General features: G+C 40.8%; 2 protein-coding genes across 5 annotated transcripts; one reads left to right on the plus strand and one right to left on the minus strand.

The window, feature by feature from the left end:
- Nucleotides 1–41,567: 41,567 nt before the first annotated feature.
- Dmtf1 (cyclin D binding myb like transcription factor 1) lies at nt 41,568–88,290 on the plus strand. 3 transcript variants are annotated; one of them, XM_051174597.1, is made up of 18 exons: nt 41,568–41,716; nt 52,289–52,411; nt 53,686–53,802; nt 55,361–55,483; nt 61,805–61,899; nt 68,991–69,105; nt 69,941–70,017; nt 73,906–74,063; nt 75,245–75,277; nt 76,100–76,209; nt 77,255–77,483; nt 78,451–78,602; nt 79,923–80,132; nt 82,197–82,282; nt 85,070–85,225; nt 85,568–85,942; nt 86,632–86,776; nt 86,980–88,290. In XM_051174597.1, exons 3-18 carry the CDS (start codon nt 53,694–53,696, stop codon nt 87,087–87,089), a joined length of 2,283 nt encoding a protein of 760 aa, XP_051030554.1. In that variant the 5' UTR covers nt 41,568–41,716; nt 52,289–52,411; nt 53,686–53,693; the 3' UTR covers nt 87,090–88,290. The 3 variants fall into 3 exon arrangements, with proteins under 3 accessions (XP_051030554.1, XP_051030555.1, XP_051030556.1); XM_051174598.1 differs by lacking the exon at nt 79,923–80,132; XM_051174599.1 differs by lacking the exons at nt 41,568–41,716; nt 52,289–52,411; nt 53,686–53,802; nt 61,805–61,899.
- Tmem243 (transmembrane protein 243) lies at nt 88,164–105,746 on the minus strand. Of its 2 annotated transcripts, XM_051174600.1 has the most exons (5): nt 105,632–105,746; nt 105,064–105,323; nt 90,768–90,818; nt 89,717–89,821; nt 88,164–88,672 (listed from the first exon to the last, which is right to left on the minus strand). In XM_051174600.1, the coding sequence occupies exons 2-5, from the start codon at nt 105,139–105,141 to the stop codon at nt 88,550–88,552; spliced, it is 357 nt and encodes a 118-aa protein (XP_051030557.1). In that variant the 5' UTR covers nt 105,142–105,323; nt 105,632–105,746; the 3' UTR covers nt 88,164–88,549. The 2 variants fall into 2 exon arrangements, with proteins under 2 accessions (XP_051030557.1, XP_051030558.1); XM_051174601.1 differs by lacking the exons at nt 105,064–105,323; nt 105,632–105,746 and adding an exon at nt 93,711–93,865.
- Between the last annotated feature and the right edge of the window lie 38,433 nt (nt 105,747–144,179).

Consider the following 144,179-nt stretch of genomic DNA (forward strand, 5'->3'; position numbering starts at 1 on the left):
AAATATGTGGATTTGAAGCCACCAATCTAAGTAAGCCAGACTCAGAAAGACAAGTATCATGTTTTCTTTCTAATGTATAACCTTTGATATATCTTATTATTTTAGAATTTCACATAATTTGGATCATATTTACCCCCCCACTGTGGTAGTATGTTACTTATGATTTATTAAAGCTTGCCTGAAGATTCATAAAGCAAAGTCAGCCTCAAGCTATTTAGATCAGGCAGTTGTGGTATACACCTTTAATTCCAGGACTCAGGAGACAAAAGCAGATGGATCTCTCTGAATTCAAGACCACCCAGGGCTACTAGAGATTAAATCTGTCTAAAGGAGTAGCAGAGCTCACACTTTTAATCCCAGCACTAGGGAGGTATAAAAGATAAGAGGAGGGCCTTTAGAAGTCAGTATCTGGATTCTTCAGCCATATTGAGGAGGGCATAGCAGTCTGGGATTGCAGTATGAGGTGTGGTAGAGCCAGGATCGCCTTTCATTCTGAGGTAAAGGTAAGAGCTAGTGGCCCACTGCTTTGCTTTTCTGATTTTCAACTTAAAGCTTGAGCACCAAATACCTATCTCTGGATCTTTTGTTTTTCGTGCCACATCCAACCCTCTATTCTCACTCGCACTTTCACCACTAGGTCTCCAGCGCCCTCAAATTGAATCCTTTTATTTTTCATAAAGTCCAGCCTGTGCTATTGGTATACTCTTGACAGTGGGTGTATCCCCCAGATCATGGTAGACATACTAGAGGCCATATCCTTAGGAAAAGTGGCCCTCCACTGATGTTCACCTGAGGTTGAGAACCACTGCATTAGTATTTGTTCAGCCTGTTGCTGCATGTGAGAACTGCAATAGAGTTTGACCCTTACCTTCCCCTCTCTCATTTGCCCCATGGACAAGCTGGCTTCCTACCCATTATCTATCCCAGTGACTCTTTCTGGAAAACTAACAAAATTAAAATTAGCAAAGATAAAATGTGAGATCCTTCATTACTGTTTTCAAAAAATAATGTGTACATATATAAATGTTGAATATCATATCCCCCATGGTTATAGCTATTTCACAGTCATCTTTACAATTTGTTTATACATGGGGTGTATAGGTATTATATAAGATCTAGCCCTGTGGAAGTTAATGGTACTAGATTTGTTCCTCTTGCTGCATCCCCAACATAAAAAAGGTAAAGGATTTGTGTCCAAAGCAATTAGTGTTATTAGCAGCATTCCCCAATACTGATGTCAGACTCAGTCTCCCCAAAGTAAAGGCCAGCCTCTGGCGTGATGGCCTACCATAACAAATCCACTACAGTTCCCATGTCTTGGGAAAACTGATATAAGCCACTAAGCTCTGTCTTGTCCCATATCTGCTTAGACATACGTAGGGCCTAGGCACTGCAGTTGCACCATAAAGAAAAACTTCTTGCCCTTCAGGGATCACTGGCTACCTTCCCACCTCCCCAAAGTCACACTGCTATACTAAATTGATGTCCATGAGTCATTTCCTAAAGCCATCCCCAAGTCTCCAAATTTATGCCAGCTAGAAGTCAGCTGTCACACTGAGGAAGCCAACCTAGTCCAGGCTTATAAAATATCATTAACAATAAGCATCCTCTTCATCCACACTGAAAGGCACCAGAAGCTGCTGAACAGCGGTCAAAAGAGACATTTCTAAGGGCAAAAAGGCTGGGTCTATGAAATTGGCAGTAAATTGCTACACAAAAGTCCTTGCCACTCCTGTCTATCTGGGTTTGATGCTTACTACAGACTGGTGAAATTTGGATGTTTTTGACTCTGTCTCTTTCCAAATGCAAGCACATTTCCTACTTCTTCACCAGTACATATGACTGTGCTGGGAGCGTGGAATCTCTATTTAAGTTTGTACCTCACTTGAACTTGGGAGCACCAAGAGGTTTGATAGAAAAAAGTGAATGGAGGATTTGGCCTTTAAGGGAGTGAGCGATATGTTATGAGTATACTCCTATTTTATATATTCTTTCTTATAGTAATTGTTATTCTTCTTAAGTTTTTATTATTAATACTTGCCAACCTAAGAAGTATAAACCTATATAACATTGCTAAATTGGTTTGCACTTTGTATCTGTTAAGTGCATTGAAGGGTCTTTTAATATACATGTTGGTTATTTAGCTATGCTCCTTTGTGATCTATGTATGCACGTTATGTATTTTATTGAGTTTGGGGGGATGTATGGAACTGATTAGTCAAAACCACTGACTAGGCTCATCTTCTGCTTTGTAAATATCTGTTCCAAATCTAATGGTCATCTGTAGACATTGCTCAGGAATTTTTCCATCTTATAAACTTTAATTATTTATTTTCTAAGATATGTCTTTTTTAAATATGTCATCATCATCATTATCATTAAGAGTTTCCCATGAATTAATTATATCTATACTGTCTCATAGATGTTTTTCTAGACTCCTTGCCACTCTATACACCTTTTAACTGCAATTCATTTTCTGGGTATGACATGTAGGAATTCAGTTTTATTTTCCTATAGATGGACATTTGTTCCATCACCAACTCTTAAATCAGACTTTTCCTTGTACTGACTATTTTGTCATATGTTACGGTCTCACAGTTACTGAACTATAGCTGTATGAACCATTTATCTACCTTGTACCAGTTCAACCTGGCTTGAGTCGCATCTACTTTACATTGTGTCCTGATACCAGGAAATCTCCTCACTGCCTTTCTTTTAGTTATACATCTCAATTATTTAACAGAACTCAATGGTCAAGAACATTTGCTATTCTTGCAGAAGACCGTACTTATTTAGGTTTCATTTTCTTCCATTTGAAATTTAAGATTATCCTATCCAGTCCCAAAAACAAATTCAAGAAGGTACACTAATTGGGATTGCATGAAATATACAAATTGATTTGACATTACTTTTTTAGTAGCTAAATCTTAAGCATTTATCTTATGTTTATGTGTTTTTCCTGCATGTATGTATGTGCACCAGCTTTGAGCAATGCCTTTGCAATCCAGAAGCCATCCCCAAACTCATGCCAGCTAGAAGTGAGCTGTCAATCCGAGGAAGCCATTTACCTACTGGCCACTTATCTATCTGATTTCATGGAACTGGAGTTAAAATGCTTGTGAACCAATATGAAGGTCCTAGGAACTGAAATCAGGTCCTCTGCAATAGTGTTCTTGACCACTGAGCCCTGTTAAGTTTTTTATCCAAGAATATGGTGTGCATTTTAAGTTACTCAATTTTGAAATGCCTATGAAATTCTAAACATGTAACATCTAGAAATTACTTATTTGTTAATTATTTAAAATATAAATTTGGGCTGGAAAGATGGCTTTGTGGTTAAGAGCAGCTACTGCTTTTCCAGATGACATTAGTACAGTTAGCAGCATCCATATCATGTAACTCACAATGCCCATAACTGCAGCTCCAGGGCATTTGTCTCTCTCTTCTGGCCTATGTAGGTGCCTGTGAACATGTGTGTGTATGTGTGTGTGTGTGTGCTCACATGTACTTGTGTGCATAAATACATACAAATAAAATATATTTTGTAAATATGTATAATTATATACTATATATAATTTAAAATATCTAAACATGTATTACAAAAATATATATTTTGTAAACCATCATTGTATTGTTGTATGGAAAGCACAAAGTTACTGTGATTTATATGATATGCATCGAGTACAGCCATCACTGCCACTCTGGCCACAGAAGACTGAAGTAAACATTATCATGTATCCTAGATCAGTCATGGTAAGCTAGAAATGTTAGAAAGATCTAATCCTTTGAGAAGTTTGGAATAAAGCCTGTTCCCAAGAGAAATGTACTTTACTGGCACTAATATCAACATAATTCACTCCTCTTGCTGAGAAGGAAGTCATGTGCACACAGAAGTTGTCCAGTAAAGCACTAAGTGATAAAGTTACTCTACAACATCTCCGTGCAGCTTGTTTGCTTGCCCATCTTGAGAATTCGCCTAGTATCTTTGGCTGTGTCTATGTTGATGACTATCAGCAAAGCTCTACTCATTAACCCTTTCTTTCTAATAATTGGCATTTCCAACATATTTTCCATATAATCACAAAAGAATAGCACAGATACTCAGTATTTTATAGCATTCACGTGTTTTTTGTTTTGTTTTAATAATCCAATTTCTGACAAAGTTGCAATTGTTGATCCTATATTGCAGATGATATAGTTGAGCTTTAAAGAAGTAAAACAATTACTCCATGTTCATGGATCATGGTCAATCTGGCTGTCATGCTAGTTTCCTGATCTTACAGTGGTGGCTCTCAAAGTGTGGTCCTAGACCATAGCAGCAGCACCTAGGAAGGTGTTCGAAATGCAAATCCTTGAACCACACCCATCAAGTCAAATCTTGACTAGGACCTAGCCATCTACATTTTAACCAGACATCCTCAGCAGGATCCTGATACCAGTTCAGGTTTGAGAACCACTGCTTTTATGCCATGACCTCTATTTAACATTTTAAAAAAGTAGATCTGTGAGTGGATGGAAAGAAAATGTGCTGTATGCTGAGCTGTAAAGAATAGAAATTAATTTTAAAATGATATTGTACTGTGTGTGGTGGACATCCCTGTAATCACAGTTCTCAGAAAACTAAGAGTACAGGGCTGAGAAATCAAGACCAGCCTAGGCTATATGGCAAGGCTGCCTTAAATGAGCAACAGGGGTCAGGGAGAGATATTTCTAGCATTTATTTCTGTTTTCTCTATTGAACTATAACCTCTGAAAGAAATACATTTGGTTCGGTGTTTAAATGGTGGTTTGAAGATGAGCTAGATAGATAGGATAGATAGGGCGAGAGATAGAGAGTTAGAGAAATAGACAGATGGGATTTTTTTTCAGCAAATAAAATTTTGATGGATAACATATTATTCCAGGATTTAAGTGAGATTGAGCCTGGCATTTCTGTATTTTCTGTGCACAATTTTCTCGTCTTCGTTGATCTCCAAACTCTTAAAATCCTCAGTTGAAAGTGCTCATGCCTTTCTCGAATGGCTCTCAACATAGCCATGTGCTCCTTCCTGCATTCCTGAAGATAGTATGGACAATTACACTCATTATCTTCAGCTACAAATGCATTACTGCCCGAACAAACATAAGAGGGACTCCACATTTAGTCCTGTTAAACTAAGATGTCTTAGGAAATGGAGAAAAAAATAAATTCAGATGAAAAAGAAAACTAATGCATTTTGTTGTATAAGAGATATGCTCATTCATTAAAATCAGAAGTAGGCACAGATTTAGTAAGTTGAAGGCTCTGAGTAGAATTCTCATTCCAATTCACACAATGCTGAAATGCTACAGCTACTAATTCCTCCTATTAAAGATAATCCCAGAGGTGCAGAGGCCATAATGGAAATGTAATATATTTGTTTTCCATGGCAGCAATGCCCTGCTGTGATTCTGATGAACATTGCCTAGCTATGGGCTAATGCATATATGATTACATAATTTTAAATTCATAGAGTTCTCCCAGAAAAAGTCCTATACACTTAAAAATTGTATCTAAAGGGATTCTGAAAGATAAGGATACTCTACTCTGGCAAAATAACCTACTTCCCTAAAATAGAAAATAATTTACATTTGCCTGATATCTAAGGATGTTTCAACAAAACAAAAAGCAGATAAGGCATACTGTAATAAAATATAAGTGCATATATATTAGAGAGAGAGAGAGAGAGAGAAAGAAAGAGAGTCACATATATGGAAGTCAGACGACAACTTGCAGAAGTTAGTTCTTTCTTACCAATGTGTGTCCTGGGATCTGAATTCAGGCTGAGTAGCAAATTGCCTTAGCTAACTGAATCATCTCACTGACCCTCACATATGATCTAAAATAACGATGTGGTAAAACCCTATTGCTGAAGACACCACACTCATTCATTACAAAACATAATTAAGTCTGGGATTGATTAGGAAATTCTCCATGATGACTAGTGTTTGTAGTGCTAGAATGTGCTATGCAGGTTGTTGGAGGAGAAAAGAAGTCAGTGCTCTTAACCAACCCGAGACTCTTCATGCTACCAGGCAAGATGTGCATGCTGGTACAGTAGGGGCAAGACTATTTATGAGGGTAACCTTGATTGGATTTGAGGCCTGCTCTACAGGATGAAATGCATTCCTGGTCCTGTAAACATGGTCAAAACACATTGTTAAAGAAATCACCAGCCCAAGGTCATAATCTATTGATGCTGTTTTAGTGAATGGTCACGTGGGTCAAACTGCCTTCTAACTGATCATATTTATATTCATAGAGTTGGGCTGCTCTCCACTTTTGTCAGAGAGGCCTCTGCAAAGACTAGTAACAAGCAACTGAGGATGTTCAGCTGTAGATAAAACATCTGACATCTGTCCCTCCTTTCTACAATGCTCGGAGAACACAGGGTGAGGGGACAGGAAGAGTGCAAGAGCTAGAGAAAAGGGATGGATGCTAGGAAATGTCTTCAGGACATGATATAGCTGTTGTATATATGAACTCAACAGCAGCTGTGGTGACCTGCACAAGACCATACTAGTTTAAAATACCAGTGTGGGGGCAGGGGACTCTCAAGTCCCCACCAATGACTGAGAAGCTATTAAGAGTTGATGGCTGGTAAGGGGAGAGAGTCATTCTCCTGGGGGTCTAGTACTGGTAGGCTGCACATGCTCCATTGGATGATCCCAGAGCCAGGCATGTATAGGCAGCAATAATTGGACTCAGTAGATTATGAAAAAGAAAGGAATGAAGCTGGAAGGTAGATGTGTTTTAGGAATTGGAGGAGAGCTGAACAGAGGGAAAGGGAGGGGGGTTATTCAGATTAAGATACAATGTATATAAATGGAGCCCGAAGCCCAAACCATCTAATATTTGACTCATAGTAAGTATGCTCTAATGTTTCTTATTTTAAGTAATTGCAGCAACAATTTGTTAATGAATGACAGACAAGCAAAATAAGAAATGATTTAAAATGCAGAGTAAGTAGAGGAATGTATGAGAAAAGGGAATATTAATAAGATGTTCTGGAGAGCTTAGTCTTTAAGAAACAACGTAAGGGAACTATTTATGCTTCTAAACTATTGAGTATTTCTCAAGTAAATAAATCCATAGATCCAGTATAGAATTTATTCTGCATTAGAGTTATTGGTTTATCAACTTCTGTACCAGACAATGAGAAAAAGGAAAAAGAAAAAAAAAACAAGCATGTGTATTTTTACGTAAATTCTAACCCAGAGATCATAGTTGTTACTTAAGCATTTAGTTAGTGCACTGGCTGGCTTTATGTGTCAACTTGACACAAGTTAGAGTCATCAGAGAAAGGAGACCCAACTGAGGAAAAGCCTTGAAGAGATCCAGCTATAAGGCATTTGCTCAACTAATGATCAAAGGGGCGGGCCCAGCCCATGGTGGGTAGCATCATTCCTGGGCTGACGATCCTGGGTTCTATAAGAAGGTGGGTTGAACAAGCCAGAAGAAGGAAGTCGGTAAGCAGCTCCCCTCCATGGCCTCTGCATCAGCTCCTGCCTCCGGATTCCTGCCCTATTTTGAATTCCTGTCTTGACTTACTTCAGTGATGAACAGTGATGCTCAAGTGTAGGCCTAATAAACCTTTTCCTCCCCAGCTTGCTCTTTGGTCTTGGCATTTCATCTCAGCAGCAGAAACCCTAACTAAGATGGTTAGTAAATAAATAAGACATCAACTCCACTGAATTAGGGTCTCTTATACTGCAGCTTCATGTTGAATTTCAGATCACCCAGGAGGAGATATCTCAATTCAAGAGACACTGAAGGACGTTCTAGTTCCATTTAAAATGGTGTGGGCCTGCGGGGTCATATACCTTAACTCTTCTGATTACAATGCTTGAAACTGAATATAAAAGGTGATTTCCTGGTGACTAAAGAAGCTGTATTCAGATTACATTGTATTAAAAAAAGAACCTTATGGTCCTACTACAGGGTCTGTGTTGACATCCGTAGTCTGATGGCAGATGCCATTCTGTAAATATGATTCTCTTACTGGTTAATGAATAAAGTACTGTTGGCAAATAGGAAGGAAAGGTAGGTGGGACTAGGAGACAAGGAAGATTCTAGGAGATGTAGTGGGGAGAATGAAGATGTAGGAACTTGAGAGAAGCGGCCCTCTCTCTGGTAAGATAAGACCATGTGGAAACACTTAGATTAATAGAAATGGGTTAATAGTTAAGACAGAGCTAGCCAATAAGAAACACTAGTAACAGGTCAACAGCTTTATATCTAATACAGCATCTCTGTGTGTTATTTGAGGCTGACACAGCTGTGGAACCAGGCTGGTGGGAAAACTGGTTGTAACAGTAGTTCGTGTTGTCACCAAAGGCCACAAGGATGCCCAGTGGCCAGGCTGCCACCTGTGGCAATGTAGGTGTTCAAGAGACCTGCTTCCATAGAACCAATACTGATTTGAGTGGGCTATGCTGCCACCCAGTGCCATAGTGATGCCTGGGACATAGGGTTCATGGCCCTACTACAGCCAAGCCTTATGTCAATGTCCTTAGTCCCTGTTACCATCAAAAATGTGGGGATGTCTTGGTTCTTGCCTGCCCCAGAGACCATGTTGGTGTCCAAGAGCCATACTATAACTGTGTTATACTATTCTGAGTGATCTGCTTTGCTACCTGGGGCCAAGATGATCCCTGAGCCTGGGATGCTGCTGAAGGCCACATCTGTGTCTGTGGTCCTATTGCAGCTGGGGTCTTGTGTTAAGGTTTATGGCCTGTGTTGACACCTAAGGCCACACAGAAGCCCTGAGTCTGGGCTGCAACCTGTGGCCTTGTTGGTGTCCAAGGGCCATGTTGCCACTGGAACTACATTGATCTGAGTGGCCTGTGCTGCCACCCAGGGCCATGGTGTCATTCAGGTCTGAGCTGCTGCCAAGGGTGATGTCTGGGTCTGAGGCCCCAGGATCTGAGTTGATGCTCCTGATGCTCTGAGATCTGTGTGGATGCCTGGAGTCTAGTCAGTCACTTGAGATCATGGTGAGGGCCATGCTACAGCCCAATGCTATGGTGACATCTGGGTCAGAGTTCCAGCTGAGGGCCTTGCCTGGGTCTATGGTACTGCTCTAGCTGGGGTTTGTGTTGACATCTGTGGCCCATATTACCACCAGAGTCATAGGAATCATGTGTGATGAAATCAGAGGACCATGCTGAGCCAACCCCATCCCCAAACCCTCGTGTGAGAAAGATACCACCCCTGCACTTGGGAGAAATAGCCACGACCCTCACCATGGGCATTGGACAACTGGCCTTGATGACATGAGCATAGAAGAGCTGGCTCTGCCCCCTTGCCTGAGTGGGGTGGCCCCAGTGGCCCAGACTGAACATCTCAGCTACCACTCAGACCCACATCCAGAGCCTTGTGTTGGCCCACCCTAACATCTATCCCATCTATGTCCTTCTGGAGCCTGTGAAGGAACTAGTCTGTGGAAAGAAACATTCAGAATCTCTATGACTTATAGTAGTTATTGGATATCTGAGGAGGTTCAGTGAGGCTCCAGTGATGATGGAATACTAGAAACTAAAAGCCTTGAACCAGACAGATGATTCATTGTAATGAACATTTGCAAGTAAGGCTAATTGAACAAAAGTGTATACTGTGTGACACTCCATGGGTCCCAGTGCCACTAAGAGCAATGAAGAGGTGTGTGTGTTGGGGGGGGATATGGAATAGCAAAGAGGTTTTATTTTCTCTTTGTTTGGTTGCTTTAGTTTTACTTTTTTTCTTAATTTTCTTTTGGGGGATACTACAAGGGTGAGGGGAAGATATGGGAGGACTGGGAAGTGAGCATGATGTGAAATTCCTAAAGAATCAATAAAGAGAAACTGGAAGCAACTTAGATGCCCCTCAACTGGAGAATGAATAAAGAAAACGTGGTACATTTACACAATGGCGTATTACTCAGCGGCAAAAAACAATGGAATCTTGAAATTCACAGGCAAATGGATGGAACTAGAAGAATTGAGTGAGGAAACCCAGTCACAAAAAGACAAACATGGTATGTACTCACTCATATATGGATATTAGACATAGAGCAAAGGATCACCAGCCTACAATCCACATCACCAGAGAAGTTAGAAAACAAGGAGGACCCTAAGAGAGACATACATAGTTGATCCCCCAGAAAAGGGGAAAGGGACAATATCTCCCAAGCAAATTGGGAGCATGAGGAGGGGAAAGGGAGTTAGGTGAAAGAGAAGGGTAGAAGAGGGAGGAGGAGGACATGAGGGAGCAGGAAGATTGAGGTGGGGGAAGAGTAGAGGAGAGAAAGAAAAGGGATACCATTATAGAGGGAGCCATTATAGGTTTAAAGAGAAATCTGGCACTAGGGAAATGCCCAGAGGTCTACAAGGATGAACCCAACTAACAATCCAAGCAATATTAGAAAGGCTACCTGAAATGCCCTTCCCAGGTAATAAGATTGATGACTACCTTATATACCATCCCAGAGCCAATAGAAGCAGAATCAGACACCCACAGCTAAGCACTGAGCCAAACTCCTAGAATCCAGTTGTAGAGAGGGAGGAGTGATGAGCAAAGGAGTCAAGGCCAGGCTGGGGAAACCCACAGAAACAGCTGACCTGAACAAGGGGGAGCTCATGGACTCCAGTCTGATCACTAGGAAACCAGCAGTGGACCAAACTAGGCCCCCTGAATGTGGGTGTCAGTTAGGAGGCCTGGAAAATCTATGGGGTCTCTTGTAGTGGAACAACATTTATCCCTAGTATACAAATGGACTTTGGGAGTCCATTCCTCATGGAGGGATACTCTCTCAGCTTAGATACATGGGGCAGGACCTAGACCCTGTTCCAAATGATATGACTTTGACGTCAGACTTTGACAATCTGACATGGAAGACCTCACCCTCACTGGGGAGCAGAAGTGGAATGGGGCTTGGTGGGGGGCAAGAGAGGATGGGAGGGTGGGGAAACTGAGATTGATATGTAAAAGAAGACTTTCTAATTTAAATAAAAAAGAAAAAAAATCTATGTTCAGTAAAAGGGAAAAATAAAAATACATATATAATATAGAAAAGAAAGAGAATAAATAAGGCCAGGTGTATTGAGGAATACTAATAAAAACAAAACCTAAAGAATAACCTCTACAGTGTCCAGTTGTCCACCTTCATCTCATGTACTCCAAATCTTGGAACCTTAGCGTGTGTGTAGAAGAACCTCTAATAGAAACACACTCTGATTAGAAGACTGGGAAAGACATGCCCTGGAATGCATTATGAAGAATGACAGAAGAGATGCAGATCAGATGGGCAAAAGACACCCACTGGGCAGCCTGGATCCTCATGGTCCAACCTGCGTGAACCACCCACATGCCCACCCAGCACCTCATGGCTCAGATGGCTGGATGTTAATATGATTAGGAAGTACATGGTGGTGACATGGGACAGAAAGAGAGGTGGAATGGATCATGTGCTATGGTAAGAGTCAGAACTGACAAGATCTGTGAGGAATGGGCTGAGGTTGGTAGCCTACTTGCCACCTAGGACCAGGGTGACATTCAGGTTTTGACTGCTGCCTACAACCATATCTGAGTCTCTGACAGCTAGGGTCCATCTGGTGATACCCATGACTCATGTTGCCACCAAAGCCACCATCTGTGGCTATTGTGATGTTCATGGGCTATGCTGCCACCAGGGCCATGTTGATCTAGTGGCCTATGCTTCCATCCAGGGTCCATGATGACATCAGACCTGGGTTGTTGATTGGGGCCATGTCTGGATTTAAACCCTATCATCCATGTAGTTATGTGAGGGCCATACTTCTGCTATAGCCAAGCTAGTCTGGATGGCCTATGCTGCCACCTGGGTCCATGGTGACATCTGAGCCTTGGCTACTGCATGGGACCATGTCTGTGTCCATGGTCATACCACATTCAGGGTCTGTGATATCTGGCCTGTGATGCCACCACAGGCCACACAGATGCCTAGGATCTAGGCTGAATCCTGTGGCCATGTTGGTGTCCGAGGGCTGGGTCAGGGCTGATGCCAAGGGCCATGTCTGGGTCTGTGGCCCTGCAGCAGCCACAGTCTGTCCTGATGTCCATGTTTCCTGATACCATCGAAGGCAATGCCAATGCCAGTGGTCTGGGCGGCCAAGCACAGTTCTGTTGGTGTTGGAAAGCTTTGCTTCCAAGGCCATCAGGCCAATCTGAATGAGTAGCACAGCCACATGGGGCTGGGTCCATGCTGAGCCAACCCTGTCCCTCACTGACCCTCACAGAAGGATAATTGCAGAGTCTTCATGACTCATGGCAACAACAGGATATCCAAGAGAAGTTTCGAAGGCCCAGCCCAATGGTGATGGTATGCCAGAAAGAAGCCTTGAATCATTGCAATAGGCATCTTGTGGGTGGTACTGGCTGGACAAAAGGGGTACACTGTGTGACACACTGCTGCTCCTGATGCCACACAGATGAATGAAGAGGTGTTGGAAAGATGGAGGAGTGACGTGGGGTTTTTCTGTTTGTTGTTGTTGCTGTTTTTTAAATATTAATTTGGGGGCCATACTGCAAGAATGAGGGATGGGCATGGAGGAGAAGGAGATAAGCGGGATTGGGGTATAAGATGTGAAATTTCCAAAGATAAATAAAGAATCATGTTTTTAAGAAATATAAACAAATTGTAACTATTAATACCTATATAAATCTTCCTAGTTGTTCAAACTAAAAAATAAGTATTTTGGTGGAAGAAAAAATTAATAGTATGTCCTATAAGGATTATATAGCTTAATAATTGGAAAAAACACTGATGAAGTATTTGCTTGCTCAACTATTTATATTCTTCATGTTGCTGCTCAGGGGTTTAAGTTGATTTGGGTTGAGATATAAATCAATGTAAAGAATTAAAATCAAAGAGAAGACAATAGATTTAGAAACAAAACGGAAACGCCTGAGATTTAGTTGTCACATTCTAGCCTCCTTGTTATTGTGGGGCCCTGTTATATCTTCTAGCCACTGAATTCTGGCTGGTAGCATCTCATGTAAACTTTCAACTCTGTTCTGCTCCTTCATGTTGATGACTACAGATTTCAGAAGGTAGCATTCCAAAAATTAAGAATGCTGTCATGGAACTGGGCATTGGTGGCACAAGCCTTTAATCCCAGCACTCAGGAGGCAGAGGCAGGAGGATCTCTGTGAGTTTAAGGCCAACCTGGTCTATAGAGCGAGTTCCAGGACAGGCTCCAAAACAATGCAGAGAAACCCTGTCTTGAAGAAAAAAAAGAAGGAAGGAAGGAAGGGAGGAAGGAAGGAAGAAAGAAAGAAAGAAAGAAAGAAAGAAAGAAAGAAAGAATGAACAACAACAACAACAAAAGAAGGCTGTCATAACTGTAAAAAAAAAAAAAAAGACAGAAGAAATACCTGGATTTGCTTTGGTTTTTCTTTTTCTCCATTTCCAAGAAGACCTAGCTGGAGGAATCATGCAAATCTCTGAGGCCTCAGCCAAAGCACTTTTCCTAGTCACAAGATGAAGAAAGAGTCCTTCAATGGGTGAAGAGAGCCCAGGTTTTTATCTTTTTACTTTTGCCCATGCCACAAATACCCAGTAATGCTACTTTCCATAAGGAAGCTAAAATGCAAGTGTAGCCTTCTAGCTAGAGAACTGAGATAAATAGAAATCCTTGGAAATGGACATCACAGCAACTCTAGAGACCTTCTGACATCTGTAGGCACTGCACACATATGCTGCACAAACACATGAAATTAAGTAATTATTAAAATAAATAAGTAATGTGAACTCCTAAAAAGCTGCAACTATACAAATTTATTTGATTATAAATAAACTTAGCTATAGACGAAAAAACCTTTATGTGACTAGTTTATAATAGGAAAGCTCTGAGCAAATCATGGAAACTAGGGATTCTGCTCAGGTAGATAACACTCTACAGACTATAGAGATTCAGACTCTGTTTCCTGGCAGGCTGAGATCCCTCCTTGGTCCAACCTCTATCCACCAGTTAACTCTGTAATCTAGGCAATATCTCTTGGTGGATAGCGTCACATGTGTGCACCTTTACAGATCCTCCCTGGTCCCCTCCTCTAATCACAGAAAGAATGAACTGAGCTCTGAAATAATAGGTACTCATTGCACTCAGCCCTCCAAAACCACTGTGAAATAAGTACTGGTAGTATTTTCATAAAAATTAAATAGGCTTGCTATGCAGATCACCCACTAGGTGATTGTTGTATCCTGTTTTTATGTGTGAACTTCTCAGTCTTCTTGCATAACCTTTTCAACATCTAATCCCAAGTCACTATGCACTCACTCTGCAGGTTGACTCTCAAAGGAAAACTCACATTTCCTGCATTTTCCCTTTCCCTTCCTAGTCACTCTCACGTCTATACTTCCGCTGCTTTCTCTTTAAAATGCCTTATTTTATAGACTGTTTCCTGAGTCTGGAAGCTCCCATGGGTTCACTTCCTTTGGCTAAGCAGTGAACAAACCATGTGATGTGTGCAGAAATGTGAATAAATGGGGTGTTTAGTGCACATAGGAGACATTGTGAGGACAGTGTCCCTTTCCCATATTGGAAAAGAAACAATGTGTAAATGCATACAGGAGACTCTCCCTGCTGTTTGGAAGCAGTCTTGGCTCTTGGAGAGTTTTCTGAGAAATAACTTAATCAATTTTTTTCTGTACTTTATGTCAATGACTGTCAACATGGCTGATTTGGAGGCAAATTACATGATTTCATAGCTATTCTGGGAAAACATGAATATACTGGAAATAGAGTGGGGAGGGTTATGAGAGTGACTGAAAAAAAATTGGAGACAAGCCAGATTGTTAATGATTTCCACAGTACTCAGCAAAACCATCTCCCATGGTCTCTCTTGATACACAAGATGAAAGCCTTCCAAATTATGGTTACTTAAGAAGTGACCATGAGGTAATCTTGTCCTTAAAAAAGAATCTAAATTCTATATTGTTCAAAAAATTTGTTATTATACTTTATGTAACTGACCTGTAGAGTTTCTCACACAAGAATAAATTAGATAGAAGGACAATAATTTCAGGAAGGTCTTCAAAATCAAAAGGAACTGTACTAACAGCAGATCTACTCAGGGACATTAGAGAGCTCAGACCAGTCATTTTAAGTGGCTCTTTTCTATACCAACAGTAACATAGAGATGACATCAGTAAAACTATATTACATTCACCTTCTAAGACAATTTAATTGTTGAGTCCATTAACAATCATTTCCAATAAGAATGACACCAACTCAATTTGGATTTAACGATAAAGACATCTGTGTTATCAAAACACCAATCTGCCCTGCACAAAACAGGCTTCATTCTCAAATCTGTACAAGAGCCTCCCCTATTGGTAGCAGTAATATGGACACCATAAAAGCAAATGTATGCTATGTCTCAACACCCAGAGGAGAAAAGTTGTCTCTTCCGACATTTTTCTTACATTGCATTTTTGTTATCTTCCTTTGAGCTCAATGGGGCCCAATTTTAAATATTATTATTATTATTATGGTCTGGTTGTGCACCACTACATGAAGTAATTATACTCATAAAGGTAAGATATGACTGATTTAACCCAAGGTAGACTGTATGTTCTACAAAAGACATGTGATGATCTCAGTGCTGTGCTCAGTGATACTACAAGCCCTTAATGTCAGACCACTACATCCTCCCCATTGGATAGCTCCTCTTTGGAGCACTTTCAGAACATGCTGTCAGATGTCCTTTTTCAAGATCAAGGCAGCCATACACATTAGTTCCTGAGGGATGCTTTCCTTCCTTTTGTGAGAGGAAAATCCACCTCACTGCCCAAGCAGTAACTAGAAGAAACTTTTAATCACAATGACATTTTCAATATGAAGCAACTTTAAAGGGTGGCTTTCTTTTGGCAATCTTTTCTTTTTCTAATTTCCCATGTGATGTGATAATATCCTCGTTTTCTGCTACTTTCTTCCTATAGTGGAAGCAGGAAGATTATGAAAGTGCTTGGCTATTAGCACACTTGATTAACCTGTTACAGACAAGAAATGTGAAAGAACTAGGTTTACACCACAACATGGGTGTGGAGAGAGATGTAGAGAGCTGACCATTCTGTCTCCAGCCTCATGGTATTGCCTTAAACTCTGACACACTTGCCTCCCAGCCTTCAAAGCTCACTCATGTGGTGTGCAGAGCACCCCAGTGCACCTTACTAATGCAGTTTACCAAGACTGATGTATAAACTTCAATACATGTATATTGATTTACAAGTGAAAGTTTTCATTGTCCTTGTTCCCATGGCCTACCCCTTCTTTACCTGTAGAAAGGGAGGGAAGGAAGATGGAAAAAATTTCACTGTTCTTACAGCATTCAGACTTGACGATAAATTTTATCTGTGAATCTACCCAGGCCATGAAGTCACCAAATGAAGAATTACTTCTAGGAATGTCTATAAGAGTGTTTTTTTAAAGAAATTATCACTTAATGAAACATTATTTTTAGGTATGTCTATGAGAGTGGTTTTGTAAGAAACATTTCACCAAGAGGACACAGTAAACTAAAGCTCCTTCTCAGTGTGAACAGGCACCATTCATTTGATTTGTTTGAAAGAACTGGAATTTACACCATCCGTCCTGGTTTTTAGATGTTCCAACACAGACAGAATTGTACTACCAGTTTTCTTTTTTGGAAATAGTAGACAATGGGACCTCTCAGTTCTCATCACCTCAAAAGGTAATTATTCACTCTCAATAAATAGGCAAACAGTCAGTGAGCCTGCATCTCTGGAAAGCCTTAATACTGCACTCAAAGTGACACATAATGAAGTCAAGAGGAAAGAAAGGCTCAGTGAGGTACAAAGGTGGTCTTCCAAGTTGAATCAGCCTATCACAGGTTTATTTTAATTGTGTTAAAATTTACATTCTGTATGGTAAATTTTTCAAATTTTACATGAGTATACTTTATAAATCAATGTCTCAATTAATTTTTAAATGTTTCCATACTGAAAATAACATTACTATCTCCTTTCACTCTGCTGCAATCTTTAGAAGTCACTGTTATGATCTGTTATCAGTTCAAATTTGTCTACTCCAGCATCATATAAATGGATTCACAGAGTTTTCATGTCGAGTTAATCCTTCCAACATACTGTTTTGGGAATGTATTTATGTGGTGGTATACATCATTTTTTATGGATTTATTTTAGGGGCAGGGTTTACTCACCCACGAATGTACATATGGAGGCCAGACAATAATGTTAAGTGTCTCTTTCTGTCACTCTGCATCTTATTTTTTGAGAGTGAGTCTCTCATTAAATACAGAGCCTACCAACTGATTAGGTGGGCTGGCCAGTAAGCCCTCAGAGTCTACCTTTCTCCTCCCTACTAGAATTATAGTTTCAGATGTGTGTAGCCACACCCAGATTTATGTGGGTGGTAAGAGGCAGGTCCTTGATGATACATAACTAACACTTTACCCACAGAGCCATCTCTTCAGCATTTACTGCTTTCTTTTAATACTAATCAGTATTCCATTGTTCCATTGTATGAGGACATCACAATATTCATGCATTCTCCTGGTGAAGATAGTAGTGATGTCAGCCCTAAGCATCTGCAAATCATGTTGCATAAGTATTCCCACACAAGTATCTGTTTAAATTCCTATTCACTCAGTGGATCTGAAAATGACAACATTCTGATCATATCTAGTGCATGGTTCTTTACTTTTTTAAATTTTGAGATTGTAATATAATTACATTTCTTACTTCCCTTTCCTTCCTCCACACCCTCTATGCTCTCCTTCAAATTCATGTCCTTTTTCTAATTGCTACTGCATGCATAGATCTATATGTATAATACATATATATTTCTAAATATAACCTGTTTCTTCCATATATATCTATAAATATAACATATTTGATCCACATAATGTTATTTTCATGTATATTTTCAGGGCTGGATATTTGCCTCTGATCAAGCAGCTGGTATGTTCTTCCCTTGGAAATGCCACCTCTTCCACTCCTGGTTACTTACCTATCGTTCTCTGTGTATGGTCCCTATGCCTTTTGGCATATCCATCAGTGTTGTTTTTGTTTAATTCACATTTTGGCAGCCATGCTGGTGAGACAATATGTCACAATAACCCTAATAATGGCAACACATACATTGTCAATGACCAACAACTTTCTAATTGAACTTAATACTTGGTCAACAAGAGGGAAATCATGGCTAGTACTGGAAACCTAAATAACTACTCCATGCTAGATAAGTTATTGTTATTGGAAAAGAATCCTTAACAACTATCTATGAACATTTGTCCTTCTACCCACAGATAACTATATTCTTTATCCCACACCAAGGAAACTTCTCCACAAAACAGATTAAGACTATTACAGAAAACTGCAATCAATCAAATACAGGGTTGTGCCCAGTTCCAATGGCTGTATCTACAAAACACTCCCAAGTGCATATTCCCCATGGAGGGATACTCCCTTAACATAGAGGCAAGAGGGAGGGCCTAGACCCTACTCCAAATGACTTGACAGATTTAGATGACCCCTCCAGAAAGCGGAGGGGAGGCATGGGAGGGTAGAAGAGAGGGAGGGAGGGACGGAGAGGGAATTGGGATCGATATATAAAATTAGATAGATAAATAAATAAATAAATAAATAAATAAATAAATCACTCATGGATAAGCATCAGGGAAGATTGTAGAAGAGGAATGGAAAGATTGTAAGAGCCAAAGAATCAGCAAATTTGCTATGAGATTGTTTCCATTTATTTATTTCTAAATACAATTCTTCACTACAAGGAAAACACTTGTTTCTTGGAGAAATGGCTGATTCCAAGGGTGTCAAAGAGCCTGGAGCAAGAGATTTGTTTGCTTGTTGGGTAGTTATTTCAGAAATAACATTTAAACATTTCTTATAATCCATAAAACCACACAGGTGTAAAACTAAACATATAAGAAATATGATAGTTATACAATCCCAATGGCATTCCTCTATGAAACTTATTAGTAACAGCAGTGGGAAAAGTAACTCTACAGATCACAAAATTGCAGATAACACTTTCATAAAGTATATTCAGTGAATATTATGGAAATATGATGAGCATAATTCAGCAAAATGCCTACACATTCTCCTGACCAGGACTTGTTGATGTGTTAGCTAAAGGGATTTCATAGATTTGATATGGATCTTAAGATAGAAGACTGTCCTCGTTGATTGGTGGGTCCAGGGCACCACAGGATCCTTAATCATGGAAGAAAAAACAGGAATTAGAGAAGATATGATGAAAGCTAGATGGCAGCGAGGTGATTACTAGCATTGGAGGCAGAACGGGAGCGGAAGTCAAGGAAGCTTTTAAAAGGAAGGAATAAGATTCTGCTTGGACAAGTGTATGGCATTTGAAGAAACCATCCGGAATGAGGTAATCCAGTCACAAAAAGAGGAACACAGTATGTACTCACTCATATATGGATTTTAGACCTAGAGCAAAGGATCATCAATCTATAATTCACATCACCAGAGGAACTAGGATACAAGGTGTATTCTAAGAGATTCATATAAAGTCCCTCACAGAACTGGTAAGGGACAAGTCCCCCAGAGCTCAGGGGAAGTGGGAGGGCAGAGAATGGAGAGAGAAGTAGGAGAAAACAAGGGGGAGGAAAGGAAAACATGTGCGACCAGGAAGGTTGAGCCTGGTTAGGAATAGAAGACAGAAAAGAGAGAGACAGAGAGACAGACAGAGAGAGAGAGAGAGAACATAAAAGAGGAAGCCAATATTGGTTTGAAGATAAAATTGAACACAAAGAAAGGTCTAGAGAACTACAAGACTGATGCCAAATAACAATTTGAGCTTCCATGGAAAGGCTATCATAAATGCCCTTCCCGGAGAGTGAGATCAACAACTAACTTATCCATGGAGCCCTCAACTAATGCCTGTTGGAAACAGGAGCAAACACCCATACATAAACACTGAGTCGAAGTAGAACTCAGATGCAGATGGAGAGGACAAGACCAGGTGGCAGAAACACATAGAGACAGCTGACCTGAACAAGGAGGAGCTAACAGGCCACCAGACTGATAGCTGGGATGCTAGCATGGGACTGACTCAGCACCCCCTGAATATGGGTCTCAGCCAGAAGGTCTGAGCAGTCTAAGGGACCTCAGACAGTGGAGCCAGGATGTATCCCTGGTGCACAAAAGGACTTTGCGAACACATCCCCCATGGAGGGATAACTGCCTTAATCTAGAGACAGGAGAGAAGCCCTAGTCCCTACTTCACATGACCTGCCAGACCAAATGACCCCAACTGGATGGCATTCCCCTACATATGGAATTGGGGTGGGGGGATGGGAGGGGAGGGTGGTTAGAGTGCATGTGAGAGGGCAGAGAGGGTAAAAGGGAGGGAAGGAGGGAGGGAGGAAGGGAGGGAAAGAGGGAGGGAGGGAGGAAGGGAGGGAGAGAGAACTGGGATTGACATATAAAATAATAAATTAAATTTTTAAAAAATGCTTTGACTCCAAAATTTAAGTTCAAGGGCAAGTTACTGGGGAAAAGAATTTCTATTTTTGTTTCCACAGAAAATGAAAAGATGTGGTTTGATCAATCTAGACCACCTGAAACAGAGTACCAGATGACCCTACATTCAAAACAGCTGGACAAAGCAGCCATACAGACTACAGCCAGGATTTCTGAATCTTCTTCGAATTCCCCATGACAGTGCCCCTTACCAGCAGGAAGTTGGAAAGAACAACGCCCAAATTCCCAAATATTGTCTATAAATGTTTGTTTTCATTTAAATGGACTTGGATATATAAAATAAATAAAAAAATGAAAAAAAAAAAAGATTGTCCAAATATCCCCTTTGCAACTATTGTATTTATGACAACCGGGCTTTTAGTGCTAAGTTTTCTAATACAACTAAAAGGTCTTTGAAAAAAAATTTTTTTTTGATGGAAAAGTTGGGGAAAATACACATCTGACATGACATACTTGTTTTTGCTGGTGGTTAATGTTAAGACTTGAAAAAAAACTTCTTTGTTACTATAGAAAAACATGCTTTTTTATGTATAAATAAAGATGGCTGCTGCTATTCAGGCTGGGCACTTGTGTGAAACTCAAAAAAAAAAAAAAAAAAAAGATTCTGCCTGGAGTCTTCAGAAGGAATGTGCAGCACTGATACTTTGATTTATGATTTAAGGCTATGAATGTGGAGCTAACATTAATGTTGTTTTAATCACTAACTTTGTAAAAAAAATAAATTATAGCAGTGAGAGAAATGGGTACAAAGGAATAAAGCAAATTCTTGTACCACCTGACAGGGTACAACAACAGAATTTAGAGATTTCTGGCAAATGACAAAGGCACAGTACCAAAATATATTTAAATGGAAGGGAGTTTTCCAAAACAATGTTTATAATTTTCATGTCAAGGATGTAAGAGTCAAAGAACTCTTGCTTTATTGAAGTAGACTAAAGAGGTGTAACAATTAACATCTTTGAGTTTTGTACCAACTTTTTAAATGGAAGACATAAAGAATAGTGAAGCCCCAATGAAATCTGAGAAATGAATAGTAATGCATCAATTAGAATTGTGTAAGAAATCATCACTGTAGGAAATGTATGTCAGTACTCATGGAGAGGAGGGAAAATCAATCAGCAACTTAGTCTCAAATAAGTTGGGGAGAAGTTCATTATAATACAGTGGCAACTCTTTTACAAGATAATATTGATTCTATTTTGACTTTTAAGTGGAGAAAATCTATGTAGAAAATTATTCTTTTGGTGTGTGTGTTAACCATTTCTCTCTGTAGCTTTGGAGGCTGTCCCGGAACTCACTCTGTAGAGCAGGCTGGCCTCAAACTCACTGTCTCTGCCTCCTGGGTACTGGAATTAAAGGTGTGAGTTTTTAATGCATGACACATTAATTATTCCTAAGTCTCCAAAACTATATGTATTTGGAAACTGACTTTAACTGAATTGATAAAGGTAGATAACTAGTGACATACATTAGTAGGTAAGGCTAGGCAACTAATTGTGTGACAGAATAACCATTAGAAACTTTTGCCCAGCACTTGGGAGGCAGAGACAGGTGGATTTCTGTGAGTTTGAGGCCAGTCTGGTCCACAGAGCTAGTTCCAGGACAGGCTCCAAAGCTACAGAGAAACCTTGTCTTGAAAAACCAAAACAAACAAATAAACAAAAAAACTTCTAGACTTGTAAAGATATTTCACTGGAGATAATTCTATTATCTGGGATCATTTATCTCAAAATTTTCAACTGTTGTGTTCTTCACAGTTGAGTTTAAATTGAGCTTCTGTTTCTAGTTTCATTGTGTTGTCAAAGCAGGCACATGGAGTCTTTCATCTCTTTGGATGTAGCTTTCCTAAACCCAGTTCTTCAGTGATGGTGAGAAACGCTGAGAGATGAGGGACAGCAAGTAAGGGAAGACACTCTTTCCAGTTTAACTCTGTTTTTCACAATGCATTCCCCACATTCTGCTTTCTATTATTCTCCCCAAATGAAACCCCTTAAGTGGAAGGTGAACATCAAATTGTAAAAAACTACAGAAGAAGGAACCATTGTATTTCTTTCCTAAAATGATAATGACTTTAACCCATTATCTATACATGTTATATACTATTAAAGGATGGGAGGGGGTGGAGAGAAACTGGGAGGAGTAGAGAAAGAGGCAACTGTGTTCAGATTATATTGTCTGAGGAAACAGTCCATGTTTAATAAAAGGGAGAAAGTAATTTGCATTATGATTTCACCAGTTTTATATATACAGCGTCTGGGTTTCCACAATATTCTATGAACAGTCTACAAAATCTTTGTTTTAATATCCTTCTTTTTCTGTTCACATCTCACTAAATGCTGACAGCTCAAACAAACAGCATATGCTCGTCATTCATTCTTCGCTCAATTATTTGAGCCATTACTAGTCACTGATTTGCCATTTGTGAGAAGATGTTTTATTTAAATCTCTCTTGGGTAGTGGAACTTCTTACAAGTATCCTTTTGGTTCACAGAGCTGAGTTTTGATCCTCTCTTCCTTCCTGGTCCACACACATTTTCACCCTTTCACCATTCTATACCTCTGCCAAACACTTTGCAACCTCCTTCTATTGCATTTCCTTTCATTCACAAAAATCATTCCACTTTCAAGCTTGTCTAAAGTCATCCTTTCAGTTGCAATAACGAATAAAATCTGTTTTCTCCCTGCTAATACCTTTACCCTTGAAACATTCTACATTCAGTATGAGTTCACCCAAGTCATGTTAAAAGAGCAAAGCCTTTGTCTCTCATTATTCTTTAGTTGTTTTCATGAAACTTCCTTATGCTTGTGTCACCTGTTCCTTATACTAGAGCACCATAACTTTCAAGCTATGTTATCTGTGCATCAGAGCTAAATGATCTCCATCACTTCTATTCCTATGACATAATAAGAACTCAGGCTATTCCTGAATAACAATAGTCTGGAACACTGCTAACTGATTACTAGACTTCACTTTCTCCTGTACTGTGTCTCCAGTTGGGGATTTCATATGTGACTACCAGTTACCCTGTGTGTTACAATTATCACATGGTATCTTGTTCTGTTTTCCATCTAGTTCATCCCAGGGGACATACCATCTTTGCAACTCTTAAGGTGAACCTAATCTCCCAGTTGTACCTACAAAATTTCTAGGAAAAAAATCTTAGGTCCCAAGAGACAGTAGAGGAGCACTTCAATGCATTTGCAGGATATTAAATTCCAATAGGTATTTATCCCTAGTATACAAATGGACATTGGGAGCCCATCCCACATAGAGGGATGCTTTCTCAGCCTAGACACATGGGAGAGGGCCTAGGCCCTGCTCCAAATGATATGACAGGCTTTGAAGATCCTCCATGGAAGGCCTCACCTTCCATGGGGAGCAGAAAGGGGATGGGATGGGGGTTAGTGGGGGGAACAGGGGAGGACAGGAGGGTATGGGAACTGGGATTCATATGTAAGACAAGCTTGTTTCAAATTTAAATTAAAAATTATATATACAAAAAATTCCAATAGGGCCTGTCTTCAAAGATTATTCTATCCCAAGATTTAGACTTTTTTCTCACACACCAGTCCCTAATATCTATCTTAATTATTTTAATTTTGTGGACTGATATATTGACCCTCCCAAAAATTCTCCTCATTTCTGCCTCCCAGTATAATAATATTATAAACACATTTATCTAGTAGAACATCTCCATTGATAACATCTCTGGTTCTGAATTTTATAACGCCACCCCCTTCAATTTCCTCTATTTCATCCTTGTTATATAGTCCCACAGTATCTCATGTCCCAGTAGAACACTTAAAGTCCCAAACTCAAGATCATAGTATTGCTTAATTTTTATATCATACTTTAGTACCTTCAAGGACAGGAAATAAAAAGTTAGTTTTCATCTTTATGTCTGCTCTTTTCTCTGTGGAAAATATTTAGCATATACTAGAAAATAATAAGTGTTAGTGATGAATGGACAATTCTGAATTACTAAATATTAGAGAGTACTGACAAGCTCTTGTTATATTCCCTACACACTCTCTCTCTCTCTCTCTCTCTCTCTCTCTCTCTCACACACACACACACACACACACACACACACACACACACACACACACACACACAATTTAAACAAATAGTGATTGAATGTGGATAGGTCAGGGAAAAATGGCAAGCAATATCTTCCTACAAAAATGTTCCCTCCTTTCCCCTCCCCTTAAGACTTTTTCAATATTTTAAGATATTTATGTGTTAGTACCTGGATGTCTTCCACATATTTTATGATCAGAATTAATCATTATTAGGAATTGTTCTACACTGAAGATTTATCTATTCTTGCTTAGATTGGCTTTTTGCCTGGGTTCTGTGGATCGAGACTCAGGTCCGCATTCAGGGCAAGTAGTCTTATTCACTGAGCCAAGGCCTGAACTCTCAAACTGTTCTGATAAATTAACTCTATTCAAGTAAAATGGCAATTCTGGAGCAGTATCTGTGGCTGATCTCCAAGTCTGTGTTCTGCTTTCTCCACTGAGTACCAATTAAAAGTCCCCATTTCTTAATATCTAAAAAACTTGTCCCTTGATGACTTTCAAGTTTTTCTATAAAACAGTGAAGACTTTCTTCCAGTTCCTCTATATGAACTTGGCCAATTCACTGTTAATGTAAAACTATCACGATTTTTAAAAATACTTGTTCATCGAAATGTGCCTTTTCTGCTGCTCTTAGGACATCACTACCCTACAGACGAGGCCGTATACTAGAGTGCCATTATGGGGAGCACCAGAGCACACCTGTACGAGCCTTTCAAGTAGATATGAGAATGTAACCATCCAATCCCAGTTTATCTTTCATGTGACTCAAAATGACTTTGGGGGACTAAGTGTTAGGGTGTTTTGTCATACAATAAATCATCAAATTTAACTGATATATTTCTATTACTTTACCCCACCAATTTCTGTCTTTGTTTTCCACAGTTTCCCAGTGTTCTACCCAAACTGACTGAATGTTTTATTCCTTTTGAAAATATTTAGTAGTCATGCATTCATATGTTTTGATCAGATACACCACTTTCAATTTTTGCCTATATCTCCACTCCATTTTTCCCTGCAACTCCACGTTCTCCCTTTTTAATACTCATTCATTGACTTAGTGCTGCCTGTTTGTAAATGGGTGTATAACCAACAACTGGAGTATGAGTAGCCTCTCAGAGCCTGCTTCCCTGCTGAAAACTCACTCCCTCACGCCAAACATTTAAAAGCAGCTTTCGTAATTTTCTGAACATTGACTCAGCCAATAGCTCCTCAGAAAGGGATAGACTTTATGATACCATTCTCCTTTATTCCTTGAAAATAGTTTGAACTTCTTAGATATTCCCTCATCAAATTTCTTTCTTTCTGAAGTGCCTTTACACCCAAATTTCCTTAACTCCTTAACATAGCATTAATCATCCCTGCTTACAGAAAGTTGCACATTGATATAAAAAGGAGAAGAAAGTTGAAATTTGTTATTTATTTAGTCTCCTTGATTTCCTCTTAGAATGTATGCCCTTTTTTTTTTTTTTTTTTTTTTTTTTTTTTTTCCCCGAGACAAGGTTTCTCTGTAGCCCTAACTGTCCTGGAACTAGCTCTGTACACCAGGCTGGTCTCACAGAGATCTTTCTGCCTCTGTCTCTCAAGTGCTAGGATTAAAGGTATATGGCACCATACCACCCAACTCAAGAAAATCCTATTTTTTAAGAGATGTGTTGATTTTAAGAGAGACCATCTTAAGTTCAGTTGGTTGACTGAGATATAAACTCAGTTACAGACACTCAAAATACAAACATAGAAACGAATAAATTTACTTCTGTCTCACAAAACAGGCAAGATAGCAAGATATAATCATTCAGGAATGGTATGACTGTCTCAGAGATTGAGCCTTTTTCTCTATTCCTGGTGCCATTATCTATAAAGTACAGGATGGTTTATAATAGCCACATCACAGCCAGAAGGACAAGGAAAGGTGAACAGAAGAGCAGGCATGTGTATTCAGGAGAAAATCATGCTGTGTTCTTCAGTTTTTCTTAAATCACAATGGTCAGACTGTTGTGCTTGGATTCACAGGGGGCTACAAAACATAATCAGTATCTGGCACTCAAATATTCTCTTACTGTGGAAGGGAGTAAATAAACCATTGGGATCAATAGAATCACCACACAATGTGACAGTCTGTTAAAATGTTATGTATACGGCCAAAAGATGAGCTGGTCTTATTCTTAAGAGGCAGAAGAGAGAGCAGGACCATCAAGAAGCAAGACAAGTAGTCGGAGGCCTTATTTCCCTTTGAAGAACTTGATTCTCTCTCTCCTGTTTCCCCACATACCAATTTTATTAATTCTCTGGGAGTTTCATATCATGCACCCTGCTCATAATCCCTTTCCAGTCCTTTCATGTCCCTCACCCAAAAGAAGTTCACAGGTTTTTTTGTTTTGTTTTTTTTTTAAGTTCACTTTGTGTTATCTATATACTCACTGGAGTATGGCATGGTCAAATTCTTAGTGGACTTCCCCTTGATATAAAACTGAGCACTTCACCTCCAACAGCTTTGGCAGAAGCCTTCAACTGTGGAGGGCTACTCTTCAGCATCTCCATCATACTTTTTAAGGGTTTTCTTCAGTAGCTTCCTGTCTAGGCTGTTACCTTTTGTGGGGAGGGGGCGGGCTGCGGAGTGGGGGCTGTTGCAGGGATCTTCCGTGTCTCTCCTTCTCAACTGTGCACCTGCAGTAATTGATATCATGGCAAATGTAGTCTCTTTGCAGCTAGCAGGACCTCCACATGGTTTCTGGTGACAGCATAGACCATGAACATAGCCCCTTGCTGCAGCAGTACCATGAACCTCAGACCCAGGCAAGACCCTCATTGGCAATGAGGACAGAAACTTTGCCATGGTCATCCTGGCCCACAGTCTGCAGCACACACCAGGGTCATCTGCTTTCCCCTTTTGATTGGGATACATAAGGGAGCTGAGTAGTAAACTTAGGGCAGATCCTAGTATTCACTAGATGCCCTCCCAACTCTATCTCTCATCTTGCCTATTTCTTTCCTCAGTGCACACTCCCCTCAGGTACAAACTGGACAGGTTGGCTGGACCTAACAGATGTCCCCTCAACATGGGTTACTACAATATCTATATATTATTTGTCTTCACAAGCCCTACTTACTTAGATGCAATCAGTATAGCAAAAGGATTATGCTTCGAAATTTAATCTAACATGTTTATATTTAATACTGTTGAGCTCTATCGCCTTGCCTGCAAGAACGACACTCAACAACAGGATTCTTCTGCAGCTATGTTTATTGCGCGGCTCATTACAGCAAGTTGAGGGAAGACCCCGAGGAGGAAAAAGGGCTCTGCTTATATATGATCAGAGGAGTTGTGTCCATTACTGACAGGTGCAGCCTGCAATGCTCATAACAGTCACCCCGTGATGTAGATTGAGCATGCGCATTGTCAAAAACAACCATACCTTGCTGGCTTATGGACAGGAAACCGGTGCCATCTTCGGGAATGGCACCCGTGGCTCTCTACATCTCCCAGTTTTTTGTTTTATAAACGCAACAGGCAAGGGTAGTAGTCTGATCTCCAGTAACGAGATGGACATTGTAATGACCCTGAATCCTGGTAGTCAGCCAAGTCAGTGCCATACCCGTCCGGCATCTTTTCTCTGGAGGTGGGGCCTTGGACACCAACCCACATGCAACCAGACTTGCCCTTCTCGGAGCTGCTCATGGCCAGAGTCAACCCGGAGTGCAGTGCGAAGCCAAACAACCTGAGCGTGAAGAATTTATTACAGTACGCTAAACTAAAGAAGCACCTGTCTGCAATGGGAAAAAAACCCGCAGAACATTAGGGCTGTTTCTGGTAAAAAAAAAAAAAAAAAAAAAAAAAAAAAAAAAAAAAAAAAAAAGGACACCCTAACCTGGTGCAATGTCATAGAAGACTCAGGGTGCAAGAGCTGTCCTATTGGACAATTAATGTCCATTTTTTAACATGCTTAGCCACACAGTGGGAGAGGAGCCTATCTCCATAGCAGCTAGGGCTTGAGCGATAACCACTTTGTCATGTGTCTGTTGAGCATGTAGCTTACACACCAACCAGAGCAGGAGCACTACCCCACCACATAACAGCAGGCCAAACCCCATTACACCAGCCCACTCCTTAAAGTGGAAAACAGTGGTGGAGATCCAGGAGAACGATCCTTCTGATAGAGAGGTGTCCACACGGGTGGAATTCACATGGACAATGGCCATTCGGAGTTGGTCCATCAGGATATCAAATTCTCCTGTCCATTCACCTAAAAGATATTGAAAAAGTTGTTTAGAAAGGTTCATGATGACTGGGTATGGGTTTAGGAAACACCGACAGTATTCCCCATCTGGGTTCTGCTGATATCCGAGGAGGATTCACAAGGAGTATCATCAACCACAGGAGCCACAGGAGCATCTTCTTGAGGGATGGTTGTCACTCTTCGACAACCAAATTCAATTTGGTACCCAAATTGGATTTTCTCCGTCCTATGGAAAAACACAAATAGCTCCCCTGGATCTTATTAAGAAAGGATCCGGGCCTTTCCATGTACCTGAGAGCACATCTTTCCATTTGACTTGTTCTTTTGGAGGTATAGGCCAGAGGCCATGTCTATCAGCCGCTGAATGACCATTAAAATCCAAATTTAAAAAATTTAAAGTAAGGAGTGAAAAAGATATGGCAGCTTTTTGGTGGGAGAGAGGGCAATTCCTCTATTCCCCCTTTTTGTTTTATTAGATAAAATTTGAGCATCCGATTGACGCGTTCCACAATGCCTTGCCCTTGTGGATTATAAGGTAGACTAGTGAGGTGTTTGACACCCATCTGTTGACAAAAATGCTTAAATTTTTCAGAAGTATATGCAGGTCCATTATCTGTCTTCAATATTTGAGGCATTCCCCAAGCACTCCAGGCTTCGAGGCAGTGCTGGATGATATGAGAGGTCTTTTCCCCTGTTAGTGGGGAGGCATGGATAATACCGGAGCAGGTATCCACAGAAACATGTAAATATTTCATTTTTCCAAAAGATGACACATGAGTGACATCAATTTGCCATATTTGTAGAGGCTGAAGGCCTCGTGGGTTAATGCCCACATGAGGTACTGGAAGAAATTCAGAACAATTTTTGCATTGCAAGACTATTTCCCGTGCTGATGCTCTGGAAATAGAAAAACGCTTGCACAGGGTTTCTGATGTTACATGAAATAATGAATGAAATTTAGTGGCTGCTTCTATAGGATCTAAAATAGCAAAAGCTGCTGCTCAAGTGGCCAAATCTGCCTGATTATTCCCTTGTGCCATTGGCCCGGGCAGACCTGAATGGGCACGGATGTGGGTAATGAAAACAGGATATTGTCTTGCTAATAAACATTTTTGGATCTCCTTAAACATCTCAGCCACTGTACTAGAAGGCTTAATTAATCCAGCTAATTCTAAGGTTTTAACAGCATTGACTACATAAACAGAGTCAGAGACCACATTTAAAGGTCCAGGAAACACCTTTAATACCTCCAAAACTATGTTACATTCCACCATTTGTGGGGAGTCTGGTACATATCTGTGAGTGGTAACAACTCCTTGATGTACATAAGCCCCTATTCCTGTTTTTGATCTATCTGTATACACTATCTCCCCATCAGGGAGAGGCGTGGCACTTACCATTTTTGGAAAAATCAAAGGATGTGTTCTAGAAAATGTTAATAAAGGATGTTTGGGATAATGGTTATCAAAAGTTCCCAAGAAGGTAGAGGCAAGAATTGCCCAATCATCACTCATAGCACATAGGGTCTGAATTTGTTCCATATTATAAGGTGTAATAATTTGCTTAGGAAACTCCCCAAAATGGGTAAGAGCCGTTTTTAAGCCCTTCAGGGCAATTTTTGCAACAGCAGTTGGATAATATTCTATAGTTTTTGCTGGGGAAGCTTGAGGGTGTATCCAAATTAATGGACCATTTTGCCATTAAGACTGCAATTGGCAGCAAAGCGGTCTGTAACACACAAAGATCAAAAGGCTCCTGCGCTGAGATTCTAACTAATTGTGCTGCAGTGATCGCCTGCTCCACCTTATGGAGAGCTTCCGCAGCTGTAGGAGATAGGGTTCTTAATGAAGTCAATTGTGGATCCCCTTCAAGCACATCAAACAATGGTTTTAACTCTGCTGTGGGTATTTTTAAATAAGGCCGTAGCCAATTAATATCTCCTAGTAATTTCTCCTGTGAAAGTGGCCATTGAGGTACCCATATAGCCGCTTCAGTTGTCCATGGTATGGGCATCCCTTCCCCAATGGCCCCTAGGAAAAACCCAATCCTGCACGATCATTTTTTGAAATGACTTGAACAGGTTCTTTAATGCCTTGATACTGCTTTCCTATCCCTAGCCCTGGGATATATCCCTTATCTAACATCATATTTTGTGCAGAGATGGAATATTCATTCATTAATTTTAATCCTAAAGCTTTTAAAATATCTCTTCCCCATAGATTTACCGGCAAGGGAAGAACATAGGGGGTAAACAACCCTGACTGACCTTCTGGTGCCTTCCATCTTAGGGATTTAGAGCTGATAGCAGGAGTGGCTTCATACCCTAGTCCCTGCAATGAATGTTCTGATTGGGTTATTGGCCATTTTGAAGGCCACCAGGAGGTGGCAATGATGCTTTTATCAGCTCCTGTGTCCAAAATTCCCTGAAAATTCTTTCCTTCTATATTTCATGTTAATGTTGGTCTGGTATCAAGATCAACTGCAAGATAAGCAGAATCAAATTTATCTGAGTGGCCAAATCCTTCTGCCCCTCTGTTTCGTTTAATGGCCCCAAAATCCTCATGACAACTAGGAAGAATAAGTAACTGTGCTATGTGATCACCCGCGGAGATTGGAAAAATCCCACGTGGCGATGAGCACATGATCTTGAGTTGTCCCTCAAAATCTTGATCTATAACCTTTTAAGGTGATAGATGACCTTCCTAGTAATAGTCCTACTGTGTTTTTTGGCAGAGGGACTGAAAAATTAGAAGGAACAGGTTGTACACCCATTTGGGGGGGTCAAGACAATTCTAGTGGTGGCACGGAGGTCCAATCCTGCAGAATCTGCAGTGGCTCTCCATGGGGCTTCCTCCTTTATAGGCTCAGGGGGGAGCTCATTGCCCCATATATTTGAGGGCCCTGAGGGCGGGGGCCCCGGCGTTTTTTGGCTCAGGCAACGGTTTACCATTAACGTCTTTGACTGACTTACATTCATTTGTCCAGTGTTTGCCTTTTTTACATTAGGGACAGATTCCTGGCATCCTCTTAGGTCCTGACATGCACTCCCTATAATTCTTTTGTATATGTCCCATTTTGCCACATTGAAAACAAATCTTGTTCTTGTCCGCCATATTGCCCTTGTCCTTGTAAAATGGTGGCCACCAGCCCTGCATTGGTCAAAGGACCTCCTATTTCTCTACAAGCCTTAAGCCAAGCTTGTAAGCCTTTTCCTTTCCAAGGAGTTATGGCTTGTCTACATTCCTTGGTGCATTGTTCATAAACTAGTTGTTCTATTAAGGGCATAGCCTGTTCTTGATCTCCAAAAATCCTTCCTGCGGCCTCCATCATACACGCTACAAAGTCTGAAAATGGTTCATTTGGTCCCTGAATGACTTTGTAAGGTTCCCTGATACTTCCCCTCTATTAGGTAGTGCCTTCCAGGCCTTAACAGCACATGTGTTAATCTGAACATAGACCTCTAAAGGATACACTGTCTGATTATTTGTCCATTGTCCTTGTCCAGTGAGCATTTCAAATGTCCAAGTGGGCTGCCCCACTGCCGCATTAGCACGGGCTTGTGATTGACTCAAATCATGCCATATGGCCTTCCACTCTAAGTATTGTCCCATAGTGAGACAAGCCTTCACAACCAACATCCAGTCCGAGGGAGTCATGGCCACCGCGGACAGTCTTTCTATTTGCGACAGAGTGTAGTTCGCGCTGATACCATAAGTGCAAACAGACTCTACCAATTCTTTAACCTGTTTATGCTCAAGAGGGTGATGGGCACAATTCCCATCTTCCTCGAACACAGGAAACATCCGGGTTATCTCATGTCTGGTTTCAGGTAAGCAAAAGGAGTATTTACATTCCTTCTCTGCATAAGGAGGAGGCGCAGTAGGGACTCGTGCAGCCTCCTCCTCCAAATCTTCCTCCTCAGAGGGCAATAGTTCCTCTTCTGAGGGGTGACTGGAAAGCTCTAAAGCCTCCAATTCCTCTAAAGGATAAAGATGTTTTTTCTTTCCTCCGCGAGATGGATCCGTCTTGCGGGGCCCTTTCACTTTCTCTTTATTATGTTTTTTTCTTTTTATGTGCACCCATCTTTTCTTCATGTTCTGCTTCTGACATGCTTTTTTGAAAATCTGATAATGGTCTAGTGCCTGCTTTTAGCTGCCCATCATGTGCTTCCCCAAAACAAAACAAATACAGTAAAAACAAGCAGGCAACCAAACGCACAATAATCAACCCTTGAATGGCAGGATCAAGCCCAAACAGTAGCATGATTATCAGAACTTACCTTATTTGTTACCTTTGTGCCACAGTTCTGAATCCTCTCCAGTCTCCTGAAGGGTCCCCCGTGTGCCGTTGATGTCAGGTTCCCGGGTTTCAGCACCACTTGTAGAGCACTATTGCCTTGCCTGCAAGAACTACGCTCAACAACAGGATTCTTCTGCAGCTATGTTTATTGTGCGGCTCATTATAACAAGTTGAGGGAAGATCCCGAGGAGGAAAAAGGGCTCTGCTTATATATGATCAGAGGAGTTGTGTCCATTACTGACAGGTGCAGCCCGCAACGCTAGTAACGGTCACCCCATGATGTGGATCGAGCATGTGCATTGTCAAAAACAACTGCGCCTTGCTGGCTTATGGACAGGAAACCGACGCCATCTTTGGGAATGGCACCAGTGGGTCTCTACATAATACAACACAAACATTCAAAGACATGAATTTTATTGTCACTATTATGTTTAAAAACAAAACAAAAAACAGGGAATGAAAGCAAGAAACTTACAATCCTTGTGTGAAGAAGGCAGAAACAGCAGGAACTTTGGGCTCACTGACAAGCCAATCTAGTCAAATTGGTGAGTTCACATTCAATGAAGGAATCTGTCTCAAAAACAAAGTAGAGAATGATTGAGGAACACACTTGACCTTTGGCCTTCATATGCACCCACCTGCATCATACTTCACATGTGTTCATGCATGTGTACACATCAAACACAACAGTTCTCTTGTCCTATACTTGATGTTATGTGCAAAGACCACGGATGTCTAATACCTCAGAACACTTTCATAATGCCTTGACTAAGCAAGACCAATGGACATTGGCTAACTTTCCTAGTATCTGCAGTTTGGCTTAATGTGGTGATAGCAAGTGATTTAATTCATATACTGCCATCATCTCTCATTGTTAATTATGAAAAAGTTCACAGACAGTTGTTTGTCATGTAGTAGTAAACTGTCATCTTAACCATGAGGTTTTGCATGGTGTGAACTAGATATGCCACACAACGTGAGCTCTTCCCCTAGAATACAGGCAGAAATTTTGTCTCTTGATTGGAACCATATTCTCTGTTTCTAAAATAGTTCTCACCACATAGTAAATTCTCAGGAATTTCGACTGAATAGAACAAATAAATGTATCATAAATGTGTGAACCCCTGAAAGTAGTGAGACATTTTTTCTTCTCTTCTGCTGCACATTCTGTGAAGAAAAATAGATATACAATGCTTTAAAGAAATGAGCATTGATCTACAACACATCTTTAAATGCTAGAAAGCTTTGCCATACCCTTGGGCTCGATCCCTACTCTTGGGGTTGTATTATTGAGTTTGGATCTGAGTTCTTGTCTGTGGTCTGCTATATCCCTATCATTAGCATTTCAAGGCCCCAAATTTCCATCTACTGGCAAAACTACTACTCTGAAAATGAAAATCTTGCTGAACGATAGAGACACCTGCTGGTTAAATGATAGGCTTTAAAGTGCTGTATCTACAACAAGACCTAGAGTACAGCAAATATGAATAGTGTTAAAACTTACCTCCTTCCACGTAAAGAGTAATAAATTCTAGCATTTGTTTTCTTTCTTAATTATTCATGTGGTGATAATGTGAAAAAAAAAAGATTGTGTGTTCCTGAAGACAGAAACCACTGCAAAAGAATGCTTAGCTTCTAATGCTTTTGGTTAAAGCAAATTGATTATTCTTGATTACCAGTGAACATTCAAGAACCTACCAAGCTGAGATATTGTGTCACATGCTGGCAAATTAAAGCCCTGACATGGCAGAGGTGAGCAATGGATCACCTTGGCTCTGTCTGGGCATGTGCTCAACTCTAGTCTTAGACAGGAATACTGTTCAACGTCTTTAAAAAGAAGGAAGGTCTGCAACATCTCATAACATGAATAAACTTTGCAGATATGCAAAATGACATAAGTCAGTCACAGAAACAAATTATTCTACTTAAATGTGGTATCTAAAATAGTAAAATTTATAGAATCAAATTCATGAATAGACTAAGCTCCAGAGACTTTCTGTACAACACTACACACACATCATGATACATTTCACACTCTTAAAAACTTAGTAAGGGAACAAAACTTCTAAAAAGCCAGTTAACATGGCTGGAAAGATGTCTCAGTGCTTAAGAGCACTGGCTTTTCTTCTAGAGGTCCTAAGTTCAATTTCCAGCAACCACATGGTGGCTCACAACCATCTCTAATGGGATCTGGTGCCCTCTTCTGGCACAAAGGTGTACATGCAGACAGAGCACTTGTATACAAATAAATAAATGACTTTAAAAAAAGTCATTTACCTGAACATAACTTAGTCTACCACTTGCCTGAGCTGCGTTCTTGCTATTTTATGCTATAGAGGACAGTCACTTCCTACAAATATGTTCTTTATTGCACTAGTGTGGACAACACCTTCTACATCCAAGACCCTGCTATGTTTGTGATCACTTTCCTAGACCCTGCTTAAATACTTTCTTAGCAAGGCCTGCTGTGAGTTCTCTGGGTAAAGTACACTTTCCTAACAAGCCTGCTTTGATCCTCACTGGATAGAAGTGTGTGAAACCTTAGACCTGCATTCCCAACAACAACTGGAATTTTCTTTTACTAATATTCCAATCAGTCTCAGCAATGACCTACTGTAAAAGAAAAGGAACCCACAGGAGCAGAGAGGGGGTATCCAGGTTGCAGGATTAAACAGAGTATAGAAATTATATGTAAACAGAAAACGAATTTGGAGAAAGGGTTTTTTTTTTTTTTTTTTGCTGGAATTACAGTCCAGAGGAAAGACTTCAGGGACAATATGAGATAAGATTGAACCAGAAGCGAGATGGAGACTGAACAGAACAGAACAGAACAGATTGTTCATTCCTCCACTAGCATTAGGGTCCCTATCAGTTCTCCTACAGTTTTAGAAAGCAAACATATATTAACAGGATTCATACACTGGATGGAAAGAAAAGTTTACATTTTTTTTAACTCTGAAAAAATGTCTTTTCTGAAGCAAGCAGCCATGTATGAGCACTTATAGAAAAGATCATGAAACAGAATCAACATCTTATTATTTCAAATATTTTTATATGTTTACTTTTCTAATACGTTAACGTTTTTTAAAAGGACATGGGGTTGCATTCCTGCAATACTAGCATTCAGGAGACTGGGACAAGAGGACTAAGACTAAGTGCAGCCAAGACTCTACAGCAAGACCCTGACTCGATATAAGGTGTGGGGAAATGATGAAGGGAAACAGAAGTAAGAAGGGAGGGAGGAAATTTCATTAACACTGAATCTATGATGAAGTTCACGAGTCTGGTTAAAACACGGAGCATAACACAGTAAGTCATAACTAGCACATTTAGCAAGTAGCATTAATGTGGTGTAGATATTCTGATGCCATGAAATTTCTGTTAGAGAAGATAATATTTCTGACATTTATTTTTCTGCAAGACATTTAAATCCCCATTACTTAAATTCAAGTATATTCACAATTTCATGAATAATGTAAGCACACACCGACTAAGAAGAGGTGTAACTAAAGATAGATATTCTGGTATTCAAATCACATTCTAGATAGTCTTTATAATATTCAGGTTATGGGTGTAGAGGTGTTACTGTGATAATGAATTTACATTTTAAATATCAATATTATGACATTTTTGTTTTGTCATGTTTCTTTAGTCAAAACTCCCAATTCGAGGTAGTTGGCAAAAACTAGAATTTGTCTTCCCAACAGCAGGTGATAGAATATCAATTTTCCCTCACCTTTCTGTCCTTACTTTCTTTATCTACTTTACCTGATAATAAAGAACAAGACCCCTATCAGAAGGATCCCAGTCCTGGATCAAAAGGAAATAATACCACACAAAGAAACAAAAAGCCTTGCTAGATTTCTCAGTCAGTGTTTTAGTATTAGATCATATCTTTGTCTGCTCACACCTCAACTTGATGTCCATGTTTCAACCACGTATTTGCAGCGTAACTTCCGTAAACCCAGGGCAGGACTCACAGCACCTCTGTATAACTGAACATGTGGCAACCTTGGGATGTGGCACATCTAAAGATGGCATGGAAGCTCTGCACCCCATCCTCCAGAATTCTCCCTCCGTATCTTAGGTGTTAGCAGAGTAAAAGGTTACCTAAGATTCTGTGGAGAATGAGCTGCAAGTCTGCAATTTAAATGTGACTGCATTATGGCTTAGTGAAGAGAATCATAGATGTGTGTGTGTGTACATACGTTTCTGAAAACTCTTGTTAGGAACTACTTTTTCCATAATTGTGCCAATTATTCTTTAAATGTAATTATTATTTCATGATAATTGTTTGCAGTCATTTTATTGTTTTTCTAGTTCAGGCAGGGCTTTCTTAGTTTCTATTTTTTAAAAAGATTTATTAATTTATTATGTATACAGTGTTTGCCTGCATGTATGTCTGTATACCAGAAAAGGGCATCATATCTCATTGTAGATGGTTGTGGTCCACTTTGAAGTTGCTAGGGAATGAACTCAGAGGAACTCTGGAAGAACAGCCAATGCTCTTAACCACTGAGCCATCTCTCCAGCCCTCTTAATTTCTATTTGTAATGCTTACTATACATGTCAAGCTCCCCAAGTAAGGTGTGCATCTACATTGTCCTGGACTGTAGATTTTATCTCCAAAATCCCAATGTAAATGAAACCTATAGATGTACATTATTAAACAATAGAGGCAGTATTTACTCTCAAATATGACTCAATAATCACCATGGTATAAAAATTACTTATGTACTCATAAAAGTTGAAAATGAAAAAATTCTAGTAAGACACAGAGTACCACAAACTGGTAATGAAAATATCAACATAATAATAGGATGGTTTGGGCTGGAGAGATGGCTCAAAGGTTAAGAGCACTGGCTGTTCTTCCAGGGGTCTTGAGTTCATCCCCCAGCAATCACAGGGTGGCTCACAACCATCTATAATGCGATCTGGTGCCTTCTCCTGGTGTACAGGCAAAACACTGTATATACAGTAAATTAATATTTTAAAAAATCATATGCTGCTTCAAATGATTCTGAAAGCGGCTCCACAAACCTTCCAGTTAACTAAAGAATCTGAAGTGTGTGTGTGTGTGATGCCAAAGTGGATTTTGGAGCTGTAGCAGGGTGAGTTAAAGCATAGGCTCTACAGCTAAGGCCACAATTCTGATTCTATCACTTGTTGTGTGACTCAGACACATTCTATAACTTCACTTTTGTCCCTGGATAAAATGTGACTTACTTATAGTAACTACAATGAGGTATTTGGCATTTATGAACATAAATTTAATGCATGTGATATACCAAGAATGATGACTTAAATTATTCAAATCCAGGGGGTTACTTTGCCCTTTGTTACCATTTTTAAAAAGTCTATATTCACCACAAAATTGAGCAGGAAGTACAGATAACTCCCACATACATCATGGCTTCGGACACACAAAGATACAGACACACAGACACAGAATCAGAGTGGGCATTTGTTATGAGAATAGACATTTGCTATTAATGTGTGAGCCTACACTGACACACCATTAACACAGAAAGTACATGGCTTGTGTTAGAATTCAATTAAAGTATGTTTATCGGACTGTGGGTTTTGCTTCAGCTATAAAGGCATGTTTCTATTTCGGCACCACACAGTCTTCGCTGCTATTAGAAACCCTGCACTCTATTCATGTTCCCACCCCTGGTAACACTAACCTGTCTTCAAGCTTTGCTCTTTACACTAGCACAGTGGTGGAGAAATGAGAGTGGCCCCTGTAGGCTCATATATTTGAATGCCTAGTTTCCAGTTGAATTGTTCGGGAAAGGTTAGGTATGGCCTTGTTGGAGATGCTGTGTCACTGGGGGGCAAGTTTTAAGTTCCCAAAGCCCATGGCATAACTAATTGGCCCTCTGTCTTCAACCTGAAGATAAGGATCTAAGCTCTAAGCTACTGTTCCAGTGTCATGCCTGCCTGTCATGTGCTCCTCTATGATTATGGATGCATCCTTTAAAACTGTGAGGAAGCCTCCTATTAATCTCTCTCTCTAAGTTGTCTTGGCCATGGTGTCTCTTGACAGCAATAGAAGAGTCAGACAATCACAATGGCATAGCCTTACCATGCATAGTGTTTTGGATGGTTTTCTTTATAATTAATATATATATATATATATATATATATATATATATATATATATATATATATATATATATATATATACTTTAGCACTGAATAAAATACCATTGTATGAGGCTGGGTGGTGGCGGCCCACACTTTTAATCCCAGCACTCAGGAGCCAGAGGCAAGTGGATCTCTGTGGGTTCGAGGCCAGCCTGGCCTACAAACCGAGCTATACAAAGAAGCTGTCTTGAAAAACTAAACAAAACAAAAAACAATAACAAAATTCCCATTGCATAGATGTGCCTCTTTGGTTAGCCATTCACCTCAGCAGTTTCTCAACCTGTGAGTCCTGACCCTTTTTTTGGGGGGGGTCATCTATCAGACATCCTGCATATCAGATTATTTATAATTAGTTATGAAGTAGCAATGAAAGAACTTTACACGAGGAACTGTATTAAAGTGTCGCATAATTAGAAATGTTGAGAGTCACTGATTCGCCTGCTATAACACATCCTGGTTGGATTCTAGGCTTTGCCAACTGTGACTAAAGCTGCTGTAAATGTAGTATACTGGTTTTGTAAGTACATAAGCTTACAATTCATTTGGGCAGAGAACAAGGAAAGACTGCTTTTGTCATATGAGAAGAAATGCTATTTTGTTTAAAAAAAAAAGGTGGGGGGAGGTAACCTGTCTTCCAAAGAGGTATACTCATTTACCACCGGCAGTAAATGAGTTTCCATTTCCCCACAACCGTGACGGGATCTGGTATTGTGTTTTTGTTTTGGGCCTTTCCAATAGGTGTGCAGTGGCTGACACATTCAATTTTACTCCCCTGAAGAAAATTATTTCCCCTTTCCCAAGTGCTATCATTTGCAAACAGATTCTTAATTAGGGGGTGGGACTTGTGTTTACTTTCCCTCCTTTTTGCTTACTTTTTTAAAAACCGTCTTTAAACTTTCTAACATCAATAGTGAAAAGAAAACAGCATAGTACATTTGGTTCTATTAAACAAGTTAAATGCTATTGAACTCATAAAGAGAATACCAACAGGAGCCCTATGGCTTAGACCCTTATTTTTATTTGTTTTGAGAAGGGTTCTATGTAGCCCATACTCCCTGAAGTTCCAGAGCCTTTTGCCTCAGCCTCTTCTGTGCTGAAATTACAGATATAGGTCACTGGGCCAACTTGGGGCACTTCAAATACAGCAAAAAGCAGTTTCTTGGATATTCTCATCAAAGGGCCTGCATTTTTTGCCGCAGATGGAGATTATGACAGAGAACCACAAAGGGTCGTGTGCAGAGTTAAGTGACTGTGGAGTGCCGTCCCCAATCGGACATTTATATCAGAATCCCTACGCCAAGGCTATGGGAGCACTGCTGAAGATGGCAGAAGAAATTTTAAAGAGGGAGGGGGATGGGGAGACTGTTGGGAAATGCCCATCACTCAGCAGCACACCAATGGTCTAGTCAACACTCCAGCATGCATTGGGTGGGGTAACAGCTAGCAAGGTTCCATGCTTAGGTATGGGGCCAGTCAGTCAAGTCTGCTGAGGGTGTCAGTTTCATTCCTGAAGAGACTAGATTGGTTTCCCATGTTCAAGAGCTCAGCCCTACATCCAAAGACATTTGAAGTACATATGTAATTAGGAACACACACACACACACACACACACAAATAACAGGACACGGATTTGATTTGAGCAGGGCATGGCAGGGAGAACACGGGAGGGAAGAGTGAACAGGATCAACCACGCGTTTTACTCACATATGAAATTCTCACACCCAACAAGCAACTCCCTTAAAGGAATCTAGTTCTTTAAAAAAGATTGGCACGGGGGGGGGGGGCTTATATTCATTCACCCAGCACTGAATGTGAAATGCACACAGAACCGGGGTTTCCTACAAGCGAGATCACACTCACGGAGGTCACCTTTCACCAGGAATTACACCACACGCCCAGACACCAAAGAGCAGAGGAACAACCCTGCCCTCTCCCGTATTCTAGCGCCCTTCAAGCCGGTGCACACTGCTCTCCCCCCCCCCCCGTCCACTTCGGATCCTCCCGCGGCGGTGGGGACGGGGATAGATGGTGCGGGGCGGGGTCCCGGGTCCTTTACAGACAGCGTCAGCAGCAGCTGGGCGGCGGGTGGCAGACTCCACGGCTCGCTCAGAGAGTGGCGTCCTAGGGCGCAGCAGCTCAGCCTGCACGAGAACCTAACTGCGCGCCGACGCGGACGGAAGTGACGTCGCGGGTGGCGCGCAGGGCCGCCGCACCAAAGAGGCGGGCCGGAGGGGGTGGTTGCTGGGAGGGCGGGGGCGGGGCGCGGCCGAGGCTCCGTTTCCGGTGGCTGCTTGCGCTCGCTCACCCCAGCTGCAGCCACTCTCTCCCGTGGCTGCTTCCTCCATCCTGGTATTTTTTGGAGCCTCCATCCTGGTTCTTCCAAAGTGCCCGGACCCAAAACAGGAAGTAAGTGCGATGGAACCTTCAGGTCCGGGCCTCTGCCGCAGCCGCTCCGCCCAGCGCAGCCGGGCCGGCCCCTTCCAGGCCTCGGCCCCCGCCGGCCGGGTGCCGCGGGCGGGGTGGGGGCTCGGCCTTCGCCCAGCCGCCGCGGCAGGGCCCCGCACGCTGTGCCCGCCGCCTCCTCCGCCGGCCTGTGCGGGCGCCGGCGCCTGGGACCGCCGAGCGGGCGGCGAGCCGGCGGGGGCGGAAAATGGCGGCGGGCTGGAGGAACTAAATGGCGCCGGGACCCCTGGGGGTGGGCCCGAGCCGCGGAGGACGGCGCCAGGCTTCCGCGGGAGTCTGCGTGCTGGGCGGCGGAGCTTTCGGCCTGGCCCTGCCGGGTCCGCCGTGGAGTAGGCCCCCGGGCGTGGGGTGGGGCGGGGTGGGGGCGGCTGGCGGTGGGGGCGGCGGTCGCCCCCAGCCCACCCATGTCCCTGGTGCTCCGTTAGCCTGTGCGCCTCTGGCCGTCGTAGGGTTCGCCTGTCCTAGCGACGGAGTCGGGGGTGCTGGCCGGACCCTCTTTAAAGACCGCGGGACGTGGCCTGGGGTGCGGGAAGAATCCTAGCCCAGTCAAGTAGAAATTGACAAGATCGTGCCGAGCAAACCTTAGGCGCAAACCCCATTTGGTCGTCTCTGGCAAGAACTTTTTTTTTTTTTTATTGTCTTGACGATCTCCTCGAGAACGTAAAGAGTCTGTGCTGTTGAATGATGCAGCATGTGTTTTCATAGTAAAAGACTCGGCGTAGCCAAGGAAAGGATGAAAAGTACACTTCTCCCTTTCCCAGACCGAATTTTCGGAGATCTTGTACCCCTTCCTGAGAATTCCTATTGGGACATTCTAGAAAGAAAGAAAGCATTTCAGTACTGTTTCTAACATTTCATGCCTTACACTAGATACAATGCACTTGGAGACTTATTAATTAGACCTGTTATTTTTATTTTGTAAATGACTTGAGGCTTTTAGGCTGCAAATCAAGAAAGAAAAGGACCTTAGATTATATTGAAAGTTTCACAAGTACAAAGGCCATTTTTCCTAAGGATTTTTTTTTTCTTGTGCTTCAAATTTCTTTAAGCTAGTTTCAAATGAATGCTTATTGTAACATTTAAAACTACAACTATAATAACAAACTAGAGTCTTAATTAGTCTTTTACTATGATAAACTATCGGCAAAATTGTGCATATTTGGCTAAGGTAAGAAAAATTTTTAGTTACATTTCAAAAATTATTTTACGTCGAGTGTACAAGTTGGTGAGAGGCTAATAGTGCCTCCCTACCCTAGTCAGAAGCTACAGATAACAGCTTGATCCTATGTGGAAAAAATATTTTTTAGGTTAAGACAGTATTTATTTTATGATGATTTTTATCCCATTACTTGAAAGTCTTCTCAGATGTCTTTTTGTACCACCAAACAAACTAGTGTTTACTTAGACATTTTAGCTGATAGGTTTATCCCACACTATTGGGGAAATGTTGTAGAAACCTACAGATTCTGAATCTGTTTTGTTGGCTGCAAGTATGGCATGTTTCTTAAGTGTTTGGGGTTACATACAACATTAACCTTTTTCTCTGAATATTCAGGGTTTAGTATTTTGAGGGAGGAAATCAAAGTTTTGGACTTATGCTTGGAGCTTGAAAGTAGAGCATGTCCAGGATTCCTAGTGTATAGTGTCCTCTGGTTTTTCCTTTTTTGCAGTTGTGCTTGCCTATGCCATTCTGTGTCCCTAACAAAGGGCTCTGCTTTGTGTTTATTAAAGAGAACAGAATATGTGGTGTGGGGAGGACACCATTTTATAAAAACTGCTTGACAAAGGAAGAATTGCTTTACTGACCCAAAATAGCAAAACCAAACCTTGTTATCAAACTTTATCTACATTTATCATCCGTATCCGACATTTCTGGTGAATGTTTTGTTTAGGGTTGTTTTCAGGCTGTTGATTGCTTTCAGCAGATTATTATCACAACATACAAATTATTCTGGGCCAAGAGCATGAACATATTTAAGATTAAAGTTACGCATTTATCTTAGGTTGTAAAAGCTAATTGCCTGGGAAATCCAAGGCCTAGTAAATTTGGTTGCATTGTTCTCATAAAGGCAGATTAGACAGGCCAAGCACACAGTAGGACAGCATACTAAGTGCATAGTCTTAAATGATCTCAAGGCATGTTACTAGCTACGCTGCAAGATGTGACAGAAGTTCAGTCTCTTCAAAGATTGGATATTTTCAGAAAGCTCCACAAATTTTGTCTTAGTATATTGGTGCAATGGCTTAAATTAACATCTCTGAGTATACATGTCTAATAAGACATTAGCATCCCTAAGTATGTATGGCTGTAGACATTAGACTAAGGATCAAAGAACTGGGTGGCTTACTTTAAACTTATGTCTGTCTGTTGCAAACATCAAAAAGGTTAGAGAGGGTTCAGTGGTGACCACCTCAGCCATCCCCCCAGCAGCTCAGCATCTGAACTTCACATACAGCGTTTGTAGAGGCTGTCTGCTTAATACTGCCTTCTCAAGCCAGATTCTCATTATGCTCATTGATTACATTCTCTTTTTACCATAAATTGTAGAACTTTCTCTGCTTGAAAAGATTAGGAATTTATACACTTAAATGCCATGCAGTTTCAACAAAGGTAGTATGTAAACTAAGAGCCAAATGTTACTGAATGAAGTACAGAGGCCTGTGGACTTTGTTGGCTTTTGTGTCATTTCTCCGTTTGTCTTAATTTGTTTTGTGAAGACTATTCTTGTAATAAAAATGAATAAAAATCACAAAGTTTGCTTTGATACCATAAAGGCAAATTGGTTTGATTTCAATAAAATCTATTTATTGTGTCTTATTTTTCAAGTTTGTGGGAAGATAGACCACTACATGATTAAATTCCAGGCCGAAGTTGTCAAGAACAAGTATATTAGAAGGTCTTGTATAAACTTTTTACATCATACCTTTTAAAGATTTATTTTGCTACATGTACCATCAGGTCATTCCTTCCAGCCCTGGTGTTTAGAGCTAACCTCTCCCTCACTGTAAGGTGTTTTATGCAAAAGAAATGTGTGTTGGGTTTATTCACAGCCTGGTGTGTTTTATTATTTGGCAAGGAAATGTGATTTCTCAATAAACTAATGTAATTGATAATTTGTATTTAAAAAGCAGATGTTTTACAAAAAATACTGTTTTGAAAGGATGATACCTTATAGTGTAACCAAACACATAAGCTCTTATATCATCATTAATTAGATTAAAAAGACAATACAAGTCTATTGCCAAGCCAGGTATGAAATCTTATACTTCCAAGTGACCCATATTGCCAAGTAATTCACTTTATCCAATTGTAGCATCATTGATATTTGAGGCAACACTTAAAGCAACTGAAGCATTACATTAGATTTCATTAATGTATTTATTGACACTTTATGATATATAACATTTGTTTACCATTTTTTGATGTTGTTTTTCAAAACAGGGTGTTTCTGTGTAACTGTCCTGGAACTGTTTTGTAGACCAGGCTTGCTTTGAACTCATAGAGATCTGCCTGCTTTTGCCTCCTGAGTGCTGGGATTAAAGGCATACACCACCACCATCTGGCTATTTACCATTTTTTAGTGATACCATTTACCAAGTAATTCTATTTTATGTACTTTTCAGACTTTCCCACAGAGTATACAAAAGGATTCCCAGGGATCCAGAGCTGTTAACTACTAGCAGGGGATCATTTTCTCTGGCTGAATATGAGTCCTGGATAGACAAGGAGGTTCTTCAGCAATACTGGGTTCTGGAGTACCCAAGACCTAGGATCTGGCCTCACAGACCACATGTATAACAATTAAGAACCATGAGCAATAATAGGGCTGTTGCCCCAGGCTTTCATTTTAACCCAAGACTAACAGCTCTGTTAGGCCCTCAGGTTAGGCCTTGGTATTAACTATCTAGTGGTCCCAGAACAGCTTTTGTTATCATGGATTTGGACAGTCTTAATCAGCAGTGGCAGGTATTGATTGCTCTTAAATCTTAGAGCTTTCTTACCCTTTCCACAACAGCAACTGGAAGCTCTAGAGCAAAAATAAGTAGGATCTTAACCCTGTTGACAGTGACTACTGTTAACAGTTCTCAATGCCCAGAGAGTTTGAGACTCTTGGCAGCTTCCTGGGACTCCCTTCACTTCTTTGTGGCCCTTGTTGGCTGTCATCTCTGTTCCCTGACATTTTTGCCCTATTAGCTCTGAAACCCTTTAGGTCTCCTTACTGCTGCCACTGCCTCTGCTTCTGCTTGGACTTTTCCTTTGTGTGTGTGTGTGTAACCAACTAAGTTTGCTCTAACATAAAAAGTAGGAGATAATGACACTGACGAAGCTTTTTATTGGGCCTAATGATGCACACAGGTGATATAGCAAAGGAATATGTCTACCAGCTGTAGTGGGGGTGTCTCCTTCCTGGCAGCCCATACAAATAAGGAAATGTCTATGCTAGTCAGGGCAAAGTCCTTATGCAAATGAAGAACTTTGTGTATAACAATCACAGACCTTTAGCTGGACCATTGTCTGAGGTGCTCCCTTTTGGCTAGTTAGGAACAGCTGTGGGGTCATGGGGAGTTCATCAAAGCTTGTGATGGCCAAAAGGTTACACTTTAGCAAGCATGTTGGTTTCTGTGAAGCTTTCTCAAAGCACCTGTCCATAGAATATTCAAAGTAGTTGGTGGCATAACTCAGTTGGTTATGTTGTTGGTAGTTGTTTGCTCAAGAGTACTTGGGGCACTAAGGGAAAAGTCTAACATTTGTCTAATTAGAGTCAAATTGTTCCAACTAGGTTATTTGAAGGAAAGTAAACATTAAAAGGGATGCTCACAGTATAAACTTAACCTTAAAATTAATGGTGTTTCACAATGCTTAACTGTTAACCCAGTAACTCAAGAGGTGGAGCTGTCTAATCTGCCTCAGAACCATTTCCAAAATGTTCTACATTAAGTGCAAAGTGTTCTAATGAAATAGTCAGTACTAATGAAGATGTTACTTTATAGGCTTCTAAGTTTTCTGACATCCCTGTATGTGGCCACCTATGGAATTTAGGAATTTATCTGCCAAGAGTTTGCTGCTTGTCAGAGTGTCATTATTTTAGAAAAATAGCACATTAAATTTTTTTTTTGTTTTAACTTGCACATTACTAAACAATTCCCCTTTAAATACTGCCTGATTGGGGGGGGGGTGTTTGTAAATGATATCACCCCTCCCCAACACTTCTGGCTAGATATTGTATACCTATTTAATTGGTAGAAAATAATTGGTGTTATTGGGGGAGGGAGGATGTGTGCATTTGGGCATGGTAGCACATGCTGGTGGTCTTAGCACTAAAAGCTGGAAGAGTTATAAGGTCAGGGCTAGTCTGTACTATATAGTGAGACTTTATCTAAAAAAATAAATCATTTTATAAAAACAAAAGGTATGCTGATTGTGGTGGTTTCAAACAAAATGTTTCCCAAAGAAAGTGGTACTATTAGGAGGTATGGTCTTGTCAGAGGAAGTGTGTCACTGTGGGGACAGGCTTTGAAGTCTCTATTGCTCAAGCATGCCTTAGTGTGGCTCAGTCAACTTCCTGTGATGTAAGACTCTCAGCTATTCCTGTAGCACCATATCTACCTGTATACCGTTATCCTCCCATCGTGATGATAATGGATTGAAGCTCTGAAACTGTAAGCAAGCCCCCTCATTTAAATGTTTTCCTTATAAGAGTTGTTGTCATGGTTTCTTTTCACAGCATCACAGAAATCTTAGACAGAAGTTGTTACCAGGAGTTGGGTATTGCTGTGATATACCTGACTATGACACCATTTGGAGTAATATGGACTTTGATACTTTGGGTTAGGAAAACAGTAGATTACTGCTTAATGGGCCATACTACTAAGAAAATGGAAAACAGTGATGCTGAGTATGATTTAATGAACGGTCTGGAGCTGGATCAAGGGGTTTCAGAGGAGAATAATTTTGGTATGTTGCTTAGAAAGCTTTTTTATGATATTTTGGAAAAGGGGTTGGCTGCTTTTTGCCCTTATACAAAGAGTCTGCCTGAGGGTAATGTGAAGAGTTTTGAATTAATTCTTTTGTCAGAACAAATCTCCTAACAGCCTAGTATAGACTCTCGTGGATATTAGTGGTAACTCCAGTGAATATTATAATGAAAAAAAGTAAGCTGAGCAAGGGAAACTGTAACATGAATTCTCTTTGGTCTTAATAAAAACTGAGTCAGCTATTAGGGTGAAAGCTAAAAGAGAAGCAAATTGGCCAGCTACTAGGAAGCTCTTGCCTCTACCAGTACTCAGATCAAAGGATGATCCTGCCCTTAGACTGCTGCCTCAGACCACCATGAGCTCCTGTCTCCTCGAACCTTATATTCTCCTCTGTGCCCAGCCACATCCCTTCCTGTCTCCACATCCTTAGTGCTGAGTTTAAAGGCATGCCACTCCCAAGTGCTGGGATCACCTTAGTGTGATCTGTTTCTCTTTTAACTATCAGTTTTGTGTAGTCCAGGGTGGCCTTCAACTAACAGAGATCCTTCTGCCTCTGTCTCCCATGTGCTGAAATTAAAGGTATGTACCAATTAAAGGTCTCTATGGCTAACTAGTGTGGCTAACTTTGTATTCTGACCTTCAGGAAAGCTTTATTTGTCAGGTAATAAACAGAATATCACCACAGAAAAATAGTTGAGGAGAACAGGGGCACCAGGAAGTAGAATGAAGCTAAGTCCTCTGTTCAAGGAGATAAATGAATAAAGGGAGTGATGACCTCAAAGGGCAAGATCTTACCCAACTGAATTTCCAGTTTGTGAAAAGGAACTGAAGAAAAGCTTGGAGCTGAGTGTGGTGAGGTGCACCTTGAATACCAGCATCACGAAGGTAGAAAACTGGCTGATCTCTGAGTTTAAGGTCAGCCTGATCTACAGAATATGTTTTAGCAGAGCAAGATTACACAGTGAAAGACAGCTGGAGAAGCTGTAATTGATGGAACAAAGGCACCATATTCTAGCCCTAGCAACAGCAAATCTTGACAGCTTCAGCCACATAGTCCTGGCTTTAGAGTTAAAGATAGAAGAAAGGATGGCAGACATGTGTCAGGAGTATCCCTGAATGGAAAGCCTAGAAGAGAGGACATTTCATGAAGCTGTACAGTTGAAGCCTAGATTGCCTTGGAGACCCCAAGATGTTGAAGGTAATAGAGTCGTGGGATACCCTGTTGAGGAGAGCTGCTACTGTAGTGGAATCAGCCCAGAGATAGCCCAGAGACAGAAGTGTGTTGCAGTCAACAATGCTGAACATCCTTAGAGATCTGAAGAGCATTACGACATCAGACATGGGACTGCAGAGTTAGGAGTGTGCCCAGCTGTTTTTCGGTCTTGCTTTGGTCCTCTTTATGTTCCCTTCCCTGCTTTTGAAATGATAATGTATATACTGTGCCATTATATGTTGGAAACGTGATCTGCTTTTTGGTATTGCTTTTTTTTTTTTTTTTTTTTTTTTTAAATAGGGGGATTATCGTTATGATACTGCCTTGTATCTCAGAAGAGACTTTGGACTTTGAAACAAGTTTGAGACTTAAAGATTATGGGGACTTTTGAAATTGTACTGAATACACTTGCATTTGCATTATGATATGGCTACAAACCTTTGGGGTGCGGGGAGTGAAATGTGGTTTGAAAGAAAATGGCCCCCAAAGGGAGTGGCACTGTTAGGAGGTGTGGCCTTGTTGGAGAAAGTGTGTTACTGTGGGGGTGGGCTTTGAGGTCTCTTGCTGTGCTTCTCTCAGTGTGATTGTCAGTTGACTTCTTGTTACCTGCAAGATGTAGGACCCTCTGCTATTCCTCCAGTACCACATCTGCCTGCATGCCGCCATGCACATCCCTGCCATGGTAACAATGGACTGAACCTCTTGAAATTGTAAGCCAGCCCTCTCAGTTAAATTTTTTTCCTTATAAGAGTTGCCATGGTCATGATGTCTTTTTCACAGCATAGAAACTAAACAGGGAGAAAGAGTAAGATCACTAAAAGTAATCATTAAAGTGTTAAAAAGAAATGGATGGTTGTTAGTTAAATATGTTCTTGCTACCTTAAGTTACATCTCTCTGTAGTGTACATTTCCCATTTTAGTGTCCTCACTAGTGGGTTTTCCTATGCCATATAACTCCATCCCATCTTCCATTTGAATGTAAGTAATCTGGGTCAGCCTGTGTTGCCTCTGGCTTCTCATGATCACCACTGATAGTGTCTGTTTGGACAGGGTTGACCTAAATTAGGAAGATATTATACTGCTTGTTTATTATTTTTATTATAATTACTTTTGAGATGCTTAGATTTGACTGCCCCAAAATTCATGGTAATAAGAAGACCCAATGGACATATGAACCTAAGAATTTTCCAGCAATACTGAAATGAAGGAGAGCATAAGAAACTTATTTCATTGCTGGATTCTGTATTAAATAGCAAATGTTACCTTGTTGTACTTATTTATCCCTTTTTGTTCCACCAGGTTATTGTATTTTAATAAGTAGGGTCACCTTGAGTCAGATGGTGACACAAGCATGTTGTGCCAGTTCTAGAAAGGCAGGTACAGGAGGGTAATGAATTTAACACCAATCTAGGCTCCATTATGAGACCCTGTTACATGCCTCCTTCCCCCAATCATCTCTATTAGGAACTATAAGTGAAAGGTTTATCTTTCGATTATGAGCATACCTAATAATGACTCTAAATGCTTTATACCATTTATAGGTTGTTTTTCTTGAATTCGTTAAGTTTTTGTTGTTTCAAGCTAATTCGTCAAATGATGGGCATATACCAGAATATCCGTTTGCCAATTAAAATGTTATTTGTCTTTCCTTCATTGTGTTTTCTCTTTTCTAATTAGTATAAAGGGGTTTTACCAATGATTTATTGGGGTTGGTCAAAACAGGTTCCAGGTATTGTTGGAGTGTAAAAAGTTTCCAATGTCAAGCATGATTTTGTTTCTAATGAATTAAAATACAGGCACTAAATTACTTGTTGGTTTGATTCTTTTTGTCATCCTTTCTCTGTAATGCCAGAAATACTCTTTTGTCGTAAGCCCATTCTCTTTACCTTCAAAGTGGATTTTGGACTCTCTGCCACCCACTCCCAGTCCACTGAAATTACTTCTGTTTAGGTCATGAGTGTTCTCCATATTGCCAGATCAAATGAACATGTCTGTCATCTTACTGACAGTTAGTCATTTTAATACCCATTGAACACTTAACTAGTTGTCCATTTGTGTCACTAACTAGTCCTCAGTCTTCTCTGCTTGTCTTCCTCTTCGATTTTTTTTTAATTGATTTATTATAAGTGTTTTTGCCTGCATTGTATGTCTGTGTACCACTAGGCCAGAAGAAAGAGCTGGATCCTGGAACTGATTACAGATGGTTGTGAGCTGCCATGTGGGTGCTTGGGTACTAAACCCAGGTCCTCTGGAAGAGCATCAGATGCTCTTCACCCAAGCCAGCCCTTTGCCTTCCTCTTGACTTCCATATGTAAGTAAGAGCGTTCTGGAACTAGGATCTAAGCTGTCTTCTTTAATTTCTAGGTGTCTTTAAAAATAATTTGCATACTGTATTAACTCAGAATTAAAGGTGTTATTTATGCCTGTTGAGTACAATGTAAATATTCAACTGTACATTTAAATACTATATATGTCTTACATTTGCATATAATTAGTACTAATATAAATAAAAAATGGTCTGTGATCAAATACCTCATCTTGAATTGAAGCTAGAAGCCCAGGAACCTTGAGATGTCATCCAATTTCTTAGTCTCATTCTTGTGTCATAAAGCCTAGTTGGCTCTGCTTCCAAAGCATAGATAATCTCTGATCATCATCTCTCATTGAGTGCTGTGACATTTCCACACCACAGTCACCTCCTAAATATATCTTTGTAACTTACAGCCTTCTCTATTCTCCATACTGAGTGATCTATTAACAATGTAATTATCCCCAGGAAGTGTTTCTGACCCTGATAATAGAAAAGTTGATTGGTTGTTACAGATTCCTAGATAGGGTTGTTCACCTGTCCTTTTAATGTGGTTGCTGATTGAATAGATAATGTAAGTACTTTTTAATGTTTTTAAGATAAAATAGGGTTTTTAGAGATGTTAATAAATCATTATGAAAGAACACATTAACTGGAAATGTAAGTTTTTCATATGAGGTGAGTTTGCACAAGGTCTACCATGGTCCCAAGGTCTACCATAACCATTTGTATAACTAAATCTGTGTTTTTGAAGGACATCTGCCTAAGGAGTGACAGCTTGGGTTGAGAAACTTCATATGTGCTCTAAGTAGATGAAGAATGGATTGTTTCTGTCTTTTTGCCTATTGTACTATACTGGTTTTGAGGCTGACTTCCATAAAATGCACTCAGAAGAAAGTTGTGCTTTTGTCTCTTCTGAGTGAGTCATCAGAGGTGTGAAGCCAGAGTGTGACAGTGTTAGTTCCAGTACTCACATACTACTGTTCTTAAGCCTTATGTAATGCTATTATTGTTTTAGAGTGCTGTAGATGCCCAAGCATGGAGGAGAAACAGTCTGGATAACATGAGAGTGATGCTGCTAGCCAAAGCACAGAGACGTGATTCTATGGGAAGGGCTGTAACTAATCCATCCGTGGTCTAGGTAAGCCTGCCTCTACTACAGAAACCCACCTAATGGTTTGTCATACTATATCATGATTTCCATTCATCTTTATCTTGAAAGTTATGTTCTTTTGTACAGTAAACCTATAGTACTCATTGGATTTTTACCATATAAATATTAATATAGTTGCCTTTTTTGCCAAATACTTGTTTAAATAGTAAACAGTGTGCAAATGGACTAATACCTATGTCAGATACTGAGTAATTAATTAAATACACATCAAGACTTGTCTATATTAATTTTTAAAAAGTTATGTGGGAAAAAAAACTTCCAAGACAAGAACTATATTATAAGATTCTAAAGACGTCAATCAGGCCATTGATAGTCCATTATATTTATCCAGCCCCAAGATACTGACTGTGTTCTGAGACTCCAAACCTTCAACCTGAGTGTAAGCACAAATTAATGTGATGTTACATATAAAGCAGCAAGGAAGGGCACTTTAAACACCCTCCCCATCCTCCTACCCTCCCACTCTCCCCCCCAAAAAAAAAACCAGGTGGTGGTGGCACCTTCCATCCCAGGACTTGGGAGGCAGAGGCAGGCAGATCTCTGTGAGTTCAAGTCCAGCCTGGTCTACAGAGTGAGTTCTAAGTTGTTAAATAGAGAAACCCTGTCTCAAAAACAAACAAAAAAAGTAGTTCCCAGATCTATTACTACTACAAAAAGGCTTGGTTGGTGTTTTTATTTTTCAGGTAACATGCCTTAAATACTCATAATAGGTGTTTTAGAATAATGATTATTAGATCAAGATGGAAGCTCTGTTTAATTAGCTAAAGATACCAGGCTTGGAATCACATTGGCAGACCATTGGCCAAGTATAAACAGAAAGGTCTAGGTTCAATCACTACTATGTCCTCCGTCAAAAAACGTAAGAGTCAGATATTAAAAAGCTTGTGAGAACATAGTACATAACTACCAGTGAAAATACTAAACCATAACTGAAAATTGAATTTTGCTGATAAACTACTTATTCTTTTTCTGTGGCTGTGGTAGAAAATAATTGTGAAAACAAAGGACATTGTTGCAACAAAATACAAAGTCAATTTAAAGGGTTATTCATCAGAGTTGGTCAGATTCTTGCAGGTTATTGATCCCAATTCTAAATAGTGGGTAGGTACTATGGAAGGCAGTTCCTGAAATCTGAACCCCTTTGTAGTTCCATGTAAAGACTATAAGCAGATCCCTAGGTGGATTTCATGTACTGTCTGGAAATGATTTTGTAAATCCTTCAGTAGTCTCTTCTCATGCAGATTTGAGTATGAGCACAGTTGAAGAGGATTCTGACACAGTAACAGTAGAAACTGTGAACTCTGTGACATTTACTCAAGACACAGACGGGAACCTCATTCTTCATTGCCCTCAGAATGGTAGGAGACTTTGCTGACTATCATTGAAACTGGGGTTGTCTCAGTTCCATTTTGTCTTGTTACCCACATATATAGCTTAGGTCATGAGTGATGGTGTCTTCAGATTATGGATTAATATTAGTTTATATGTTGTGTTTAAAAAAAATACCTTAGTATTTTTAAGTTAACTGAATTTTAGTCTAGGAGTTCTTTTACATGGGATATAAGTCTCTGAAGATGGCACAATAGCTATAATACATTTTTATATTATTTGTTACCAGAAGTGTATTTGACACATTAGAACATTTAGAAGTAGTTCTGCAGTTTCTGCCAGTGATTGATGCTGATATAGGCAACAGGATTTTATGTGATTGTTAAGATTCAAAAGTCTGTGAAGTTTGTGGTGTGTGTGTGTGTGTTTGTACGTGTGTGTTCATTCTTTACTAAGCTTCTTTCTGTCTTATTACTCTGTAATCCCTGGATTATTTCACTCAGTCATTTAGCTACCTATGATAATGGCTCATGTTTCTGTCTTTATTCCTATATTTTATTTTTTATTTTTATTTTTATTTTTTATTTTTTATTTTTTTTTATTTTTTTTTTTTACTTATAGTCTCTGGTCATAGTTAAGAATAAATCATGACTTTAACTACAGGTATGCTGTTTAAAAACTCCACTTATCTGTGATTTTAGGTCTTCTTTGTTTGGTCAGAGTATCTTTCTCATCTGGCTAACCCTGGACTTCTCTCCAGTTTTCCCATTTCTTGGTGTTGGTTTGAAAGCTTACCAGGATGTTCTGAGAAAACATTTTGGGCACTTTTGATACTTTATGTTCTTCCTCCTAGCCTTCCTTCCTGCCACAGTTGTCACAGTTCATGTGATCATGTTCTAATAGTTCCTAGTCATTTTATTTTCATGAGTTTTTTTTCTTTTTTCAGTTCTACTGCATATTTTGCTGTTACTACTGCCAGAAGGAACAAACATGTTTTCCTGCCCCACTGTTTTTTCTTCTTTAAGCTCATGGTAGAGAAACCCCCTTCACATTCAGTCTGAATGTATTTCTTCTGTGCTGTCCTGATGGCGTTTCCATTCCACTTTCACAGCTCTGAGTACACCGTTTGGAAATTGCTCATTTCATTATCACTATACCATAACTTCCTTTGTAGGGTATCTTTCCTTCATAAGGTATCCTTCCTTCCTGGGGTATCTTTTCTTGATAGGGTGCCCTTCATTGTACTGTTCCAAACAGAATAGACTATAGACATCTAGTAAATATTTGAATGAATCTGATAACCAGCCCTTCTCCTTTGTATGTGAAGTCTTTGGAAACCAAGCTAGTTAGAAGATGGCACTTTGCCCATCACAAGAACAAGGGCTGGGTACTACTATATAAGCAAGGAGAAAGCAGTGATCTTTGAGACCTTGTGTAGCTGGGTGAATTTTAAGTGAGCAATTGGGTGCAAGGATGGTTTTAAATGGATAAGAAAATTGCTGCAGAAATGGCTATACTAAGTAGAGATTTTGTTTTTTCATAATTGATTTGAGATTTTTGAACATTTTGTTTTTCCCCTTCCACTAGACCCTGATGAAATAGACTCAGAAGATAGTACTGAACCTCCACATAAGAGGATTTGTTTGTCCTCTGAGGATGATCAGAGCGTTGATGACTCTGCTCCTTGCATATCAGTTGTTGCACTCCCACGTAAGTCTGCTAAGAACAGAGCTCCCTTGTGCATCTCATTTTTGCTTGTATGACCCAATTGGCATTTCTGGGGTGACTTGAATGCTAAGTCAAAAAATTGTTTTTAAACAAATGCTTAATGAGTGTTCATTGTATGCCAAGCATAACAGTAAATGCCTTTCCATATTGTCCAGTCTTTTCAACACATCTTTAATCCTGCTGCTGTAGACTTTATAATGAGCCTTTTGAGGGAATATTTACTGATTATTCTGGCTTATATGTACTAAGGGCCTCCTCATTTTTTAAATGAATATGAATATGTGTGTATCACTGTTTTATTTAAGAGTATAGTATAAGGTTTTTAAACCACACCTTCTTTCAGCCTCACATGCTGTGCATAGGTACTATTGCCATTCATATAGAAGTACAGAAAATGAAGCTCAGAGAAGCAGTACATTCAGATACTTGCAGGTAGTCTGGTTCCGCTAGCTCATGCTTTTGCCCTCTCTCATGCTGATCTTCATAGAAAGTAAGGAGGTGTTTAGTTTACATACTCCTAATATGTTTGCTAGAATGTTTAGATTCTAACAGCCTTTAGAGTAGAGAAGCTAGGACATTTCAGATGGAATGCCGTTGGCAGAGCAATAGTAGTAGATCATGTTTCTGATTTGCTTAGTAAAGAATATGAAACCCTGCTTCTGTAGAGTTGAACAGGAAAGAAACCATTTTATTTCAGTTTACCACGTATTAAAAAAACTGTTCAGGCTAATAGTTTTTTCAAGTATAACACATTCGTGCCTAAAGTTTTGAATTAAGTGAATTTTCTTCCTGTTGATTTGTGTTTTTAAATGTTTCCTATTGTGTCACTCATTTTTAATACTTAATTGGCCTACCTACACAGATATAATCCTCTGTGGACATTTTATAAACCACAAGTTTTGAACAACTTGTGCTAAATTGTGACAAGTTAGTTCATGTGCTTGACACTTTGTTCCATTTTCATCAGCTACTAAACATATGGAGGCGTTTACACTAATGTGTATGTGATACTTAATTTGCTCATTACATGTGGAATGTAATTTGAAGGCTAATAGAAGGCTGAACTTAATAAGCTAGGCTGAGACTATATTCTCCACATTTGTAAAAATTGATGATACATCAATTTAGGAAGGTTTCTCTTTAAAAGGAAAAGGAAAATAATAAAAGCTATAGTAAAGGTACAAAGTTTGGCTATTTGTCCCCTCAGCCCTTGGCTCTGAAGAGTAGGTATAAACTGCCTGTCATAAGAAGCTGGGGCACAAAAGCAGCCAGCTAGTCCTACCCACCATCCCAAGAAGCAAGCAGCCTACCCCGTCACACACACACCACACACACCCATCTTTGTGAAGGTAGCTATGTGTGTAGTTTGTATACACTGATGGGTGTTCTTGTGTCCATTAGGGAGATCTCATCTCCTTGTAATCATCTTACATCTGAGCACTCTGCCACACCACCAAGTATATGTTGGGCCTACTGGAGTAGATGTGTTTCCATGTAGCCTTTACAAATTAGCAGGTGCTTTATCTCCATAACCTCTCTGGTTACATCTTGCCTAGAAGGAACCATAGTGGCTATATCATAGTTTGACAGCATCAACCCACAGAAACTGACAGGATGTGGTGCCTAGATACACTGGCAAACTACCACTAAGAGAGTTGCATCTTAGCAGATAGGATAATCCCACTGGTACCTTATGATCTAGCCCACCAGTCACCCATAGGTTACAGCTAGTTACATAAACATTTAATTGCTGTATCTCCCTGGATCCAAAGCCAAAGTAGTCTACCCAACGGGTACCTTAGGGCACATCTTCAGGAAAAAATTTTCCCTGTGAAACTGGTAGAAGCTACTTAATCTAGTTTTACATATTGTATATAGGGACAAAGACACAAAAAATAATGTAACATATTACTACCAAAAGACTATAACTGAAGGCAGCAAGTTCAAAGAAAAAGAAAATAAGCAAAGCCTTTTTCATAGTTCAAATAATTCTGATTCAGTAAAACAAAAGAGAATGAAATTACAAAAATATCTTTTATTCTAAACAATCAGCAAGGATATATTATTAAAATATGCAAACTTTCGAGCTAGAGAACATAGACGTATTATAATCAAGCTAACAAGGCCAAGACAAGAGTGCCAGCATATGTGGAGTCTTCTCTGAACTAGCTGCAGACTTCTCAGCAGAACGCCTAAAGGTTGGAAAAAGAATGAGACATACTCAGATTGTACAAATAAATAAATAAATTAAGCAGAGTACTACCATTCAAAATGATAAGTGCCTTTCCAAGACAAGCTAACCCAGATAATCCATTTCTGTCAAGCCACACCACCTTCATTATACTAAGAGACTGCTTCACTGCGATCCAAAGGAAAAAAGAAAACAACACCAAGTTTAAAATTCAGAAGTGTAAGATACATAAAAGAGAGACTAATTAAATCTTACCAGTACAGAGAAACAGCTATCAGAGAGGAAAAAGGAAATTAGTATATACTAAGGTAACTCCAATTTTAACAAAACTACAAGGATATAAATTAACAATACCAAAGCTAAATATAAATGGATTAAATTTCCCCATGGATTAAAAGGCAAGAATTTTAAGATTAGCTTACTTGTTAGGACACACAGTAAACCAAAAATCAGGGAATGGAAAAAATGCAGATTATCAGGAAGTTATTATTTAAAGTACAGTGGATTTTATTTATTTTTTTATAGGTAGGAGAAACAAAGGTCATCATAATAATAAAAGGATCAACTGGACAGGGTGAAAAAGTAGTTGCAAACAAGTATACTCACCCAGTTGTAGAGCACTTGTTACATAAACCAAATCTTGGTGTATAGAGAAAGAGAGTAATGGTGAGGGTTTTAGTTTCCCAGTTTGATATTTAGATAGTCAGAAAAGCAACAAAGAAACATCGGCATTAAACTTTACTATTTCATGCAATAGTGAATTACATACTCTCTTCAATACAAGGAACATTTTTCAAGATAGACCATGCATCAGGCCACATTCCAACAAATTTCAAAATAAAGTCGTCAGAACACCATGTGAATTAAGTTAGAAAGCAATAGGGAGACTTCAGAAATCAAACAACATGCCACTGAGTGAATAACAAATGGGTTAACAAATCCAAAGGAACTCTCTAAAACATTTCTAGAAACATGTGAGGATAGGAATGGCATACGTGGAACCAAGGGATAAGCGATGTTAAGAGAGAAGTTAAGAGCAGTAAATGCCTACTTTGAAGAAAGAGTTTACACAACCAGGTGATGCACTCAGGTACCTAGCAAAAAAGAATAAATCAAACTTAAAATCATAAAGGGAAGAAACAAGTACCAAATCAGATTGAAACAAACTAGATCCTAAAAAGGCAACATAAATGCTCACTTAAGGAATGCATATATATTTGATAAATCATTAGATTAGTCATAAAAGACTCAAAATCAGGCCAAAATGAGAAATTATAATTGATACAACAGAAATATGAAGAATTAGAGATAACTATATTTATAAATGACTATGCCAATGAATGGGAAAACAGAAAATTTAAACAAACCAATAATGAGTAATAAGATAGGTCATCTCAGGCTAAGTAGAATGGCTGTAATTAAAAACAGGGATACAGCAAAAGAATGTACAGCCTTCCTGGAAAACAGCCTGAAGGTGGTTCCTGGATAATCTATCAGAAGATGCCTTCATTTCACATTCCCATGATCATAGCACTATCCATAGTAGCCAAGATGTGACATCAACATGGGTGTCCATCCATAGACAAAGAAAATGTACATGGACATTGTGGGATATTAATTTGGGTGTAAAGAATAAAGTGCTGTATTTAAAGCAACAGCGCATGCTTTGGGTGAAGTAAGCCAGGCATTGGAAGCTGAAGAGATTGATTTCTTGGTGCTAGGGAGTGAAACAACAGTTGCTGGAGTTGGGAAGGATGGGAATAGTGGGGGAGACTAAGTAAAAGATACCAGGATGCAGTTAACTTGAGAGGGGGTAGACTAGTGTTGTATCTCACACTAAACAAAGCATTGTTGGACTTCATGCTGGTTGATTAGTATTACTATTAATACTTAACTAGAAATGCAGGTTTCACATTTTACTCATTCTAACTCACTACTTCCTTTGTGGTCACCCGCCAGTGTATTTATACCATTTCTTGCTCATGGTCATGAAAACTATTTATTACCTGTGGGTTTGGTGATTCTTTTGAGACCCCAGCCATTCATTCTTTCTGTTCTCCATTTGCTGCTCCCTTTACCACTCTAGAGTCACTTGTTGCTCTTGTGCCTTTGTGACCTTTCAGACCTGTTTCCTACTATTGCTCCTCCTCTCCAACTCAGTCACCCCATAGTACTCCAATGATCCTTTTCCGCTCTGGAGCCCCTGGTAGTGCCACTTCTTTCTGCACTGTGTCCTTCCTTTTCTCCTTACCCAGTGGTAGCTTTGTGACTAATCATTATATTCACATATTTCTTTCATTGTTCTTCGGTTAAACTATAATCCTTGTCTTAATTGCATTTCCTATTTATGTTTAACACAGCTATTCGAATGGCTTTAGGGAAAGGCAAGATGAACAAGCTGACTTGGCTTTATCCCTTACAAGTAGCATATGTGATCTAGCAGGGCATGTCTCATCAGTCTCATTCAGAGTCTTCTGTCTACTCTAAGATCATTGTTTCTTGTCCCAAAATGTGACACCTCCACCTTTCTGTTCAGAGGACAACCTTGCCTTCTATTTCAGAGAAAATTGAAGTAATGAAAAACTAGACTGTACACTCCATTACCACATCTGTCTTCACCTGTGCCTATGTACCCTAGTCTTCACCCTGGCTAGCTAAGGCTTTTCCATGTACAAGCTCCATGTCTTTGAATACTCAAAGATGTAGTTCTAAGGTCTGTCTTATGAATCCTCTGCCTGAATGACTCCCATTAGTGTTAAACACATGTTTTTCTGTAAACTAAAATCCTGGCCGCTATCCAATGGCCTGTCCTTGCCTCTATGTCTTTTCATTTTTCCTTAACACATTCCAAGGTTTCATCCTTTACCGAAACTTTTTCCTAGGTCTCCAGAGATTTTGTGCCAAATCCAGTATTCGTTTTCTCTCTCTCCTCCCTCTCTCTCTCTGATTTTGTCTTCTTGTCTGTCAAAAAGCTTTTTGTCAATGGCTTCTAGAAACAACTTTCTCTGGTTTGTTTTTTCATGGTCTGTCTTTTAGTTTGACTTGTATACACCAACCTGTAAATATGGAACCCTCCAGTACACAGACTTGGCTCTTAGATTGCTGCTTCTGTTTTTCATTGCCCATGTGATCTTAATTTGTGGTTTTTCTCTGGCAATGACAATCCCACTTACTTCAGCCAGACTTCGCTTAGATGTGCTTGTTAGAATAGCGCCACCTGCATGTTTTCCTGAATTATTGATGTTTGATAAATATCTCAGTCATGTGTTTAAAACTGACTTCCTGAAAATTCATGAATGCTTATTAGTAGTCTCTTCTTGTTGCCTAGGCTTCAAAAGGAAAAAAAGTACCTGTCATCCTTGACTTTTCAATTTCTCACACATATTGTCTTCAAGTCATATTGGCTTTGTCGCCAACATTTGTTCAGAACTTGAACTAATGCTTCCACCTAGTCCAAATGTCCTCTCTTAACATTAGCCTCTTAATGGTCTCACTCTAGCCCTTCTACCCTTCAACCCTTCACATTGTTTTCCTCATAGCAACTAGAGCAGTCCTGTTAAAATCAAAGTGTTGGTATCATTTCTCTGCCTAAAATCATCCTGTGGTGTCTCAGAGTGAAGTTGACATCTTTGCAGTTTCAATGACTACAAGGTCTCACACAGCCTCCTGTTCTTATTTCATCTGCTGCAGCAGATGATTATACTTGATCATACTTGTCCCGTTCTAAGCAAAGCTTTTGTGCTCTTGATTCCTTAAATTGCCTCCTGCAGGACACCTCCAAGACTACCTTTCTTATTTTGTCCCAGGTCTTATCACCCCAGCTCCTACCTAAAATTTCAGACATACTGCTTCACTCCCTCATTCCCTTCTGCTTTATTTTGTTCTTGGCTTGTAATTATCATCCAGTGTGACATCTTGTTCATTATTAGAATATAAGCCCCCATGAAAGAACCTTCCTACCTGGCATTCATGTCTGATGAGCAAATTAACATGCGTTATATTGTTATGAAGGGTGTTAGGAAATTAGATGATCACATTTCCCCCATGGATTTTGATAGGGTAATTAGATGCTATGATTATTATTGCAGAGTTGAATCATTATTTTCTTGAAGTTTCAGAAAATGATCAGAGCTTTGAGGTGACCATGACGGCAACCACAGAGGTGGCAGATGATGAACTTTCTGAGGGAACTGTGACACAAATTCAGGTATAGTACATCTTTTAAACTGGCTATAGTGAGGAACATGGTTATTACATGCAGCTTAAGTAAAAAATGATAAGCATATACTTTGAAAACATCACAACAATGAAATTCATTTAAGACCCGTCATTCAAGTTTCTAGTCCCCCCCCCCCATGTTGTAAGCAAAAAAATAGATTGTAAATATTCCCTATAGAGTGATTCGTGGCTGTTGAAATGGGAAATAATGGGTGTGCGTTTATCTGTGTCCAAAGATCTTGCTTGAGCTGTTAATAACAGTGATTATGGTCATATTGTTTGATCTGGTACTTGTAGAACTAGATTTCTCATGTGTTGTAAGGTTGGCCTTACTGCTCTTAAGGTGAACTTCTTTGGCTGTCTTGATGTGGGCCATATCTGAAATGCATGCATATTCTAAATTTGTGTCTGCCAGATGTACCTTTTGTTTTAGTTGCCTTATCCTTTTGCTTCTTATCTTCATTTCACAAACTACTTAGTATTTCTAATTAGAAACATCAAAACATTTTTATGAAGTGTATCACTTTTTACTTATGAAATACAAGAGTTCCAGGTTGATACATAACATCAAGAACTGAGAACACCTCAGACATGTGTTCTGTTTCAATGGGCAGGACTTTTTTCGATTCTCCTAAAGCGATAGAAAAATCCTTTCTTCAGAACAGGACTTGTCAAATCAAATTTTGTGTTTGTTTGTTTGGTTTTTGTTTTTCCAGACAGGGTTTCTCTGAATCAGCCCTAGCTATCCTGGAATGTACTATGTAGCCCAAGCTAGCCTTGAACTCACAAAGATCCATTTGCCTCTGCCTCCCAAATGCTGTGATTAAAGGTATGTGCCACCACTGCCCATCTCAATATATATTATTGACTAGATACTGCATATGAAGGAGAAAGAACATGCAGTTTTCTTCTAAGTTTGTATGATCTCACTTTAACATTCATTCTAAGTCTTACTAATTTTCCTGAAAATTATGTTATTTCATTTTCTTTAGAGCTGAATAGTATTCTCTCTCTCCCTCTCCCAATCTCTCTCCCTCTCCTTCTCTCTCTCTTTCTCTCTTGTGCATGCATGTGTGTGTGCATTTGTATGTGTATGCATGTGTGCACATTTACTTGCTACAGCACGTGTGAACATCAGAAGACAACTTGCAGATATGGATTCTGGGAATTGAATTCAGGTCAGCAAGATTGATGGCAAATGGTCTTTACTTTCTGAGCTGTCTCACTGGCTGTCCAGTGATTTATAGCTAGATTTAAATCACATGCACAAATAGTCCCTTGAAAGGGGGGGGGTAACCATAGAGACATGGCTGTTCTCATTGTGTTCTGATCTTTCACTGACAGCTTATCTGTTTCAAAGGAAAATGGGATTCAGTGTAACAATTATCTGAATTATTTTATTATTAATAAAAGCTCTGGTGTCAGTAGGATAGGAACCTGGTAGATACAGAAAGTGGCAGAGAAAGGCCTGGCTGACCCTCTTTTCTGCTTTATAAGACCCAGAAGGACCAGTGAAATCCCTATGTCCTTCTCCTTCCTCGCTATGTCCCTCCCTTTCCATCTGAGTCTGCCAAAAGAAACTGGTTTATTCTGGTCGGCTGAGCATGGACTCCATTCTCTGAACCAGGATTTAGTTTATTGACTGTTTTGGGGGACAGAGTGAACAAATATCCTGCAACATTTTTCCCTTTTTGTCTAAATAAAAGGGAAAGGTTATAACTTTAACATAAAACTATAGCCAATAAGAACAATCATCAGGTAGTTTCCTAAATAAAAGAAAAAAAGGTATTAACTTTTTGAAAAACTAAAAACTATATCTAATAATAACAATTATCAAACAAGAATTCCATTCACAATATCTAGTCCATTTGTATTTGGCAAACTCAGAGAAAATACTCCATTATCCTTTCTTGGTAAGTGCAAAGGTTTGTACCTAATTTACTTTATATCATAACTAAGGAAAACTATAACTATCTAGTCTTCAACTTCATCAGAGACCTGAGAAGGATATAGTATCACCTGGGTAAACAGGAAGTGCAGAGCAAACAACTTCCAAAACTAAGAAATGACAGCGACAGTTGACTGCCTGGACAGTTGCTCCAAGATTCCTCTGTAACATTGTGGCATCCATGGGCCTAGACTATCTGACAGACTTTTCTGTGAAGTAGAAATTTTTGAAGAACTATCCTACCCTGTCTTGGCAAAGTTTGACAGTCACCTCCTTTTGTGTCCTGCTTATTTAGTTTGGACATCATACTGTCAGTAGTCGAGGCAAGGGCCCAGTGACTAACTTTGCCACCAATGAAAGCAAACACCATATGAGGTTTCTTTGATGCCCAATATTTATTTATTTGTTGGTTTGTTTATTGAAGTAAATTGTTGCTGCCGGAAGCAGATATGTCTCACTGTCAAGAAAAGGGCTTATGTTATGAAAATATCTTAAATGCTATAGTCTGTAGATCTCTGAAGTATTTAAAGACCATCTATCTATGTAGACTGTATCTCTAATTGACCTTGTAAACATTCCTAACATGGCTATGGATTTGATTGCTTGATGATTACTAATCTGCATTTCTTGGTTTTCCTATATAGTTTGTAATAATAACTTTTAAGTTATTATTAAATTGTTAAATGAACTGCAAAGGTACAATACTGTAAACAAGAGTAGAAACATGTATACAGTTTAACAAAAATAACCTTAAATTTGTATCACTATACAAAATGCTATACCAGTATAAACCATTTGAGGATAATATTTAATTTTTTAATTTAAAGGTAGATTCAGTATCTGCCCTTTTATCCTGTCAATCCTATGTCCCCCTTTATTCTTTTCAGAACAAGATCCTTGAATCTAATTTCCTTTGTTTAGTCCCTGACCATGACCAATAACAACTTGTAACCAACTCCCCTACAATGATAAACATCCCTAACTCACTGACTGACCAAAAACCACCCACCCCACCTCTTAGGAATGTCAGTATTGTGTTCCTAAAAGAGATAATGGTCATCCTGAAGGAGCTAGTTGTTGTCCATTCAATGTGATGGGATAATGTAGGGCCCATCAGAAGTCCTGGCCAGAGTAGTCTGTTAGGCTGGAACATCTCAGTTAACCATCTTGAAATTGTCCTGAGCAGTTTGTAGTCCAACACTGATCTTTGAGTGGTGTTTGTCAGGTTAGTGGCATAATCCAGGTGTAATCATGTTTTTGGGGCCCCACCGTCCTTATGGACACTTATAAGTCACTGTTAGAAATGGTCACACTCACTGCAGTAAATGTAAACATTTTAAATGTAATATGCAGCAGATCTCCTAGGGCTTAAAGGACCACAATTCATTAAGTGCTTCTGAATAAACAAGCTTAATTCCTCATTATTTGCTTTATTCTCAAGCCTAAAATCACATACAGGAAGCTAGATGAAAGCCTAAATCTAGAATTAATATTCTGTATGACCACTAATATCATAATAGAAAGTTTAAACATATATTAATCTTATAAATTTTGTGATAATATTTATGCCTTAAGAAATGTTTTGAAGAGTCAAAGTTAACTTAAGGGATTATGAGATTAGTGAAATAGAATAGTTGTTAAGTTTGGTTTTCTTTGTCCCATATCAGTGGCTCTTCTGACATGAGACAGACTTTGGATTTTCCTTCAACAAGCCACACTCCAACTCCACAGCCAGCTGTAGTTTTTAATTGAGTTGGGACTACAAAAAGACCATTTGCTTTACATGTCTGTAGAGAACATCAGAAACAAACATTTGGAAAGATTATGAAATTTTCTCCTGTTAGAAATGTAGTGGTCTTCGGATTCCTTCGTTGAATGCTTTATTCTCCTGGAAAGACAAAAACAAAACCCTGCCCCAGACCTAACTTTGAGGAGTTCCTTGTTTTTGGCAGTTTATATCCTTGTAAATGCAAAATGGTTTTTGGCAACAGAAAAGTTATTATCTTTTAATTGTGAAAAATTGTTAATATTTTTTAAACCTGATTAAATGGAGGCATTTGTTAGTCTTATAAATTAGTTTGGATTGAATAGCCAAGCTGTTTGATGAATTGTCACCTCTCCTAATCATGAGGTCTCTTCTGTTTGAATGTAATCTTTCTCAATTCTGTGGAAATAAAAGGAAAACTCTTCTTCAACATAACACACATGCTGGTTTTTATTCTGAGATCAACACATCTTTAAAACATACATGGTAATTTAACTCAGTAGTTTCTATTGTTCAGTGTCTGTCGGCTGTTGGTACTTTCTCATTTAGCATTTAGAAAATGTCTAACTTCTGTATTTGATATCATTCTATTTATAGCTGATGTCAGTCTTTGTTAAAAAAAAAAATCAATGGTTTCTTTTGAGCCTTGAATAATTTTAATAAATTACTCAGACCTCTTTTCTGATTCTTCAGCCCTGTCCCAAGCATTCAAAGCTTGGGACATTTCGTCAAGGTGTGATCATCAAATCTCAACTGTCTTTATCAGCTACTCACCTTCACTGAAAGACTGTTCTTAGGAAATTTCAATACCTCTAGCCCCGTTTAACTAACTTCTATGGCCCTACCTTCCATTCTACCATGTTTTTCATTGTAACTGAGAACCAGCTTCTAATATTGCTGTAAATTAATCTTTCCAGTCTTGTGGAGTAATTCTATTCTGAGTGGCCCATGAATATATTACATCTGCCTTACAGAGAGTGAATTAAAATGACTGCTTCCTTCGATCTCTTCAAATCTAACATTGCTACAGGATTCCAATTAGCGTTTGAATAGCCTTGGGGTTACTATCATCTGGTGGTCATTCTTGTATGGTGACTGGATAAATTTAAGGTTGGCTTTCTAATAATCTTGGGCCTCTCCTGTTCAGTTTCATAATGCAATGGTGTAAGGTTTTGCTCTAAATTCTGGCTCTGTCTGAGTTTGGTTTTTTGTTTGTCTTCGTAGATCTTTGTAAGGCTTGTATCATATCAGTAGTAAATCCTTCTTGGGCTTGTATACTACTAGTAACAACTCTTTAAAGCATGTATCTTATCAATAGTAAGCCTTTCTAAGGCTTGTGTCTTACATATTTGGCACAATTGTCAAACCACTTTTATAAGACTAAGATATGAATTACCAAACTGATAGTAATTATGATTGACATGTCAGTCCTAGAGAAGTTGTTTCTCCCCTCATTTATTTTTTTCTGTTTGTAAGTTCTCCATAGTAGCACTAAACAGGGTCCTAACTCCCTGCATTGTAGTATTTCCAAGTCTCAACATGGGAAAGTGTACACACACGCACGCGCCTTTTATTTAAGCCTAATTCTCCCTTTAAGAATTCTCAGGTGCCTCAGCAGGTCTGTTGACAATGGCAGTGAAGGCAGAGCTATGTGCTAGTGTATTCTGCTGTGTCAGGGTGCAGCTAGCTGCCGCTCGCTGCTCAGTGCTGCTGGACACAGGTGGAGACTGGCAGTGGCAGCAGCAGAGCTGGCCTGGGTTGACAGCCCATGGAGGGGATGCAGGGAAGTGGCCTGAAGTGAGGACATAGGCAGTAGTGGGACAGATAACCCCAGTGACATTTGGGGCCGGGGATGGGCAACAGGCAGAGGCTACTGTAGAAAGACAGCACCAGAAAAAACAGGCACAGAAGACCTGTGGGAAGGAGACAAAGCTGGCCACAGCAGTGGCAGGCTCACCGCCTTGGTGTGATGTGGTTTAGTAATGCCCCATGTTGAGTACCAGATATAATGATTATCTAACTTATTCTGATATTATTAAAAACTCGAGAGTCAGGTAGTAAGGTATGAACCTGGTAGATCCAAAAAGAGAAAACCCTCTGCTTTTCTGAGATACAAAAAGGCCAAAGAAACCCCTGAGCCCTGTTCTTTCCTTCTTCCCTGTCTCCCTTTCTCTTCATCTGAGTTGACCAAAACAGTGTTTTTTTCTGATCAGCTGATTCCTCTGAATTAATTCCTCTGAATTAAGTAAGGTTCAGTTGATTGACAGTTTCGGGGGACAGAGCAAACAAGTCTCCCACAGCAATCCAATTCCTCTTCAGATTAGAAGTTCATTTTCTGTTTATAAGAGAAACAGTCCATTTGTTCTTGAAACTTACCTCCTCCAGGCAGTGACTTAGCATAGCAGTTTATTCTGGCCAGAGACTGAACTGAAAGACAGACAGTTAATCCAATCACACGACTCTCCTTAAGCTAATGTGCCTTATGCTAATGTGCCTATGACAGCCTCATACATGATGTAGTAGCACTATTACCAAGTATGTCTTCTTTACAATGTCATTCCTTTTATGCCCAGGGTCAAGTCTGTTCTGTGTAGCTTTCTTCCTGCCTACTTAGTTTGAATATACTAAAACTGGCCAGTGATGAGTGTATAAAGATTATGTTGGTGTAGTGATAACTAACACTATCTTAGTCCTATGAACACTATCTTCACAAGCTAACTCAAAATTAAGTAAAGCAGACAGTCATTTTGCAGTAATTTAATTTAGTCTGATAATCTTTTATTAGGTGAGAGAAAATGACCCCTGAGGATATTACCCAGTTATATCACCCAAGGACAGGAGACCACTTTTTCCTATCTGAAGCTGATGTCAACTCGATTGAAAAGTTCATTTTGCATACAAACTACCCAAATGATTTTGAAATATCTTTTTGGTTTTTTGAGACCAGGTTTCTCTGTGTAGCTTTGTTGGCCAAGCTGACCTTGAACTTAACAGAAATCTGCCTGCCTCTACCTCCCAAGTACTGGGACTAAAAGCATGCACAACTATACCCTGTAGCACAAGTTCTAATTGGTCTTAATAATAAAATCCAGAGTCAGATATTAGGGATAAAAGTTGAATAACCTATTTTCATTTTCTGAAACAATCTCACTATATAGCCCAGGCGTAAACTTGAAATCTTCCTGCTTCAGCCCCCAAAATGCCAGGATATTAGGTATGTACCACAACACCAAATTATAAAATGCTAAAGATAGTATATATGTGAAAGTGAATTATTGTGTTAGAATTTTATAATTCCTACCATCAGCAAATGTGAATCAACTTGGGCATTAAATCAAGCTCCCCTGCTCTCTTTTTTTTTTTAAAGATTTTACAGAATGATCAACTAGATGAAATCTCTCCTTTGGGTACTGAGGAAGTTTCCGCGGTTAGCCAAGCATGGTTTACAACTAAAGAAGATAAGGATTCTCTCACAAACAAAGGTATGATAAACTGAACCTTGGATCCTAGTACCAGAAGCTATGGGCTAAAAAGGCTTGTTGTCATCAAGATTCTGAATTGAGACTTCCTTGGTGGAACCAAGTAATGGAATTGAACTTTCTGATGGATTTAAATTTTACCATGAATGATACCATTAGGCCGTTTATTTTACAATAGGTATTACCATTTTTATTTCTGATACAGACTAAGTTTTGTCGTGTTATTTTTGAACAGATACACTGTGGTGACATTTAAGAGGCAATTCAGTTATTGCTTGTAAGAGGAGAAAGTGAGTCTTACTTGTGTTGGAGAGTCTCTTAGAAGCTTAAGTGGAATGCATTTACAGTGCTATGCTACTCACTAGCATAGCTGGGGAAGCTGTCATAAAAGAGCCAAACAGTGGTGCACAAAAATGCAGAGACACATGAATAACATCAGCCACAGTGTAGTGGATACTCTTAATGTTCATTCACTTGGTTTCCAGCTGATTATGTTTATCTTCAGTGCTTACTCTGTTGCCTATAAAATTAATTTTTTTAATGAAAAAAACTTTTCCAAAATCTTTTGAGTATAACTTGACTCTCCTTACTTTTTGTCTCTCGCAGTTTTATTCTTCCAAGAGAAGTAGTACTTTAAAAATCATTTTCATTATCTTTATTCAGTAGATTACAATAATTACTGCATTGGAGGATGTTTCAGATAATGAAAAACTAGATTAGCCCACTTCTATTCTCAGTGGCAATTTTGTCACAAAGAAAATCTGTTGTGTTTTATTCCTCTCAAAGGGTATTTTGTATAATAGTTCTTTTATTTATATTACACTAATTTCTTTTAAAGGACACAAATGGAAGCAGGGGATGTGGTCCAAGGAAGAAATTGATATTTTGATGAACAATATTGAGCGCTATCTGAAGGTACCCCATGATAGAGTTTTCACGGTTCCGTAATTTGTTTACTAATGATTGCAAGAATATCCAGGTAACACTGTGTCATTGCTATGAGTGTGTCTCTGATTTTTGTAACAGAAGATTGATGCCTTAATAATTTCAAGATCTATGAGTATAGTATTATATTTTTTAAATAAATGAATTTTAACCACAATGTAGCTTTAGTTACTTGGTGAAATTAGGACAGAAATCTTCATAGCTTCTTGTACTTCCTAAGCCTTTCCTTACTTTTCAGATAGCCTGTGAGTTCAGCTTATCCACACCCTGGGGTCTGCATCTTCTTTCAACTTAAATCATACCAGTCCCATTGCCTTTTTTTTTTTTTTTTTTTTTTTTTTTTAACCAACTAAATTCATTTGCATAGGCTGTTGGTCTTGCAATTCTTGTCATCTTTACTAATAGCCATTGGATATAGAATTTTTGAGGAGTCACTGGAGACAAGAATCCTCAATAAGTACTGTCTGGGAAAAAAAGGAAACAGTGAAGAATTATGAAAGGTTTCTACCATGCAAATGCTGTGTATGAGTTGCACCTTAAGAATTCAGGGAAGAATTGTTTATCCTCAGGATTAGAGCAATTAAGCAAAAAGAGAATTTGATTTGTTTTGAGGCATGGTCTTACTTTGTAGCCTGGGTTAGCCTGACACTCACTGTGTAGTTCTGGCTGGCTTTAAACTGGTTGCAGTCTTCCTCATTCAGCCTTTATGGTACTGTGATTACAGGCAACCCAGCATGTTACATTAACCCTTTAACTGGAAACAAGATAAGTAGCCTGGGCATAACTGGCATAAAGTCCAGGTCAAGTAAGTAGACCTTTATTGTACAGAGAATGAGAAGTAATAAACTTTAAGGAAAAGCTGATAGTTTAGTTAGATTGGTGGTGGAGATCCATACTCTTCTTACTTTTAGGTAGAGTAAAAGTCAGAAGTTTGAAGTGTTGATTGTTAACATTGCTTGGGATAGCAGTGTGCCCTCTTTATTTAGCTGTTAGCATTGTTTGACATACATAAATACATCATTGCCTACCAGATTTATATTCCTAAACTGAATTTTAACTGCACTTTCTAAGGTAAGCTTTGTAAACTGTAAGCTTTAAAAAAGAAAAAAAAATCCATTCTTTATTATAAGTTCTCTACAAATAATGAACAAAAATTGCTTTGCCTAGTCTGTTTTGAGAACGAAACTGTCCACTGGTCACATACATTGAGGAGCTGAGGGTATTCTGGATAGTGATTGAATGCTCACCTGGTTGAGGGGGGGGGTGACATGGGCAGCCAGAAAATGCTAAACATCTTGATTCAGCAGTAAAACATGGTAAGAAATACCAGATTTGGGAAATTAAAAAGGTGGTTTATTGCCTAGCAGATTTGAGTAGATGATCTCCAAGGATCCTTCTATTTTCAGTGGTTCTGGCTAAGATTTAAGAACTGCAAAAGAACACAGCAGACTAGGTGGGAATAGCGAGAACTCACACTGGCAGGAGAAAGCAGATAGGCAAGTACTCTGAGTCCTGGTTAAGGAAGAATTGGAATTACTTAAAAGAGTTTTGGTTTTAGGTCATTTGGAGACTAATGGTAGGATTGGCAGGAATAGGCAGTTTTGAAAAGATTTCTCATTCTTGGTCTTACCATGCTGAAGAGCCACTTTTAAACAGAGAAGTCTCATTAGTTAAGTGCCAGTCCATATATTGAACAAAATGATGAATGAAAGCAACAGCCACAAGCAAAACTGAGAAGGGTAAACATGCTCAATTCATGTTGTCCCAAGTGCCAAGCATGTGTTTGCATTTAGCTTGGATTTACCTGTGTTTATTGCCTGTAATTCTGAAACTCGTATGAATGAGTTAGAAAAGATTCTAAACTTTTTGAAAGATATGCACCACTGTGATTTTACTTGGTTTTGACATTTATATTAAAAATATGGTATTTCATAATTTGTTTTTCTTGCTCAGTATTGTGATTTATGCTATTTACTATGCAGATATATTTCAGATTGCTCATTATATAGGAATTGCTTATATTCATTCTTTTTAGATTTATGCTGTTGATTTTCAAGTAAAATTATTGTAGATGCTTATTGACCTTTGTGTTATTTTTAAATTCCTCTTTGTATTTTCTACGCATTTTGCTATGGATTTTGTTTTTGTTCTCTGCTAGATGTTCATAATATTTGGTATATATTAAAAGTTTATAGGTCATCTATGGATACCTTGTCAAAATTTAGGACCTGTCTTTGCCTTCTCTTCGAATAACATTTAATGGACAAACATTCTTAATTTCGATATCATTTTTTCATTTAAACTTGATTTTTGCATGCTTGTGTAAGATAGCATCTCGTAGATATGAACCTATTCTTATTTATTGTCTTGTTCATGTTTTATAAATTTACATTTAATCCTCCTCATTCCAAACTAATATGAAATAGGGCTTCAGTTCTTTTTGTGTATGGATGACACTTTCCCTAGCATTTTTTACAGTATGAACATCTTTTTTTCCAAGTTCCTTCTAGCTTATCTTTCTGTTATCACGTTACCTGTACTAGTATGTAACGCTAGCCTGAATGGTCTAATACCTGACAGGGCAAGCCCCTTCGTGAATGTCTTGACTATTTTTAGCCCTCTTCTGTTACAAACTTAGTTTGTACAGAATAAAATCCTGATAGAACTTTTTATTGGAATTACACTGACTCACTTTGTAAGAATTATAATGTTTTTTTAAGTTCTGTATTCTATATTCTCCATAGAAGACTTTCATAAACTTTGTATAGAAATGCAAGTTATTGATTTGATATTTAGCAGCTTGATAAAGAGCTTCTTTGTTTTTTTTTTTTCTCAACCTTTTAGCTATCTATATACATGACAATCTTGTCAAGTATGTATTTATGATATGTTACTTTATCAGGTCTATAGCTAACCATGATTCAGTACGAGTTTTATCATTTATGGTATTTTCTCCATATTTTGAAATTTGACCAGCCTCTGCCAGAATGGCCCCATTTTCCAGTGCATCATGGATGGTTCTGTACTAACTGTGGGACTTCAGGGCTGTTTGTAATGACTAAGCTTTGAGCCGTGACCCAAATGGTCTTCTGAAATTTTCCTCATTGGGCTATGTCATTGATGTTACTTTAGCCTAATAAAATCAGAAATTATCACCACACATATTTTTTTCTAAAATGTTTGGTAGTATTTATTCATAATATCACTTGGATCTGGCACTTTTATTACGGTATGATTAATAGTAACAGATTTTTTTTTTTTTTTTTTTTTAATTTTCTGGTTTATGTCTCTGATTTTCTATCTTTTCCAGAATCCATTTTGGTAAGTTGACTATTTTTAGGAGTTTGGTCATTTTCTTTTCTTTTGGTCAATTCATACTTATAAAATTGTTCATAATGCTCATTTGTTGTTAATCTCTGTTTTGTCTCTACTTAGGTCACATTTCTTTCCTCTCTAGTATTTGTGCCTTTTAGTTTGGCCAGAAATGTGTCATTTCAAAATTTATTCCTAATTGATCCTTTCAAAGAATGAGCTTTAAACTTATCTTTCAGTGTATTTGATTGCTAGTGATTAATTTTGCTCTTCTGAATTTCTTCGTTTCATGATTATTTTTAGTTTTTATAAATTTTAAACAGAAACTTGAGTTGTTTGAATTAGATAGTTCATTTTCGGTGCCCTGAAGTATCCCTTGAACTATTACAACACTTTTAAAGTTTATTTAAAGTTTAGGCTTACTAGCAATAGTCTTTTTTTGAATGTCATTGTTGACTTTTAACATTAAAACTAGTTTAAAAAGCACAGTATATCCCCATGCATTGTATCGGAAATCCCTAAATCAAAGAAATGTAACCTATTTAGGCACGCGGAATAAAAGATGCTACAGAAATCATCTTTGAGATGTCAAAAGACGAAAGAAAAGATTTCTACAGGACCATAGCGTGGGGGCTGAACCGGCCTTTGTTTGCAGTTTATAGAAGAGTGCTGCGCATGTATGACGACAGGAACCATGTGGGAAAGTATGAAAACCTGTAATGTTTTCCTGTAACCAGGGAAAGAGACGAGGAACTGCCATTTTTTTAGTTTTAGTTCATTCCTGAAGTGGAAGCAGCTGTGAATCCTTATTGTTAATTTTATCCTAGAAGTGTTAGTATGTGGTGAAATCTCATAATAAGGACTCATTTAAAAATGAGAAATCCGAACTACCTTACTTAGATTAACTTGATTGAATTTACTATGTCAGAGTTTGCTTTGTAGAAATTAAAACTTGGGACGATTAAAGATGTGGGAAGTGTTAAAAGAACTCCAGATTTGTTGATAGCATTTATTTCCTGTTTGATTTGAGACTATAGTATACCAGGTTAGTGACTTCGTTTACTTTTAAATGAGTAGAAATTAACTTGGCTAGCAATGATGAATACTTTTCTGCTACAGTGAGAATTGTTCAATGGAATGATTCTGTGATGTTGCTGATGCTTTTGTCGCTGGCTGGGATTTTAGGTGACATTAGTATGACCTGGTAGACACTATTGAGCTCCCAGTGCTGATTTCCTCTATCCTGTCAGCAGGCTACCAGTGAAAAATACATTTGAAACCTGAAGGGAATCAACTTACTGTTTTATGAGAGTGGGCAAAAACAATTTTTTGGCTCAAGAATAAATGACTTAACTTTCAAAAAAATCTTCCATGTAGTACAAATAGTTAAAAAGTAGACAGCCTTACATAATTTTCAGATAAATGGCTTTTTTTTTTTTTTAATGTATAAAAAGAACATTGCATTGGCTATAGAAATAAAAAGAATTGATATAGTATCTATGCCTGGCTAGAAAAACAAATGATTTTTTTCTCTCTTTACTGTGTACTATATTATCCATAAGTCTATTGGAGTAGTTGTGATTTCAGAGTCCTTGGACCTAACTTTGAACTAAAGGAACAACTAGGTAACATGAGACAGGTGGATATTTTAAATATTGGACTTCCATAGAGAAAATGATAGCTAAAACTAATTACTGGGTTTTTTCTTTTTTAAGAATGTAGAAAGCATCTATTTTAACTTTTAAGAAGTCACTTTAAAACAATACTAATATTAATCACATGCTATAACGTTTAATGTTCAGATCTCTAAATAAAACTGGATTTTGGTAATGTTTTTAGCATTCTGTATTTAATTAATTTATTTTCTATTGTTCTGAATTTCTAGATACACTCCTGAAGAAATTGAAAAACTCAAGGAGTAAGTTCTCAGTTTTTGTTTTCATTGATTGTGATTATTTGGCTTTTTGTCTTATTTTTAATTCTTTAAATTCAAAATTTTGAGCTTATTGGCAGACTGGTTTAAAGCATGAATTTCTGTTAGAAGTTAAATATTAGTATGCCCATAATAAACAAATTAGTATCCTGTTATCAGTCACCAGGTGTTTGGTGATACCACTAACAGGGAATCCAAAAAAAAATTAAATGGATGTTTTCAGTGGCCTGTACACTACATTTAGGGAATTATTACCAGAATCAAAGGCTTGATATAAGATCGACCTGGTGAATGTTGCCTTGAATGTCTGGCTGGCAATACCTGGTAAGGGCTGTATCTCCAGAAGCTTATGTTGCTTCTTTGAGCTATAGCTATGGATACAGTGTGGCAGGTTATGTATCTCTGAAGAAGATTGGAGGTAGATCCTCTTTATGAAGATTTGTTGGACTTCTTAGATGTCTAAAGAAGAGTTGTTAGGAATATGCTCAAATGGAAAAACTTTGGGGCATGCCTGGGATTTGTGTCAATAACCTGAGGGGAAATTTGGTCTTTTTTGAACACATATCCAAGTTATCTATTTCTTCTCTGACCCAGGAAAAGGGCAATTGCTGCCTGTTTTTTTTTTCACCCACAGACAACTGTGGACCCCAATAAAAGGCCACACTTTCAAACTTTGGCTCTCAAAAGTATTGCTGCCCACAACTTGCAAACCAGTCAAAAGGGAAGAAGAAGAATGAAGAATAAGTGATGAAATTAAAAGGGAGAAAACAATTGAACCAAATGCTGATTGGCAGACTCTTGTTCTAGGCTCCGGATAAAGCATGGCAATGACTGGGCAACAATAGGGGCGGCCCTAGGAAGAAGTGCCTCTTCTGTCAAAGACCGCTGCCGACTGATGAAGGATACCTGCAACACAGGTGTGTGAGAGCTGTGCTGTGGGGACTTGCCTGGTCACTCTGCACCTCCTGCCCTTGCAGACACTGTGTGCTATTCATCTTCATTTAAACAATCATTTCCTAGTCTTTTGTGTTTTTTTCTTCCAGTTTAATAGATAAAACCAATAGGGTTTTGTGCTTTCAAATCTAGTAACACTGAACATTGATAACAAGGACATAGCAACACTTCATTTTCAGACAATTGTGCTGCAGTTTTATGTCAGTTCAGAGCTACTCTACATGGTAAAGCATTGCTTAAGACACACAGAAGTAATTTTGATATAAGCCCATCTAACTGAACTTAGAACAGCCTGTGTTTGTGACAACTTCAGGCTCAGGGAACTCCCAGAGCAGGAAAAACCTGCCTGTCTTTCAGTGGTTGGGATATAGTTTTGTGAATCTCCAACCTGAGTTATATTTTTCCATAAATAAATTTATGATTATTAGTTTTTCTGTGTCTTGGCCAGACTCATATACTTCTTAACATATATAAATGAACTGAAGATAAGTATCAAGCCAGTTTCTGATTAAACAATTTTATATAGAAACTCTGCCATTGTCTTAACTTTCTAAGCCTTAATACCTCTGTAAAACAGAGGTTAGAGTAAGTGTTCTCATAGGTCTCCTTTGGTTTTAATGTTTCTGAAGGATCCATAATTCATGTTCTTGTTTAGCTTCAGATTCTAAATGGTCTTTTTCTTTACCCCTTACCTACTTAAAGTAAAATCAAGAATATGTCCTCTACCTCCCTGATGTTGTTACCAGTAAGTAAAACAGCAAAAACATGAAATCTCACCGACACTCATTCTTTGGTGTGGCTAGCTTTAGGAATGAAGCAGAAGCTTTAAATGAAGCTCCAGAGCTTCTGTGAGCTAGTGAGTACAAGCAATTTTCCCATCTGAGTGTTGTTGCAAGATAAACTGTTCTACCCAGGAGCTCATCCTTTGCATTGGAACTTGGTCATACAGGGCTGGATCCTGTAATGGTTGAGAAGATAACAGTGTATCTGAATGATTTTCCTTCTCAGGGAAATGGACAGAAGAGGAGGAAAAGAGACTTGCAGAGGTGGTTCATGAATTAACAAGCACAGAGCCTGGTGACATCGTCACACAGGGAGTGTCTTGGGCAGCTGTAGCTGAAAGAGTGGGTACCCGCTCAGAAAAGCAATGCCGTTCTAAATGGCTCAACTACCTGAACTGGAAACAGAGTGGAGGTACTGAATGGACCAAGGAAGATGAAATCAATCTCATCCTAAGGTTTGTGTTCCATGTTTTTTAGCAAGAAAAGCCTGCTTCATTTCTATAGATGTCTTGATGGACTTTCCTCTTGATTTCCTTTTATTCCTAATGAAAAGCAGCCTTTCTATGGAGAGCCATGTTTAAAAGGCCCTGCGTACTTTATATGGAGCTGTTTTTTTCCTTTATAAAGATTTAGTGCTCAAGCGAAGTATTAGATTGGGTGCAGAGACATAGGCGGTGGTGGTGGTTTCTCATCATCCCACCAGTTAGCCCCAGCCCTAGCCTGTGGGAATGTGGTAGAGTAAGGGTCTCTTTAGTCTGTGGGTACTGTACTAAAGTTGGCGATGAGGACCTAGTCTAATGGTCACACACACCATCAAGCTAGATCAAAGTAAGCACTTCTGCCTCACACAAATTCAGAACACAGCTTTAAGATACTTGGTGAGGGGGTAACTGGAGGATAAGTTGTTTCTCAACTAAATCATTTTTTAATATGATGAATTTCTAAACATGTTTAGAACATGTTTAGCTTAGAGCCAAGAAATAATTTATTTAAAAAAACAAACTACAGCTGGGAGGTGGTGATGTTTACCTTTAATCCCAACTCCAGCACTTGGGAGGCAGAGGCAAGCAGATCTCTGAGAATTCAGAACACCCTGGTCGGCAGAGTGAGTTCCAGGACAGCCAGGGCTATGCTGAAACCCTGTCTTGAAAAACCAGAAGAACAAACTGTGAACATTGCAATACTGCGTGTACAATCAAACCTGCCCTTCATCTGGTTGTAATTTCTAGCCTGCTCCCTTTCCTTCATGTTGCTTCGTCTGCTTCTACCCTTACAGTACCGTGGTTGCACTTTACTGCTCAGTCCTTTTGCTTAAATAATGGTACCTCATTGTCTTAACCTGATTGCTGGTCCTATTACCTGTACTAAGAAGGGGTATGTAAATAAATTTAAGATCTAACAAATTTATTTTGTAATCTGTAGGATAGCAGAGCTTGATGTAGCCGATGAAAATGACATAAATTGGGATCTTTTAGCTGAGGGATGGAGCAGTGTCCGTTCACCACAGTGGCTTCGAAGTAAATGGTGGACCATCAAAAGGCAAATTGCAAACCATAAGGATGTTTCGTTTCCTGGTAATGTACTACTTGTTTACAGTATTACTTCTAAAAAGTTAGTGGTTAGAAGTTCTTTGCCTCAAGTGAAGGCTATTGTGGCAGATTTCCACTTAACTTGCCCTATTTCTTTTAGTAGTTGTCTTTTCTGCCCTACAGAAGAATGCATGTGATTAGTAATTCCCAAAGCCTGTAAAGGGGTGGGGGGACACATTTATACATATTCTTATTCTTCCACATAAACTATAAAGAGGGAATAAATTTTACATGCTTTCATTTAAATACAAACCTTCCTCAAAAATGAGTTGTATAATTTTAGCTACCTTAGCTAAGTGTGTTATATGGGGAAAAGTCTGGTACCATATATTGTAGAAAACAGGCTCTCTGGGTTTCCAGGGATCTTAAACTGAATTTGCTTTAAGATTTGTCATCCCATTGCCGTTTTTGCATTTAGTTGCTAACTCAAGTTACACAATCTCTCTGCTTGAGGTTACCAAACACATTTCTCCTCTAATGATACTCCAACTTGCAGTTTTCAAAACATTCAATGCTGAGGATTTGAATTCCCAATTACAGATGATTAATATAGATGATTGTGAAAGAGCTGGACATCGTGGTTCACACCTGTAATCCCAGTGCTTACAAAGCAAAGGCAGGCAGATCACTAGAGACTGAGACATTGTCCCCCTGACACCCATCAGAAAGAGCAAAATCTAGAGTAAGGAACCCATGAACAACTCTTGTGAAAGACCTTGAGTACCAGTGTTTGGCAGTCAAGTGCAGCCCTTGAGTCATTGGTGGAAGAATGCATTGTTCATTTAAAAATAGAAACAATGTGTTAACATTACCGGTAGTCTCTCTAAACAGTTCTGCCAAAAGCCCTAGGACACAGAAGATGTTTTATTTCCATGTCCTTAACAATGTCCTCTGTTTCCATTTGGTTATAATTCAGATGGCAAGAATGGTATGCTTTCAGTAATTTCTAAAGTCTGGGCATACATGGTGACACATGTCTCTTAAGTCCAGACTGCTTGAGGGGCGGAGTTATAGGATCACTAGGACCAACAATTGGAGACCAACCTGGGCAACATAGCAAGACCACTACCATCTCCAAAAAAAATTTTAATCCCTTTTTAATTTCTTATATGGATGTTTCCAAAGATTTAAAGACAGGCTTTAGTTTGAATATTTTTTATTATTTTAACAGTTCTCATGTGCAGTATACAACTATTTAATCCAAATACTTTCCCTCCTTGCCCTCTTCCCACCCTATTCCCTTGATGCTTAGATGGTGGTCTGTCAGAGAGTCAATGTTCTTTTTGTCTACCCATCTCCCTTCAGTCTTAATAAAAGGTCTTAAACAGTTACATGAAAACCAAAAAAACAACCCAGTGCTTTTGGAGAATAAATCAGGATCTGGAGTTCCAAACAGTAATTGCAATTCCAGTGTACAGCATGTTCAGATCAGAGTCGCCCGCTTGGAAGATAATACAGCCATCTCTCCAAGCCCCATGGCAGCGTTGCAGATTCCAGTCCAGATCACCCACGTCTGTAAGTGTTGGCACCTCAAGACTCCTTGCCATTGGGCCTTATGATCTAGTTAATGGCTCCAATGCCTTCAGTCTTCTAGAGTGTTGATAGAAATTGATGAATTGGGAGATCTAAGGATTTTTATGTTTAACTCAGTGAACATTTGCACAAGTATGAATGTGTAACAGTAGGAAGTTTAGCCACCTAACAATTATAAGTATTTCTAAATCATCTTTCTAGATTTTATAATTGAGGATAAGGATTTTTATATAAATTCATCAAATAAACATCTAAATAACTGATTAGAAAAAAACTTCCTAAAAAATTAGTTACCAGGCAGAGACAGCGTTCAGTGTGACATGAAATCGCTATTTAGTAGAAGACATCCTTTAAAAATTAGCAAGCAGAGAAATAGTATTCAATGTGATATGTCATTTATAATTTCTCCAGAATACAAACAGTATAGTGGTGGGTCTGAGGTAGTGTATTTTAAAAATGGGATCTTTATAAAGATCAAAAAATATTTGAGGTAGTAAAGGGCCACTTTGCTACGAGGAAGTGTTTTTTAATCTTGGTTATCTTTGTCACAGTTTTATGCTTAGAAGACTTTAGTGACTCAGCAATAGAGAGAAAAGATTTTTCACTTCAGTTCCATGTTTACCTTCCAACCCCCTTTCTGATATTTCTTTGATTTTAGTGACAGAAAATAAATGAGTTCCAATGCTTGGAACTACCTTTACCATTAGCCTCCCCTCCCCCTCCCTTTTTTTTTTGGTGGTGGTGGTGGTCCTACATGATGCTGTTTGCCTATGAAAAGATTATTGCCCATAAGTATACACTTCCTTGTTTACACTTGGGCATTTTATTATTTATTGCATTTTGAGTAAGTCTTTGCAGGATACCCTCCAATTACAATATGCTCAGTGTTTCTTGACCTCATCTACAAGATGCTAATAGTGCTTTCCGTCATTAGGACGAACATAAACACACACACACACACCCACACACACCATGCCCTCATTGACAAACACTGGGTACCTATTGATACTATGAGCACCATATATCTGTATGTAATTACTATCAAAGGTACCTTTGAGGGGGGATTGCACTTGCCTTGAATGGGTGAAGCCCAGGGTTTGATCACCTGCACCACAAAACAAAGCTGCTTTGGAGACATTTGTACTAATGACATGCCTTACTCTTTATTTGGCCCTCCCATGTTTTTTATTTTATAGTTTAAGAATTGCAAAGTAGCAGGAGTTCCTAGCCTAAATAGATGAGCTATTATTGAGTATAAATTGTGCATAGATAATGTTAGCTGTCATTAGGATGACATTATCCATTAGGAAGACAGCAAATATTTTATAAATAGAAACTTAATATTCATTCATACCATCTCTTTTTAAGAGTATTTTATTACTTCCAGCAAGGTATGTGAGTATAGTAAGAGTTTTGTATCCCACTCATTATTGTTAGCATTCTCACCCCAGTCTCTTGATTTTGCTCTGAAAAAAATTATCATATATTCTTTTGATTTTAAAATTGCTTTGTTCCTCATAACTATATAGGAAGGACAGTCACTTTCCAGTGGCCATGGAAAAGGCAAGGTTACTAGAACTAATACCTAACGTGCTAGCCCACATCTGTAGTGCTTATTAAAATTTCCAGAAAGTTTTGTTAATCTAAGTTCCTTTCTTTTTCTCTTTCTAGATTAGTCTTGGTATATTCCTCTTGCTTCCTAACACTTAAAATACTTCCAGATACACACCAAGAGTTATAGCAAACCTCTCATATGGTTCTGATAATATCTTTGGCTTATAAGCCTTACGATAACACTATTGCTTTCTATGAGGTGTAAAAACAACCATAAAAAAACATGGGTGGGCATGGTTCAACTGGCAGTAGGCTAAAGTTAGCTGTTGTGTTTGTACGTCTGATCTTTGTGCCATCCCAGCAGATAAGTCCATTCTGTAACTTCAGGTTTGCAGGCAAATGATTCATTCAGTGTGAGATTTCCTTCATGAAGCTGGTTCCATTGGAAAAACTTCACAAAGCATTTTATTATTGTCCTTGTTCTTGCTACAGCTTCCACAGATTCCCCTGCTGCTTCTGTTGACTCAGAAACAATAACACTAAACAGTGGAACACTACAGACATTTGAGATTCTTCCAGTGAGTAATAAATATTTCAGATAATAGTTATTGGCTGTCTTTATGCAAAAGAAAGGTCAGGTTTCTCTTACAAAATTATTATATAAGTAGCTGTAATTAGGATTCTGAGACCAACTGGATAGACTAGACTTAAATGGAACGTCCACTTTTATGTCATTGTCATTCTGCTTTTTCTCTATGTATACATAAAGCAATACATTGTTTTTTGTTTTTTTAATCTGAAAATGAGAGTAATAATAGTGTTAAAGATTTGTACTGCCTCAGGTCAAACTGATTATTAAGGAAAAGTTGGTGGACACTTCATAAGCTATTGGTAATATTTATTGAATATGTTGAGTAAGGTCTTATGCTAGTCACTGGATACAAAATGTTTATAGTTTCAGTGCTTATGGTTACAGTTTTGCAAAATCTTGTTACCTGTAAAAATGTTAAGCAGTTTTCAGGAGTTGGGGAGATGGCTCAGAGATAGAAAGTGTTTGTTTTATAAGGACAAGGACCTTGGATTCCCAGCACCAAAATGTGGGCATGGCAGCATACAAAAACCTATAATCACACCGTTGGGGGTTTAATGACCAGCCAGTCTAACCAAGTGAGTAAGCTCAATTTCAGTGAGAGACTGGTTGGAGAGAGATTGAGGAAGACACCTATGTCGCCCTCTAGCCCACACATGCATTTGCAGTTTTGCCCCTACTATACACTCGGTATAAATGACAGTATTCTAACTGCAAATTTATCTGAAATGAAAATATCAGTTGACAGAAAATTCATGCCTGAATGCTTGATTTTGGATTTTGGGCTAGCAATGTGATTACTGTGCTGGGTGGTAGCAGAAGCTGAAGCTGCAGTCAGCTGTACTGCTGCTAGGATAAACAACCACTTATCTATAATATACCAGCTTGTTCTTCAGTGAGTCAGGTATATTAAAAATATATTGTGGCTTACCAGTGGATTTACCTATATGTAGCTCCATAAGCGAGAGATTCTCTTGTGGTTCTCACTTATTTGAAATTCTCCAAATAAACATACATCTGGATATGATTCAAGTAAATATTTATTGCCTGTAGTTGTGAGGTGTGAGGGGTCATGACTTAAATGTATAGGTTTTTCTTTAGGAGCAATGAAAATTCAAGAAGCAAGTCCCAGTCATGTCCTCCTTCCTAAAGCAAGCCCCAAGTTAGTTCCTATTTTATTAAGAAAATATAAGCACAAACGTTACTTCGAGATTTATTTTGTAGATTTATTATTGTATTGTGAATACCATAATTTAGCCAACACCCTTTAGCTAAATCCCTTGAATATCACCCCATTCCCTAAAAAATCTATTTCCATCTCTGGGCTTGAGACTGTAGTGAACTCAGAGTAGGAATGCACTGATAGCGACAGAATTTTATTTTATGCTTATTTTACTTGGAGAAAGGTAAATGTTTGTTTTAATTATAAGGTCACAGCAAAATATTTTTAAGAGCCTGCTGTTAGAGACATTGCTCAGCTGTATGTGCACTGGCCACTCTTCCAAAGGACCTAAGTTCAGTTCCCAGCATCTACCATGGTGACTCACAATTAAGTTCCAGGGGATTTAGCACCCTTTTCTGACTTCTGTGGGCACCAGGCACATTGAGTGCACAAACAACAGGCAAAACACCATAATTTTCTTAATATATAGAGACTTCAGTTTATTAAAACAATTGAAATGTGTTTATATATGGTATTAGTGTGGATCCCTAGCTGTGATAAACACTTTTAACCTTTAAAAAAATTACTGGTTTTCACTTTGGGGGGAAGCAGAGAAAAAGTGAGTTCCCAGTGGTGGTAGGCCCTTTAATAATCATTTGTAATTCTACCAGCCCTTTGCATCAAATGTAGATATTATCTCATTAGCATTAAGAAAATCTGTATTCAGGGATCCAGGACACAGGAAAGATTTTGGCCAAGATAGTAGACTTTCCAGTTTACCTCTCCCTAAAGTACAAAACACTTAACTCTGTAGCTTGTTAGGTTAACCCTGGCTCATATAGACACTTTGGTTTTAAACCTATTAGTGGATAATTCTGTCACTACAAAATCTCAAAAAGGTAAATATATTTAAATTCTTATTTAATAAAGTATGCATGTGGCTATATTTGACTTCTAAAATGTGTCTGTACTAAGGTTTGTAAATTATTAAAAGCTTTCTTTCCTTTTTATATATATTTATAAATAAGTTTATAAATCTTGTTCAGAATTTTTGTATAGTTTGATTGGTGGGGTGTATTAAAAAAAGATAAACGTACTGCTAGTTAAGATCCTTTTCAAATGGCATCTTCATTTTACTTATTAATCCATAAAAACATTTCAGTTAAATGAACACTGCCAATGTACCTTTCCAAAAATGTGGTGTTAGACTGTTGTTGTTGTTGTGGTTGTTGCTGCTGCTGTTGATGCATCTCATCATTGGCAGGGGCAAAGGGGGGAGGCTGCTGCATGGCTTAGTCCTGATGGAGGTCAAAGGATTACGTACAAGACTTAGTTCTCTTTCTGGGGATCAAATTCAGTTTTGGTGGCAAATCTCTTAAGCCACTGAGCATCTTGCTGGATTTTATTTACCACAGATAAAAGTTTTAAAGATGTAATTGAGATTGTTTCCCACATCACCCATGGTAGCTTGTGGAAACTTAGTTTAAACCAGAACTAGAAATAGGATTGGCAAGTACATCGCTAGCTAGTAAATTCGGTTTTCTTCAATGCAGTTGTAGACTTAATCAATCCATAGGCTTTTGTACCTGTGTTGAACCTCTTTTTCTTCTTTAGTCTTTCCATTTACAGCCCACTGGTACTCCAGGTACCTACCTTCTTCAAACAAGCTCAAGTCAAGGCCTTCCCCTAACTCTGACCACAAGTCCCACAGTAACCCTGGCAGCTGCTGCTCCTGCTTCTCCTGAACAGATCATTGTTCATGCTTTATCCGTATGTTATATAATTATACTTAATTTTTGAATGTCTATTATAAGTCAGGATTAGTTGATAGAAATGTAGTTTGGGTTGGATATCAGAGTACTTCTCATATCACTTGTCCCCGGTGCAGTATTTTGAACTTAATTCTTCACTGGGTATACCTCTAATCTCCACTGTTGCCCTTTTAGTAGATGGGTATCCATTCAAACAGAGAATTTACAAGAGGAAGCCATTCTATGGGAAGTAAACACAGACACTAGAAAAGTGATGATAAAAGTAGTTGCAGAAGTGAAAGGTATGAAAGGACAGGCTGCTAGTTCTTTGTCATTGATAGTTTCCTTTACTATTTTATAGCCAGAACATCTGTTGAACACAAGTGACAATGTCACAGTGCAGTGTCACACACCAAGAGTCATTATTCAAACTCTTGCTACAGAAGACATCGCATCTTCAATGTCCCAAGCAGAACTGACAGTTGACAGTGATCTTCACTCATCTGATTTCCCTGAGCCTCCAGATGCACTAGAAGCAGACACTTTCCCAGATGAAATTCCTCGGCCTAAGATGACTATACAACCATCATTTAATACTAATGTTTCTAAATTCAGTGACCAAAATAGCACAGAACTGATGAACAGTGTTATGGTCAGACCAGAGGAAGAAATTGCCGATACTGACCTTAAGCAGGAAGAACCGCCTTCTGACTTAGCCAGTGCTTATGTTACTGAGGTAAGCTGTGCACACAGCTGCAGCCTATGGGTTTTGCCTTGGGCCTCACGGGTACTTTAAGGAGAGATACTGTCTACGGCAGGGGTTCTCAACTTTCCTAATGCTGCAACCCTTTAATATAGTTCCTCATGTGGTGGTGACTCCCAACCATAAAATTATTTTATTGCTACTTCATAACTAACTGTAATTTTGCTACTGTTATGAATCAAGTGTAATATCTGGTATGTGTCCCCATAGGGTTCGAAACCACCCAGTTTGAGAATCACTGATCTAGTACCCTCTTTTCTTTAGACTCACAAAGTACAAACTCAAAAAGTATCAGTGGACCAGCTCTTATTGCTGGATATACCTGAGCATAGTTCCTTGCTGAAGTGTCCCCACTCCACAGGTAACAGATTGAGTGGCATTTGTTAGCTGGGTCCACTCTTGGATCACCTTTGGGTGGTATGGGTAATAATAGATTTTACATACATCCCACAGTGCACAGTGGTTGGCTTAAGTTCCTTTTTATCAGTATTCATTATATCAGAAGACTATTGAGGTTCATAGACTCACCCATCTTTTTAAGGCTTTAACCTTTATGTTCTAATTTTAAAATGGAGGATGTTTTAAGTGCTAATAGACCTGGATATACTTGGGGAATATAAGTCTCTCTTTTTTCTTTCTTTCCTTCTTTTAATATTATTTAGGACTTAGAGTCTCCCACCATAGTACACCAAGTCCATCAAACAATTGATGACGAAACAATACTTATCGTTCCTTCACCACATGGCTTTATCCAGGCAGCCGATGTTATAGATACTGAATCTGTCTTGCCTTTGACAACACTAACAGGTACTATACTAAGACTCTTAATCATAAGCCTGGTAAACTGGAGGGGGGAGGGGGCAGTTTTATCCAGTCTTGTTAATCTTGTCTTGATCTATCAGTGTTCTCTTGTTGCCTAATACTACATTACATGTTGGTAAAATAGTTAAGACTGGATAATAAGTAAAGTACGACTAATACTAACTTTATTTAAACTTAACTCATTACAGATCCCATATTCCAACATCACCAGGAAGAATCAAATATAATCGGATCATCTTTAGGCAGTCCTGTTTCTGAAGATTCAAAAGATGTTGAGGACTTGGTAAACTGTCACTAAAGTGTCAGGAACAGGTACTTCAAGTAAAGAAGCCACATTGTTGATTACATTATCTCCAAAGAAAGGAGCAATCCCAAGAGTTCTGGTTTGCCATTCCTCTGGCTTGTACGTAGCTACTTTGCTTAAGTCATGCACATTGTTGCTGCTGTTACTTTTTAACCTCCTTTTAAGTATATCATCTGAGGTCCAATTTATGACAATGTGTTATGGAGTAAAGGAAGTGTTAATTGCCCAGACCTGTTTTAAGTTTTATGTCAAGAGGGAAGAGTTGCATTCACTGCAGCTACTCAAATCACCAAAGCTTAACTGCTCTGGCTTTTTGCAAGCAGTAACACTCATGTCTGCAGTTAAGACACTGTACTCTGTCCAGACTCAAGTTGGCCTGGTTATAGTTCAGGTTATATTATCAACATGGTCCAGCTTAGTTAACAGTGACCTTCAGAACGACTGACTTAGGAGTTCAAGAGACATGACCAGCATTTCAATACAAGAACATGGAAGGTGGTTGTTATTTTGGTTACCCCATTGCTGGCAGTGGGAGCTGACTGAGGAGAGGTAAAGAGAAAAGCATTAAATTAGAGTCAAGAAAATCCACTACAGGTCTTTGTCTTTAACTCTTAAAGGGAATATGGAGTAACAAAACACACCATAGCAAAGCAGTTACCACCCCTCATCAGAGACAGCCAGTAGTTTACAGTTAGCACTTTGATCTCATTCAGTGAGGGGAGGGGATATTGCCTGTGTCTGGTAACCATGACTTTTTATTACATGTTTTATTATATCAATTGCCCAGAAAAATAGTTGAAGGGTATTAGAATATGCTGTTCACTTAGTGCATTACCTGTTGGGGATGCAGTATAGCTTCTCCCTCAGGCACTTTTAAAAAACACAAAATTTGCTTCTGTATCAAAAGAAAACAAATCAAGAGTCATTCCTAAGGGTAAAGCCAAAATAAGCCTATAGGGCTTTAATGATATGATCCTTATAGAAAAAGTCCAAAAAGGGGGGAGGGGGACAAGGAAACTTGTATAAATTATTTTATTTATTATTGTAATTAGGTCTTCACAATCAAAGTTGTCTTTTCACCATCTTTGTTTTATTAATGTGAAACTGTAGTAATAAGCAAAAGTTGGTTGCCTAGGGAACAATAATTGTAAATTCAGTTTAACAGAAATAAAAGAGTATTTGTCTTAAAATGTAAGATTGAGCCATGCAATTAAATTGTTAAAAAAAAAAACTGATTTCAAAAGTGAAAAGACTTTGCCATTTGAGGGCTGGAATGTTTCAGCTTCTTTAGAAAAGCGGAAATCTATGATACAGCTCCCTTGCAAGAGGGAATTCAGAGTTACAATGAACGTGATAATCATGTGCCACACTTGTGCAGAGATTCTTCAGCATACTTGTTTCCAGCAGTTAATTCACATAGATAGTGTCCTGGTAAGTATTTCTTGTCGGCAGCTTCACCTTCCCACATCATGGAAGTACAAGTTCGCACATATACATAACATGATGATAGAAAATAAGATATAGTAAATTAGATTTCTAAATTTCGGTTCTAAGTCTCCTTGTCGATACCAGTAGATCTAAAAGAAGAATCAAATAAGAATTTAAGTAATGACCAACTATTACAATGTAAAATACAACTAATTCTGATAGTCTTCGGTTAATCATCATTCCTGAAGCCACTGCAGCCATTAATTCTTTATGTGTTTCCATTGTCCAAGATCATATATATTCCTGTTTTTGTGTTGTATTTTGTTCAATGATCAAAGCCATATACCAATCAAGACACATGAGAACACGTGTCTAGATATATTTTTAATATATCTGAATTACTAGAAAGGCAGGCACTTAGATTTATGTAACTGATTCAGATATAAAAGCTTATGTAAATAAATACATAATTTAACTATCTCAGCCTTGGTCACTCAGGGCTGCAGAGCACAGAAGACAAGAAAAAAAAAATCCAAGTAGATTCAACCTAGACTAGTTCTACTTAAGTGTTATGGCTTAAAACCTATGTGGATTTACTTTTTTTAATGTTACTACTTTTTTAAAAATTGTTTTGTAGGTCAAATCTCCCACCAAACCTCAACCTCACCCCAAGGTATTACTGTTTCATGAATTGAAAGGCAAACTCAAAATCTAAGAATTTAAGTAATGGTGTTTTTAGCACACAAAGGGGTCTGTTTGTATTTATAGCCATCTTGTTACAAATAGAACTACAACTTAATAGCCATAAGTTTCCTGGGAAATGTGATTTTCGGAAGAACACAGATCCGAGTAAACCCATAAGAATTACCAGAAGTGACCCAGGGTGTTCCTGTAAGACTGTTGAGCCCTATGTATAGTCGCTGTGCACAGACCAGTTCTGACTTTCTGTCATTTGAAGTACTGTGGCAATTCTTAAAAAGCCTGAAGAAACTTTTTCCTTGATGGGTAAACATGTAACTTTGGGTTGAGGAAAAAGGGTTAATTCTGATTACCCTTGGTAAAATCTGGTAAGTATCCTTGGGGATGAGAGGTAAAAAGGAGAGATGTCCTTTCATATAGACCAGGAGCAAGAAGTCTTTCCTAAGCTCTACCATATTCAGCCTTTACAAACATTTAAATTCTGTGGTACTCACAAGTATGCAGGCAGTAATACTACTCAAAGAGATGCAGACAGCAAAAAATATATTCAGTGGTTTTGGAGGTAGTTGAGGGAAAACAAAAGCACTGATCAGTGTTACCTGTATGGAAAGACATGCAAAAGCCTTAAGTATAATTCCAAGGTATAGTTAGACTGCAGCTAGGCAAGGTAATACATTTTGTATTATAAAATCATGTTCAAGTTATTTAACACCTCTGTTTCCAGCAGGTACAAAAGAAAACAAAACCAGTCTCAAAAAAGAAATATCTTCATTAACAAATATTAGCAATCATTTAAATCCCATTGCCAAAATTAATAAATACTAAAAAAAGATCCAATTTTCTTTATATTATAAATAGTCCTACCAAAAGTGAATGCTATTCACTTTGGCAGAATATACTAAAATTGGAACAATACACAGATTAGAAAGCTCCAAACTGGTATGGCACATACTCATCCATAATCTGTTAATATCTTTGTATTTGTTTTCAGCACTGCCAAGATGCTATGGGAAATTAAAATTACAAAATTAAAAGAAAAAGGATGAATATATACAAAGCTGGTTTGGCTATGTTTTGTGAAAAATACTAAAAGGTTTCTAATCCCCATTTTGTTTCTACCTTGTATTAAAAAGCAATGGAGAAACTAAGGTTTGTTCTCTTAGCAAATTTATTCTTGGTTTTCACCCTTTATGAACTGTAAGTTTTTACTTTGATCACACATACTGTGATATGCTATACATAACTTTAAATTTTACAATATACTCTCTGAATCTTTAAATCTGGCCAGAGTAAATTTAAGTCATTAAAAGAAATGGGAGAGGTAATAGTCAATGATTAGTGCCAGTATCATTTTACAGATACACTACACAGATAACCATAGCCAACTCAGTTGACTGATTTTACTCTTTTGAACGTGACTATGATTGGAATGTCTATATGTTCATGCCCTCTTTAAGATTTAAAAGTCTTGTTTTGGGAGGATTGATAATAAAGTTCTCAAAACTGGTCAAGAGTATGAAAGCAAAAAATAAATAAGATACTTACTAGAATCAACAAGGTGGTTAAGCTACCAACAACTAAATTGATGATTCGGTCCTGAAAGAGACAAGAGTTTGTAAGTTGCATGACTTGTTTCCGGGTGCTGCTAGAATGGAAGCTGGAATCTTACAGAACGAAGAGACAAAAACTGGCCCTTTGACATCTTTCAAAGAAAACTGCACTAATGCAAATATGGAACCGTGTAAATGGAGTTGTTAATTGGTCTAAGTAATAAAAACACAGAGTAGATACAGAGAAAATGCTGAGAGATGAGAGAAAAGAAGCCAATGCCACACCTTACCTCCTTTGCATCTCAGCAGACAGGAGAGCAAGTTCCTGTTTCTCCTTCCTTATATCCTGTTTCTGCCCAGCTATGTCACTTCTGACTGCCTTTACCTACCTCAGTGATTAGCTAGTGGCAAACTCCATTCTCTGACCTTCAGGCAGGCTTTATTTGTACAAGCAAGGCATCACCACAAAAAAGGTTATGAAAAAGGAGGTCAACTGAGGAGCCCATGTGCTATTGGGAATGGTATGAGAGGGGGAATGGTGTTCAGGTTGCGAGCCATAGCCTTGGCACCAGACTGATTAACCTAACCAATACTATAAAGTATCTAAAGAGGGAACCTAAATTTTACAGGTTAGGGTAAACTTGGGCCTACTATGTTTTAAACGACTTGCCAAAAATTGGAGCTACCTCCAAAACCAAGCATAACTGTGTTACTAAGGTTGGCATGTTCTTTATAGAATTAGAGAACAGAGGGCTAGAGTTATCAGTAGTACAGCACTTGCCTGGTATGCACAGGGCCCTAGGCTTGATTCCCCAACAACCCCATCCCAAGAGAAAAGATAATGTATATACAACAAGGTTGGGATTTAAGACTTGACCAATACTTTAGGGCCACTGAGAACAACTTATTTGTGAAAAGCCAAAAAGCTTATTAAGTCCTTAAGTTTTATTTGTGGAACAGGAGCTACTGAGATTCAATCCAGTAGACTCCGTACCACTTTGGTCCTTGAAAGATTGTTTTTAGTGTCAACAGCAGGAGAGACAGCAACAAACTAAAACCTCTCCTAGGCAGAGCAGAGAGTATAAGAAGCCAGGATTCGGTGTGCCTGATTTATGCAAGGACATACTACAACTCCAGATGAAGGCCAGTGGTCAAAAGTTACAAGGAAACACTAAACTACAAACACACCCTAATTGCACTAAGAACTCAAAAGACCTACCACCACAGCCCACCTGATATTAAGACCATTTCTTAGGAAAGAGACTGGAGAACAATTCATTAATCACTTTACTTCCTCCCACACACAACTAATGTATATGTGTTTTAACAAAGTGTATAAGGATTAAATAAATCTGTACTACTATGCGAAAGTGTCAACTGTATCCTGAGAATATCTGCTCTTAGAGACTTGGGTCTTGATACCCTAACAGCTGTCATCAACATGGGTGTATAATATCAAGGTAAGCCAGTTTTCAAATGTCAGAGCAGCTTGTCTGCCAAAATCAGGTATAACAAGAGAAAGAACAAAAAATAATGGAGAGCAATTGAGCAGACTTTCACATAACTTGAGTACCTATTAACTCTAGCTCCAGGGGATCTGACCTCTTCTGGCCTCTAGCCACCTGCATGCCCAGCATACACTTTTTTTTGAAAGCTGGACACAGGAGTGGATAAGGTACAGAGACAAGAGAGTCTGTAGAGCTCAATGGCCAGCCAGAGTAGCTGAATTAGGAGACCTTATCCCAAAAATTAATTGAATGATAAAGGACAACATCGAACATCAACCTCTGACCTCCAATGTATGCATACACATACATACCACACATACATACATAACATACATACATACATACATACATACAAGGATGAAATTGCAAGTATGATTTGCATATGGGAATAGAGGCTCAGGAAAATTAAAACACCCAAGATCTACAATTTTAAGGTAAAGTACCAAGATTGTGAGGCCTACCACCCCCCACCAAAAGTTTCAATTGAACTTAACATTCCATGCTAGACAGCATATCCTAAAAGCCACTACTGCTGTAAACAAAGCTGTCAAGTAACAGATGGCACCTCACAAAGCCTATTAGTAACATATCCTATTGGCCTATTAAGAATAGCATAACTGCTTTGATCACTGTAATGAAAGTACACCTAAATAAAATTTCCCTGCCAAGTATTCTGAATTAACAATCTCTCTGTTGTTCCTACGATGAACAATTCAGGATGTGGCAGAAAGGCTCCTTAGCAGGGTTTTCTTTTTCCCAGCCAGTGCCTTGCCTTCGGGTCCCCTGATACAGCCAACCATAAATGCAACTCAGAAGAACCAGAGTCAATCTGAAACTTTTCACTTCTTCTAATGCTGTATCCAAACCCTGGCCACTCCAGCATGGAATAAGGGCCAGTTGCATTAGCCTCACCTAAGAGCCCATTTAAATGCAAAATCAAATCTTGCTCCACATAGGCTGTCAAAATATTTTTAACAAGATTTCCTAAGAGCCTTGAGCAAAACCATTTTAAGAGTTCAAAGCTTGGGATAAAAGTCTTTTGTTTGGGACAAAGATTATATTCCAGGGTTCAGGTGTCTCTTAGAATGATTCAATCACTAGTTAAGGCGTCAGCATTTAAAGGAGATAAATGTTGCATTTTTAAACTTTGCCATTTGTAAGAGAAAGTGAAACTCAGGTTTTTCTGGGACTGCAGCTAGTGTGAATCTATTTTTCCTATAAAGCACCTCTTTCCATAACCCCAGATTCTATTTTCATCCTAGTTCTCAGCTTACTCTGCCACTGTCTAGCTATGTAACCCCTTAAATCCTGTCTTGTTTTTTGATAGACCAAAATGGGCTAAATGATAGTTTCAACAATTTACAATTCTGAATCCAATTCAGACTACACTTGGGTCAGAGTAGGCCTAGTCACCAAGTCCCCAGTCTTGCCTGGTCAGTCATCGTTCAGCTCGCTGATGAAAAAGGTACAGGCCCTCAGGCTAAAACTCAGGTAGTTATGGCTTTTACAGGATATTGGCAGGAACATCTCAAGTAACCAGTAGCCAGCAGCTGCCACCCACTCTTGGGAGACTCCCTGTTGCTATAGACTTTAGAATGCAAACAAGCATTGTTTTCAATATTCCATTTCCTTGGCAAATTATCCTTTTCCTACTTCCAAAGCATGTTTTTTGCTAAACATAAAACCCTAGTAACAAAAAGATAAAGGCAAGAATTCTAACGGAGCTTAGACAACATTAAAAAGTGGGAAGAGGCAAGAGGATTCAGGGGGAATTGGCCTATGAAATCACTTCTGATTTAAATTTAGGTCTACTACAATACTCTTGCTTGGTGAGACTCTGCTTTCCATTGCTTCAGGTACCTATGGTCAAGGATCCAAAATTACCAAAAGAGAAATTTCAAATATAAACAATTTGTATTTTAAACTGTATATTCTGAGCAGCATGATAAAATCACATAGCTCCACCCTGCCCAAGCTTATATATATTATATATTACATATTAAGTACATACAAGCACACATGCATATATATATGCACTTCCACAGTACTATGACTACATAATACCCATGCCATCTGGCATAGCCAACTCAGCTGTCACACCTCAGTTGTGGCATTTGTGTTCAGTAATAATAGAATGCAGCTGGCAAAGAGAGTATGACCTTTAGGTGAGAGGGTAGAACTACTGAGGGGAGGGTTGATTCAAATAACAGTACAAACACATCCGTGTGAAATTCTACAAAAGAGAAAGATTGTGCACCTCAAATATCCATAGTATATGGTTAGGAGTTAGCTAAGAGGGAAGGGTCTTAACTTCTTCCCGTGATTTTAGGCATCTTGAAATCCAAGAACACTGTTCTGAGGTTCATGGCAGCTGAGAGTTTTAATTCTCACTAGTCAAAGTATACATCCTGCTGGATCATCGAGTAAGGCAAAGTTCTGGCCCTGGGTGAAATCAGTTGCACAATATAAACAGTGGATATAGCAAATGCAATATTTCATAAAACAATTCTGTTGGTTCATAGAATAAGCTGACATAGAATAAGACATGGCAGGTACATTCCCAAATGAGTGAACTATAACTTGGAAGGTGAAGTGGTTGAGATGCTGGTCCCACTTCAATGACCTCTCCTCCAGAGCCAAACATAAATCATCACTTCCACTATAATCCATTCCTGGGCATCACCCCTCAGGAGAAAGATTCCCACTCCAAGACCCCCAAAGATCACCCAGACTTTACACTTAATCCATCAAAGTAAGATATACTACTTGGGTGCTTCCCTGAGACTGGCAGTTAATTAACAGTGGGAAAAATGGCTGTCCCTTCATCTCACCTGGGCCCTGACCTGTCACAACCAAATGTAGCCTCACTGCTTTGTAGGGCTGGCATGTAACAGAACAGCAGAAACTCTGGCCTGGTCCCGCAGCTCGGGCCCAACATCCTCAGGTGCTTCCTGGGTGTTTATTTCAAGGAAACAGCAATAATAAACAATGGGGATTACAAGGGTTGATGTCTTCCTAGTTTTATAATAATGTCAGATTCTGCTGAAGCAGAACAAGGCAGTGATTACTAAGACTTCATTCACAGAGCTCATCCTTATGCAATGTGTCTCAGCACTCCCAGGAAGAAAACAGGAAAGGAGAAAAACCAAAAACAGGATGGCACACATTCTCCACACTCTTGGAAAAGGTGGGGTAGGGAATGGTCCTCAGGTAGAGCTGGAGGTTGCCCTGTAGAATTACACCTCTTGCCCAGGTGTGTCTCCACACTGCACACTTGAATGTTCCTCTTTTTTCCACCTCAAAACTGTGGCACAAGAAAAAACTTTACTGTCAGCTACTCCAAGCTCTCCAGAGATGCTGCTGGCCTCCAATCCTTAGCAGAAAAGCTCACACCCCTGGGGGCCAATCCTAGACTCAGTGAGCCAGGATTTCACCAGGCTGCACGTTTTCTTTTTCAGGCCAGCATAAGACAACTTTCAGTCACAGCAATGTCTTCCCATCCTCATCTCAACTACTGGCTATGCAAAATCCCCCTTCTCTAGTCCCTCCCGCCCCCCAAACTGAACCACATTCACTAACGAGGACCTAAACAATCCGCTACACCAACGCTGTGACTTGAGGGCCCGCCTTGCAGACTGACTATGGGCTTAGCAATTTCAGAACTGCACAGAAGACTCACTTGGGAAATTTGGGCCTGAGCCCTGTGGTCCAAACCCCCAACAACTACTGGGTACTGGCATGAGGCCTTGCTCTGGGTAGTCTAAACGGTCTTAGAACTTGGCTCATCTCTTCCTCCACGTGTCAAATTTGGGGACAGTAAGGCCAAAGTTTTTTGACTGTCGGATGTTGAGTCACTTCATATAAGTGAACTTTCTAGGTTTGTGCCATGGTCATCTCTCACCCTCCCAGAAGAGCACCTTTTTCTAATTCAAGACAAAACCAAGCCATGTGCCAGTGGGAGCTGCCCGTGTTCAGAGTGGCTTCATTGTATCTCATCATACTCCTCTGATAAGCATAATACCCATAATACAACTACAAAGGCAGATGGGTTCCCTACAACATGTGTTGTCTGTCCTCAGCTAATCCGTAACTGTTTCCACACATCTTTTATTTTGACTTGACTGCTTCTGACCTCTCCAGGAAGTGGCTGGAAGCTCTCTCTCCCCTCAGGTTCTCAGTCCTACTCCTGAACCCACTATATCAGTCATCCCCACAAAACAAAATGCTAGGAAAGATGTGAGTGTGCATCCCTCCCCAACTCCATTCCTGCCTAATGAGGATCTGAAAGGGGCTTTGCTGTCACTCCCGTCTCCCCCCCCCCATTCTCTTCCTTAATCCATCCTCTCCATTTAAACCATTCACTAGTTCTCATTGCCTGCTTGGATTTAAACCTCCACTTTCTGCTTTTTCTATTGACTTAAGATCCATAGATGAAGAGTGAACAGGGTGGGGGTGGGCATGAGAAATCACTAAGGGGTGTGAAATTTGAGAAGCCCTTTTTAAGGAAAAGCAAGGAAGCATGCAAGAATATAGAGAGGGGTGCTGCAAACAATCTATGCAACAATAACCAAACATGAATCAGGAATGAGCCTGGAGAGCTGTGCCCCAGCTTAAGTAGTGGCATCCTCTCCAAATCTAATGTGGAAACAACCCTCCAGGGCTGGTTTAAGAGGTGTCCCTTTTGGATCCTGGCATGGTGGTACATGCCATTACTCCCAGCACTTAAGAGGCAGAGGCTAGTGGATCTTTGAGGTCATGGCCAACCTGATCTATAGAGCAAGTTCCAGGACAGCCAGGGATACAGAGAAACTCTGTCTGGGACAGAAAAGGAGGGAGTAGGAGAGGGAGGAAGAGAGGGTGTCATGTCATCTTTGAGGTGCCCTCCTGCATGGGATCCTCACCACCACCCCCAGCCCTTGAAATCTTTCCACTATGTTGAGAACACAGCATTACTCTCCTCTAGGGGGCAGCAACATGCCACCACCTTGAAAGCAAGCTCCAACCTGACACTGATCTTGCTGATGCCTTTGTCTTGGACTTCCAACCTCCTAGAACAGTGAGAAAATAATTTTCTGTCCTTTAGAAATGACACACTAAGTGGCACTCTGTTCCAGGAACACTGATGTACTAATAATAAAAAGACCAGGTAGGTCCTAATACGCAATGGTAAGAGGAGAAAAAGAACACTCCATCTTCCCTCCAGCACATTTTCTGAGATGTGAACTTCATGAATTTGCACTGGACTCTTCTTGAGATCTGCTATCACCATGCCCAGTTAAAATTCTACTCCTGCTTCTAGGTCAAGGCGCAGAATCTGACCTGACATCCTTGAGGACTCCAGCTATCAAAGGAGACATTCTGACATCTATCAGTACTTAGCTGCCTGTCCCACGCTTCCTTCAGTATCTGGATAGTGGGTTCTCTTAAGGAAGCAAAGCAATGTGTTACCATGCAAAGCCCACAACAGAACTTCCCATGTTACCTAGAGTGAGGGATCAGACCTGAGCCACTTCCTACTTTCACATTTCCCAGACTTAAGGGTTTTAATGCTATAAGTCGGGAGATGGGTTTTCAGAAATCACTTTGATTTTCTTCCAGTTGCAGAGGAAAACCTCATGTCATTCAAGCTCTAGAAAAGCTGGATAAGATAGTCCTGAGGGGGAAAAAAATTTCAAGAAGATATGAAATGTGGGAGGGTTCCTGTCATGTCCTGTCAGGGTTTCTTCTGAGTTGTATGGCTCTCCTAAATGTGTAATTCCCATTGTATAATTACTGGCGACAACGGGAAAGGGGGCAGGGTGATGACATCCACATGTGTGAAAATGAGACTTCTTGCCTCACTGGCTAAGTCTGAGGAACAGTGAATTCTGCCCATTGGTTCAACTTTTCCAAGACATCCCAAAGAAACAGCGAGCACTAACAGAACCACAAGCAGCAGCAATTCCAGGAGAGGGGTCTCAAGAATTCAGGTGGCCAGGCATAGTGACATATTCCTGTAGTGGGATATTCACTGTTTCCTTCTGTGGCACTGACCACGCCCATTGGGGGTGGAGCCAGGGGCGGAAGTGACCTGTGGAAAGAGGTCTGAGGAGGAGAGGGGAATGCTCTCTTGCTGGCAGATGCTGGCAGAACGTGGATAGGAGAACATCCTCTGGTGGAACTTGCTGGTGTTCATCTGTCTAGGTTCTAAGTTATTTCTCCCTGAATAAACATCTATTCTGCCTATTTGTTTATCCTGATCTTTATTAAACCGCAATATATTCCTTTAATCTCAGTACTTGGACAGAGGCAGGCTGATCTCTCTGAATTTGAGGCCAGCCTGGTCTACAGAGTCCAAAAATGAAATTAAAAATATATCCACTCTGACAATGTCACACATTTTGCACTGCTAGGCATGAATATGAATCCAAAATTCCCTCTTTGATCAAGAGAAAGTTAGTGCACAGACATTTAATTTTCCCTTTCATAATATTCACATTTTGAAGCACCTTCAGGTTATAAATATTTTGTACATTCATCCTAGCAGATTCTCACTGATACCTGAAATAGATTATGTTCATTGAAGCACCGTTTATGGAAATCAAAGTAAAAATAGAGCATAAACACAGCCCACATATTTAAGGGGAGAGAAACAACCATAGTTGGTACCCACAGAAGCACACTAATGGGGTGCAACCAAGCTTCAGAATGGCAGACTGCATAAACACTGAGGCAGAGGCCTGACAGACCTAATTTACAAGCCGCCTTCCACTTCTTCAGTGGGCCTGGATAAGTCACTTAACTAACGATGTAGTCTTCCACTTGTCTACAACCTGCTAGGTTACTGGAAGGATTAGGAAATCCAAGTCCTTACAGCAGAATGGTTGTTGTTCAATGGTAAATTGGTGACCTATTCAGGTGGCCATATCTAATGAGAAGTCTTCAGTGATTGATTTAGTGGCTCTTCCAAGCTGAGTGGGAGCTGACTTACTCCTCCATGCTTAGCCCCAATTTCTACAGCAGCCAGTAACTTTATATTGGTTTCACTTCCCATAAGAACACTCAAGTTTGCCAACAATCTCAGCTGAGAAAAATATTGTTCCCATATCTATGCACAACCTGCATCTGACCATAAGAGAATTAATTATTCAGCTCATCAGAACCAGGCATTTACACCTGAGCAAAAGATCAGTCTTCCCAGAGAACAGTAAACCATTAAAGCTTTCTGAGAGGCCAGGCTCGGTCTGTTTGTTTCTTACACAATACTTTGTAAGGAACCCATTTACTGCTGGCCTCTGCTATATATACTTCAACGGGAAGAGAGTAATTGAATTGCCTGAGTGTTTAAAACACCACTTCCTGTTTGGGCAGCCAGCAAAACCAGGTTTCTGAACAGAAGCCCTTGTGTTCCATTGTTTTAGAATCTCCAAGAATATAGGTTATTTGGGGATGACACTAACCCTCACATCACCTAATACTTACAAAACATACAAAGAGTGCGTCAATGGCCCCTTCACTTAGGGACCATACTCAGAAGAAGCCACATCTGCCTAAGTTCCTCACAGTACACCGAACAATGCCAGGGTGTCCTTCTTAACCAGATTTGTTGGAGAGAAGCAAGGACAGAAGCAGGGCTAGAAGGTTCCTAGTAGAAAATAAGACATGCAACAGGATTCACATTTGGAGCAAGATCATAAAAACTGAAAGGCAGTTAGCTGCGAGACCAACAAGACAGTTCAGTGAGTAAAAAAGCACTTGCCACACAAGCCTGACATCCTGAGTTCAATCCCCAGAAGAGGGAGAAAAAGGAGACAGCTCCAAAGTCAGAGGAGAAATGTGCCCTTGGATGGAGCTAGTATAGAGCATGACACAACCAATGCATCTCAACCCTCTCTGGATGTCTTCTGCAGAGCTTTGCAAACATCTGATGCCTTACAGAGGCCCATCCCCAGAGACTCAAGTTCACTCATCTTGAGACAGGAGGGAGAAAAGTTACACAGAGTAGAAAGGGAAAAGTCACTGCATCCATTTGTCCAGAACTCCATCTTTGGCTCAAGGAACTCAAAGTGATTTGTCAGGCTAGATGAGAAAAGGCAACGGTTTGCACTCCTTTGGCAAGTAGCTCTCCTTTAAGGGAGACAGAGCTGTGCTCATGGCATCCCAGAAATTAAGCTGTCAAGAGAAACTAGACGCTTACACTCCTCAGAGGGCAACCTTGTGGGACCGTGAGCAAGAGAGGCATCGAAGACCTTAATCAGAAGAAAAAAAGAAAAATGAAAAAAAAAAAAAAAAAAAAAAAACACGTTTTTTAAAAGGGGCTAAAAAACATAAATAACATTCTCATCTTACATTTGAATATTCCCAGTTCAAACAATTAGGACTACAAGTAATGAAAAAAATCTTGGTTTCGCTTACTTATTTACTGGAGGCTGTGGAGTCCACTAATCTCTCCAGAGCACCTTGCTATCCGCTATAAAGCCCTTGCTATCCGCTATAAAGCCCACCGCGGCAACAGCTCACCTTCATGTTCCAACACAAGCAACACAATGTCACTGCTCTTCTCAGAAGATTAACCATGTACTTTGTAATCAGTGACCATCACTGGAACACATCCCACCCAAGTGGAGCATTTGTCCTCTGCTCATCTGCATTAGCTGTGGGGAAACGCTTTGCTCTCTCCCACTGGGAAAAAAAAAAATCACTGTCTTCTTCGCATGCAGTTCTACTCAGCCTAGACAACTGATACCTAGCAACCAACTACAAAGTCAAGAAATGATGACACTCAACCCTGGACAACAACTTTCTGCCCTTCTACTGGAGAGACTGGTGTCTGGTTTTGATTTTGGTTTTGGTTTGGTTTGGTTTTTAAGACTGGGTTTCTCTGTGTAGCTCTGGCTGTCCTGGAACTCACTTTGTAGATCAGGCTGGCCTGGAACTCACAGAGATCCACCTGTCTCTGCCTCCCAAGTGCTGGGATTAAAGGCGTGTGCTACTACTGTGTGGTGAGACAGGTGCTTTTCTAAAACCAAGGAGGACTATCTCCAGATCTGAGTTCACATTACAGCAGAGGAGGAGACAGAGGAGCAAAGAAAGAGTCCTAGGTCCACCATAAAGAATCCTATAGAACCATGTCCCATGTGGGAGTAGGTAGGGCTAAAAGGCCACACCACCAAGCAGAAAAACAACTCACCCACCCTCATCGACTAGCATGAGAGAGAAAATCAGCAAGTCAGGCTTCTGAAACACTCACAGCAAAGGAAGGCACTCATAAACTGGGCTACAAAACCATAATGGCAATCCACTAGCTTTGGAACACACTGTCCAAATGATGGGATTGGCAGCATTTGGTTAGTACCTGAAATGTGGCCAATCTAAACTGAAACAGACTCCAAGCATAAAACATATACTGAACATCAAAGACTTAATAAAAAATATTTTTAAAATCTTAATTTATCCTGATTATATACTGAAACAATGGATTATGGGTTTAAATATCTTGGAAGGTGTACAAAGAAATTTTAAATTACTACATATAAAGCCCAAATACTTCTTTGTAGAGTGAGACAGAGAGAGAGTGTGTGCGTGTGTGTGTGTGTGTGTGTGTGTGTGTGTGTGTGTGTGTGTGAGATGTTACGGATCGAACACATAGGACCTTGTGTGTTAGACAAGAGCTCTACCACTCAGCTTAAGTCTTCTGGGTGTTTTGGTTGGTTAGTGTGGTGGGGGGGGGGGGAGTGTCATGAATTGGCTTGGAGCCTTGTGCCTGTTAGGACCACCTTGCTCCTGTGGTCCACATATGGGTAGTGCTCTTTTACCAAGTACAAAAACTACATCATGGGCATAGACACATCACATATGTATCATTTTGCTCTCTGTCATACTTGGTTTTTATCTGAAAGAAATTTATTATGCAACAGAACTTAATGTTTTCGTTTCTTAGTTTTGTTTGAAACAAGAGTCTCACATAGATCTCAGAGTGGCCTGGAACTACTTAGCCTAGGCTTGCCTCCGGCTCACACCAATCTGTCTCTTTGCTGGGAAGAAATGGTTTCAAACCATGAAAATAACATTCTGGTATCCTGACCAGGACTGGTATTTAAAGGTCTTAGTGAGGTGTAGTTTCTTATAAAAGATGACCACCACTCCCTCTGTCAGTGTCCCTCAAATGTAACAAGAACTGTTTAGGTGGTTTCAACTATGCAGCTGTCCCCACACATCACGGGGAAGACTGAGTAAGTTTGTAATTCCAGTCACTGTGACCATTCAGTAGAGAGGGCCTACCATCCTTCAGGCCTGCCCACCCAGACGCTGCTCAGGGTCCACCAGGTTATATTTCTTCTTCTCTAGTCGATTCCAGTGTCATGAGTGCAAACTCACTACATGACCTGGGGCAACCCCTTCACTCCTAATCCTGGGAAATGACAACAGTGTATGAATGTCTACAGTGTGTCAAGAGTGTTTCACACTACATTAGTAAGTTATTATTCACCTCACTGTTCCCCCTCACAAAAGGGAACAGTGAAATGATAGCCAGAGAAGTAACGTGTGACTGAACAAATAACCCTGTGAAGTTCACTTCCTTAGTTGTACACCAGAAATAAAACCCCCATCTTAAAAAGGGTGCTGATGATCAAACAAGGGAAAGCTGGGTGCTGGGCACTGAGAAAACACGAGCCCTCCAGACTCTCCTGTCTGGGAGGGATTCAGTCCTCCTTATCTTAAAAACTAGGGATTACACCTATAAGAGTCTATGCACCTGTAACCATTGATTGTTCTAAAGAAATAAGATCACTAAAAGGTCTGAGAATCTGTTGTAAGAAAGTGGGCTTTTTCCTCTCTAGATTTTTTTCTGGTAAACAGTAGTTCACTATTACCAAGTTTGCACTGAAGTGGCTACAGTGTCTAGTTTCCTGGCATCTGAAAAGGAGTAAACCAGAGATGCCTAAATACAAGGAAGAGTGAGAAATCCCCCAAGACTCCTCCATTCCCAGCAGTTTGGTTCCTACTGCCCAAAGGAATGGCTTGCAATGTGTCTTATCGTTATTGAGTTCGGGTTCCTTGCCTCTTCCAGCCTACAAATAAAGTCTTTATTGTAAACTGCTGATGCTTCTCCTTCAGGTTAGGCATTTCAATTCATTGGAAACATGGATTTCTCTCCTTTCTCCATTCCATGGAATTTATATGCAATGGCCCCATCTACCTCAAAAGGCAAGCTGGTTGATGCAGTTGTAAGAGAATTGTAATTATATTATGCTTAATTTTTTCCTTAAGTCACCAAAGCTGTGACATTCTAAAGTTGCCTAAGTAGTGCTAAACATTCTACTCACTGCACACTTGGACTCAGGTGTCTCATGAACAGAGATATATTTGGACACTGATGTCCTTGGATGGGTTTCAAATGGATGAGGGATGGCAGGAAACTTTCAAGCATTAGGCAGTGGGCTGGTCAATAACATCAATTATTTCTCAATGTCTACACAGTTGTTAGGAGGTTTAGCTGTTTTGCTTTTGAAGCTTCTGGTTTTATGTTGGGATCAAGTTTGCGCTATGTACCTTGAACACCTGAGATCAATTGCTCCTTCCACCCCAGCCTCCGGAATGCTGAAACTAACAGTGATTGCCTCAGCTTCTGAGTATCTGCACAAGTCAAGTCCATCGGGAAGCTTAGTACCACTGCATTACAGGGTCTACGGAGTTCAGAGGTCTCCCAATCACTCAGACTCCCAATCAATGCTCAAAAAATATGTGCAGGAGATAACCATTTGGGGACAGTTGTCTGAATTCTCTATATAAATGCAACCTTTTTCTCTTTGTACCCCAAACACATTTCCCCTGTGCTGTGTGACATAGGGCACATCTACCTACATCTTCTATTCCTGACCACTTTCCTTCAATATCCAGGACCTGATTTGTAACGAATGCTTAGTAATGTCTGCATTAAACTGGAGTTCACGAGCACAGTGAGCTGGGTTTATGTAAAGCCACAAGAATCTGGACATCGAGCTTAAACTGTTTTATTAAAAATACTCCAAGATAAAGCAAAAATCTACGTGGAATTTAAGCAAGCTGACAGCTTCCAAATTCAGGGCGGTGCCCCTGACAGCCAGGTGGAGAAGTTCCCTATATGCGCTACAGGCTCTTCACCAAAAGTAAGCAATCCAAGCTCTGCACTAAGTGCCATAACTTTGGAAAGGCTGACAGCCCTTTATCAGGGGTCAATGGTCACCAGTAACATTTACAAGTGAGGGAACAAACAGCAGGCTAATCTTGCCCAGACATCTCAAAGTTAATGCTGAGTACATAGAAAGGCTCTCTTCAGTTGTTGGCCAGAAGTATTACCTAATCAAGCTCTTTGCTTATTTAAGCGCTGGGGCCCTTTGATCACCTCCTAGAATGGTAGCGAGCATCCACCCTCACATAACTGCTTCCAAAGTTCAGCAAGGACCCCTTAAGGACTCTAAGTACACAATAATCAGAAGCAACCCTGGGCTCAGGGCGGAAGCTCTTTACACCTCAAGTATACAGCTCGAAAGTGCGGTTGTGCAACCCTCACCGGAATCTCCCTCCACCGTGGGGTTTCTGCACTCTCGTGAAGGGCTTCCCACAAACTAACTGCCCAGAACTTTCTGAACTTTTCTCCACTCCAACCTGCTCTTGGAGATGAGTGCAGGGCAAACATCCCGAGAGGGAGCAGGACTACAGGGCCAGCCCTCTGCACTCCCAAGTCCACTCCAGGCAGGAGCCGGCGGGATGGAGGGAGGCGGGACAGGCGCACTCTGGCCCGGGGCCCACTCCCGCACTCACCTTGGCAGACGTCTCCCCGAACAGAGGTCTGTTGTCCAGGCCGCTGGTCCCGTAGGTCCTGGTAGTAAAATCCTCCATTTTGGGGCTGCTTCTCTCGTCCGTGGCCGCTCAAAAGCGAGTCCGCATCAGCTCGCCCGCCCCTCAGGGCGCACGCATGGCCCTGGAGGGGTGGAGGGGGACGGGAAATCCCGACGGGGCGACCGTCAGTCCCGGGGCCCGCGTCCGCTCCGCCTCGGCCCCGCCGTCCTCATCTCCAGCGGCTGCCGCAGGAAGTGAAAAGAAACAAACAGCGATTGCCTTGGCCGACGCCCCGCCGGCCGCCCCCGCCCGCTCCCGCCGCCCCCAATCTCTGCTCGCCTCCCCTCGCCTCGCCTCGCCTCCGCGGGGACAAACTTTTCCCGGCCCGAGTCCCCCGGCGCGGCGGGCGGGCGGCAGGAGTGAAGTTGCGGGCGAGCGCGCCCCCGCACGCCTCCCGGGCTCCGCTCCCAGCGTCCCGTCCCCGCCGGCGCCCGCTCCCCACGCTCCCGGCAGCCCCGGCTGCGCCCGCCAGCCCGCCCGCAGCCCAGACCTCGGTGTCGCGGGCCACGCGCGCGGCGGACCCCGGTGGCGCTCGCAGCCGCCGCCACTCCGAGCCGCGGCTCCCAGACGCCGGCGAGACCCCGGGGCTCTCGGATCCCGGACCCGCGGCCACTGTCGCAAACCGGTCGGGCCCGCCCAGGCCGCGTCACGACTCGGGCAGCCAATCCCACGGGCAGAGACGCCGCCTAGGCTGCCGAGCTTTATTTGCAGAGCTGCGGGTTCTCCGCCGCCCGCCCTGCGCGGGGCTCCGCAGCCACGCGTTTCTCCGCCTCTGGGCAATGAGCGGCTGCGCCGTGCACGTGGCCCAAGCACGGTTCCGAAGACACCGCGAACTCGGCGTCTTTTAAGAGGGGCCAGCTTTGACCACGCCAGCGTTCGCATTTGAACACTTTTTAAGTACCGGAAGCATTGGCATTTTGTGTGCTTGTTTTTATTCTGTGTCACGTAAAGAATTAGAGGTCCCAGTTTACATAAACAGGAAGAAACGGTGCTCGATATTTCTTAGACTGGTCCAGTGAAGGTGCTGACTAAGCACGTTTGCTGCCATGGCCTCTTTGGGGGTCTTGGGGCTTAGAGAGCAGGATGGAAGTGAACGAGCTGCAAAAGTACAGGTCGCTCTACATTTGGAGATCTTTATAAAAACCAAACAGCTACACGGATTTGTCCCAACACTATAATACCTAGATTCAAGAGAGCCCTCGAAGTGTTAACGTGCAGGAGACCCTGAGCCACGCAACGCTTAGAATCTAGCCACGGTTCCAGTGACCACGCAACAGTTTAGAACAAGGGATGGGAGAACAACCACAAAGAATTCCAACACTGAGTACACTTAAGAATTTTACGTATCCCGATCTGCCAATCACTGTGTTTTTCCAAATTAGCTGTTTACCCACTTTTCCTGAACAACAGCAACACTGCATAATCCGGCACCCAATTCTATTAAAAGGTTCATCTGGCCCATACATAACTTCACACACTTATATTCAGCTACATTTAAGAAAATATTTTTGAGGCTCTCACCTGTAATCCTGACTGGCCTGAGGAACGTCGGTTCCAGATCAGAAGACTAGCCTACACAGCAAGACCCTGTCTCGATAGATAGATAGATAGATAGATAGAGATAGATAGATAGATAGATAGATAGATAGATAGATAGATATCCTTCCCATATATATATATATATATATGTATATGTATATATATATATATATATCTTTGAGGCTACAACATCAAAGTTGAAATATAGTACAATCAAAATCCCTAAAGTCTAAAATTCAGAAAGGTCAAAATTGTGCAAATAAAATTCTGGAAAAACTTTAAATTTATTTATTTATTGATTCTTTGTAGATTTCACATCATATACCCTCATCTTCCCATCCCTTCATATTCACCCTCTGTCTTTGCAACCTCCTCCCAAAAATAAAATAATAACTAAACCTCATTGTGGAAGCTGTAAGCATGACAGAGTAAGCCTCACAGTATTCTCTTCCATACATCTTTACTTGCAAGTAAGTGTTCGTTGCTAGGAGTCATTGGTCTGGTTCAAGGCCTCTGGCTTGTGCTACACTATTGATACTGCCCCCCCCCCCCCCCCCCCCCCGACTCCCCTTGGATGCCCTGTTGTCCTGTTTCATGGAGATTCTGCAACTTAGGTCTGCAGGACTGGACCCTCCATGTGCTCCAGCAGATCATAGATGAGGTGGGTGCTGCCTGAAACAATTCATAGACCTAAGTCTGGGTCTGGGTGGTAGCTAGGTAGGTCAGTCCACCAGCTCTCCCTCATCCTCAACACCAGGGTGAGATCTCCAGCCCTGCCCAGCTAGCTCACACAATGCAGCAGGCAGCAAGGGTATCATTAAAAGAGAATTAATTTCAAAAACATAAGAGAACATAGGCAACTTTTATGGTAAAATAGATGAAAACATACATATGTTGAAATATATGCACTCCATGTATCCTTACAAGAGTATTTGCTATTAAATGTTTGCCTCTGTGCCATGCTGATGGGATGCCTGGACTGTGGAGGAGGTAATTAGAAGACATCACCTAATCGTCACAGGTTGGGCAGAAATAGTTCTGGTGACTGAACAGAGTAAATGCCTTTGTTCTACTCTGCACACAATAATTTTCAAACTTGTAACTTCACTGGCTTCATCACTCAAGTGTTGCTTGGTCCACTAAAAGCTACTAAAGTGCCAGAAAGTGAAACGAGCTCATCCGTTGTGTGTATTGCCTTTACTGAGGACCCAGTTTGTTTCCCAGCATCCACCAGGTGACTCACAAACATCTCTCACTCCAGTTCCAGGTGATCCTTCGCCCTCTTCTGACCTCTTCAGGCACCATGTGTACATACGGAATACGGAACACATACACACATGCAGGCAAAAATTCTTAAACACAGAAAAATTATTTTTTTAAGTTAAAGTTCCTAGAATGTCAACAGCTCAAATGCCAATGTAGATTAATGACAGATATTTCAAAAGAGAGAGAGAGAGAGAGAGATAGAGCATGTATGTGTATGCACCTGGCCAAGGAGGCTAGAAAAGGGTGTCAATTCCCATGGAAATGGAGTTATACAGGCAGCTATCAGGCACTCACTATGAGTGCTGGGAATTGAACTCAGGTCCTCCCCCACGAGTATCCAGATCTCTTAATTGCTGAGCCATCTCTCCAGCCTCCTAAATCACATATTTTGAAACTAAAATGTTTGTTGCTACTGAAGTCCATGGCCAGCTCCCTCCACAGAATTAACATTTCTACTGCTGACTCAAGAGCCTCTTGGGGAATTGTGATTTTCAAAACTTTGCTTTCAATGTTGCAAAATTTGGTATTTTCACCTTTTGAGATTAAAATTTGGGGGATTATGGCCTAGGAGCTTTGGCCATTCAGGATTATTGTCTTAGGCTTTACTTATGGTTACCAGCTGGTCTACACATAAGCGTGGGCATGGTCTTGAGGCTGAAGAAGACAGAGCGAGGGCTCACAATCTAGGGAAAGGAGAATGCATAGCACTAGCTTTCCTATTGATGACCTCACACCTGATGCCATCACCTACAAGCTGTGTGACCTTGGACCAGTTACCTAGCCTCGATGGAACTCCTTCCTGTGTAAAGAGTGAAGATGAAACCCTGCATAGTGGTGTGCTCCTAGCACTTAGGATGTAGAGGCAAGTGGATCTCTGTGAGTCCTAGGCCAGCTTACTCTACATAGTGAGTTGCAGGACAGCCAGAGCCATATAATGAGACCGTCTTGAAAAACAAAAGTGACAATGATAATAAATGGAAATAAATAACCTCAACTATATTTAAAATATTTGATATGAATACATAACACACAATAGTAAGTTTCAAAACAGTGGTGGTAATACATGGTGACAAGTGCTGTAATCTGATGTTGCTAAAATTCCTTCCCTGAGTGGACATAAACAATATATAGTCATCCTCCTAATGTCTCAGTGATAAATCAAGCTACATACAACTCCACCAAAGTCCCCCTAGGGCACTAATGAGTGTATTAAGCTTCTATAACAATGGGTGAAGGGTTACAAACAAGAGCATAAATGACCTTAAAGTAGCCATACTGGAACAGCTGTGCTCAATGGGGATGATGGCTTCCCCAAGGCTATAAAAAGGAAGCCCCTCCCCTCATTCCTACCAACCTACATCCTCTAGCCTTTCCCCCTAGTATCCCTACCTAGTCCATGTGTAATTGGTGCAGAGTCATATGCAACTGTTTATTTGGGAGAGGTGTCTGGATACTCGGGTGAGGGCATGACCTTCACCACACAGCTTGAGGGAGGGGAAAGAATCAGAAAGCCCAACTGTGATGATCTCGTGGAAGCAGATCCATGTAGTTGGTTGTTTTTACTCTTTGTTGCTCTTTATTTGGGGGCCTGCCACCCAGCTCCCAAATAATCACATGGAGACTTCTCATTACTTAAAAATGCCAGGTCTTAGCTTTTCTTAACTAAATTATCCCATCTGCCTTTTGCTTTTATCTTTCTCTATTCTATATGCCTTTCTTTACTTCTTACTCTGTGACTTGATGTGTAACTAGGTGGCTGGCCCTGATGTCCTCCTCCCCTTCTTTTCTCTATCCTCGATCTTCTCTTCTCAGATTTCTCCTTCTCTTGATTGTCTCTGCCTGACAATCCTGCCTGTCTTTTTCCTGCCTAGATATTGGCTGTTCAACACTTTATTAGACCAATCAAGTGTTTAAAACAGGCAAGTAACACAGCTTCACAGAGTTAAATAAATGCAATATAAAAGAATGCAACACATCTTTGCATCATTAAACAAATATCCCACAGCATAAACAAATGTAAAACATCTTTAACTATTATTCTATAATAGACCCCAGCAGAACTCCTTAAGATTCTGTTAATTTAGCTAGGATGTCAGCCACATACTATGCTGTGGACCAATAACTGAACAGGATGAAGTTAGGTAGGAAGGCCAAACTAAGAATAATGGGGAGACGGGCAGAGTCAAGGGAGATACCAGCCAGCCACCAGGCAAACAGGACATATAGAAAATGAGGTAACAAGCCCTGAGCCACCTGGCAAAGCATAAATAGAAATGTGGTCTAATTTAAGAGTTGGGTAGTAATAAGCCTGAGTTATTGGCCCAGCATTAAGCCTCTGAGTGATTGGGGGTGGCTGCAGGACAGGAAAACCTCACCTACAATGCTACATCTGGACAGTGCATGATGAATATGTGAGGGATGCCCACTGGCTTCAAGAGGCAGGAAAGAAGACTTCTAAACCAAGACCCCAAAAAGAGTATGAACCAAGATGAGGAGAATAAGGAGGCAGGCATCTTCGCGTAGGGTGTGCTTGGGAAGAAAGGTTGACTCGGAGGCAAAGACCTTACTCTACCAATGCTTCTTCTCTGGGTCACCAACTCTAAATTTCCCACATAAATTTCAGGGTTCTCATGATCCCTACTCCTGCATGTTTCCCCCAATGGCTATCACTTGTTTGGGTGCTAAACTTGGGGGAGATGGACCTATGGTATAGCTCTATGGCTCCTCACTGTTTGGCAGGCTCAATGTGATTTTCTACTTCAGTTCCCATTGTCTTAGTCATTGTTCTAATATTGTGAAGAAACACCATGACCAACACAATGTTTACAAAGGAGAGCATTTAATTAGGGGCTTGCTTACAGTTTCAGAAGGTTAATTCATTATCATCATGATGGATAGATAGTGGCAAGCAGGGGGGCTTGGTGCTGGAGAAGTAGCTGAAATCTATATCCTGATCCACAGGCAGAGGGAGCAACACTAGACTTGGCCTGGGCTCTCAAAACTACAAACCCACCCTCAGGGCTATACATTCTCCCACTAGGACACATCTACTCCAAAAAGCCAGGCCCCCTAACCTGTATCAATTGAGGATCAAGGATTCAAATATATGAGCCCATGGTGGGGAGGTATTCTTATTCAAAGCAACACACATACACATACATGCACAATCACAAGTGCACACACACACACACACACACACACACGCAGGAACACACATAATCACACATACAGGCACACACGCAGGAACACAGGATTTTTGTATTATCTTGTTGATGGTACTGAGGATCAAACTCAGGACCTCAGGCTTGGCAAGCAAGTGCTCCACCACTGAGCTTCACCTCTCCCCTTCTCATAAAGAATTTTCATTAGTACATAGTATGAATTGATCCTCAGGTGTGTTAGTTTCTCCACCTTCTGCCTTGTGTCACAGAAACATATCTTTTAAGATCTACTTTCAGCACAATGACAGCAGTGTTTGAAGGTAAACAATGTACATGGATGTCAATGACAGGATAAGCAGTGCCTTGGCACTCAACATGGCATCTCCAGATGAGCAGGAGTAGTGTAATAGCTAGAGAGGAATGCAAATTTTTGACTTTCTTTTTATCACTCTGTGTCTTTCACATGCATCTCAATCCATTTCCCTAATCCTCTGTATCTGCCCTCTGCCCTTGCCCCGCCCCACCACCAATAAAATAAAATTTAAGAGAAAGAAAAGGAAAGGAAAATCTTGTCATGGAAACTGTACTGTACACGGTGAGTCATGCAGGAAAACATTTTGCCCATGTATCTTTACCTGGAAGTGTTCATTGCAAAGAGTCATTGGTCTGGTTCGAGGCCTCTGGCTTCTGCTACTCTATACTCTGATACTCTGAGTTATGGAGATCCTGAAGCTTTGTATCTGCAAGACTGGCTCCTTCCTGAAGATCAAAGATGGGTGGATGTTGGAGTGGACCAACTCTTAACTCTGGTTCTGGGCCTGGGTAGTTGCAGGGCTGGTCAGCTGGCCAGCTAGCTCTCCCCTGTCCTCATCACCAGGGTGAGTTAGCTCTCCAGCATTACCCAGGCTTGCTCATCCCTTGCAGCAATGAGCAAGGGGCTGGTACAGTTCTGTTTTCATGCCCTCAGGCTCTGCTGTCCCAAACATGGACCATCAGGGCCAGCTCTACTGGTTGCCCAGGTGAGGTGCAGGGGCCACTCTCCCAACTGCTGCAGCTGGTGAGGGGAAGGGGCAGCTCTCCTGCTCCTATGACTTCAGGACCAGCTCTCCCACCTGCCACAGGTGGTGAGGGGTGGGAGAGGGGGAAGGCACCTCTCCCTCATCGACAATTACCAAATGGCAGATGGGGAGTGGGGCCAGATCTCCAATGCTCAAGTTCTTGGGGCTGCTAGCCTATATCCCTGTCAACAGGGTCAGCTCTACTGTGCTGCCCAGGCGAGGAGCAAGGCCTGGTTGGCTCCAGCTGCCACTGCTGAGGAGCATAAGTTCCCCTGCTCTTATGACCTCGGTGGGGGGGGGCTGCTGTCCAACCTCCTGCAGCATTGGGGGGGGGGGTTGGGGACGGGGGCGAGTGTTGCCCGAATGAGGCGCAGAGTCTGCTTTCCTGAGTGTTTCAACTGGTAAAGCAAAGCGGAGAGTCAGCTCCCTTGCCAGCTGGAAGTAGCCTGGGCGGGGAGGGCATCTTTCCCTTGCTCCTACCACCACGAAGGAAAGGCGGGAGGAGGTACCAGCTTTGCCCTTCCAAAGCCCTCAGGACTGGCTCACCTGCACCCGTCTACAGGCTCAGCTCTGCTGTGTTGCCCAGGTGGGGTGCAGGGCCTCTTCTCCCAAATGCTGCAGCTGGTGAGGGGTGGGGTCATGTCCCCCACCTGTTGCAGGTGTCCAGGAACAAGGGGGCAGACATTTGTCCCTCGCTCGTGCTAACACGTGGTATATGAGAGGGGTGTGAAACTACTCTCCCATTCTCAGGGCCACAGAGCCAGCTTGCCGATGCCCCTGCAAACTGAGTCAGCTCGGTTGTGTAGCCCAGGCGTGGTGTAGAACCCTCCCTCTGAATGTTTCAACCAGTGAGGGGCAGAACAGTTCTTCCCACTGTAGCAGCCAGTGAGGGGCGGGGCCCACTCTGTAAGGTCCTATCCTCTCCGGTGGTTGTCTGGAGCCGCAGACATCAACAGAGACTGTGTGTGGCTGCATCAGAGCCATGAACCCAGACATGGACCCCAGCAGCAGCCCGGGCCTAGATATCACCATGGCCCTGCGGGGCAATCAAGACACTCACCTCAGTCTGCTCCTCAGGGCTTTTGCCTCTTCAGATATGTCTCTCTCCATTGGAAATGCACCTCTCCTCCCCCCTCTCTCTCCCTCCTCTGTCTCTTCTCCTCTCCTCTCTCCCCTCTGCCCTCCTCTCCTCCTCCCCTCTTCCCTCTCCCTTCCTCTCCTCTCCTCCTCCCCTCTCCCCTCCTCTCCTCCTTTCTCCCCTCCCCTCTTCTCCTCTCCCCGTTCTCCCTCCCATCTGTTCCCCTCCCCCTTCCCCTCCTCCTTCTACCCTGCCCCCTCCTCTCTCTCCCCTCTCCTTCTTACCCCCTCACCTCTCCCCCCTCCCCTCCTCTCTGTCCCCATACCATAGTAATGCAGTCTGCCCTGTGCAGCAAGGTGCCAGGTGGGCTGGTATTTTCTCCTAGCCCCCCCCCCCCAGCCCCAGGCTTGCATGTGGGTCTCCTCGTCCTGCTCAGTCTGTCATGCCACTGGGCAGGACCACGCTCCCTCATCACAAAAAGATCATAATAGTGCTAAAATGCCCAACACCTCTGGTTGGTGCAGGGGTATTGCAGGTGTCCTCTCTCAAGCCAGGGATAGAAAGCCTATGCTGGGTTTCTAGAATCTTCTCACACATCAATGTTTACTGCATCGTTACTCACAGGAGCTGTTATAGAGCCAAAAGAACTGTCTATCAACAGAGGAACAGATAAAGAAAATGTAGCATACATACAAGGACTTGTTTTCAGCCATAAAGAAATATGAAGTTATTCTATTTCAAGGCAAATGGCTGCAACTGAAGGTAATTACCTCAAACTAATTAAGCCAGTTTTAGGAAACAGGGCATACTTTCAGTTGTTGGTCCTAGATTTTATGCAGACACATAAAATCATGTATGTACAGATGGCGTAGAACTGAAATTAGGGGAATAAAGAGGACTAAGAGGAGAAAAAAGGGAGATGAAAGAAAGAGCGAAAGGGGTGGGATTATTCTTGAAGCGTATTATATGTTCTTGCTTTGATGGGCTTTTATAGTTCCACTTAATAGAATAATAAAAGCAAAGAAAAATTTAGAAATTCAAGTCTAATCTTCCTAATTCTTCTGAAGATTCAGATATACAACAAAGTTTGAAAAATCACTGAAGGACCCACAATCAACCCCCCCAACACGCACACACACACACACACACACACACACACACGCACGCACGCACGCACGCACGCACGCACGCACGCACACACACACACACAGACTTCTCAGTTCGTGGTCGTCTTCATTCTGTCTCAGCTATGCATTTTGCACATCTTGAACTTGACCCATGCCCAGAACTGCTGAGTGTCTGTGTAAGTCAAGGTGGACCACTGGTAAGCCTCACCACTCTCTAGCTCATTTCCCGAGGGAGAGGCACTGCTTCCCTTTCTCCCGATTGAGATCCCACGTTCTATGACTGCACTTTTTGGACATCTTCTGTTCCTTTTTGGATTTGCTTTGCTGCATGTGTGCAAAAAGTCTCCTGAGACATTAATCTGTCTCCTCAGCATTTATGGCCAGACATGTAATGCAGATGAACTCTCTGACTGAACAGCCAGCTTCAACTAAGTGCTTAAGAACATGGACATCCTGTGTTGCCTCGTTAATTTTCTTAACATCTATTACAATGGAAAAAAATGCAACCCTCACCTCAAAAGAATTAACAGAGTTTATTCTAGAGCCAAATTTGAGTAGCCATGGCTCGGAAACACGGATTTAAGTTACCCCCTAATTCCAAGTTTCATAAAGTTTTATACTTTTACAGAACAAAGAAAACTGTAAGTCAGAGAAAGTTTAAAACACATGGGTGGGTACATCAGAGAGGCAGGTACAGAAATGTGGGGAAAATGTCTCCCATAGGCCTCAGCTGGTGTCTGATGGCATTCTTAGTTTCTGGGTGGGTACAGTCAATGGTCTGCTAAGCTAATGGGTTCTAAAAGGTATTCTTTTCTTTTTCAAGACAGGGTTTCTCTGTGTAGCTCTGGCTGTCCTGGAACTCACTCTGTAGACAAGGTTGGCCTTGAACTCACAGAGATTCTCCTGTATCTATCTCCCTAGTGCAGGGCGTGCACTATCACCACCCAGCTTCTAAAAGGTTTTGGTCTATTTCTTACCAGATGTTGGTTCTGACACAGAGCTAGTCAGGAAATGGCTGTTCAGAGGGCTAGAGCCTGAGATAGGGTAATGACCCAGGTCGCAGCATCCCCACCTCCCGACATCATCACTGCAGCACAGCATCCCCACCTCCCCACATCACTGCACTGCAGCTCAGTGCAGCATCCCCACCTCCCCACATCACTGCAGCACAGCATCCCCACCTCCCCACATCACTGCAGTGCAGCATCCCCACCTCCCCACATCACTGCAGTGCAGCTCAGTGTAGCATCCCCACCTCCCTACATCATCACTGCAGTGCAGCTCAGTGCAGCATCCCCACCTCCCCACATCGCTGCAGTGCAGCATCCCCACCTCCCCACATCACTGCAGTGCAGCTCAGTGCAGCATCCCCACCTCCCCACATCGCTGCAGTGCAGCATCCCCACCTCCCCACATCACTGCAGTGCAGCTCAGTGCAGCATCCCCACCTCCCCACATCGCTGCAGTGCAGCATCCCCACCTCCCCACATCACTGCACTGCAGCTCAGTGCAGCATCCCCACCTCCCCATATCACTGCAGTGCAGCATCCCCACCTCCCCACATCACTGCACTGCAGCTCAGTGCAGCATCCCCACCCTCCACATCACTGCAGTTCTAGGCAGCCGATGTGCACATGAACCTTCTTTCCAGGAATGTCACTGACACATCATCTCTGTACTTTATTCCTCTGGGTTCTTCCACTCAGCAGGTGACTCAGCCACTTCATGACCGAAACAAGACAGAAGCCAGCAGCATATGGGGATTCCCTCAATCCCCAACAACCTCCTCCACCTTTCCCTTCATCTAATCAGAATAAAAGACAAATCTCATATTTTTAGATTCCATGGCATCTAACTATCACATAAGTCTCACCCTGTAAATTGTTTCTAAGAAAACAAATTTAAAAGTGTGTTCCAACCACGGAGAAACAAACAAAAACCTTGAATGAACCCAGGCTCCCTTTAGCTGCTATGTGCTCTCTTGGTATCCTCCGAGGAACTCCTGATTGTCTACACACTCATCTGTTCCTTCCTTGCTGCTGAGGAAGGAGCTGGGTGTTTAGGCCAAGGAGTCCCTAGGAAGTGTGTTTAATCCCCTTAGGAGGTGTGTTAGATTCATAGTTAGCTTAAGCTGTCAGATGGACACCAACACCAACCCAGGGCCACTGGGAAGAGGGAACCTCAACTGAAAACCTGCCCATGTCCATAAGGTACTTTCTTATTATTGCAGGGGGATCTAACATGCTGAGGTGCCATCCCTAGGCCGTTGGTCTGGGCTGTGTAAAGTGAAATAAAGTAAGTAGCTGAGCAAGCCTGAAGAAGCAAGCTAGTAACTTGTCTTCCTTCATACTCTGTTTCAGTTTCTGCTTCAGAGTTTCTGTTTGAGTTCCTGCTGAGACTTCCCCTCTGTGATGAATTGTGACCTGGAAGTATAAGCTAAATAAATCATTGCCTCCCCCAGATTGCTGTTGGTCAGAATATTTTATCACAGCAGAAAAGCAAAAGAGAAGCAAACTAGAAGAATCAGGAAAGTGTCCTCTTTGATGAAATAAAAATGCTTTCTGAGGAGAACTGCCCCCCCCAGATACTTTCGTATAAATTGTGTAAATGATGCATGCATCTAGTAAAGTGAACTTACTGACCTTTGTAGCAAAACGAAAAATTTTTCCTGTAATGTTATGGGGGTGATTAAACTGTAAAGTTTATTGAGTAAGTTGTTAAGTCTCAGGCAGTACAGACATCCAAAACTGAGCTCAGACTGGACTACTGAAGGATTTCTGGTGGTTAGACAAAAACCAGCATTCCTTGGGGATTTGTGAAATCAGTTCCCATCTGCCCAAAGGAGTCATTTCCCTTACCTCTGGCGGGAAGGACATATGACAGCTGTGGTGGCGGTCAGCACATCAAGTCTCCTCCAGGGTTGGTCAGTATCACTTTTCAAAGTCTACACTAGCATCCTGGTTCTTCCCTCCCCTAGCTACTCATCCTCCTTGTAACTCTGCCCACCCCACCCCTCTCTCTATCCCCACTCTTGCTCTTCTCTCTCTATCTCTTGCTATGCCCTTTGCTCCCTCAATATTCTTTGCTCTCTGTCTCCTGCCATCTCAGTGTCTCTGCTGTTCTCCTCCACTCTCGTGATTCCCTAGCCCTGGCCATGCTCTCTCTGCTTTCCTTTCTCTCTGCTCTACACTCTTCCAGATGTCTCTGGATATTTTCTCTCACTTAGTCACAAGAAAAATCTCCCCCTAATAATGGAGTACACATGTCGACAGTTTCTTTACTGCACCTCCTCACATACTTAAGTTATGTATGCATATTCTGATGTAAGAAAAGTATGTTTAGTCTCTGCTATTAGTTATGACATAAAACTCCTAAATGCCTCTGAGTTTCCTGAGCCACAGGATCTTTTATTCTAAGCAGCTGTCTCTCGGTGGGCACAGAAGGAGTGTCAGGATAGATGCTGGTCACCAGAGAAACCAAGTCAGAGTATACAGCTTCCAGGATGAATTAATATGTGACTACACTTAAATGATGAAACCTCCATAAAAAACAGAAGAAAAGTTCTGCATTGAACCTACCATGTGCCTCTCACAGCTCCTCACCCATCTCCATAGTGACAGGCCTGTCTGTGTTCTGGATCCTTCCAAACTTCACACCAGGTACCTCTTCTTCATAAGTCATTCATCTGTATGTTTTACTGTCCTTCACAGTGAACCAGCAGGTGCATTTCCCGAATTCTATGTGCCATCACAGCAAATCTTCAAGCCAGAGGAAGGGATTGTAACAAACATAATAGGTATGGAAGTCAGAAGCAGTGTGAGTGCCTGGGCCTCGCTGCGAGCATCCGGAGCAAGAGCAAGCATGTGAGGACACAGTTTGCAGGGCCTGCCCTGACTTCAGTGTCAGAGATGGAGTGCTGCTGGAAGAAAAATCATGTGTTTTTCCTTTCAGTATCAGGTGCTGAGATTAGATTGGAAGAAAACGTTTCCCTTGTATATGAACCCACACAGGAGAAGATGATAAATGTTAAGCTTTTATGTGCTTAATCTTTATCTTGATTCCTGGGTGGTCTAAGGCTGCACACCCATTCGATAGGATAGGTGGGCAATGCAATGATGTCATTGTGCCACTTTATCCTTTCTGGATTCCCCTTAACACGTGCTCAGCAGCTGTGGTTACACCATATGGCCCATCCACAGTCAAGGGCAACAGTATTTAGGAACAGAAACTGAAGTGAAGACAGAGGACGGGAGAATCTGTTCTCAAAGTCAGTCCAGGAAGGGCAACAGACAGAGTGAAAGGAAAAAGCCAGAAGGCAATGCCTGTCAGTGACAAGGCTTACACTGGGGTTGGGAAGGAACAGTTGACCACATAAAATCTGTCCTTTCTTTGCCTTTTGTTTATTATTGTGTTTTTGTGGTTGGTGGTGATGGTGTGTGTGCTCAGGTTCTTATATGGGCCAGGCTGGCTTTGAACTCACTATGTTGTTGAAGATGACCTTGAGTTTCTGACCCCCCCACCTTCCTAATGCTAGAATTGCAGGTATGGAGCACTTCCAATCCCGATTTTATGTGGAAGAGCTGGGGATAAAGCCCAGGATTTCACACATGCTAGACAAGAACTCAACCAACTGAGCTACAACTCACCAACCACTCACAATCTTGCCTGGTGCCTGAACTATATCAAGGATATTGACAGAGTCACACTCAGAGCAGTTGTGCAGACATGAATGCTCTGGCCTGCTCTGCTCCCCGTGTCCAAGGAGTGCACACCTGGAAGAGCACTGACTGTGACCTCCACAGTCTCATTCCGTGGTCTCCAAGGAACAAAGCGTAAAGAGGAACACAGTCAGCAAGCTGATGGAAGCTACTGCACAGGATGCAATCTGGGAGAACGGATCGGCAAGATGCAGTAAATGCAGGCATTGCAACAACCTGCACCTATCACTCTTTACCCGAAGGGCAGGAAGGGGCCATGATCCTCCTGCACAGCCTTGCAAGTAAGGCCGCCGCTTTGGGAAAGGCAGCTCAGCATTTGTATTTGTTTTCAAAGCTGGTAGTCAAGCCAGGGCCTCCAGCATACCAGGCAGCTCAACAACCAGGAGATTCCAAGCTGGTGTGACCTGGGAGGGTCTACTCAGGTGGTAGTTTCCTTATCTCTACGAAGAAAGGTTATAAACTACTTGGCCAGATCTAAAGTGCTAACATACTATGAGAATAGACAGCCTACCTTTTAGATAATGTATACAGTACAGAGCATATGGCCTACCCTTTCTCCAGCATCTCCAAAGATGGGCATCTTAGAAAACTGCAGGACATTTAACAAAGCTAAGGCTCTGTGATACCCTGTTAGCTATACTGCAGGCTCTCCGGGAGCTCCTATCTCTCTCTGAAGCAGATGAACAGGAAGTAACCTTGAACAGCTCTCAGAGTAATTCTCTTACAACACTGAAAGTAAGGAAAGTCCCTTCTCTCCCAGGACTGCTGTGCCAGTTACACACAATGTGGTGGGTGAGCTGTGGTTTTATACTCTGAATTGCCACTCAATACAATAGCAGTAATGGACAAAAGGTAAGTTTTAGGTTTTTTTTTAATAACTGAATTAATCAACACTGCTTCTGACACTGCACATAAATGCAACAACCACTAATTTATTACAGTGCCAAACACAAGTTTGCACAGAGATAATAGATTTTTAAAATATATTCATTTAAGCAAGTCCTCTTGTCAGCCTTATTGGGATGGTGCAGACCTGTGCCATGCCAGCAGTGTGTTACTCCTGAGGGGTGACACTTGGGGTAAGATAGGTCCTGGACTATGCCACAGAGAAAAATTTCAGGGTTATTCATAGTAAAGCAGTCATTAAGGTTAAGTTACTAGGCGATTGTACAGACTTTAAACTTAAGCATGGTCATTGAGAGGGAGACACATACAAAAGACAGTACACATTCAAGACACGGTTCAGGCTCCTTGCTCAGATAGTGGAGTTTTCAAAGGCTGGAAAATTAGGCAGGCTAAAACAGTGTGTTTCGTAAATGCAATTGTAAGGTGGTTTGGGAGGCATGTTTAGACTTGGGGATGAGAGAAGAAATAATCTGGGTCTGAGTAAGCACGGTTCATTAGTTTGGAAATGCCTTTGGGAAAGAGAGCATCATCTCTGTAGGCAATAGGCAATCTTGGCTCTATCAGTTGTCTTCAAGGTTTTTGACTCTTAGCCAGTAGGAAGAGCCAACGTATCTCAGGCTGAGGGACTTCACTCCCTTCCCAGGCCCCCTTTGTCCCCTCTTTCTTTCCTGCCTTGCTCTCAGGTAGGGACACATGACCTTGGACAAACCATTTATAGAAATCCTTTCTTTCCTCCCCTCTTCTTCTCTCCCCTCCCCTCCTCTCTCCTCCCCTTCCTCCCTCTCTCTATACCTTCTGCTCACTCTGTCCCTCTGCCTGTTCCCTTTTTGCACATGCGTGTGTGCGCGTGCGTGCGTGTGTGTGTGTGTGTGTGTGTGTGTGTGTGTGTGTTGAGGGGTGTTTAAAGTTTCTCTCAAAAGCAATCTCTCCATAATAATGTGATGTTTTTATACTGAAGTATGGCAACACACAGCACAGTTCAGTGAAGCCCAAACCTGACAGCCTTGCTGCATGCAATCTTCCCTTCCCACATCGCTGTTCTCTAAATAGACACAACAATGGTGCAATCTAATCCTTTTCTTAGGATAATGCCACCTGCTTATTTTTAAGATGGCACAGCATACAACCTTCTTGCTTAAAAACCAACATTCATAGTGAAATATGCATGAATATAAAGAAGTGAACAGTACTTACTGCTTACCATACTGTGATGTTCAGCTGGGTCAGAGGACAGAGAACAGGTATCTATGGAGTGCCCTTCTACAAGTGGGACATCTACATCACATCCCCTACCCCTAAGGTTCCAGAAAGGGATGGAAAGACTAAGGAGGATTGGTACAAAACAGTTTTCTAGGCATGACAGGCTCTTGCACTCATGAACTCATATTATCTGTGGTTGTCTGCAGATGGCCTGATGGGCAACGTAGTTCATTGACTTTGTGAATGTAGAGATACAGAAAAATAGAACCTTGGAAGTTGGCTTTGTTAGTAAAGTGCCCTCTACTCAAACACAAGGACCTGAATTCTGATCCTGACAACTACATAAAAAGTGAATGTGGTGATTCGTGTTTATAATCTCATATAAGAGGCAGGGACAGGAGTTTCCTTGGGCTCATTGACATAACCTTCCAGTCTAGCTAATGAAGCAACTCCAGGTTCCTGCTCTAAAACTTAAGGGGGAGAGCAATAGAGGAAGACACCAGCCATCGACCTCTGGCCTCCATGCTCACACAAACAGATGAACCCCACACACATGCACTCAAACACACACACACACACACACACACACACACACAGAAAAATAAAGCAAATGAACAAAAAACCCCAACATAAATATTTTTCCACCTTTACTAATGACTTTTTAGATAAAAATAAATGAAACATTACAAGGCAGTCCAGTCTCAAGACCAATCCATTTCTTCCTCCTAAGAAGAACTTTTGAGAAGCTCTTAATTTTTAGGAATGATATAAAGATTGGAAAGAGAAACATAAGCAAAAACCAAGACAAAGACATTCTCTTGGGGCTGGAGAGATGGCTCTGAGTTTCATGTAGGTCCTAGTGCTCACAGATAAATTCTAGGGAAATCAGCTAGTGCTCATAGATAAGTTCTAGGGAAATCAGGAATGTTAAATATGCAGTGTTCTCTCCTGTTTTCTACACAGAAGGCTGGGAGCAGAAGTGGTTAAGAACCTAGTGACCTCTGTGCTATCTTGTGGCCAGGACACACCTGGCATTTATCTTGATTGCTCTCAGCTGATCTATGGTGCTGTCCTTTCTGAGACTATTATCATGAGCACTGTTTACTTTGAGCCTGCTCTCTCAGCTAATGTGTACAGTCTATCTTTATGGAAGATGCCGCTTGTACTTTACAAGAGTTTTGACATAGTCATGTCTTAAGCTCTGTTGCACACACAAGCTTTATTACCATTGGGAAACTTTTTTACAAATAGTACTGTGTAGCACCCACACTGCAATCTGTTCCATTTAGGCTAAGGCCTAGAGCTTGAAATAAAAAGACAGCGGGTCATTCGTTCAATGGCAGTGTCGGAACACCGAATGCCGTTTATTGAGGGGATGGGACGGGCTTAAATACTGACTTACAGCACAATGGAAAATAACAGGATTTTTATCCTTAGCTTCTCCCTACGAAGTGTGTGTTAGCATGAGGTGTGTGCTATCAAAACGGGAAGAGTACCAATAACAGCTTTGGGGCAAGGAGTCCCGGCCAACAACTTCAGGCTTGCTCAAGGTGCCTCTGGGGTCCATGCAGGGCCCTACAGTACTTAAATATGTCAAAAATAAACTATTCAGCGTCATACTCTTGAAGTTTGAAGCATACCAGCAACTAGATCATGCTGAGCTGACTTCCTTCTTTGCCTGTGAAGGATCAATACTCTGCTGCCCCTGGTGTTTACACAGATCCCACAGGTTAGGAGCAAGCACTACTCTTACAAAGGACCAGAGTTGAGTTCTCAGCACTCACACCAAGTGGCTCACAACTGCATCTAACTCTAGCTCCTGTGGGTGGGATGCTCTCTTCTGACCTCTGCAGGAACCTGTATACACACACACACACACACACACACACACACACACACACACACACAATTTTAAAAGAAACTATCTTGTAACCTGTTCAGCAGCATGCATAATTTTTTATTAAGTTATTTGTCTTCTTAGAAGAAAATATTAGCACCATCCCCCTTGACTAGGTTCCTTGGTAATCTCTACAGTGAAACCAAGCATTTGTTCCTGAACTTTATTTAGGGAAAGGGTATTAACTCTGAGACTACAGGAAGGGAGAAACCTTGTCTATGCCACCCAGCATGCTCTTTTCACATCCTTCTCCTAAGACCAACATGAGCACATCTCTAAACCTCTAATGCAAATGACTTATCCCATCAACAGGCTTTCTGATGTGTGACCTCCCAAACCTGTGATGGTGGCTATGAAAGAACTCTCAGATTTGAAAATGTCGCTCAGTGGCAGAGTGTTTGCCTACCCTATGCATGACCTGGAGTTCAAGGTCCAGCACCTCTGGCCCAATCACTTCTGGAAGGTATTCAATTGCTTGTGGAAAGCACACTGAGGAAAAATTTATTTAAGACCAAGAAAACCAATAAGGGGTTCTTTGGGGGAGAGGAAGTCTGGCCTCTGTCTGCGGAATATTAGTTTAAGATGTGTTATATTCATTTATGCTGTGGGATATTTATTTAATGATGCAAAGATGTGTTGCATTCTTTTATGGTACATTTGTTTAACTCTATGAAGCTGTGTCACTGTGCCTGCCTAAGACACCTGATTGGTCTAATAAAGAGCTGAATAGCCAATAGCTAGTTAGAAGAGAGAAGCAAACAGGGCTGGTAGGCAGAGAGAATAAATAAGAGGGAAAAAAGAAAGAAGAGTGAGGAGTTAGAAAAGGAGGAGAGGGGGATACCAGGAGCCAACAACTTAGCCACACAGCCAGACACAGCATAAAATACATAGAATAAAGAAAGGTAAAAAGCCCAGAGATAAAATGTAGTTAAAAAGAAACCAGGTAATTTAAGTTAGAAAAGCTGGGATATTGTAGGGAGTATGGTTTTATCCGCCCGCCACCTGGTCTGGTCCTGCTGCTGTGCCATCCCTAAATAACACCCTGAGACTCTGTATTTGATATAATTCTGTTGGCCCGGTACTTGTTTCTTATTGGCTAGCTCTGTCTTAAGTATTAACCCATTTCTGTTGATCTATGTATTTCTCTTACCGGGGAGCCGGATGGCATTCTGTTTTCTCCAGACTCTCCATCTTGACTCTCCTTTCTACTTCCTCTTTCTCCTTGTCTCCTAGTCCCTTCTATCTTCCTTTCCTATTGGCCAACAGTGCTTTATTCATTAACCAGTATGAGAAACATATATACATAATGGCATCTCCCATCAGGATATGATGATTCCTGTCCCAAGATTTGCTATATTCTGGGTAATGACAGCAAGTCGGCCCTTGTCTTGCTCTCCCTGTGGTGGGTCCTCAGGACAGTATGCTCTAGCTATAATTGTGGTGTCCTCTCTTGGATACTTTATGCATTACAAGACCCTTCATTGTCTTTTAGGGTTGTCTTAAGGGTGCATTAATTCAGGATGATGAAACCAATGAGAAGCTGAGGACCAGAACTTTAAGAATGGAGTAGAATATAATGGAATACAATAGCACATGACATTTACCAACATTGAATATTGTTACAGGACATTTTTGTTTCAGATGTGTTGGTGTGCAACAATATACATGATGTTCACCAACTGATATGACATTGGAACTCATGACCACCTGCACAACAACACTGGAGTCAGCTAATCTTTGCTCTCTTATGGATGTTGTGATGTAACTTTTTTAGTTGTTAAATATAGTCATGTCAAAAGTTTCAAAGACTGAGGGCCAGTGAAACAACTCTGGGTAATGGTGCCTACTGCCAGGCTTGATGACTGAGTTCAGTCCCTGAGACCTGGCTGGTAGAGGGAGAGAACTGATTTCTCTGACTTCTACATGGTTACCTTGGCACATGTGTGCCCACATTAATATTTATACAAAAACACACAATAATAAGTTCAAATGAGTTTTATTGTGGCATTTTAAGTCTCTCTCTCTCTCTCTGTGTGTGTGTGTGTGTGTGTTTGTGTGTGTGTATGTGTGTGGGCACGCGCAGTGTGTGTGTGTGTGTGTGTGTGTTTGTGTGTGTTTATGTGTGTGGGCACGCGCACATGTATGGAGGGTAGAAGCTAACTTCACCAGCTGAGCCATCTCATCTGCCCCCATCATGACATTGTCTAACAAAATTTGATTTTGTTGTTTCTCCTTCCTCCCATTTCTCCCCCATTTTCCTGAATTCCCCTTATGCCTTCCACCCACCATAGCCTTTCCTCTTTCATTTGGTTGTGTCCTGCTGCCCCTCCCTACCTTCCAGTTGGACCCTGGTCTTCTTTCTAGTTGCATAGCCTACACCCACACTCACCTCCGTTTACATAGATGTATATAAACACTGTGAATGCTGGTCTGTGTGCTGGAGAGAACATGTGCTTTCTGTTTGTTTGTTTTGAGACAGAGTATCTCTGTTGTAGCTTTGGAGCCTGTCCTGGAACTCATTCTGAAGAAAAGGCCTGCCTCCAACTCACAGAGATCTGCTTGTCTCTGCCTCCCAAGTTCTGGAATTAAAGGCATGCACCATCACACACAACCAACATGTGCTTTTCTTTTTTCTTTTTCTTTCTTTTTTTTTTTTTGAGTCTGTTACCCTGCTTAATATATTTTACAGATATGTCTGTTTTCCTGATTTTATTTTTCTTTACAGCTGAATAAAATTCAACTGTGTATGTATGGCACATTTTCATTACTTGTTAACCTGCCAATAGACACCTGATCTGATTGCATTTTCTTGCTATAGTGCAATAAACATGAATACAAGCCTTTGGGGTATATGTCCATGAAATATATCTGGGTCATATGGAAATACAGATTTTAAATGTTTTGAGAACTCTGCACTGATTTCCACGGGTGTACTAGGTTATAGTCCTGTTACCAGGAATTGGGGCTCCTCTTTCCCCACATCCTCACCAGAATCTGTCTCTTGCTAATTATAGCATTTTGACTTGGGTGAGACAGTCTCAAAGTAGTTTTATTTTTCATTTTTCTGGTGACTAGGGGTTTTGAAAACTTTTAAAGTACTCAACTGATTATTGTGTTTCCTCTTTTGAGAACTGTCTACCATTATAGTTTTTAATGGCTGCATTGGTTAAATATGCTAGGATTCATACAACCCGATGATTCTCTTCTCTCCTCTCCATTATTCCTAAGAGATATCATCCATGCCTGTGCACTCTGTGATACAGTCTCCCCATCTGACACACACAGTCACACCCCCACACTTTCATCATTGGCTCATGAGGTCAGAGAATGAGAGACAGAGTAGATGAATGGCTAGGAACATACGTTGTGCTAGACTTCTTCGTGGAACGCTGACTGCCGCACGCAGCGTGTTTATGACTAGAAGCTTTGCGTTTCAGTATCTTGTCTGTAAGATCATGATAAGGATAGTGCCTCTCTTGTAAGACTGTGTATGAAACTTAAATTAATTTATACACAGTGTTAGACAAAGTGCTTGGGATGTAGTAAATGCTCAATGAAATGTTAACTACCATCATTTAGGTCGCATCCAGCTTTGATGAAAGGTGCATCTGTGTAGCAAACTCTTTGGAAACCTGACTTTATTACATCCACTTGTAGAAATGGAATAACTTTTCATCCTCCTTCTTACTGTGATAAAAATACTTAACCAAAGCAACTTAAGGAATGGTTTGTTTTGGCTCATAGCTCATGGTAGGGAAAGCATGTGACAGGAGTTTCAGGTCACATCAATCCACACTCAGGAAACAAAGAACAATGCCAGTTCATCCCAAGCTTGCTCGCCTGTGCGTTCAGTCTAGAACTCAGCTCACAGAATTCACCACCCACATTTATAGATGGTCTCCCTCCCTCAGTTAACCTAATGTAGATGATCCTTCATTGACACGCTCATGGGCTTGCCTGTTCAAATAGTCTAGATCCTATCAAATTGACAACCATTAGTCATCAGGATGGGTTAATAATTCACTTCTTATGATTTGAAAGTACTTTGTTAAATTACCTACTTGGCAGAATCTTCTACCATTGGTGTTTGAGTGACCAATGTTTCAGACTTCAGTTAACACTAGATGTCATGATGTGAAACTGAAAGTTGCTGTGGTTTGTATAGGGATGGACCCTGCATGTTTGAAAGCTTGGTCACTAGGGAGTGACACTACACACTACTTGGCAGGGATTAGGTGACATGGCCTTGTTGAAGGAATGTGTCACTGGGGATGAACTTTGAGTTTCAAAAGCTCCAGCCCTGTGGTCTCTCTGTTGCCTGGGGATCCTAATGTAGAACTCTTGGATCCTCTTCCAACATCATCATGTTTGCCTGCATGCTACCATGCTCCCACCATGGGGATGATAGACTGAACCTCTGAACTGTAAGCCAGCCCCAATTAAATGCTTTCCTTTATAAGAGTTGCTGTGGCCATGCTGTCTCTTCACAGAAATATAACATTAACTACAAGGCTGCCTATGCAGTCTGGGTATAATGACACTGTATAATTTGCTTTGCTTTAATTATTGGTTAAGTAGAACAGGTTTTCAAGGGCTTATTCATCTTTTGTATTGCACCCTCCAGTAGATCACCTTGAGAAGTAACTTTCATACATGACTATTTCCCAGTTAGCTTTTGTGGATCTTTAATCTCCTACTCTGCCAAACAAAAGCCCTATGTAGCTAGTGAGAATGAATAGTTGAATAAGATTCAGCATCACCACATCTAAGCTCTGCAATGACTTCTGCAGCATAATTAGCTGGCAGCCACAAGAGAGAAGACTTCACAATGATCTACTCTCTCAGCTTCAAAATGGCCTTGCAGCATCCTTCCTTTGTGTTTCTGAGAATTTGATAATTGCATAAGAACTGTCAACTGTGTTTCTATTGCTTCTCTTTGGTGCTTCTAAAATGTTTCTCTTTTCAAAGAAAAGAGAACACTTTCCTATTTGAAACCCCATAAATCTATAGTTCTAAATGGACTTGCCTTTTCATATCCAAGGAGTAAACATGAGGTACCAACTGTGTGCCATGTATGGGGAAGGTGTATGGGGGAGGAAAAAATTCACATACACAAAGAATAAAACATCTTCTCTTATTGCCATGAAGTTAGCAGTCAAAAGCGAGGAACATAGTAAGTATTGATGCTTCAGGGCAGAACCTGAATCCCAGAATCCAGGTAGAAGGGAGAAGAACAGGAGGAGATAGACAGCATTTCCCTGCCCAGGGATATCACCAAGCCAGTGCCCACATACACAGAATCTAGCTACTCCTATACTAGGTTACTAGGTAGAGACCTACACCCTAGTGGGATAGACTCAAGTCTCAGATTGCATCACCAGCCAAAATGGTGTGGGTGTAATATCACTTGAGACTGTGCATGTCCTTGTGGAGATTCATGAGTAACTCAGTTAAACATCAGCCCTACTAGCCAAGGGACTGCTTTCATTCACCAACACTACCCCAACCTCCGGCAGCACAATGTGAAGACAGACACCATTATCTAGGGATAAGAAAGGGCAGTAAGCATATGACTTTATAGTGGAATTTATCACCAGATGTCTGGAACCTAGCACCGGGTGGCGCCCACCATTGGGCCTACCCCTAGACGAAGTCTCTAGGAGAGTGCTCATGTCAAATGAGGATGTGAGGTTTCATTGTGCTCCTTTTCTGTCTGAGATAGCATCACCTATGGTCACTTACAGTAGCATAGGGTACAAATCTATTCCAGCAGTAAAAACCAGACTGAACTGGTCTTCCAGGCTGAATTGGTGGGCTATAATATTAGAGGGTGATGCAGTTCTGAGAGCCACCCTTGTGACATTGGAGCCTGGGCTGCTCCCCTGTTATGACCCTGCCACAAGCTAGGCATTCTCCAACTGTGCTTATAACAGACTAGTGACTATTTAGCCCTAGGAAGAACCTTCTAGTACATACTTGTGAGATTGGGTTACCTTTCTGTGCTCTCTGCCAGCTCATTGATTTATTTGTAACAAATCTGAGCTTGGATCACCTTCTAGTGCTAACAGTGAGAGCCCAGTAACAGATGTCCTAAGGAGCTGCCTGACCTAGGATTTAGGGTGACACCTACAGGTGAAATAGTGAAAGTCATGTGGGTCACAGCACAGACACTAAAGAACCAAGAAATGCAAAGCATATTGTTTATGTTAATGTGAATTTATATAGATGTTATAGAAAATGGACTATGCTCCAAAAGGGGGAAAATGGGCTAGAGAGATGGATCAGCAGTTAAGAGCACTGGACGATCTTCCAAAGGACCTGAGTTTAATTTCCAGCACCCATATCCATCTGTAACTGTAGTTCCAGGGAATCTAATGCTCCAAGGGCACCAGGCACGCAAGCAGCATGCATGCACACACACACACACACACACACACACACACACTATATATATATATATATATATATATAGATAGATAGATAGATAGATATAGATATAGATATATATAATGACACAGCAGTCACACCATCGGGTAATCCAGGTAAAGGAAATTATGTATTGAAGAGGCATCTGCACTTCCATGTCTACAGTGGTATTCGTGAAACTGGGGTGAAGGGACATAAGTAGTCTTCAAATAATGAAAAGGTGTAAAGAAAGTTGTATACCTATATACAAAATAGTATTAAACCATAAAATGAAATTCTGTCATTTAAAATATGGATATAAGCAGAAGACATTACACTAAGTGAGGGAAGCCTTCATTCAAGGACAATATGAAAAGTTGGCCCTGTAAAAGTGGGGAATATAACAGTGGTTACCAGAGCCTTTGGTGACTTACTACTCAATTATTGCTGCCACGTAGGAAGGAAGAGTGGGTTGATTTGTTTGTTTTTGTTTGGCTCATAGTTTGAGGCTGATCATAGCAGGGAAGACAGCCGGTATCATTAACCCCACAGTCAGACAGCAGAGACCAGCACAATGGGGCTCATCTGCCTTCTTCCTCTTTTCTGTTTTATTAAGTCTGAGTCCAGCGTCTGTAAGGAAGCCACTCACATTTGGGTTGTCATCATTCCTAGTTAGGCATCTCTGGGAACACTTTTACAGATATACACAGTGGTGTGTATTCTAAATTCAGCGTGGTAGTAAAGATTCGCCACCATAGGAGAACAGATAGAAAGAATCAATAGGAAGAGAGACCACTGGGGACTGAGTTATAGTTAGACAGGAGCAAGACATTGTTACGAGCATGTTTTCCGGCCTGCCTGGTCCCACAGCCGCGCCAGCTCCAAATAACACACAGAGACACTGTAATAGATATGAAGCTGTTGGCCTGTTACTAGTTTATTATCGGCTACCTCTGTCTTAAATATTAACCCATTTCTATTAATCTTATCTTACTGCAGAGAGGATCCGCACCTCTGCTCTCCTGGTCCTACATATTGAATCTCCTACTCCTCTCCCTGAATCCTCCTTGTTTCCTAGTCCCGCCTATCTTGTTTCCTACTTGCCAACAGTGCTTTATTCATTAACCAATAAGAGAAACATATTTACAGAATGACATCTCCCATCAAGACATTCTGGTGTCTTACTGCATATTAAGGTAATTACAGATAATGATAACATAAAAACTAATTCAAAAAGCCAGAAGAAGGGGTGTTGAAAGTTCTCACCATAAATAAGGCATAAATATTTTGGTACATATGTATATTTATCCTGATTTGCATATTAGTCCATGCACACAATATCAAAGACATCAAATAGTGCCCCACAAATTCATACAATTTTCATATTCTGTGTTTCAGTTAGGAATAAAATTAATTTAGAAACACTATCAGACAACTATGAAATAAAACCATTAAGCTGAAAGAGTCTGAGAAATTTGCCTAAGGTTAAAATGCAATATGTGTCACATTCTCAAATCAAGTCTGTAAGATATTAACAACTTTTAGCTTCTTTTAAATGCCACTTTGTTTATTTATTTATTTATTTGTTTGTTTAAAAGAGGGTTTCTCTGTGCAGCTTTGAAGCCTGTCCTAGGACTCAGGCTGGCCTTGAACTCACAGAGATCTGCCAGCCTCTGCCTCCTGAGTGTTGGGATTAAAGGACTGCACCATCAACACCTGGCTTTAAACGCCATTCTTAATGCATTACGGATGTGCCTTCCCAGCTCTGCCAATGCTTATCATTTTTGCTTCATATTTCAACACTACATAATAAATCTGATAACACTGAAGCATCTTTTGCTACTTTTCCATATCCCTTCCTCATCCTACCAAACCTCAGAGGTGTGTGATGCCGCTGCCATGTCTTATAGTCCTTCTGCCATTTCTTCCCTGCTTCATACCATGTCTGTAAGATTTATCTCTATATATTCATGGGGCACATCTATTTTGCTTATTTTAGCTAGAATATAGCAAACTGATGTTTGAAAACTGTACTGTAATCCCCTTATTTGCTTTTCTGCCTGTGGGAACTGACAAGAGAGGGGACCAGCTCTCCTTTACTCAAACCATCGGGGACTGCTCTCCCTTGCCACCCCAGCTCTTCAGACTGCCTGAGCAAGGGGCAGGGACAGCTCACCAAGTACCTGCAGGTAGAAAGGGTCAGGGGTCTCTCCCATGCCCATCACTGCATGGCCAGCAAGAGGTGGGGCCAGTCTTCCTGTGCTCACACCACCAGGGCCAGCTCTCCAGAGTGCTGTAACTTGCAAGGGGCGGGGCCAGCTTTCTTGTTCTCAGATCTCCTGCCAGCAGGTTGGGGCCAGCTCTTCCATACTGCCCAGGAGAGGGGTGTGGCCAGTGCCATGGCACTGAGACATCATCGTAAATTTAGGAGGCAGCCCAGACCACAGATGTACACTTAGCCTTTGGTAGTAACATGGACAATGAGCATCAACACAGATCTCGGCTGCAGTAGGACCTTGAACTCAGACGTGGCCCTCAGTGACAGTCTGGGCCCAGGCATTCCCATGGCTTCAGGTGGCAGCCAAGACCATGGACATGCGCATCTTAATGGCCCTCAGTGGCAACACAGGCGGTCATGGTCATCAACGGACTCCCGCCGTAATAGAGCCACAGACCCAAACAACGTCCTCAGTGGCAGCCCAGGCTCAGACATCCACATGGCCTCAGGTGGCAGCGCAGGCCACTCAGATCACCCTCTTCCTCACTGCCATCAAATCTCCAGTTCCACCTCTCTCCACAGCACATGAACGCTCAACTCCCCCTTCTCTCCCATCTCTCCATTACCTACTCCATCTTTCCCATGCTCCATTAGCTATTTGTTTACTGTAATGGCACCCGCTGTTGTGGCCCGTGGAGTCCAGGGTGGGTGCTTGTGTCCATTTTTAGTTTTTATGGGTGTCTTTTGACCCACAGGAGTTTTAATTTTGACCCAATTCATTCACCTTTTCCTTAGGGTTTGGGTTTTATGTACTTTATTTTAAAAAGCAGTTTCCTGGTTCAATATCCAAAGATACCCTCTCACGCTTTGCTCTGTGTCAATTTGCTTCCCACATTCAGTCTTCAGCCCCTCATGCTTAGGTTTGATGTGAAATATGCATCTCACTTTATTTTATTCCACATAAGTAGCCAACTGCCCATTCCTTTTCCACTGATGACTCACAACCTCAGCAACAGCCAGAACAATTATCAGAATCTGGGAGAAATGCTTGCTAAGCTCCCGGAACCTGCAGCGAAGGCATGGTCAGTGGACAACATGCTCCATATGGAACGGGGAACTGAGCAAAGCACCCTGATCTACATGAACAAGCCTTTGTAGTTTTCCGTACTGTTGCTCACCTTGTCAGTAATTCAAGGGCCATCGGCCCTTTGTAGGTGCAGCCCTTGAGGGAGCCGCTGTGATCCTCTCACTGCCTCTCTTGCCACCTCCATGGTTTCACATTAGCTAAGATCACTAATTGCATTGTGTCTGTCTTTCTCACCTCGGAGCCCTCGAGGGCCTCTTATACCATCCAGTAAAGATTTCCAGCATGAAAGTGTTAAATGCATCAGTTCCTTTGCACTAAATCTATCTGGGAACTGCAGTGCTCAGAAAACAGGGAGGAGCTGTTTTCTTGTTACTGCAACAAAATTCCTGAAGTAGCAATTTAAGGAGGGAAGGACTTATCTCTGGCCTGGAGTTTGCGGGTGTGGACCATTGGGAAGGAAGAGCATGATGGCGGAAGCATGAGCAGCATCTGCACACACTGTACGGCAGATGGGAAGCATGAGCAGGGTTGTTCAGCAAGCCTTTTTCCTTTTATTCAGTCCAGGGCACCATCCTCTAGAAAGGTAAATCTTCCCTCCCTGATTAGCCTAACCCAGACAACCCAACACAGACATGCCCAGAGCCCTGCCAGCAAGGTAACACATTGGATTCCAAGCCTGCCCCGCAGGAGGAAACACATAACACACATCTGGTATTGTATATCTGGACAAGAATCCATGGTTCGGGAGCTCATAGACCTTAATGCTAAAAGGACATAGCATCAAACTGTCCTCTAAATCCATATCTCTGCACCATAAATTTGAATAGTTCTCAGACAACATAAAAGAAGTTTCTTTGTCAAGTGGACAATGGTTAATTCAGAAACTCACAAAGATCAAAGTGCAGAGAATAAGTACCTGAGGAGTGTTCAGTCATAGATGGGACATCTATATCATCTCCCCTCTCTGCAAGGCTCAGGGTCCATCAAAAAGAGGACACAGAAAGAGCGGGAGGGCCAGGGTGAAATACTGTCTGCTGGAAATGGCAGGACCTTTGCACTCATGAACAGTGTGGTTGCCTGCACAAGATCAAGCCAGTCAACATTCTAGTATGGAGAGGTGAAGGGTATCAGTCATAATCCCCCACCTCTAGCTGAGGAGCTGTTGACAGTTGATGACTTCTGGGTGTAGTCCCTGGGAGGCCTACTATGTTTCAGTGGACGGTCCTAAACCCATGAGTTCATGGGCAGCACAAATTGGTTTGGAGGGTTATTGGGGCAAAAGGATAAGAAGGGGTGGAGGGTGGCAATGTATTAGGGTTAGGGTTCTCTAAATGAACAGAACCTATAGAGGAACAGAGCAGTGGTTCTCAACCTTCCTACAACTCTTTAATATAGTTCCTCATGCTGTGGTGATCCCCAACCATAACATTATTGTTGTTGCTACTTCATATCTATTAATTTTGCTACTTTTATAAATCATGATGTAAATATCTGGTATGCTGGATGGTCTTGGGTAACCCCTGTGAAAGGGTCATTTGACCTTCAAAGGGGTTGAAAACGACTGTCCTAACGGATCTCCTGCACTCCAGACATAATTTCTCTTATATCCCCTCTGGGGAAGCAATCCAATTTCTCCATAGTAATTTGGATCACCCCTCCTAATTCCTTTCTTAGCCTATTTGCTTATGGGCATTAGAAATCCAAAGTGGCCAGGGGAAGGTCTGAGATTCCAGTTCAATGGACTTTTTGTTGTGTCTCCTGGAAGGAGAGCTTGTGCTTTGGAACCAAAATTTCTAAGCCAATAGGTTGTGGGAACAGGAAGCAAAAAATTTCCTAGTGGGTCCCTAGGGATGACACTGGGTGGAACTGTTCCCCTTTCCACCCCTTGATTCCTGGATCCATGCATCCTGGCTGTGGGAGAAACATATACTGGACACTGAATCAAAACAGCATCTGAAGAAGAGTGTCCCAGCTCTCCAGGCTGCTGCCATGTAATTGGTGCTGTAACTGTGTCTTCAAAAGGCCATTCCATCATCTTTCTATCATTCCAGATGCTTCAGAATGGTGGAGAATACGATAAGATCAGTGGATCCTGTGATCATGGGCCCACTGTCATACTTCTCTGGCTATGAAGTGAGTTTCTTGATCAGAAGCAATAGTGTATAATACCATAAGGCATTCTGTAAGTCCACAGATGGTGGTTTTGGCAGAAGCACTGTGTATGGAAAGGCAAATACATAACCAGAATAAATGTCTACTCCAGTTAGGACTGAGTGCTGCCTTTTTCATGGAGGAAGTGGTCCAGGGTAGTCAACCTCCACCAAGTTGCTGACTGGTCACCCTGGGCAATGGTGCCATATCTGTGGCTCAGTGTTGCTGTCTGCTATTGGCGTATCTGGCAATCAGTAGCAGCTGTAGCCAGGTCAACCTTGGTAAATGGCAGTCCTTGTTGTCAAGCCCATGTATAACCTCTACCTCCATGGCCATTTTCTTCATGGACCCATTATGGACACTGCTTTGTCTACGATGCCCATTATGATAACTATGACCACCTTGCCTTTGGGGCCCATTTAAACACACTGCATTTAATTCATCCAACTGAGTAACAGTGTCTCCAACTCTAAGGTCTGACACAAGGAAAGGGTTGACATCAAAGCTCTCAAACATGCTAGAGCCCCTCTCACTGTTTTGCATCTTGTAGTATTATGGGAGGGCAGGTCTTTTGGGTCTTTCCATTGTGGAGCATCAGGTTTTACACAGAATATCCACTCCCTGAGCCTTCAAATCCCTTCATCCACACTAAGCCAAGGGCTATTAGACATCTCCAACTCCTTTGCAGTAGGCCATCTTTTTTATTTATTTATTTATTTATTTATTTATTTATTTATTTATTTAATTATTTTACATGTCGATCCCAGTTCCCTCTCCCTCCCTCCTTCCCTCCTTCCCTCCCTTCCTTCCTTCTTCCCTCCCTCCCTCTCTCCCTCTTACCCTCTCTGCCCCCTCACATGCACCCTGACCACCCTCCCCTCCCATCCCCCTGCCCCAATTCCACTTGTAGGGCAATGCCATCCAGGTAGGGCCATGTGAAATAGGAGAAAGAGAGGGGGAGGAGAGGAAAGCACATGCGACTAGGAAGATTGAGTCAGGGTAGGAATAGAAGACAGAAGAGAAAGAGTGAGAGAGAGAGAGAAAGAGAAAGAGAGAGAGAGAGAGAGAGAGAGAGATCAGTAGACCATCTTTTGACAAATGCTTCTGCCAACAGTTCAAACAAAAATTTGACACTTAAGAAAAGTAACTGTGAGAGCTTCCACATTAAACCTAGACTCTCCACACAGTCATGTCAACAAACTCAGCCTGATCCAGTTTTATGTTCCTTCCACCATCATTCCACTTTCTTAAAGTCCATTTCCATGCATGTTTCCCAGAGTTCTGCTTGAATGAATTAGTAAATTCATTAAGCTCTTTAGTGGTGTAGTATACCTACTCATGAACCATACTTTCTATCTCCCCTCTAGGAAACTGCTTAGCCTTAAGTTCTTTTTACAGATCTTGTTATTGGTGGGACTTGCGGGACATCTTGCTTGGTATATCCTTCAGAGAAAGTCACTGCTGGCTTAGCAGAAAATAGAGAATAAATTCCTTTGGTCAAAGGCAGAAAGGGAATATTCCAGGGGATGAATGGGAAGGAAATGCATCTTCTGCTGAGGGCAGAGAGACTTCTTCCTCAGGTGAGGTAAACCCTTGAGAATCTGAGGGTTCAAAGTTCACAGCTTCAACAGGGTTCTACCACACATCTCTACCCCAAGTTACAGGATCCCATTTTTAAAAAACCAATTAATGCTCTAACTTTAACTGCCAACACACTCTAGGCTTAGACTTTAAATTTTGCTGTAATTTGGTCATCCTTATAATGGCGGCTTTGGTTTGATTTATACAACTTGAGCTCTGTGGCTACTGGAGAGCAGATTCTCTTCCAGGGCACACTTAGAAACTTTTAGGCTGATTATGCACACCTGGAGCCAGTCAGTTTCTTCATTGAGTTCATTGTTGTCCTTCACTGTATTCTGAGATGCTAGAAGCTGGCTACTTCTATCATCCCTTTCCTTTGTCAATTTATCCAGAGATGCTAGGAGTATCTGACCAGCATCATCATTTTCTATATTTTTCAACAAATTGTCAAAAGTCTTACGTACAGTGTCCCCAAATCTTTGCCTCTCACAATTTGTGAGTCAGAATAATCAAATACATGTGTTTTCTTATGTTTGTAAAATGGTTCATGCCATGGGCTTTCAGTATTCTTCAAGCTTCTAGGAGAGGCCCCATGACTGCAGAGGCTCCTGTACCTATAGGTGTTGGCAAATTGAAAAGTCTATTCCAGATACTTTAAAATTCATCTTCATACTTCTGTTGCTGTAGAACCGTTTCTGGTATCAAAATACCAAAATCTGTATTAGTTCAAGTTCTCTAGAGGAACAGAACATATATATATATATGGACAGACATATATATATATATATGGAACACACACATATATATATATATATATATTCATACACACATACTACACACACACACACACACATACTACACACACACACATATGTATGTATTAGAATGGCTTACAGGCAGTGATCCATCTAGTCTAACAATGCAACAAAGGCTGTCTACCAACAGGAGTGTTATGAGCACTTTCTTGCCATCCTGGTCCCAGAGCCACGCAAGCCCCCAAATAACACACAAAGATGCTGTATTAGATATAAAGCTGTTGGCCTGTTACTAGCATTTCTTATTGGCTAGCTCTGTCTTAAACATAAACCCATTTATAAACATAAACCCAGTGTTTCTACATGGTCTTATCTTACTAGAGAGAGGGTCCAGACCTCTTACTCCTCTTGGTTCTACATTTCGACTCTCCTCTACTACATCTCCCAGAATCCTCCTTGTCTCCTAGTTCCACCTATTTTGCCTTCCTATTTGCCAATAGTGCTTTATCCATTAACCAATAAGAGAAAAATATTTACAGAATGACAGCTCCCATCACAGGAGATCCAAGAATTTAGTTCACAAGGCTCAGTACGTCAGCTGGTCTCCAGTATATGCCAAGATTCCAAAGTAGGTTCCAGTGTCAGTGAAGAAATGGACATGGCCGAAAGAGCAAGAGCAAGCAGGCGAAGGAAGCACGCTTCTTTCTTCAATGCCCTTTATGTTGGCTGCCACTAGAAGGTGTGGCCTGGATTAAAGGTGGATCTTCCCCCTCAAAAGAGCAAGATTAAAAGTGGGTTTTCCCACTTAAAATGACTGAATTAAGAAAAGTCCCTCACAGATGTAGTCAAGTTGACAACCAATAATAGCCATCACAGAGGAAGTATATCTAGGAAGAGCTAAGGAAAGGAGTGAGGCACATGTGTGAAAGTGATCAAAATACATTGTATGCATGCATGAAATCCTCAAAAAATTAATAACATTATTATATTTATAAAATATTGACCATCACAGCCATGCATACTAGAAACAGTAACATCTCAGTGATGTTTCTAAATAGGCATTCAAACATCTTCAAAATATCTTTCTTTCCATTGTTGAAAGTCAGGCCTGCAGAGATCAGGAGTGTAAAAGTTTTTGTTGGGAGATTCTCACCAGTGGCTTCCAGACACTGAGTATTAGGAAGTGGCAATGGTATCTGCCTGTTCTGCCAATTCAGTTCTACTAGAGATTCTTAAGACAATAATACCTATGTTTTATAACACACCTGACAACAGAAACTTAAACTCTTATTTCATCACTGTAGCTGTTGTTATTATTATTATTATTTGTTACCAGGCACTTACAAAGAAGAGCAGAAAATGCTAAGCACACTTAAAATGTCATTGAGATGCAGTAGTGAGAACAGCCAGGATAGACAAGGCAGGGGGTGGGGGTACTTAAGTGGAGAGCGGGCCTTCAGGGAAGAATTGTATAAACAGAAGTGGGGCAGAGGAAATTTAAGCAAGCCTAGTGTAAGGAGAAGAACTCTGTGAACAGGGAATTACAAAATATGAGAACAGAAAAACAATGACTGGAGAAAGAGTCCAAAACTGTGATAGCAAATGCAGTAGGCAGTCGGGAGGGAGAGTGACCTCAGAAGGCAGACAGCCAGCTCTTACAGAGAACAGGTGATCATGGAATTAAGGTCTACTAGAGACCTGCTCCGTTCACCCCACAAACACTGAAGCCTGAAGACCACAGGTAAGGATTTGCCCAAACCCTGGGCAAACAGACCAGTGTTAATGTACAGTTCTGGATCCCTAGTGTAGCTTCCCCTTTCCTCCTCTTCAGTTTCGTCACCTGCAAAGTGGAGATAAAAGAAGAGTACAGAGGCAGAGTGGCTTTATAGAGTGTATACAGTGTATAAAACCATGGGCATTACTTCATGCAGGTCATGACCCGCTCTGGGTGAAGCAGGCGACAAATCACATTGCCCCAGCTCTACCTTTGCTTTTGTGAAATTACTAATAACATTTAATTACAAAGTCTACCATTTTCCTTACAGAGCAAACTAAGATCTAATCTTAAGGAAGTGGTAGAAGGACCAGTGATGAAATCAGGATTAATATTGTTAGTGAGGCACATGGCCAAATATAAAGAAGGGAAGACGGGAGTCTACTGTAGCTAGTATTGGAATCCTACATAGTGCAATACTGAAATCAAAATGGTCCCATTAAGTTGTACAGAACATTTCTTATTTTTTGCATAAGTATCCACTCAAAGAACTCTATTCCATGAAAAAGCAGAGATTACCAGTGTAAGTACAGATGCCTTCACTAAGTGCTAACCAAGTGACTTTATAGTTTTATATAAAGAGATTTTGAAGAGCTGGAGAGATGGCTCAAAGTTTAAGAGCCCTGGCTGCTCTTCCAGAGGTCCCGAGTTCAATTCCCAGCAACCACATGATGGCTCACAACCATCCATAATGAGATTCGGTGCCCTCTTCTGGCCTACACTGTATACATAGTAAATAAATAAATCTTAGAGAGAGAGAGAGAGAGAGAGAGAGAGAGAGAGAGAGGGGGGGGGGGCACAAAACAGCAGCACAGGAAAGTCTCACATTTGTGCCTTATGGACTCAGCACATTCGGGGTAGATGGAGATGTTTTAGTGACTGTAGGGTGGACAATGGGTCCGGGTGGCTGAACACTGGCTCAGCACAGATCAGGTACTGGATTTCATGCTCATTGTGATCAGAAAAAGAATAGTTGTCATAGATTTTATAACTCATCACTCCTTTGATTGTCAGTGTTAACTCTTATGTCAGTTATAGAATTCTTGCCTTGGGTTCCTCCACTGGAAGCAAAAGTTGGTTTTATTTGAAGTTAAAATCAGAAATTTATAGGTGTTTCTGAATATGAAGATGATCCATGATCTTATTTTTTGGAGACAGGGTTTCCTTGGCTGTCCTGGAATTCACTCTGTAGACCAAGCTGGTCTCAAACTCACAGATATTTACCTGCCTCTACCTCCCGAATGCTGGGATTAAAAGTGTGTACTACTATTACACAGCTGTGATCCATTATTTTTATATTCAAGAAATATTTGCAACAAAATTGTTTGCAGAATATTAAGGTGACTTCTGATTGGTTTAATAAAGAGCTGAATGTCCAATAGCTAAGCAGGAAAGAGTAGGTGGGACTTCTTGGCAGAGAGAGAAACTGGGAGGGTGAATCTAGGTGGGTGATTTTGCCAATCCCATGTGCCACATGAAGAAGAGGTAACTGAGGCATATGGCAGAATGTAGATTTAAGAAATATGGGTTACTTGTAAGAGCTAGTTGGGGAAAGCCTAAGCTAAGCCAAACTTTCATAATTAGTAAGTCTCCAGGTTAGTATCTGTGGGTGGCAATCCAAAGATAGTCCAAGAAAGCTATTACAGACCTGATGATAGTCCTTTATTTAGTTGCTAGACTTAGGTTCTACAATAGCTTAAGGTTTCTATTTGGGTGCTTCATTTTCACCATCTATACTAATCTTATGAAGATACCAGAGTAAGTTAATTCATTCTCCCTGGCTTTTAGTAAACCCAAGAGTCTTTTCTGCAATCTGTTCTTCAGCTCTACAATGTCAGGAATGTAGCTGCTTCAGACCATCATTTTCACCCCTGGGAACAATTTTAGTGTGTGAAAGTGGGACACGCTACTTCTTGCCAAATTAATGAATCAAACAACTCCCCATGCAACCAATGTAATGCCACCAAGAGAAATATGCCAGGGTTCCCTCTTGGCTGGGGCACTGACTTAGGAATTTTTCACCCTAACAGAGAAAAAGAATCAGATTTGTTTAATTTTTTTTTTCTTTTTGAGTTAAGGTTTCTCTATGAAGCTCTGGCTGTCCTGGAACTCACTCAGTAGACCAGGCTGGCCTCAAACTCACAGAGATCCACCTGCTTCTGCATTCTGAATGCTGGGATTAAGGTGTGCACCACCACCGCCTGGCTGGTTCTTCTACTTTTAATGAGCATAATTACTTTGCTTCTCCCCATTTTTCATTCCCTAAAATAGGAATGTGGAATGCTTAAGTTTTAAATTATATGAAACAAGTCATTCTTCCTCATCCAGGAGTGGATTTTACTAGCAGTTTACACTTACTGGAATTCAGGCTGGGTTACTGAAAATGTCTTCATTTTTAATATATTCAGTCTTTGACTCAAAGCTATACAACTTTAATCTGCCTAGAAAATTTATTTGCACCTTTTGTTCCTTTTGACAAGGAAGAAATTGGTGCTCCAACTGATGTATTTTTCAATTCATGTTTTAGTTTCTCCTTGATTAACTGAGTATGCATTCCTTTTTATCTTTGACATGAAAACAGCACCACAGTCCTTTCTTCACTAAAGGACGATGAATTTGGTATGCAGAAGGTTGCATTTTCTAATGGACTGCTATAGTCCCACACAAAAAGTTCTCAGTAAAAGTGCCAAGTGAATCTTAGAATACCAACTTGGCCTCTGAACCCCTTTCAAACTCCAACCTGTGTTTTGATAATGATTTATTAAGAATAGTTATATCATGTTACAACTGAAGTACATTTTCCTAAAATATAAAATAAGGTTGGTTTTTTCTTGTTTGTTTTTAGTTTTCTAGTGAAGAAATGGAGATTTGGAAGTGTGCGAGTGCTACAGAATGTATGTAGACAACAGAGGGCAGCTTAGAAGAGTAGGTTATGTCTTCCCACCATGTAGGAATCCACAGATCGAACTCTGATCATCAGGCTTGGAAGCACTGGAATTATGATGATTGATTCTACATTGTAAAGGCTGATAAATAAATGGCATAGGTTTTAAATGTGCAGAGCGAATAATACTCAATATAGAAGATATCAGGCATGAGAAGGGTCAGTTGAATTATGAGGGAAGGAAGATAGCACCAGTCTGAAAGGGAAGGAATCATGGAATCTACCAAATAAGATTAGAAAATGAATGATCAAGAGTAAGATAAAATCTTAATATGATTAATATGATTGGGACAGGAAGATGCCTAGGTGATATATGATACCTTGAACTTGGCAGTGCACAACTGAGTCCTAACTGAAATGAGGTTTTGTACCTCCTTCCAATACCATAAAGTTATTTGGCCATATATGACTACAGAACATTTATCCTATCTGGTCATTATATGTTGTATGCATGTATTGAAATGTCACAAAATACCCTACAAGCACATACAATTACTATGTGTCAATTAAAAAAGAATAACCAAAAAAACCGAAGGGTTGAGTGTGTCTGGGAACAGCCATTGTGATGCTCTTTTGATGGTGGGGAAGGCTGGTGAGGCTTGGAGGAGGGATATAAAGGCCCATGGAGATCTTCCTCCCAGTGCCTCTAGGTTCCATCATGGTGTCACATTTCTATAAACTGCACTCAGGAGAAAAAGGCAAGAAGGTCACTACAAGTTCGAAGCCAGCCTGGTCTAACTCATAGTAAGACACTGAAAAGAAAGTGGGGTGGTGGTGGAGAAAGAAAGCAAAGAACAGAAAGCATTCAGAGACAAGACAAAAGATTTTATGACAGAGCAAAAGTATATAATCAAGTAGGTACACTGCAAAAAGTCACACTTCACAAATTTTCCTTGGGGGACTCTGCACTAAACCTAGGGATGTTGTGCAAGCTCACATAGGTCACTTATGACCACAGTCATTTGATAAGGAATTGTTCTAGTTTGAACTTTGTACTGTGATAAGCACCAACACCAAAAGCAACTTGGGGAGGAAAGAGTCTATTTGTCTTATATGTGAGAGTCCTTTATCAAGGGAAGCCAGGGCAGGAGCTCAAAATAGAACCTGCAGGCAGAACCTGGAGTATAAACCATGGAGGGAATGGTGCTTACTGGCTGGCTCTCCATGACCTGCTTTCTTATACAACCTTGAATATTTGCCCAGGAGTGGCACTGCCCACTGTGGGCTCAGCCCTATCACATCAGCTACCAATCGAAAATCTCCCACCCACACAGGCCAATCTGAGGGACACAATTTCTCAGCTTGTTTCCCTCTTCTCAGATGACTCTCTGTATTTGTGTCAACTTAACAACCCTCTTCCTCCTTTGGTCATTTCAACATTTTAATAGATAGGGTAGCAGGTTAGATGTGACAATTGCCCTTTAAATTTAAATTTTTATTGAAACACGAATCCTAGTTGGATAATTATGGATCATATTTATAGATAACGTGTACTTTATATAAATTCCTATTTTTTGTTTTATTATTCTTTCTTTAAGTTTTTGTCTTTGAACCCCTCCTGTTTTCTGGCCAGCCTCTGTGTCAATTGCAGACACAATTCAATAAAATGAAGTCTTATGGGAATACCCACTGACTAGCATCCTTATTAAAGAATTGTCTGTGAGAGAATTCTCAATACAGGAATTTAAAATGGCTGAAAGACAATTAAGAAATTGTTTAACACCCTTAGCCATCAGGGAAATGCAAATCAAAGCATCTTCATCTTATATCCCTCAGAATGGCTACAATCAAAAACACTGACAACAGTTTATGCTGGAGAGGATGTGGAGAAAGGGGAATACTTCTCCAGTGCTAGTGGGAGTGCAAACTTGTACAGCCACTTTGGAAATCATTATGGCAGTTTCTCAGGAAAATGGGAATCAGTCTACCTCAAGATTCAGCAATTCCACTCTTGAGCATATGCCCAAAGGACACACATTCATACAACAAAGACATCTGTTCACCTATGTTCATAGTAGCATTATTTGTAATAGCAGGAAACTGGAAGCAACTTAGATGCCCCTCAACCGAAGAATGAATAAAGAAAATGTACTACATTTACCCAGTGGAATATTACTCAGCAGAAAAAAAAAAAAACAATGGAATCTTGAAATTTGCCAGCAAATGGATGGAA

This window comes from Phodopus roborovskii, unplaced genomic scaffold, assembly GCF_943737965.1.
Source record: "Phodopus roborovskii unplaced genomic scaffold, PHOROB, whole genome shotgun sequence".
NCBI classification, from domain to species: domain Eukaryota; kingdom Metazoa; phylum Chordata; class Mammalia; order Rodentia; family Cricetidae; genus Phodopus; species Phodopus roborovskii.

Excerpts from the sequence above, each read along its gene's own strand:
- Tmem243 (XM_051174600.1), bottom strand. The coding sequence starts at position 105,141 with ATGGAGGATTTTACTACCAGGACCTACGGGACCAGCGGCCTGGACAAC. Across the intron at positions 89,822-90,767 it reads TAACCACCTTGTTGATTCTA|GTAACACTGATCAGTGCTTT; the intron begins GTAAGTATCTTA and ends CTTTCCATACAG. Across the intron at positions 88,673-89,716 it reads GTATTACTGCCTGCATACTT|ATCTACTGGTATCGACAAGG; the intron begins GTGAGTACCACA and ends TTCTTCTTTTAG.
- Dmtf1 (XM_051174597.1), top strand. The coding sequence starts at position 53,694 with ATGAGCACAGTTGAAGAGGATTCTGACACAGTAACAGTAGAAACTGTG. Across the intron at positions 70,018-73,905 it reads ATATTGAGCGCTATCTGAAG|GCACGCGGAATAAAAGATGC; the intron begins GTACCCCATGAT and ends TAACCTATTTAG. Across the intron at positions 78,603-79,922 it reads TAAGGATGTTTCGTTTCCTG|TCTTAATAAAAGGTCTTAAA; the intron begins GTAATGTACTAC and ends ATCTCCCTTCAG.